The sequence below is a fragment of the Netta rufina genome (assembly GCF_964035555.1).
Source record: "Netta rufina genome assembly, chromosome: 30".
Classification (NCBI taxonomy): domain Eukaryota; kingdom Metazoa; phylum Chordata; class Aves; order Anseriformes; family Anatidae; genus Netta; species Netta rufina.
In genome coordinates, this window is record NC_140154.1 from 1,846,943 (window position 1) to 1,980,221 (window position 133,279).

General features: G+C 63.7%; 15 protein-coding genes across 22 annotated transcripts in view; 8 read left to right on the top strand and 7 right to left on the bottom strand.

Moving 5' to 3' along the window:
• Positions 1–10,115: 10,115 nt before the first annotated feature.
• On the top strand, positions 10,116–12,497 carry TROAP (trophinin associated protein; the record flags this gene model as incomplete). The annotated part of the gene is made up of 9 exons (XM_084303658.1): positions 10,116–10,572; positions 10,819–10,865; positions 10,954–11,217; positions 11,298–11,371; positions 11,468–11,545; positions 11,627–11,713; positions 11,823–11,927; positions 12,016–12,108; positions 12,342–12,497. The coding sequence occupies exons 1-9, from the start codon at positions 10,142–10,144 to the stop codon at positions 12,495–12,497; spliced, it is 1,335 nt and encodes a 444-aa protein (XP_084159784.1). The 5' UTR covers positions 10,116–10,141.
• Positions 12,498–16,599: 4,102 nt separating this feature from the next.
• Positions 16,600–20,048, bottom strand: LOC311220243 (tubulin alpha-1A chain). The gene is made up of 4 exons (XM_084303730.1): positions 19,940–20,048; positions 18,526–18,748; positions 18,294–18,442; positions 16,600–17,710 (listed from the first exon to the last, which is right to left on the bottom strand). Exons 1-4 carry the CDS (start codon positions 19,940–19,942, stop codon positions 16,730–16,732), a joined length of 1,356 nt encoding a protein of 451 aa, XP_084159856.1. The 5' UTR covers positions 19,943–20,048; the 3' UTR covers positions 16,600–16,729.
• Positions 20,049–27,705: 7,657 nt separating this feature from the next.
• On the top strand, positions 27,706–30,230 carry LOC311220269 (tubulin alpha-1C chain-like; the record flags this gene model as incomplete). The annotated part of the gene is made up of 3 exons (XM_084303765.1): positions 27,706–27,928; positions 28,012–28,160; positions 29,259–30,230. Exons 1-3 carry the CDS (start codon positions 27,808–27,810, stop codon positions 30,228–30,230), a joined length of 1,242 nt encoding a protein of 413 aa, XP_084159891.1. The 5' UTR covers positions 27,706–27,807.
• Positions 30,231–31,463: 1,233 nt separating this feature from the next.
• PRPH (peripherin) lies at positions 31,464–34,626 on the top strand (the record flags this gene model as incomplete). The annotated part of the gene is made up of 9 exons (XM_084303659.1): positions 31,464–31,834; positions 32,728–32,788; positions 32,960–33,055; positions 33,138–33,299; positions 33,380–33,505; positions 33,590–33,810; positions 34,200–34,249; positions 34,401–34,477; positions 34,582–34,626. The coding sequence occupies 9 exons, from the start codon at positions 31,464–31,466 to the stop codon at positions 34,624–34,626; spliced, it is 1,209 nt and encodes a 402-aa protein (XP_084159785.1).
• A 2,824-nt stretch (positions 34,627–37,450) lies between these two features.
• Positions 37,451–39,406, bottom strand: C1QL4 (complement C1q like 4; the record flags this gene model as incomplete). The annotated part of the gene is made up of 2 exons (XM_084303750.1): positions 37,451–37,630; positions 38,885–39,406. The coding sequence occupies 2 exons, from the start codon at positions 39,404–39,406 to the stop codon at positions 37,451–37,453; spliced, it is 702 nt and encodes a 233-aa protein (XP_084159876.1).
• An 8,672-nt stretch (positions 39,407–48,078) lies between these two features.
• DNAJC22 (DnaJ heat shock protein family (Hsp40) member C22) lies at positions 48,079–49,232 on the top strand (the record flags this gene model as incomplete). The annotated part of the gene is made up of 2 exons (XM_084303660.1): positions 48,079–48,861; positions 49,053–49,232. The coding sequence occupies 2 exons, from the start codon at positions 48,079–48,081 to the stop codon at positions 49,230–49,232; spliced, it is 963 nt and encodes a 320-aa protein (XP_084159786.1).
• A 1,549-nt stretch (positions 49,233–50,781) lies between these two features.
• SPATS2 (spermatogenesis associated serine rich 2) lies at positions 50,782–76,346 on the top strand. Of its 4 annotated transcripts, XM_084303722.1 has the most exons (14): positions 53,487–53,521; positions 53,645–53,730; positions 55,836–56,195; positions 62,180–62,259; positions 62,540–62,648; positions 63,462–63,511; positions 64,697–64,955; positions 65,195–65,407; positions 67,139–67,274; positions 72,898–72,956; positions 73,574–73,683; positions 74,633–74,735; positions 75,025–75,242; positions 75,337–76,346. In XM_084303722.1, the coding sequence occupies exons 3-14, from the start codon at positions 56,171–56,173 to the stop codon at positions 75,613–75,615; spliced, it is 1,641 nt and encodes a 546-aa protein (XP_084159848.1). In that variant the 5' UTR covers positions 53,487–53,521; positions 53,645–53,730; positions 55,836–56,170; the 3' UTR covers positions 75,616–76,346. The 4 variants fall into 4 exon arrangements, with proteins under 4 accessions (XP_084159847.1, XP_084159850.1, XP_084159849.1 ...); XM_084303721.1 differs by lacking the exons at positions 53,487–53,521; positions 53,645–53,730 and adding an exon at positions 50,782–50,898; XM_084303724.1 differs by lacking the exons at positions 53,487–53,521; positions 53,645–53,730 and adding an exon at positions 50,782–50,898 and having other exon boundaries at positions 65,198–65,407.
• A 650-nt stretch (positions 76,347–76,996) lies between these two features.
• Positions 76,997–80,302, bottom strand: MCRS1 (microspherule protein 1). The gene is made up of 14 exons (XM_084303731.1): positions 80,231–80,302; positions 79,582–79,711; positions 79,331–79,469; positions 79,092–79,250; positions 78,883–78,992; positions 78,674–78,782; positions 78,422–78,560; positions 78,251–78,326; positions 78,121–78,149; positions 77,872–77,964; positions 77,683–77,765; positions 77,490–77,577; positions 77,284–77,411; positions 76,997–77,199 (listed from the first exon to the last, which is right to left on the bottom strand). Exons 2-14 carry the CDS (start codon positions 79,689–79,691, stop codon positions 77,113–77,115), a joined length of 1,350 nt encoding a protein of 449 aa, XP_084159857.1. The 5' UTR covers positions 79,692–79,711; positions 80,231–80,302; the 3' UTR covers positions 76,997–77,112.
• A 510-nt stretch (positions 80,303–80,812) lies between these two features.
• On the bottom strand, positions 80,813–92,749 carry ITGA7 (integrin subunit alpha 7; the record flags this gene model as incomplete). The annotated part of the gene is given in 27 exon segments (XM_084303708.1): positions 80,813–81,751; positions 82,709–82,834; positions 82,903–83,001; positions 83,082–83,195; positions 83,312–83,404; positions 83,482–83,658; positions 83,749–83,851; positions 83,932–84,009; positions 84,105–84,184; positions 84,272–84,355; positions 85,159–85,357; positions 85,457–85,569; positions 85,670–85,735; positions 85,737–85,862; positions 86,438–86,607; positions 86,724–86,785; positions 86,870–86,965; positions 87,408–87,535; positions 87,623–87,711; positions 87,793–87,986; positions 88,125–88,332; positions 89,570–89,689; positions 89,824–89,955; positions 90,351–90,606; positions 90,697–90,776; positions 90,875–91,002; positions 92,586–92,749. Coding segments are annotated over 27 exon segments (3,468 nt in total). The 3' UTR covers positions 80,813–81,568.
• Positions 92,750–95,965: 3,216 nt separating this feature from the next.
• Positions 95,966–98,076, top strand: BLOC1S1 (biogenesis of lysosomal organelles complex 1 subunit 1). The gene is given in 5 exon segments (XM_084303761.1): positions 95,966–96,099; positions 96,358–96,430; positions 97,628–97,694; positions 97,696–97,761; positions 97,855–98,076. Coding segments are annotated over 5 exon segments (378 nt in total). The 5' UTR covers positions 95,966–96,038; the 3' UTR covers positions 97,966–98,076.
• Positions 98,077–99,111: 1,035 nt separating this feature from the next.
• On the top strand, positions 99,112–101,341 carry RDH5 (retinol dehydrogenase 5; the record flags this gene model as incomplete). Its single annotated transcript, XM_084303743.1, is given in 7 exon segments — positions 99,112–99,120; positions 99,122–99,370; positions 99,372–99,426; positions 100,453–100,478; positions 100,480–100,712; positions 100,803–100,966; positions 101,118–101,341. Coding segments are annotated over 7 exon segments (960 nt in total).
• Positions 101,342–101,590: 249 nt separating this feature from the next.
• CD63 (CD63 molecule) lies at positions 101,591–104,719 on the bottom strand. Its single transcript, XM_084303748.1, has 8 exons — positions 104,653–104,719; positions 104,349–104,422; positions 102,722–102,910; positions 102,558–102,632; positions 102,360–102,455; positions 102,115–102,258; positions 101,948–102,031; positions 101,591–101,845 (listed from the first exon to the last, which is right to left on the bottom strand). The coding sequence occupies exons 2-8, from the start codon at positions 104,412–104,414 to the stop codon at positions 101,780–101,782; spliced, it is 720 nt and encodes a 239-aa protein (XP_084159874.1). The 5' UTR covers positions 104,415–104,422; positions 104,653–104,719; the 3' UTR covers positions 101,591–101,779.
• A 587-nt stretch (positions 104,720–105,306) lies between these two features.
• INPP1 (inositol polyphosphate-1-phosphatase) lies at positions 105,307–107,508 on the bottom strand (the record flags this gene model as incomplete). The annotated part of the gene is given in 8 exon segments (XM_084303735.1): positions 105,307–105,384; positions 105,386–105,454; positions 105,456–105,804; positions 105,917–106,091; positions 106,174–106,374; positions 106,466–106,526; positions 106,602–106,807; positions 107,462–107,508. Coding segments are annotated over 7 exon segments (1,137 nt in total). The 5' UTR covers positions 106,806–106,807; positions 107,462–107,508.
• A 1,417-nt stretch (positions 107,509–108,925) lies between these two features.
• GDF11 (growth differentiation factor 11) lies at positions 108,926–114,862 on the top strand (the record flags this gene model as incomplete). The annotated part of the gene is made up of 3 exons (XM_084303742.1): positions 108,926–109,277; positions 113,356–113,729; positions 114,482–114,862. The coding sequence occupies 3 exons, from the start codon at positions 108,926–108,928 to the stop codon at positions 114,860–114,862; spliced, it is 1,107 nt and encodes a 368-aa protein (XP_084159868.1).
• A 7,030-nt stretch (positions 114,863–121,892) lies between these two features.
• SARNP (SAP domain containing ribonucleoprotein) overlaps positions 121,893–133,279 on the bottom strand; it is a 28,202-nt gene continuing 16,815 nt past the window's right edge. Inside the window, exons 10-12 of one of the 5 annotated variants that reach the window (XR_014619215.1) lie at positions 125,398–125,487; positions 123,154–124,010; positions 121,893–123,051 (exon numbers count right to left, since the gene is read on the bottom strand). Coding sequence is in view for 3 of the 5 variants with exons in the window: in XM_084303754.1 (XP_084159880.1) it covers positions 123,969–124,010; positions 125,398–125,487 (132 nt within the window). In the remaining 2 variants the exon portion in view is untranslated. Of the gene's footprint in view, positions 124,011–125,397; positions 125,488–133,279 lie in introns of all 5 variants that reach the window. The other 4 variants (XR_014619216.1, XM_084303754.1, XM_084303753.1 and 1 more) reach the window with 4 other exon arrangements.

The window sequence follows — 133,279 nt, forward strand, 5'->3', positions numbered from 1 at the left end:
AGGCCCCACTGCACAGTCCGGGCTGATGCCCAAGCGCAGGAGTTGCCTGCAGGAGCGCAGCCTGGGCCTGGACCGAGCGCTCCATGGACCCCTGTCCCCAGGGAGCCCCATGCTGGCCGGGGCAGGGGCAGGGGTTGACGTGGGCTCTCCCCCTTACCAGTTCTGCTTCCAGCACCTCCAGCATCACACTCCCTTGTGTCACGGCCTGCACTTCCGTCTGCTGCTGCTGCCTGCAGGTAACAGGGTTTTTGGTTGGGTGAGTGCAGAACTCCAGCACCACGGGGGCTCCCCAGCAGAATGTGCACACCCCCAGACTGGGATTGGGCTCCTCTGTCATGCCAGGTGCTGATCAGAACGGGCTCCCACACTCCATCCCTGGTTGCCCGTCTCCAGCCCTGGCGGTCCCATTGCTCCACTGGGTGCTGTGGAGAACCCCCTGGGTACAAGTGGCTTGGACTGGCATACACTTCGTTGGGTTAAAAACTGGCTGGGTAGCCGGGCCCAAAGAGTTGTGGTGAATGGAGTCAAATCCAGCTGCCTGGCAGAGAAGGACCTGGGAGTATTGGTGGATAGTCGGCTGAATATGAGCCAGCAGTGTGCTCAGGTGGTCAAGAAGGCCAACGGCATCCTGGCTTGTATAAGAAGCAGTGTGGACAGCAGGTCTAGGGAAGTGATCGTCCCCCTGTACTCAGCTCTGGTGAGGCCGCACCTCAAGTACTGTGTTCAGTTTTGGGCCCCTCACTACAGGAAGCACATGGAGGTGCTCGAGAGAGTCCAGAGAAGGGCAGCGAAGCTTGGGATGAGGGGGAATGGGCTAAAGTTGCACCAGGGGATGTTTAGGTTGGATATTAGGAAGAACTTCTTTACTGAGAGGGTTGTTGGACATTGGAATGGGCTGCCCAGGGAAGTGGTGGAGTCCCCATCCCTGGAGGTCTTTAAAAGACGTTTAGATGTTGAACTTAGTGATATGGTTTAGTGGAGGACTGGTTAGTGTTAGGTCAGAGGTTGGACTGGGTGATCTTGGAGGTCTCTTCCAACCTAGACAATTCTGTGATTCTGTGAAGTGTGGGGCAAGGGAGGGGAAGGGGCAGTCCCCACTCACCCGGCATGTTCTGTTTCTTTCTCCTCTATATCCTCCTGTAGACATCTTAATTCCTGACGCAGCACCTGGGAGACAGAACTGTTGACTCCCTGTCCCCACTCCAGCCCTCCCCCACATCACCCACCCTGTGCCAGCGGGCACCCCACGGTTCCCCTTGGCCCCTGCACGCTACCTTTCTCTGTTCCTCCTCCTCCTGTAGCTGCTCTTCCAGCTTGGCAATGTGCTGCAAAACAACAGGCACAGTATTCTGGACAGTCGTGCTGGGACCCAGGGACCCTCACTGCTCTCCAGCTTTGGGGCCATGCCATCTAGCTCCCCCACTGCCCCAAGGCACAGGGAGAGCTGTCGACTCACAGACAGGCACAGGGAAATGATGCCCCCCCCCCTTCCCTCTCCACCGCATTCTGGCACAAATGTCTGGCCCAGCTACACCGCTGCCTGAGGCCGCTGGGCTGCACAGAAGCAGCGCTGGCACCCCCCTCTCTGACCCTCGAAGGAAGGGCCAACTTCTGCCCTCTGCCTTGCACCCCACCTTCAGGCCGTCAGATGTCTCTTCTTTCACTTTCAGCTCAAGTTCCTGTGGGAGAGGAAAAGCAGAGGAGCAGCCATCAGGGCACTGGGGCACTGCTGAGAGATCTCTGCCTAGCTGGAGATCCTTGCCAGTGTCCCCTCCTGGCGACCATCCCTCCAGCTGCTGGAGCTCCAGACCCACAGGAAGGGCACTCATAGGATCACAGAACCATAGAAGGGCTTGGGTTGGAAGGGCCCTTAAAGATCATCAAATTCCAGGCCCCCTGCCATGAGTAGGGACACCTTCCACTAGACGAGGTTGCTCCAAGCCCCATCCAACGTGGCCTTAAACACTTCCAGGGATGGGGCATCCACAGCTTCTCTGAGCAGCCTGTTCCAGTGCCTCACCACCCTCTGAGTAAAGAATTTCTTCCTTGTATCTCATCTAAATCTACCCTCTTTTAGTTTAAAGCCATTACTCCTTGTCAAGTATCACCGTGCTCCCCAGCTTTCTCCAGCTTTAGGTATTGGAAGGTTATTAAAGGTCTCTGTGGAGCTTTCTCCTCTCCAGGCTGAAGAGTCCCAGTTCTCTCGGCCTGTCTTTGTAGCAGAGGTGCTCCAGCCCCTTGATCATCTTTGTGGTGCTCTGCCGGACTCGTTCTAATACTTCCATGTCCTTCTGCTTCTGGGGGCCCCAAAGCTGAACACAGTGCTCCAGATGGGGTCTCAGGAGAGCAGAGACTGCTCTGCTGCCATATGCCACAGGGGGTGCATGGACCCAGCACTGCCCCCCTTCCCTCTCCCCCCTTCTCTGTTAGGATGAGCCACATTGTTCCTTATATCTTGGTCTTTGCGACTGTCTTTTTTCCCTGCTCCAGCATGTGCTTCTGTGAGAGGGAAGGGGAAGAGGAGTAGCCATCAGGGCACTGAGGCACTCCAGTGAGCTCTCCACCTGGCAAGATATCCTTGCCATTCGCCTTGAATTTGTGATTAATAAGATCATCGCCACCAGCCACCTCTTCCTACCTCAAGCCTTCTGTGACTCTGTGAGTCTGAGGGTCTGTGAACTCACCTTCACAGGTGCCACCAACTCCTGCAGCTGGGCCACGCAACGTTTCTGCAAAGAGGAGCGGCAGAGAGGCACTTAGCCCCTGACACTGCCCTAGCTGTCACAGCTGAGGGACACAGACAAAGGAGGGGACACCAACCTCTCTGCTGAGCTCCATCAGGTGCTCCTGGAGCTCGCAGGGCCTGTCCAGCATTTCTTGGCTCCCTGGATTGCCATGAGAATCTCTGCCGCCTGCAGGAATGAGGGTCCATCAGATTCCCCGTGCACAGACAGACACCCGCCTCCCACGGGACACCATGGCCCTCTGCCCCCTGCCAGCTCCTCTGCCAGCCGGGTGCTCTCAGCCTGCAGCGCCAGCAGCTCCCTATCCTTCGAGTCCTGCATCTCCGTCAGCTCTTAATTGCTCCAACAGCTCTACATGTGCTCCAAGACCCCTTCATGACCCCCCCCAGTGCCTGCACTTGCACAGCGTGCACAGGGCTCCTCGACCCGTGGGCCTCCGTGAGGCCACCTCCAGTGTCAGCATCCCACCCTGTGACGTTACCAGTGCCCACAGCCCCTGGGACCCCTTTCCTTTGCCCCCCTGCCAGCCTCAGCTGCCCCACACAGCTCTCCCTCGTGGCCCCAAGACAGCTGGGGGGGCTCCTGCCCGCCCCTCACTGCTTGCAGCCTCACACACAGCCCTGTTCACCCCCTCGCCCGCCTGCGGGCTGTACGGGCTCCGGGGAGGTCACTCTGCCCTCACCCTCTTCTCCCAGTTTGGCGGCCTCACCCTGCGTGGCAGCCATGGTGTGGCTTGTCAGAAGCACCCCCAAAAGCCAGACACAGCAGATAACCTCAGCAAGCAGCCCTCCCTATACTCTCTGAGGCAGCCGTATCACAATGACACACCACAGTGACACCATGGTGACATGGCCACTGCTGCCCACTGGGACATGGCTGGCACTGCTCTGGGGCTTGTGCCAAAAGCTGGCACAGGATCCAGCCGTGGACAGCTGGGAAACACAGCACAAGGACAGGGAGCTGCCCTCCTTTGGGCCCATGCTGGTATTTTTAATCTCCTTCTCACACTGGGGAGCCAATATGGATTGGGAATGTCACTTCTTTTGACCGGCTAGCTCTGTTGTGCTGACTGAAAATTGTCGGCTGAATATGAGCCAGCAGTGTGCTCAGGTGGCCAAGAAGGCCAACGGCATCCTGGCTTGCATAAGAAACAGTGTGGCCAGCAGGGCTAGGGAGGTGATCATCCCCCTGTACTGTGTTCTGTTTTGGGCCACTCTCTTTCTTGATCCACCCCACCTCCTCCGTCACTTCCAGAGATCTTTTCTTTATCAGGCAGTGGGTCTCCTGCTGAAGGGCACTGCATTGCCCACAGTTCGTCCAGCTCCTGCCCGTGCTCCTTCTGCTGCACAGGGCTCCTGGGGCGTTGCGCTGGGCCCCGACGGGATGAGGAGTGACCAGACACCATGGGTCCCTGGCCAACACCACCCTGGCTCATCGTTGAAAGAATTGCAAATTGGTGAACAAAGAATTACAAATTGGTGAACAGTCACCAAACGCTGCTAGCAAAAGCTACCAGCAATCGCACGGCCTGGGCCTGAGAGGGACAGCAGGCTCTGAGCCCTTGGCAAACACCAGCACCGCACAGCAGCAGAGGCAATCTCTACTGCTGGCCCTGTGGGCGCGAGGAGGGCCTTATATACTGTGTCTGGCTGTGACGTCATAAAGGAGGGATGACGTCATATGCCCTTATATGGCATGTGCTAGCCCCAAATACGCCCCAACAGCCTCAGCACAAGGGGTGCAGAGGAGGGAGGTGAGGGCTTGGGAACCAGTGCAGACGGAGCCCCCGCGCAGGTGCACAATGAGAATCTGTCTGCGAGGCCTCAGGCATGGGCATAGCTGCTCTTTTACTGATCACATCCGTAGGGAGCTGATGACCTCCATCTTGCCAAGTTATTCCTAAATAAATGCATTTCCAGTGCACATCCTTTCACCTTACTGTGTTTAACGTGAAAAAAGCAGCCATCCAATTTTTTATTATTTTCTCCCCTTTCTCAAAAGCATCCTCTCCTGGGTTGCCCCACACGATGATGTCTTCAACAGACCTCAGTGTGACCACAGGTATGGGGGGCAGTGACCCACCCCTGGGTGCTAATGGAGGGCTGGGAAGGGCCCCTCCACAGCCCCGTTCTGTGCAGGGGAGCACGGCCAGGTACACACAAACAGGGACAGCTACTTGCAGGCAGAGGGAGAGATTCCCAGGGGACCATGACGCTGGGGGGGGATGCAGATGCTCAGGGAGGTGCTCCAGGGTGCTCTCACTTTTGCAGCCGCTTGATGCGGGCTTCTATGTCAGCAAGGTTGTCCTCTGCAATGGCCAGGTTTTCCTTCATCGTCTTCTGGACCTGCAGGGGGGTCAGTGGGGAAGGGAGTGAGCAGGGGGGACAGGATGGGGACCCCTCCCACCCCAGCACATGCTGCTGAGACTCGCCTCTGCCAGCAGCACGGTGTTGTCCTTGAGAACACCAGCTAAATCCTGCTGTGTGGTGTCCAGGTGCACAAGGACCTGCCCAAACTGTGTGGCTGGGAAGGAGGCGAAAACTCAGCACGGGAGGGCCCCCAGACCCCAGGACCTCCCTTGTCAGGCCACGCCACTGTCCCCAGCATCCCCCTTCCTTGCCCCTTACCTTGTTCTGGAGTGCATTCAACCCAGTAAAGCCAGCTGTTAATTATCTTGCTGCATTTAATTAATTAATTAGTTAATAACTAATTATCTTGCTGTATTTACTATGTGTGCAGCCTCACCTTGAGTGTTGTGTGCACTTCTGGGCTCCATGATATAAAAGGGATGTGAACGTCCTTGAAAGCATCCAGAGGAGGGCAACAAAGCTGGTGAAAGCTTTGTCCTGTGAGGAGAGGCTGAGGGCACCTGGGTTGTCGAGGCTGGAGAAGAGAAGGCCAAGAGGCCACCTCATTGCTTTCTACAACCTCCTGAGGAGGTTGTAGAAAGCAATGAGAGCTTAATTATGCTCTGTGAGCATAAATATGCTCTCACAGAGGTGCAAAACAACATCACTTACTGGCTCAGCTCTGGAAAACAATGGGGCCCTTCCCAAACATGGGGCATCTTCTAGATCTTTCTCACAGAAACCACCCCTATGGCCTCCTGCTACCAAAACCTTGCCACATAAACCCACTACACCTATCTCAAAAGCATCCTCTCCTGGGTTGCCCCACACGATGATGTCTTCAACGTACATCCACGGGTCCTGAGGGAACCGGTGGACTTGCTAAGCCACTGTCCCTCATACCTGAGAAGTTGTGGAAGTGCGTTTAAGGAGTTCCCACTGACTGCAGGAGGGAAAATCTAGCCCCAGTGTTTAAAAAGGGAAAGAGGAAGGCCCGGGAGCTACAAGCCTTCCTCCCTTCGTGGGGGTGCAGAGCCTTCATCACCCTCAAAATGGAGGTGGCCACAAAATGGAGCCCAGGCAGTTCCGCACCAACAGGCGAAAGAAATTCTTCACAGAGAGGGTGCCGGAGCGCTGGGACAGGCTGCCCAGGGAGGCTGTGGGGTCTCCTTCTCTGGAGATATTCAAGGCCCGTCTGGAGGCCTACCTGGGCAGCCTGCTGTAGGGAGCTGCTTTGGCAGGGGGGTTGGTCCCGATGAGCTCTCGAGGTCCCTTCCAACCCCTACAACTCTGTGATTCTGCAAAGTGTGGGGGGAGATGCGGGGGGAGCAGCTCAGGGTGGAGGACATGGGGCTGCATGTTGGGGGGCACATGTGAGTGACAGTGGGGGTATAATGGCCATAGGAGTGGAACTGGTGAGGGGAAATGAGGTCATATAGGAGTGGGGGCACACACGAGTGTCAATGGAGGAGTTGTCCTCCTCCCTGTTAAAGGGGAACAAAGCTCCCCCCACGGCCTTCCTCCCTTTGTGGGGCTGCAGAGCCTTCACCACCCGCTGGCCGTCATACCTGAGAAGCTGTTGCTAAGGGCCATAGGAAATAAGGAGGTGGTTGGTGACAGACAACATGGCTTCACTCGGGGCAGATCGTGCCTGACAAATCTGGTGGCCTTCTATGATGGGGTTACAGCTTTGGTGGGTGGGGAAAGAGCCATCCAATTTTTTATTATTTTCTCCCCTTTCTGTCGTGGTTCCGCTTGAGTGGGCAGCCGAGCTCCACCACAGCCGCTCTCTCACTCCCCCTCCTCAAAGAGGAATGGGGAGAAAATATGTGAAAAGGGCTCAAGGGTTGAGATAAGGACGAGAAAATCATGCAATAATTATTGTAACGGGCAAAACAGACTCAGCATAAGAAGATAGTAAGATTTATTGCTCATTACTAACAAGCTAGAGAAGTGAGAAACAAAGAAAAGAAACCAAAAGCACCTGCCCCCCCATCCACCCTCTTCCACCTCCTCCCCCCGAGCGGCGCAAGGGAACGGGAGAATGGGGGTTATGGTCAGTCTACAGCACTTCTTCTCTGCCGCTCCTTCTCGGTCACTCTCGTCCCCTGTGCTGTGGGGTCCCACCCACGGGATGCAGTCCTTGATGAACTGATCCGGCATGGGCTTCCCACAGGCAGCAGCTCTTCCAGAACTGCTCCAGATATGGGTCCGTACCACGGGGTCCATCCCTCAGGAGAAAACTGCTCCAACCTGGCTCCCCTACAGGCAGCAGCTCCTGCCAGGTCACCTGCTCCTGCGTGGGCTCCTCTCCACGGGCTACAGGTCCGGCCCGGAATCTGCTCTGGCAGGGGTCTTCCACAGGCGGCAGCCTCCATCGGTGCAGGGCCACCTGCTCCACCGTGGTCTCCTCCACAGGCTGCAGCGTGGAACCCTGCTCCACCGTGGTACTCCATGGACTGCAGGGGGACATCCTGCTTCACCATGGTCCTCACCACAGGCCGCAGAGGACTTCTGCTCCGGCGTCTGGAGCACCTCTCCCCCTCCCTCTACACTGACCTTGGCACCTGCAAGGCTGTTCTCTCACTCCCAGCTGCTGTGTGTCGCAGCGTTTTTTTCCCTGTCTTAAATATGCTCTCACAGAAGTGCAAACAACATCGCTTATTGGCTCAGATCTGGAAAACAATGGGGCCCTTCCCAAACATGGGGCAGCTTCTAGATCTTTCTCACAGAAACCACCCCTATGGCTCCCTGCTACCAAAACCTTGCCACGTAAACCCACTACACCCTTGCATTAAAACCTCCTCCGTAAAAAGGAGGTTTTTGTTGTTTCAGGTAGGCAGTGATGAAATAGGAAGGCCTTCTCTAAGGACTATGAAGAAGGACTTCAGAGCCTTGGGGAGACTGGCCAAGGGTTTGGGAGCGCAAGTCGTGTTCTCCTCTACCCCTCCAGTTAGAGGAAGAAATGAGGGACTGGACGTAATGAGCTATCAGATTAAGACTTGGCTTCGAGCCTGGTATCACTGGCAGGGGTTTGGGTTTTTTGACCTTGGCTCAATTTACATGAGACCAGGCCTGCTGAGAACAGACAGGAATAGCTTATTCCACCATCAGAAAAGGGTTTTAGGATGAGAGTTGGCTTTTTTCTGTTGGTATGAAGGGGGGTGGGGGTGGAACCGGGGTCACTAGAATGGAGCCTGAATGTAACATGCCAGTTCTTGTGGGTGAGGAATGTGCTAGCAAGACATTGCAGTCTTGTGTTGAGATGGGGAAGATGCTAAAACTTGTCTGAATTAATATTTAGCTACATATATGGTAAAATATCCTAATTATCGGGGATGTAAATTGAAACCTAAAAATATCCTAATTATTTGGGATGTAGATGAGAACCTTATGAGAAGCAGATGTAAAAAGATATCGCTCAAGGCCAATGGATGAGGGAAGGACGAACAACTTGGTGGCAGGAAACAAGGCAAAGATAAACAAAAAACTTCTAAATACTGTCCAACAGAAGGTCAAAGTCCAGAAAGGTAGAACATTTAACCTCCTCTTCTTCGTTGCCTTCATCCTGAAAGCCCCCTGCCCACGACCACCAGGCTACATTGCACAGGCACAACCAGAAGGAGTTAAGGGCGGGGAGTATGGAAATGAGTACTTGGAAGAGGTCTGCCTTTTTGGGGAAAATAATGAATATGTATTAGAGCTCATGTAGCATGTAACAGTATTCATGTATAATGTTGTGAGAAACGACCGGGCAGGTGTGCACCTTTTTGAGGGAAGCTATTCCCAGTGCGCCCAGTGCACCGCAATAAAGTATGCCTACTTTACAACACCATGGTTGTGGAGTCTTTTCTGCGTGTCAGTGTCTTGGTGAAGGAGGAGGATGGCATAACATTCTGCAGGAAGGACACAAGGGTTGGTTAACTATGGAAACACCGAAGTATGGTCAAGAGGGTATTAGGGCTTTTCCGTCCCAAAAGGTGGCATTTACAGCAATGCACGCAGTATGGGTAACAACCAGGAGGAGCTGGAGGCCACTGTGGTAGAGGAAACTTTGATGTAGTTGCCATCACAGAAACCTGGCGGGATGATTAACATGACTGGAGTGTGGCTGTTGATGGCTGCAAACTGTTCAGAAGGGCTTGCTGTGAAACTTTACACATATGTAACTCTTTATTGCACATAACCATGGCAAGTTGCCACGTTGTGAGAGCACAACTCACGACTTTGGTGAAACAACCCCCCGTGCTGCCCAGCACCGAATAAACGTCCAGAGAAGGGCAACGAAGCTGGTGAGGGGCCTGGAGAACAAGTCCTACGAGGAGCAGCTGAGGGAGCTGGGCTTGTTCAGCCTGGAGAAGAGGAGGCTCAGGGGCGACCTTATCGCTCTTTATAGGTACCTCAAGGGAGGCTGTAGCGAGGTGGGGGTTGGCCTGTTCTCCCACGTGCCTGGTGACAGGACGAGGGGGAATGGGCTAAAGTTGCACCAGGGGAGGTTTAGGTTGGATGTTAGGAAGAACTTCTTTGCTGAGAGGGTTGTTGGACATTGGAACAGGCTGCCCAGGGAAGTGGTGGAGTCACCATCCCTGGAGGTCTTCAAAAGACGTTTAGATGTAGAGCTTAGGGATATGGTTTAGTGGGGACTGCTAGCGTTAGGTCAGAGGTTGGACTCGATGATCTTGAGGTCTCTTCCAACCTAGAAATTCTGTAATTCTGTAATTCTGTGATTTTGCGATTCTGTGGGACCGGGACCGGGACCCCCGACCCCTCCCGCGCCCGCCGCTCTCCCCCGGTCCGCAGGGGGGCGCTGTGCCGCCGCCTCCTCTCTATGGTCGGCCACTCCCTGCCGGGACAGCTGATAGGGGGCGGTGCTTGAGCGGCGCTGACCAATCCCGACCGCGCCGCTTCCGTCGCGAAGCCTCCTATTGGCCCGCCCGGCCCCGCGCGGGGACCAATCCCCGCCGCCGTTAGTTTGTAAACCGGCGGCGCGCGGAGCGGGGCCCGCAGAGGGGGTCCCGGCAGGGCCGGGCGCAGGGCGCGGAGCCCCCCATGGCGTCTCGCGGCCTCGCCGGCGGCGGAGGGAGCCCGGCCGCGGAGCCCCGCGGGACTCCCCCGTTCCAGGCGGACCCGGCGGCGCTGGCCGCGATCCTCAGAGGACCGGGAGTGGTACCGGGAGCGCGGCCCAAGGCTGGGCCCGGTGGCGCCGGCAGGGCCTCTCTGGCCGGACGCGTCCCGCTGCGCCTCGGCTCCCTCCGCACCCAAGGGAGCGCCCCCGGTGCCGCCGCCCAGAGCCGCCGCCGCTCCGCGTCCCGCTCCCCGCAGGCCTCGCGGCCCCTCCAGCGCCTCCTCGACCGCGCCTCCGGTTTCTCCCTTCGGGTTCCCGGGGCCCCTCCGCTCCCCCGCGCCCTCCCTGCCGCCGCCCCGGGTCTCGGGCCCCGTGGTGAAGCCCCGAAGGAGGCGGCCGGGGCCCGGTCCCGCAGGTGAGGGGAGGGAGGGGGGAGCCCCCCGGGGTGGGGAGGAGGAGGAGGAGGAAGGGGAGAGGCCGGTGCCGGGACGCCCCTCCCGGGACCGGGTCCGGCTTTGGGGCTGTCCCGGGGGTGCTCGGTTCCTGCCACGATCGAGCCATGCACAGGACAATGCCCCCCAGCCACCCCCTCCCCCACTGTTTTGGTTTTTTTTGGGGGGGGTTCCTAACCCTACCCCTAAATCCCCTCCCGCCTCTGCAGCCTCAAAAAACACACAGACCAGCAGCCCCCTGCAGCGGCGAAGGCAGGTGGGTGCCCCCCACCCCACCCCCTGCAGGCCCCAGCTGTTTGGGTGCTGCCCCCGCACCCCATAACTGTGCCTCTCCCTCCCCACAGAGACCCCCCCGGCTGTGCTGGCCCCTGTCCTGCCCAGCGAGCAGCTGAGTGAGGTGGGGGGAGCCACTGGGGGCAAACCCTGCCTGGCCCGCAGAGTGCCCGCCCGTGTCCCCTTGGCCAGGGGCACCACAGGAGCTGCTCGGGGGGCACAGGGGCCCACACAAACCATGGGGGGGGCCCAGGCTGCACCGCCAGCTTCCCTCCTTACCCAGGAGAGCACATCCCTATTTCCAGACCTCCTCTCGCATGAAAGCAGCACCCCAGGTATGCCCCCTGTTCCCCCCCCCCGCCCCCATGCTGCTTGGGGGGGCTGTGCCGAGGCTCAGGACCCCCCCTGCCTGCAGATGCTGAGCCCCTCAGAGCATCTGGACCATCCAACGTCGGCTTGGCTCGCCGTGTGCCCCTCACCAAGGCCATGGTTTGTATTGGGGGGGGGGAGGGGGTTGTTAAGGGGCAGGCACCGGTGCTGAGCCCCACGCCCCAAAATCCCCCCCCCCACCGTCTCGCCCTGCAGCGCCTCGAGGTGTCCAAAGAGCGCTTCTTCCACACGCCGCGCCTCACCCCCCGCAGCTGCGTGTCGGGCACCCACCAGGTGGGCGACAAGCCAGGGGGGTGGGGGTCTAAGCCTGCCCCCCTCCCTCCCTCCCCTGCTGATGGCAGCGTCACCCCGCAGCGCCCCCTGAAGTGGAGACTGGCCCTGACTCCCCAGCGTGGCCCCAGCACCGATGCTGCTGACAGCAAGGAGGAGGCCCCACCCTGGGTGAGTGCTGAGCCCTTTGGGGTCCCCCTCTTTTGAGGCTGGGACTTGTGGCAGTGCCCCCCCCCACCCCCCCAACGTCTGCCTTGATTTTTGGCATCCTCCCCTGCAGGAGAACATCGTGGTGCAGCTCTTCAGGGAGGACGAAGGCCAGCAGGACCCCGAGGGGCCAGTGCAGGCTCTGCCCAGCGCCTCGCCAGGCTCCAGCACGGCTCAGGTGGGGAAGTCCCGGGGGGGGGTGGTCCCTGTGGAGGTGTGGGGAGGTGTGGAGGATGGAGCTTAACTGGGGGGGATCCTCCTCCCAGGACAAGGCTGTGGTGCAGCTCCTCGGGGGGGACAAGGGCCAGCAGGACCCCAAGGTGATAGCGAATGCGGTGCTGGCTCTGCCCAAGGCTCAGGTGGGATGGCTTTTTGGGGGGAGGGAGGTGAGGGAGACCTGGGGTCAGAGGGGGAGCGGGGCAGGGGGACATTCCCTGGGGAGGTGGAGGGAACCCCGGGGTTGAGGCTGGAGGGGACTGCGTGGGGCAGGGAGGTGGGGGGCACCCTGGGATCGTCCCCTCATTTCGGGGGGTGCCCCCCCATGCCGGGGGTGTCCCACACAGAGCTGTTCACTCAGGCTTTCCCCCCGCAGCGTGTGCTCCTGCTGCTGCAGCTGCTGTGGCAGGACTTGCAGGACCTTCCCGGCGTGACAGAAGTGCTCAGGAACCTTTGGGGCTGCGTGGCCCAGCACGGCCTGGTCCCCCTGTCCCCCCACCAGGGCCCCTGCAAGCACCCGGGGCAGCTGTGACCACGTCCACCCCCCTGGGGCTGGGGGCTGCCCCCATGGGCACTGCCGCGCTGCTAATAAACTCTTCTGTGCTGCACGTTGCTGTGGGGTCTCTGTGGGTGCTGGGAGTCCCTGCTCTCCAGGACAGCCCCCGTGGGGGCCCTTGGGTGCTGCCCCCCTGGCAGGCAGGGCTGTGTTGTCCCCCCCTGTGGTGGTCACGCAGTGCCTGTGCTGGGGAGGGGGTCCTGGGGAGCGGCCAGGGCTGTGGTGTGTGGGGGACATCTTGGGGCATCCTCCTGCCACCCTGCAGCCTCACCAGAGCTGATACAGGGGGACGATCACCTCCCTAGCCCTGCTGGTCACACTGTTCCTGATACAAGCCAGGATGCCGTTGGCCTTCTTGGCCACCTGAGCACACTGCTGGCTCATATTCAGCCGACTATCCACCATCACTCCCAGGTCCTTCTCTGCCTGGCAGCTCTCCAACCATTCCTCTCCCAGTCTGTAGCTCTGCTTGGGGTTATTGCGCCCCAGGTGCAGGACCCGGCACTTGGCTTTGTTGAACTTCATGCAGTTGACCTCAGCCCATCGGTGCAGCCTATCCAGATCCTCCTGCAGAGCCTTCCTACCCTCGAGCAGATCGACACACGCACCTAGCTTGGTGTCATCTGCAAACTTACTGAGGGTGCACTCGATGCCCTCATCCAGATCATCGATAAAGATATTAAAGAGGACCGGCCCCAGGACTGAGTCCTGGTGGACTCCTCTATTGACTGGCTTCCAGCTGGATTTGACTCCATTTACCACAACTTTGATTCCATTCACCAAACTCTTTGGGCCCGGCTACCCAGCCAGTTTTTAACCCAACGAAGCGTGCGCCAGTCCAAGCCAAGAGCAGCCAGTTTCTTGAGGAGAATGTTGTAGGAAAGTGTCAAAAGCCTTACTGAAGTCAAGGTAGACCACATCCACAGCCTCACGACCATGCTGGGGGAGGGATGGGGTCAGGGTTGGGGCTGGGGACAGGAACAGGGCTGGGAACAGCAGCGGGAGTGGGGATGGGAACGGGGCAGGGTGATGGAGCTGGGAGCCAGGACTGGAGCCAGGAGCAGAGCTGCAGGTGGAGCCGGGACTTCAGCCGGTGAGGGGGATGAGAATGGAGCTCTCCATATACACGTATAACCCTCCAGTCCTACCAGTACAAAAGCCGGATGGTTCGTACCTAGTGCAAGACCCGAGAAAGGTTAATGAGATAACACAAAAACGCCACCCTGTGGTTCCTAACTCTTACACTCTGATGAGTAAAGTTCTTTATGAGCACGAGTGGTTCAGTGTTACGGATTTAAACGATGCCTTTTGGGCATGCCCACTGGATCCTGAAAGTTGGGATATTTTTGCATTTGAATGGGAAAACCCAGAAACAGGGTGGTACATACATATGGGGTGGTACATACATTTGGAAAAATTTGGGAAGGAAGGGGTTTAATAAATAGCAAGGGAAAGGAATTGGTCCATGAAGAATTAATTAGAAAAAATTTGGAAAATCTATTACTACCAGAAGAGATTGCTGTGGTGCATGTGAGAAGACATCAAAAAGGAAACTCCCTAGTTGAATGGGGAAACAGAATTGCAGATGAAAACGCTAAAGAATCAGCCTTGCAATTAGAAGTAGAAATGAAGCTGCTTCTCTTACCTGAAATAAAACCTCCACCTGAAAACCAAATATTCCGTGAAAAAGAAATCAAAGCCTTCAAGGAGCTAGGAACAAAGGAGGCAGAAGGACAGTGAGCTCTCCCTGATGGCAGAGAAATGGTAAATAAACAAATAACGAGGGAAATTTTAGCTGTTCTACATCAAGGAAGCCACTGGGGAGTCCAGGCGATGTGTGACTGTATTAAGAAAATATGTATGTGTAGGAATGTATACGCAGCTAAGCAGGTCTGTAATAGTTGTATAACATGCCAACGAGTGAATAAGAAGGTTCTGTGGAAACAACCTCTGTGTGGACGGGAGCCAGGACTTTGACCTTTTCAGAGCATCCAAGTAGATTTTACTGAATTACCTAGAGTGGGTAGACTTAAGTACTTGCTAGCGTTAATTGACCATTTGTCAGGATGGGTGGAAGCTTTTCCTTCAGTATCAGCAACAGCTAGTGTGGTGATAAAGATAGTCCAGAAAAAATAATCCCTAGATATGGGATTGTTGAAAATATAGATTCAAATCAAGGAAGTCGTTTTACTTCATCTATTCTACAAGGATTAATGAGAACTGTGGGAATAAAATGGGAGTTTCATACTCCATGGCATCCTTCCTCCTCTGGGAAAGTGGAATGAATTAATCAGACGTTAAACAGCTGTCAAAACTGGTTTTAGAGACTAAACTTCCCTGGACAAAATGTTTACCTTTAGCTCTTCTCAGAATTCAGCCTGCTGCTAGGAAAGTTATAGGAGTTTGCTGCTGCTTCGTGGGAATGCACAATGTAAAGACAAGCTGCTTCCCGGATTTGCATGATGTGGGGGAGGAGGGGGGTGAGAGGAGCCAATTTATAGATTGATATTCAACGGAAAAGCATTGATTAGGATATATGTGACCAGATGTAAGAAAGAGTGGTTTTGTGGGTTTTGCGAAGAGATGTTACCTTGTATAGGAGGAAGGAATGTGGCGTTGAGATATGCTTGCAATGGTAAGAAAGCTTCCCAGACAACCTTGTAAAATGCAGACAATAACCACACTCCTTAGTGCAATTAAGCAAAAATCACGGTGTCAAGTCAGATAAGGGAAAAAATATTGGCACTTTACAAAGAAAAAAAAAAAAAAGTCATGAAAAACTTGAAAAATAATAGGTAGCAACTGAGGTTGCCTGGCATTGCAATTTCAAATAAAAATGCTGCTTTGCTGAGATCCTTGCCTGAGCCTGTTATTGGATACGGAGCATTTCCCACAGGGGGTGCCACGTCCCTTTGCTTCACAGAGGCCGCTCGGATGCTGTGCGTGGGATTTTTGCTGGAAGCAGCAGCGATAACGCAGGGCTGGCGCTGTGCTCGCACCCTCAAGGACTCTGCTGCTGCTCACATGGCTCCAGACACCCCTGGGCAGCTGAGCTCCACCAGGCTTTTCTCACTCCTCCTCCTCCTCAAAGGGCAGGGGAGGAAAATACAATGTAAAAAAAAAAAAATAAAGAGAAACTCAGAGCTTGGATCAAGGAGCAGTTTAATGAAAGGAGAAGCAAGCAGAGGCCCTGCAGAAGCAAAAGGAGAAAATTCTTCTGTGCTTCCCCTCAGAGAGTGATTTTCAGCCATGGCTTGGGAAGCAGGGTCCCAGCAGCAGTGCTTGGGGGGGTACACATATTTCTGTGAGGAGAGTCCCCCTTCTCCTTGCCCACCTTGTATTGCTGTGGGACGCACAGTGGGGAGCAGCTCTTTGGGGGGGGTTGGGTCAGGGCCTTGCCACTGCACCAATTTGGGGGACCGTGGGGGCTGCACCAACGCTGTTCTCACTCCAAGAGCACAGCACCATTGGGAGGGTGAGCTCTGTCCCAGTCAGACCCAGTAAAAGGGGACAGAGCTGGGTTCTGACCCCACAGCCCAGGGGGATATCCCATCCCACGCTACCTCCTGCTCAGCCACAAAAGCAGGGGGAAGGAGTGGGAGGAAGAGGATGCGTGGGGCTGTGTTCATCCTCCCAAGCCAGGCACGTTGAGCTCTGCCTGCCTGGAAGTGGCCACCCACTGCTGGGAAGCACTGAATGAGCTCCTTGTTCTGCTCCGCTCACCCCCACAGCTCCTGCTTTACACCGTGATTACACTGTGACCTGGCTTTGTCTCCAGCCCGGAGCTCGGGTACTTCTCCCTTCCCCATCTCATGGTGGGGAGAGGTTGGTGAGCAGCAGGGGACATGGAGCTGCCTCCTGGGACTGAGCCCCAAAAGGGGGGAGTGGGGGCTGCAGGGTGCTGGGCTCAGCCTGCCTCCAGGAGCATCCCCAGGGGCAGGGGGCTTGGGGTAGCCCCTGGCACAGGGGGAAATGGCTCCGCACAGATCAGGGCACCACGGCACGGAGGAAAGACACCAGACACAGACCCAAGGACAGGGAATGCTTTTTATTCAGACCCACAGGAGAGGACGGGTGGGTCCGTAACAGACTTTTCCATTTCACAGACCATTTAACAGCACAGACAGCAGTGCACCCACTGCTACAGACCCACTGGGGGGGTCTTCCACTACGTTTGTTCCCTGTACGAGCAGCACCGTTGTGAAGGTTTAATACTCCTCCCCTTCCTCCTCTCCCTCCCCTTCCACCGAGTCCACCCCCACCTCCTCGTAATCCTTCTCCAGGGCGGCCATGTCCTCCCTGGCCTCCGAGAACTCCCCCTCCTCCATGCCCTCCCCCACGTACCAGTGCACGAAGGCACGCTTGGCATACATCAGGTCGAACTTGTGGTCCAGGCGGGCCCAGGCCTCGGCGATGGCCGTGGTGTTGCTCAGCATGCAGACAGCACGCTGCACCTTGGCCAGGTCCCCCCCGGGCACCACCGTGGGAGGCTGGTAGTTGATGCCCACCTTGAAACCCGTCGGGCACCAGTCCACGAACTGGATGGTGCGCTTGGTCTTGATGGTGGCGATGGCGGCGTTGACGTCCTTGGGCACCACGTCCCCGCGGTACAGCAGGCAGCACGCCATGTACTTGCCGTGCCGCGGGTCGCACTTCACCATCTGGTTGGCCGGCTCGAAGCAGGCGTTGGTGATCTCGGCCACCGAGAGCTGCTCGTGGTAAGCCTTCTCGGCCGAGATGACGGGGGCGTAGGTGGCCAGGGGGAAGTGGATGCGCGGGTACGGCACCAGGTTGGTCTGGAACTCGGTCAGGTCAACGTTGAGGGCCCCGTCGAAGCGCAGGGAGGCCGTGATGGACGACACGATCTGGCCTATCAACCGGTTGAGGTTGGTGTAGGTGGGCCTCTCGATGTCCAGGTTCCTGCGGCAGATGTCGTAGATGGCCTCGTTGTCCACCATGAAGGCGCAGTCGGAGTGCTCCAGCGTGGTGTGGGTGGTGAGGATGGAGTTGTAGGGCTCCACCACGGCCGTGGAGACCTGGGGGGCCGGGTAGATGGAGAACTCCAGCTTGGACTTCTTGCCGTAGTCGACCGAGAGGCGCTCCATGAGCAGGGAGGTGAAGCCGGAGCCGGTGCCACCCCCGAAGCTGTGGAAGACCAGGAAGCCCTGCAGCCCCGTGCACTGGTCAGCCTGGAGGGAGAAACAGGGGGGGGGCCATGGTTAAGTTGGGCAGCAGCAGAGCTTGCTCCTTCCTCTCTTATGTCCTCTCACAATGACATTTGGGGGATTTCCAGAAGCAGAACACAAGCCACCAGGCCAGGGTGAGCCTGACTCCTGCTGTTGGAAACCTTTGGAGCAAAAATCCCCTGGGGAAGCCCCTCTGCCCCCAGAGGGTTTTTGGGGGGTGGGGGGGCACTCAGCCCATGGCTCTGCTGCCACCCCCACACAGCCTCTGGGGCTCCCAATGCCGCTGAGTGCAGCTGAATGCGGCCGCAGCCAGAGCCGAGGAGGAACAAAGAAGGAATTGCAGAGCTCAGCACCGCCGGGCGCCTGGGGACGCGGCGCTGTGGAGCAGCTCCAACGCCCCAGCTGCGCCGCGTCCGGCCGCCAGCCAATGGCAGCCGCTGCAGAGCAGGATTACCATTAATTAATATATTAAGTCTAAACACAGCCTGGCTAGTCCTGCAGGAAGGGTGAGACCCAGAACCGGAGCCTTTGTCCTCATCTCACCACCCACCGGCGCCCCCCGTGCAGCCCCCCCCCCCCGCCATACCAGCTTGCGGATGCGGTCGAGCACCAGGTCGATGATCTCCTTGCCGATGGTGTAGTGCCCCCGCGCGTAGTTGTTGGCCGCATCCTCCTTGCCCGTGATCAGCTGCTCGGGGTGGAAGAGCTGCCGGTACGTCCCCGTGCGCACCTCGTCTGCGGGACAGCACCACGCACCCCGTTAGCACCGGGCACCCCCTCGGCACCCACCGCCCCCCACCCCGGCTCCCTTTGCTCACCGATCACCGTGGGCTCCAGGTCCACGAAGACGGCCCGGGGCACGTGCTTGCCGGCCCCCGTCTCACTGAAGAAGGTGTTGAAGGAGTCGTCCCCCCCGCCGATGGTCTTGTCGCTGGGCATCTGCCCGTCGGGCTGGATGCCGTGCTCCAGGCAGTACAGCTCCCAGCACGCATTGCCGATCTGCACGCCCGCTTGGCCCACGTGGATGGAGATGCACTCGCGCTGCGGGGACATTCGTGGTGCTGCGTCACCCCCCGTGGCCTGGCTGAGCTCCCCCCTACACCCCACTCATGTCCCATTCCCCCCCTCCAGCTGCAGCCCCAGCCCATGCCCCCCTGGGATGCTGCCCCCTGGAGGGGCTGGTGCTGAGCTGCCCAGGGCAGGATGGGGCCACCCCATGCCAGGATGGGGCCGGATCCTGCCCAGCCCCATCCTATTGTTCTGGGGGCTGCAGGGGGCTCAGCACCAGGGCCACACCCAGTGCGGGGGGGGGGGGGCTCAGCACCATCCTGCCCTGTGGGGCCGTGACCACACCCAGCGGGAGATGGGAGCCCCCAGGGTCACATCCTGCACTCCCCACCCCATGGGGACACTGCAACAGCCCATGTGGGCTGAGGGCTCAGCACCAGGGGCTCATCCTGCCCCGGGGGGTCCTCATTGAGCCAGGGACACGCCCAGGGCTGGACTGGGGACCCCATCCTGCCCCCAGTGCCACATCCAGTGTGGGACACGGCGCTCAGCACCCGGGGGGGCTCATCCTACCCCTGCAACCAGGACCACACCCAGAACAGGCTGAGGGCTCCGCACCAAGGGCCCGATCCTGCCTAATTTAAGAGGGGCCACACCCAGGGGGGGCTCAGCACCGAGGGCCCGATCCTGCCCTGTTGGACCGGGGGGGCTCAGCCCCAGCCGGGGGGCTCCTATTGAGACCCATCTGCCAGGAGCCACACCCGGGGGGGGGGGGCTCAGCACCGGGAGCCCCCTTCTGCTCCCTTTAACGGGCCCCGGGGGTCCCATCCTGCCTCATTTAACCGCAGCCACGCCCAGTGCGAGCTCAGCACCGGGGGGGGGCTCATCCTGTCCTATTTAACGGGATCCGGGGGGGTCCCATCCCGCCCCGTTCACCGGGAGCCGCACCCAGAGCGGGCTCAGCACCGGACAAAGGGCCCCGATTCTGCCCCGTTTAACGGGGACCGCGCCCCGAGCGGGCTCAGCACCAGCGGGGGGGGCCTCATCCTGCCGGGGGGGGCCTCATTACGGGCTCGGCAGCTCCGCCGACTTCGGTTGGGGGGGGGAACGGGAACAAAGGCGGCGGCTCGGGGGTCCCCGGCAGGGGCGCGCACGGCCGGGGCCGATCCCGATCCTGGCTCCGGTGTCCCCCCCCTCGGTCCGGTGCCCCCCCCCCGCGCTCACCATGGCGGCTGCTCGGCTCCGGGGCTTTCTCACAGCACGACGCTGAGGCGGTCGATGTAAGAGGCGCGGCGGAGCCGGCGGCTGGGAGCGGGGCTTTATAGGGCCGGGACGGGACGAGGGGGGGGGACCGGGGCGGGGCGGGGGGGGGAGGTGGCGGCGGCGGCCATTGGAGGCGCGGGGATGAGGCAATGCCCCCCCCGGAGCCGCAGACAAAGCCGGGCGGGGCGGGGGCGGCTCGGGGCGGGGGGGGGGCCGGGGGCTGCGGCGGGTGCGGGGATGGAGGGGGGGGGACAAGGAGGGGGCAGCACGGCTCGTCGCGACGCTGCCCCCCCCCCCCCCTCCCGGTCCCGGTCCTGTCCTGCCGTGCCCCGGCCCTGCCCCGGGGGGGGGCATTTTCCGCCGTGCCCTGGTCCCGGCCACGTCCCCGGTCCCGTCCCCGGTGCCACCAGCCGGGTGTCCCCGGGCCCCGGTGCCCAGCTATGGGGGTGGCCCCAGCCACGGCTTTGTCCCCAGCCCTGGGGTGTCCCTGTCCCCATCCATGTCCCTGTCCCCATCCCCGGCCGTGTCCCTGTCCCCAACCCTGGTTGCGTCCCTGTCCCCATCCCCAGTCACATCCCTGTCCCCAACCCTGGCCGTGTCCCTATCCCCAGCCCTGGGGTGTCCCTGTCCCCATCCCGTCCCTGTCCCTGTCCCCATCCCGTCCCCGTCCCCATTCCCGGCCGTGTCCCAGTGCCCCGGTTCCCAGCCACGTCCCGGCCCCCGGTGCCGCCGTGGCCCCGTGCCCGTCCCCGCTCCCTCCCAGCCGCCTCTTTGTGTGCCACCCCCGGGGGGGCCCACCGAGGGGGGGGGGGTCCTGGGACCGTTCCCAGACTCTGCCCCGGGAATGGCCCCGGCACCAAGTGGCAGCTGCTCTGCGGCAGCTGGTGGGGGGGGGGCACAGCTGGGACATCGGCCCCGAGCCCCCCCCCCGCCGTGCCACTGTCCCCCCCACCCAACCCCAGCGGTCCCTATGGGGTGGGGTACGGGGGGGGGGGTGCCGGGGGTCGTCCCCCAGGGCTGGCCCCAGCTGCTGCAGGTGGAGCTGCCAGCATCGCCCCCCCCCCCGCGCTGAGAAATCACATTTTTTCTCTGCATTTCCCGCATTACGCGGATTTTTGGGCAGCTCCAGGTCCCTGTTCCCACGTCTCCGCCACCCTCCTGCCCCATGCTCTGCCCCCCCTCTCCCCCCCCCAGTGTTTTTGGGGTGCTGCTAAACCAGGGCAGGGAGCAGGGAGGGGCTGGGGCTCCCACCCCCCCGCCCCCTCCCCGGCAATATGGGGCTGCAGACAAAGAGGAGCCGCGATTTGGGCATCGCCCACTGGAACAAAGGCAGCCAGGCTGTGCCCCCCCCCCCCCAAAGATTGGGCTCCCCCGGGCTGTTCATGGGTGTTTGGTGCTCCATGGGGGTGGTCCTGTCCCCCCCCCCATGGGAAACGTGGTCCTGAGCCCCCGAACAGCTCCAGGCTGGGGGTTTTGGGGGGGGGGGGCTCCCCTTCAATGCCTCCAAGCCGTGGGCAGGGGGGGCCTCAGCGGGGCGCTGGGTGGCTCGAACCCCCCCAGGAGATGCAAGGTGATGGGCGAAGGGTGCCGGGGGGAGGGTGGGGGGGGAGATGTCCCCCTCCCAGACCCTTCCCATCATTAGGTATGGGAGGCCACTCGTCTCCGCGCCGACTGCTGCCAGGCAACTGGCCCTGGTGGCGGGGTTGCTAGGAGAGCGGGGGTGCTAGGACACGGGCTGGGACCCCCCCCTTGGGACCCCCCCCCCACATCCCCCTCCCCACATCCATCACCTTGCAGGGCTGGGGGTGCCTGGCGGGGTCGGGACCCCAAATCCCCCAGTGTTTTGCTGCAGGGGAGGGGGTGACCCCATCCCTGACCCCCACACACACTGCCTGCCCCCCCCTTTGCTGTAGTGAGGGGGGGTGATACCATTCCTTTACCCCCCCCCCCCCCCCATGGCATGGGGGGGCCACCAGCCCTGGGCCCGACGCCCAGCCCTATGTGCACTGATTGAGGGGTAAGGGGGGGGCTGGCCCCTCTCGCTGCTGTCCCCCAGCTCCCAGCCCCCCTCCCCAGTTCTCAGGGCCCCCCCCCAGGTCCCAGCCGCCCCCCCCCAGCTGCTTCCCATCCGCCTGTGCTCTGTTGACTGTTGGTAGCAACGTGGCAGCTCCTGGTGACTGTTGCTGGGCCCCCGCCGTGTTTGCAGCCCAGGAATGACCGAGCACAGAGGCCATGAGACCCCCCCGGACCCCCCCTCCACATCTGGGTGTCCCCATGGGGACCCCATGAGCCAGCCCCCCCCTCAGCACCCAGCCCCGCTCCCCCCCCCAGTGCAGCCCGGAGCTGAGAAGCCGGCGCTGGCTCGGGGCCGGCTGAGGTTTCCAGCTCTGTGTGCCCCCCCCCCGTGCCACCAGCCCCCCCCGGCTCTGTCTGTCTGTCTGTCTGTCCCCTGAGCATCGATGTGACGGGTTCGCTCAGACGGACGGACGGGGCTGCTCCTCGCCTGGGTGCAGGATGGGGCCCTGGGGTGGTGGGGGCATGGCGGGGGTGGGAGCACCCAGGCTGCCCCCCCCCCCTTCAAAGAGCTGGGTGTGGGGGGCTCCCCCGGAGCTGCTGGGGACCCCATCCCCATGGGGGGGGCACAGTGTGTCCCCACAACCAAGGTGCTCCGTGCCCACCCCCCCCCCAGCACTGCTGGCACTACAAAGCCCCCAAGGGAGCCACAACAGAAAGGACACTGGGGGGGTGGGGGGGGTGAAAGGGGCAGGGGGGGCAGAGCTCGGTGGGGGGGTCAGGAGACGGGGGGGGGGGCTGCGGGGCTGCAGCGGTGGCGGCGGGGGCTGCGTCTGCTGGGCGTGGGGAGGGGGCTGCAGCCGCGGCACCGCATTGCGGCAAAGGCTGGGATAAAGGCACGGGGAGGTGGCTGCGGGGGGGGAGCCGGGGGGGGAGCCGGGGGGGGTCGGAGGGAACCGGGGGGGGAGCCAGGGTGGTGATGCCGCAGCTGGCACATCCCCATGGAGGGGGGGTTCCCATCTCAGGGGGCTCCGGTGGCGCTGGTTTCGAGGGGTGGGCATCATGGGGGGCACTGGGTGCTCCGTCCCCATGCGTGAGACAGCACCAAAAATGTGAGGGGGGGGGGGGGCAAAGGGGGGGCAGGGGGCACCCAGTGCATGGCACTGAGAAGAGGGGGCTGCGCACAGCCTTGGGGTGGGGCAGCACAGGGGGTCCCGGGGGGATGTGGGGGTCTGGCAGGGTCCCGCTGCTCTCAGGACCCTCCCTGTGGTAGAAGGGGGGGGGGGGGCACGAGGCGGTGACCCCGCTGTAAACCCCAACACGGTGGGCGGGGGGGGGCACAGGGGCTGCCGCGTCCCCGACCCCTGGGAATTTGACCCCGAAGCGCACCCGCCCCAGCCCAGGGCCAGACGCCGGGGTGCTGTAGGGCAGGGCGGGGGGGGTGGAAGCGTTGTGTGCCCCCCCCGCCCCCCCCCCCGGCCCGCCCACCCCGCCCCACGGGAACGGCCCCGGAGGGAGCGCCCCGGGGGGCTGGCGGCGGAACAAAGGCGGCGGCGGCCGGGAGGCGGCGCGGGGGGGCCCCGAGGGGCTTCCCACGGGGGCGGGGGTGGGCCAGGGAACAAGGTCAAGGATGGAAGACCTCCTCCGAGGTCTCAGCCAGCCCAGTCGCATGATAACGACCCCAAAAAAGGCTGTACGCGCAGGTAAAGGACCAGCGAGAATTGGCTTGGCTGCTGAAGTCTGCCAAAGGAAGGATCAGAAGTTCAGCAGCGAGGAAGACTCCTGGCCTTCATCAAAAGACCACCAGAGCACCCCGGACCACCACCCAAGGACACCAGTACGCATGCGAATAGGGGCGGGATCTTATGGTAATGAGTCTTCGGATAACTCATGAATATGCAAAAGCCTTACTGGGATGAATCTGTATTTGTCCCACTCACAAGCATGCTGCCTGTAACCCGTGGTGTGCAAGCTGGGGGGAGTTATCCCCCCAAATTAATTTGGCACCCCCCCAAGGTGGGACCCTCTCTGTCCGGCTGTGGGACCTGCTGAGGACGGGACTCCTCTGGGCACCCCCGGGAGTTCTCGGGAGGACTCCCCTGCTCATTCAGATCACCCCAGGGACAGACAAGGACCATCACAGATGGATGGGGTATGTTGGAAAATGAGGGGATACCTGTGAGTCGTGAGGAGATGTCCTAGGCCAGGTAAAGAGGGGGATGCTGGTGCTCCCCCTGGGTAGGGAATTCCCGTAAGGTAGTAGCAGGGTACGTGGTGTATGGCATGTTCTGTGGAATCTATGAAATATCTATGAAATAAGATTTCATATGAAATCTATGAAATAAGGTATTAGCAGAATAAGGGCTGTGGAACAGTAATTTTTGGTTCTCCTGGCTACAACAGCAGGAGCTGTGTGTGGCATTGCCCTAAGTATTGTCATCTGTTGTAGAAGTCCAGTACTGTGTGTTAGCATTTGACTTATAAGGGTTGATAAAGATCTGAGGCAAACGGTTACTGGTTCATGATTCACGATACACACAAATTTGATTATTGTTCTAAGTGATATATTCTAGTATGAATAAGTGTAAGGGGCCTCTTTGTGTGATTGTGTGACTGTGCTGTGAGTGAGATGCAGCACCACGACTCCACTATGCCACGAGGAATATGGCCAGAGAGGGATGAAGTGCAAGAGATTGAGAAAAGACATCATAATGGGAAGAATTTTGAGTGCTATCGATAAAAAGATCCCTCTGGGTTATATCTTGGCCCATTGGAAGGACATTGGTGGGCCACCTGGAGGAAATGTTAATCATGAGACCTTAATTAAGTATTGTAACCAGTGGTGGACATAATGGAGACAAAAAAAAAAACAGGGTCCAGACTGGGGAGACATTAATCTAATGTTGGGGGAGATGATGGAAACAGAAAAGCAGCTAATCCTTAAGACAGCCTGAATTCATGTATGAGCTCAGATTGCCAATGGGACCACTCAGAGAACTGTAGGCTATTGAATTACCCTGACCGACCCCCACTGAGACCCTAATCACCCCAGAAATTATAAACGGTTACACAAATACCAAAATCTGATTAAATTGGGAATTGAGAACTGATTCTGAAAGCTAAAAGTCATTCAACCCTGTATAGTATCCAACAAGGTCCGAAAGAAACCCCTAAAGAATTTTTGGATCAACTTTGAAATGCAATGAGAAAATATATCAGTTTGGACCTGGCTTCGGAAGACAAACAGAGTTTGTTAGAGAGAAGTTAAAGGTTAGTTTTAGCAATTTTAACCTTAAAAGTGTTTGGTAAGGCAGTCTTTCAGGTATCGGGGTTATCCGATGCTTTTACCCAGGTATAAGGAGTCCGCCCTTTCTCTGACATTCTTTCTGCCACCTCATTAATCAGGAGCACTTGGAACAGTCCGTCCCACTCAGGTTGCAGCATTGATTCTCTCCGTGTCTGTATCAGAACCCAATCTCCTGCTCGGAATGGATGGATCAAGGCTTCCGAAGGTGGGGTTTGAGCTAATGATCCACAGGTCCTGAGAGATGACAAAGAGGATGGCAGCCCGAGTAATCCTTAAGAAAACAGTTATTAAGAAAAGCATCTTTTGTCTCAAATTGAGGTAATTCGTTCCCTTTGTCCAGGTACAGCAATCCAAATATTTCATGTGGTGAAATCCCACATCTTTTCTTGGTGCAGTTTGAATTCGGAGAAGTGCCAAAGGTAAGCACTTCGTTTGGGGAAGTTGAGTTTCCAGAACTTAGTCAACTGCTTCTTTACTTTCTGATCCTCGCCACCCTTCTAGAAGAGGAAGGATGACCAGGAGCATGAAATTTCCACTTAATTCTTAGAGTCCACATTAGCCCTTGCAATATTTCTGACATAAAGTGATTTCCTTGATCAGAGTCAATATTTTCAACAGCTCCATACCTGGGAGTTATTTGCTCTAGAATTACTTTAGCTACTGTGTTCGCAGCAGCAGATACTGAAGGGAAAGCTTCCACCCACCCTGACAAATGATCTACTGAGACTAATAAGCATTTAAATATACCTACTCTAAGGAGTTCTGTAAAATCTACCTGTACGTTTTGGAAGCATTGAATTCCTGGTTCTCACCCCCTTTGGGCTGATTGCAGATAATTTTCCTATTTACCTTTTGACATACTACATAACTCTGCAAATTTGTTCAGCCAGAGTGTATATAGTCCTACACAGAAGTATTGCCATAGCACAGCATCACACATTATTGAATTCCCCAATGACCCTCTTGATGTAAAACAGTTAATAGTTGCCTCATTAGCACTTTATTCAACGTTTCTTTCCCATCAGGGAGTATCTATTTTCTTTTGGACTTTGTGACTCCTAATTCCTTAAAAACCTCTTTCTCTTAAAACTTTTTAGTTCTTTTCAGTTTTGGGTATGGGTAGCTCAACAATTCCCTGAATCCTCTCTGGATTTATTTATTCTTCTAGATGCCCGAAATGCTTGACTTCTCTTTCTACGAATTTTAATTTATTATCCAATACTTTCAAGCCCCGTTTTCCCAGAAAGTTTAATAGCTTGTTAATGTTTTCTCCTGTCCTGACAGTAAAAGATCATCCCCATATGGGAACAGTAACGCCTCCTCCAGAGGTTGGAGTTAAGCCAAAATCTTTTCTAGAATTCACCCAAATAAATCAGTGACCCTGAGGTAAAATTGTCTGTCTGTATTGCTGCTTTCACCCCGTTTCGGGGTCTTCCCTGAAAAAAGGCGAATATACCTGTGCTCTCAGCAAAGAGAGCCCCCCAAATCCCCCCCAAATTCCCCGCCCGCGCCTCCCCCGACTTTCGAACCGGGGGCGGGGCGGGGCCTGGAGGGGCGGGGCCTGGATGGGGCGTGGTGGGCGTGGCCCCGCCCTCCCCGTGCCCTGCCCACCGAGGCCCCGCCCCCTCCATATAACGCGCGGCCCCGCGGGGCCCCCCCCGCGATCTTCTCACCGTGGCTCCCAGGCGACCGGCTAGTGAGCGACCATGGTGAGGAGGGGGGGCCGGGGCCGGGACCCCCCCCAGTGCCCCGAGTGGGGTCGGGCTCCGTGGGCTGCGGGCCCCCGCGTGCCTCCCGGTAGCGCGTGGGGCCGGGTCCCGAGGGGGGCCGGGGTCTCGCGTGTCCCGCGTGGGTGCAGGGGCGCGGGGGCCGTGGGAGGCGCGGGGACGGGCGCGGGGAGGGGGAGGCTGGGGCAGCGACCCCCGGAGGGGCTCGGTCCCCGTGGGCTGTCCCGGGGCTCCCGTCCCCTCGGTTTTGGGGCGCCCCGTGTGGGTTCTGGGTCTGCCCCCCCCTCCCGAGACTGCGCACCCTGGGGCTCCCCAGGTAGGGGGGAGCCCACCCCGAGAGCCCCCCTGTGGGGTGCGGGCTCCCTGGCGCTGGGAGCGCTCCCCACGGGGGGCGGGGAGTCACGCGTGGGGGCAGCCCCCACGTTTCGCCCTGCTCTGCCCAGGCAAAGCCAGCCGGGGCCCGAGGGAGGCTCCCACTGGCATCGGGGCCGCGCTCCCAAAATCTTCGGAGTTTTCTCTCGCCCTGCCCCGAGCCGTGGAACCGGCACCGGTGGCGCCGCGGTGCTGCCGTGAGTCAGGGCTAAAAAACGGGTAAAAGCCCTGCGCCCAGCTCCCTCGGGTGGGCTGCAGCAGGGGGCAAACCGAACGAGCCCCCCAAACACCTCTCCTGCGCCCCGCAGCGCGAGTGCATCTCCATCCACGTGGGCCAAGCGGGCGTGCAGATCGGCAATGCGTGCTGGGAGCTGTACTGCCTGGAGCACGGCATCCAGCCCGACGGGCAGATGCCCAGCGACAAGACCATCGGCGGGGGGGACGACTCCTTCAACACCTTCTTCAGTGAGACGGGGGCCGGCAAGCACGTGCCCCGGGCCGTCTTCGTGGACCTGGAGCCCACGGTGATCGGTGAGCAAAGGGAGCCGGGGTGGGGGGCGGTGGGTGCCGAGGGGGTGCCCGGTGCTAACGGGGTGCATGGTGCTGTCCCGCAGACGAGGTGCGCACGGGGACGTACCGGCAGCTCTTCCACCCCGAGCAGCTGATCACGGGCAAGGAGGATGCGGCCAACAACTACGCGCGGGGGCACTACACCATCGGCAAGGAGATCATCGACACCGTGCGCGACCGCATCCGCAAGCTGGTGAGGGGTCCCATGGGGTCCCTGGGGGTGGGTGCCCAGCCCTGGGTGGGCCAGGGACAATGGGAAGCAGGAGGAGGAGGTGATGAGCACGTCCTTCTCGCTCCATCAGCATGCTGGGATGCATCATTTGGGGAGAACAGGTGGGGCTGCCCTGGGGGGGCTGGGACAGGGGAGACAGGTCCGGGCTGTCCCCTGGCTCCGGGCTGTCCCCTCCCCAACGCCTGCCCCAGGGCCCTGTCTGAGCCTGGTGCCAAGCCCGGCTGTGCTGTGGTCAGGACAGGAGGCTGGGACCCCGTGGGCAGTGCAGCCCTGGCGTGGGTGCTGGGGTGGGTGTGGTGGTTTTACATTGCTGGGCAGTTTGAACTCCACCACGGCCGCTCTCTCATTCCTCCTCCTCCTCAGAAGAGGAGGGGGAGAAGAAAAGGAAAGAAACAACTCATGAGGTGAGATAAGGATGATTTAATTAAAGGAAAAATCAGGAAAAAATAAATAAAGGAAAAAGCAGGGCGTCAACACATGGAGCTGTAGTTCAGGGGACAGACATTTCCACAAGAGCCCACCCCTCCCTTCTTCCTTTTCCCACCTTATATTGCTGAAAAAGACATCGTATGGCATAGAAGACCTTTGGTCAGTTTAGGACAGCTGCCCTGGTGATGTCCCCTCCCCACCTCTTGCCCATCCCCAGCCTGCTGGCTCTGTGGGGGGGCTTAGAGGGAATCCTGATGCCATGCCAGCACTGCTCAGCAGCAAACAACACTGGGGGGACACCACTGCTGTTCTAGCTCCACGTGCAGAGCACAGCGCTGCATGGATGCTGCAGGGAAAGTTCACTCAGTCCCAGCCAGACCAGCACAGTGGGGCTGGTTGGACTGGTGTGGCTGCCCTGAGCTCTTTGAACCTCGGTTCCCACGCCGGGGCCAGCGCCGTGGTTAGCCGGACCTGCTGTGCCGCCGGCTCTGCCCTGGGTGCTCCTGGCACATCAAAGGCTGCACCACGCTGCCCGCGGGCTGGCTCCAGACATGTGGCTCCAGCTGCCTCTGTGCCAGGGCACGAAGCCATGGCTGACCTGCTCCAAACCCCTTCCATCTCTCCTCCTAGGCTGAGCAATGCACGGGGCTGCAGGGCTTCCTGGTCTTCCACAGCTTCGGGGGTGGCACCGGCTCCGGCTTCACCTCCCTGCTCATGGAGCGCCTCTCGGTCGACTACGGCAAGAAGTCCAAGCTGGAGTTCTCCATCTACCCGGCCCCGCAGGTCTCCACGGCCGTGGTGGAGCCCTACAACTCCATCCTCACCACCCACACCACGCTGGAGCACTCCGACTGCGCCTTCATGGTGGACAACGAGGCCATCTACGACATCTGCCGCAGGAACCTGGACATCGAGAGGCCCACCTACACCAACCTCAACCGGTTGATAGGCCAGATCGTGTCGTCCATCACGGCCTCCCTGCGCTTCGACGGGGCCCTCAACGTTGACCTGACCGAGTTCCAGACCAACCTGGTGCCGTACCCGCGCATCCACTTCCCCCTGGCCACCTACGCCCCCGTCATCTCGGCCGAGAAGGCTTACCACGAGCAGCTCTCGGTGGCCGAGATCACCAACGCCTGCTTCGAGCCGGCCAACCAGATGGTGAAGTGCGACCCGCGGCACGGCAAGTACATGGCGTGCTGCCTGCTGTACCGCGGGGACGTGGTGCCCAAGGACGTCAACGCCGCCATCGCCACCATCAAGACCAAGCGCACCATCCAGTTCGTGGACTGGTGCCCGACGGGTTTCAAGGTGGGCATCAACTACCAGCCTCCCACGGTGGTGCCCGGGGGGGACCTGGCCAAGGTGCAGCGTGCTGTCTGCATGCTGAGCAACACCACGGCCATCGCCGAGGCCTGGGCCCGCCTGGACCACAAGTTCGACCTGATGTATGCCAAGCGTGCCTTCGTGCACTGGTACGTGGGGGAGGGCATGGAGGAGGGGGAGTTCTCAGAGGCCAGGGAGGACATGGCCGCCCTGGAGAAGGATTACGAGGAGGTGGGGGCTGACAGCGTGGAGGGCGACGAGGAAGGGGAGTACTAGTGCCTTGTCTGTTCTGCCAGCTGCACCACGAGCTGTTCATTAAAAGCCCACCCTGCATCACCCTGCTTCTCGCTTATTGTCCCTACACACTCTGTGTCACGCTCACCTGGGCAGGACCCCCCAGGTGACAATACTGGGGGGGCTTCCTTGTGGGTTGGGGCTTTCCTGCAGGCTGGTGGGGGGCACCTTGGGTGGGTTACACGGTGCTGGGCTGTCTGCACAGCGCCTGGACTGGGGGCTGAGCCCTCCCCCGTGCCATACGGTGTCCCTAGGGCTCCCCGTAACCCTGCTGTGCTGCCACACGAGGGGGAGACCCTGGGGGTGACCCCTGGGGATGCTTGGAAGCCCCATGGTACCTCGCACCCTGCCCCTAATCGTGGCCGGGGCTGTCCCCAGATGCCCTCCAGCACCAGTCCTTGGTCCTTAGATGCCCTCCAGCATTGGTGCATGGGCGGGGAGCAGGATGCGGCCCTGGGCAGGGCCGGGTTAGCCCTGGGCACTGATGCAGACGGGCCCTACGTGGCGTCGCAGCTCCTGGGCTGCCTGGCGTCGCTCTGCGGAGCCTGGGGGGCCTGCTGGGCTTGGTGGGGAGCGGAGACCCCCCCCCCCGCAGCACCCGGCTGCTTCCCGTAAAGCACCGCCCTGCTGCAGCCATGCCCGGGAAGGGGGAGGGGGGGATGGAGGGGGGCCAAGGCCCGTTATTCAGCGCTGCCCCTGTGCATGGTGGCTCTGCAGAAGCCAAGTCACGGCCCAGGTGGGGGGGGGGGGGGCGGACAGGGTGCCCCCTCCCTTGGCTACTGGGGACAGGGCCTGCAGCGCTCTGGGCAGGGGGCACCCAGCTGGGGGGGGGGGCTCTGAGGAGCCTGGCAGAAGTCCAAATGGGTCTCCCTTTGCAGCCACGAGGGGGGGGGGGGGGGCAGCAGTGTCCCCCCAGCCCCACCCCACACTATGTCAGGGACCCCCCCGCGATTCCTTCCCGTGCACCCCCCGGCACCTCTCCTGCACCCCCGCACCCCGCTGCTCCCGGCCCCGCTCCCCGCGCATCCACCCCCCACCCGGTGCCATCGTTCCCCGCGCCCCCGGGGCGCTCCCCGCAGCCCGAGGCGGGGGCGGGCCGCGCTCCCCCCTCCCGCAACCCCGTCCTCTCGCTACCGGAGCCCCCCGGCGGGGCGGAGCAGCCTCCCGCTATAAACGACCGGAGCCTGGGGCCGCCGCCGCCTCCCCGCCGCTGCCATGGACCGAGGCGGCCGCGCCCCCCCCGCGCCCCGCCGCGCCCCCGGGGTCCCACCGGCCCCGGTCCCCGCCGCTCCCGGGCGCTTGGCGGAGGCGGCGGCCGCAAGGGGAGCGGAGCGGGCGGAGCTGGCGGCGCTCAACGATCGTTTCGCGGCGTTCCTGGAACGGGTGCGGGCGCTGGAGCGGCAGAACGGGGCCCTGCGCTCCGCCCTGGGCCGCGCCGCCGCCGCCGCCGCCCCCCGAGCCGCGGGGCTGGTGCAGGGCGAGCTCCGGGGGCTGCGGGACCGGCTGCAGCGCCTCGGCCGGGACCGCGATCGCCTCCAAGCCGAGCGCGACGGGCTGGCCGCCGAGCTGCGGGGGCTGCGGCAGCGGTGGGCGGTGGGACCGGCACCGGGGGGGAACCGGGGAACGGCCCGGGAGGGGCGGCGGTGGGGAGCGGGGGGCGAGGGGGGATGCGCCGGGGTGGGCACCGGGGGGTGAACCGGGATAGGGACCGGGGGTGGAACCGGGATGCGCTGGGTAGGGACCGGGAGTGGCCCGGTGACAGGGACGTGCGCCGGGATGGGGAGCTGGGGGTGCCCCAAGGAACATTGGGGTGGGCACCGGGGGGTGCCCCGGGACGCCCTGGAGAAGGCACCGGGATGGGGGTGATGGAGACACCCCGGGAGTGAAGTGAGGATGGGGACGGGGGGCGCCGGGGCTGCTGGGGAGGGGACCGGGGCACGCAGCAGGGTGCTCTGGGAGGAACCGGGGGTCTTTTGGGGAGGGTCCAGGGGGTGCAGCCGGTGTGCGCTGGGGAAAGCTGTGGGGATGCACGGGGAGGGCTGGGGGGGAGCGAGGGACTGCGGAAGGGTGGGGCCCAGGGCAGGGCGCAGGGTCCCCGCCTTGCAGGAGGGGACGCACTGGGAGCGAACTGGGACGAGCACTGGGAGGAGGTGGGGCCAGGGGTGGAGCTGGGCCCCCCGGGGAGGAGCAGGTCCCAGTGAGGGATCCTATAGGGCTGCAATGGGGTGGGGGCCCTGCCCCAAGGCACTGCGATGGGGACACGGACGGGGTACCCCAGGGATCTGTGGGTTCTGCAGGAGGGGCTGGGCCTGCCTGCAGCTGGGGGGTGCAAGGGGGGGGACCTCAGGTTTGTGGGGCCCCTCTTCCTCCTCCTCTCCCATCCCCTGCACTGTGCAGGGGGACCCAGGCAGTGGTAGGCTCAGGGTGGGGGGTCTGCACCCCGTCCCCCTCCTTCCTTCTCACCGCTGCTGCCCCCCAGGCTAGAAGATGAGATGCAGAAGCGGGAGGATGCGGAGAAGAGCCTCGTGCTGTTCCGCAAGGTGAGCGGGTTGGGGTCCCCGTCCCCCACGCACCCCACACAGTCCTGAGCCTCTGTGCAAAGTCTTGGCGATGCACCGGGTGCCCCCCAAGGGAGGGGGGGACATGGTGGGGGTCCTGGGGGTCCCGTTCCTTTTGTATTCCCCTCGGTTTAGCCTGGACTCTCCTTGCAGGACGTGGATGATGCCACGCTGTCCCGCCTGGAGCTGGAGCGCAAAATTGAGCTGCTGATGGACGAGATCGGCTTCCTGAAGAAGCTGCACGAGGAGGTGGGGGCCAGGGCTGTGGGGCGGCGAGGGGGGTGGGACGGGGGGATGCCGGCGTGACCTCCCACGTGCCGTGGCACCCCAGGAGCTGCGGGACCTGGAGGTGAGCGCACAGAGCCAGCAGGCGGAGGTGCAGGTGGAGCTCCGGCAGCCGGACCTGACGGCCGCGCTGCGCGACATCCGCACCCAGTACGAGAGCATCGCCGTCAAGAACCTGCAGGAAGCCGAGGAGTGGTACAAGTCGAAGGTACCCGGGGACATGGGGGGGACACGGGGAGGGGGCGGGATGCCCCCGCAGCCCTGACACCCCCGCCCTGGTCCTCGCAGTTCGCCGATCTCTCAGACGCGGCCAACCGCAACCACGAGGCGCTGCGGCTGGCGAGGCAGGAGATGAACGAGTCCCGGCGGCAGATCCAGAGCCTCACCTGCGAGGTGGACGGGCTGAAGGGCATGGTGAGCACCTGGGGACACGGGGGGGGGGGACACGCAGGGACCAGCCGCAGCCCCCTGCCGCCCCTTCTCCCCCCCTCCCCGCAGAACGAGGCGCTGCAGCGGCAGATGCGGGAGATGGAGGACGAGTTCGGGGTGGAGATCGGGAGCTACCAGGACGTGGTGGGGCGGCTGGAGCAGGAGATCCAGCACATGAAGGAGGAGATGGCGCGGCACCTGCGCGAGTACCAGGACCTGCTCAACATCAAGATGGCCCTGGACATCGAGATCGCCACGTACCGCAAGCTGCTGGAGGGCGAGGAGAGCCGGTGAGGGGCCGCGGTGGTCCCGCTGGGGAGGGCAGAACTCGGGCTGGGACACGAGGGAGGGAGCAGCACCCGTGGCCTCGTGTCCCTGTCAGCACGGGGAGCCCTACGGGGTGCAGCCGTGCAGACCCCGGCCATAGAACAGGGTCGCCCCCCACCCCGGTCACCCCCTTGTTACGGAATTTAACTGCTCCGCGCCTCGCTGCCACGCTCGGAGAAGTGCCCTGAGAATTTCTCGCTGCACACACACAAAAAAACAAGGCCAGGCAGGGGAGCGGCCCCAGCCCTGCTGCCACCGCCAGCCCCGAGCTCCTCCCGCAGCCGAGGGCTCAGCACGGGACAGGGTCACCGCGACCCCCCCGCACCCCCCTCACCGCCCTCTCCCTCCCCAGGGCCACCTTCCCCCCGCACCCCGCTGCCTCCTTCAGCACCAGAAGCTCAGGTGAGGGCTGGCCGGGCTGAGGGGGGGAGCCCACATTTGGGGGGACGGGGACCCCCGGAGGGTGCAGCTGCATCCTTTGGGGCCGTGCCCCCCCCCCAACCTGTGCACCCCGAGGTCCCGCTGGGGGGCTGACGGCTTCTCCATGCCCCAGTGCTTGAGCTGGAGCCGGTGCCGAGCCCCGTGCGGAGGATGCTGCTCATCAAAACCATCGAGACGAGGGACGGACAGGTAAGCAACGGGGGGCTGCACCCCCCCCAGATGTGGGGCTGACCCCCCCGGTGCGGGGCTGACCCCCCAGATGTGGGGCTGACCCCCAAATTCTCCCCCCACAGCAGGTGGTGACGGAGTCGCACAAGGAGCGAGCGGAGCCCAAATGAGGAGGGGGCTCCCGGTGCCCCCCCCCGGTGCTGCCCCCACCGACGGAGGCCAGAGCGGACCCCTGGGACTCCCTGGTGTGGCCGGGGAGCGGGGCCGCCCCCCCGTGCGCCCCCCCCGTATTTATCGCTGGTTCTCGCCCTTTGGTTCTCCCCGTGCCACCGCCGCGGGCGGATTTTCCGTTGTACCGAGCGCGCCCCCCCCCCACATCCCGCCCCGGTGCTGCCCCCCCCGGGGGTGGGCAGGGGAAGGGGAGGCCCTGGGGGGGGCCGGGTGCTGCCCCCCCCCCGTCGTCCCCGTTCGCGCTTGAGCGGCAAATAAAGGCTGGAGCCCGGAGGCGGCGCTGTCGGTGGCGGTACCGGGGGTCGGCACCGGGACCGGGACCGGGGGCCCTTCCCCATCGGTGTTACGCGGCCCCCCCGGGGGCGAGGAGAGCCGGGTCCTGGACCCCCCCGGGATGCCCCCGTTCCCCCAGGGACCCGCTCCAGCCTTGGGGCTGTCCCGAGGCTGCTCGGTTCCAGCCCGGGGATGGGGCTGGGGGCGGCACCGCTGCGACCCCAGCCCCAAATACCACCGGGTCCCCCCCCCGGGGCTGCGGGGGGAGGACGAGCACGGCCCGGCCAGCGCCCCCCCCAACCCCATCCATCCCGGGGCATTTTTTTTTTTTGGGGGGGGTTCCTCAGCCCACCCCTAAGCCCCCCCCGCATCCTCAACAAACACACGGAGCGGTGAAGGCAGGGGGGTGCCCCCCCCCGCAGGACCCAGGTGTTTGGGTGCTGCCCCCCCCACCCCATAACTGTGACCCCCCCCCCGAGCCGTGCTGGCCCCTGTCCTGCCCGGTGAGCAGCGAAGCGGGGTCATGGGGGGGGGGGGGGGCACGGGGGGGGGTCAGACCCTGCCGGTGCCGCCGTCCCTTCCTGGGCCGGGGGCACCGCGGGGGGGGCGCAGGGACCCCCACAAACCGCGGGGGGGCGCCCAAGCTGCACGGCCGGGTCCGCTCCTTCCCCAGGAGCGCATCCACGCTGCCAGCCCCCCCCCCTCGAATGAAAGCAGCACCCCAGGTACGCCCCCCTGCCCCCCCACACACACACACGCTGCCTTGGGGGGGTCGAGCCGGTGCTCAGGACCCCCCCATGCCCCCCACCCGCAGGCACTGAGCCCCCCAGAGCATCCTCCAACGTTGGTTTGTATGAGGGGGGGGTTAAGGGACAGGTGCCAGTGCTGCCCCCCCCCCCCAAAAAAAAATCCCCCCCCCACTGTCTTGCCCTGGGGTGTCCAAAGGGAGCTTCTTCTGCATGCTCACCCCCCCCCAGCCGCATGGGGGGCACCCACCAGGGGGGTGACAAAGTGGGGGGGGGGGCGAATGCAGCGCTGGCTCTGCCCAAGGCTGAGGTGGGGTGCTCTTGGTGGGGGGGGGGGGAGATGGACAGACCCTGGGTGAGGGGAGGGAGACCTGGGGTCAGAGGGGGACTGGGGAGAGGGGCAGGGGGGACATTCCCTGGGGAGGTGGAGGGGACTGCGTGGGGCAGGGAGGTGGGGGGCACCCTGGGGTCATCCCCTCATTTCGGGGGGTGCCCCCCCCATGCCGGGGGTGTCCCACGCAGAGCTGTTCGCTCAGGCTTTCCCCCCGCAGCGTGTGCTCCTGCTGCTGCAGGACCTTCCCAGCAGGATAGGTGCTCAGGAACCTTTGGGGTCCTGGTCCCCCTGTCCCCCCCCCCCCCCCCCCTCACCTCCCCCAGGCCCCCTGCAAGCACCCGGGGCAGCTGTGACCACGTCCACCCCCCCCGGGGCTGGGGGCTGCCCCCATGGGCACCCCCACGCTGCTAATAAACTCCTTTGTGCTGCACCTTGCTGTGGGGTCTCTGTGGGTGCTGGGGGTGTTGGGAACCCCTGCCCTCCCCTGCACCCATGGGTGCTGTCCCTCCCGCCCCCTCTCCCCCCCGCCCCCCCCAATGGCCAGGCAGTGCCCACGCTGGGGAGGCCCGGGGTTGTGGGAGGCATTTTGGGGCATCCTCCTGCCACCCCAGGGACCCCAAATGCTGCCAGGGCACGCAGTGGTCCCAGCATGCTCCCCCCCAAAAAAAAGTGTGCATGGTGAAGGAGGGGGGGCCCTTTCACATCCCCGGGGGGGCCCTTCCCATCCAGCATGGCCCAAAGCTGCCCGTTATCATCCTCGCCAGCAGCCCCAAATTTGTTACCAGCACGGTGGTGACGGGCAGATGGGGCCAGCACCGAGCAGGGGGGGTCACTGCCCCCCCCCCTCGGTCCCCAGTGTCCCCCCCACACTGTCCCCAGGAGGCAGCAGCCGCGTCTCCAAACCCAGCGTGGTTTATTGGGGGAACACGAGCCCAGCGATCAGCCGCAGGGTTTGGGGATGGGGGGCTCCGGGGGGGCAGACAGGAGAGCACCGGGCCCCCCCCCCAGTCCCCCCAGTGTCCTTGGGGGTGCTGGCATGCGGGGGTGCGTGGAACACAATGGGGGGGGGGGGAAATCACGGGATTTGGGGGTGTGCTCGAGGGGCATTTACACCTGGGGGGGGCTGCTGCGTGCACGCGGGTGTGCAGGGAGCCACTGTGCGAGCGTGCACGCGGGTGTGCGCGGGGTGGGGGGCACGGGGGGGGGCTGCGAGGTGTTTGTGCACATGGTGTGCGCGTGGGGCACCAAGCCGGGGGGGGGAGGCGTGTGTGTGCGTGCGCATAGGGGGGATCCTCGTGGGTGTCCCATCACCCTGGGGACGTTTCGGGGGGCGGACAGGCCGGTGGGGGGGCCGTGCAGCAGAAAGTGCCCCCCCCCCCGCACCACATCCTCGGGGGGGGGGGGGGGGGCTCAGTCGGGGTAGATGATGAAGCCCGAGAAGGTGCTGTACTTGTTGGTGTTGCCGCCGTGCACCTTGCCGCCGTCCAGCTTGACGCAGACCTCGTCGCCCACGTCCAGGTGCAGGATGACGCTGTTGCTGGCGTAGTCGTAGTTCTGGTCCGCGTCCTGCGCGATGGCGCTGGCCCGCACCTGGGGGTGCAGCACCCACCCCCCCCCCCCCGCGTCCCCGGTATAAGGAAGGGATCGGGAGCAGGGTGCTGAGATGCTCCGTGCCACCCCCCCACCCCGGCCCACTTGAGCATCCCCCCCAGTCCATCGCCACTCAAGGTCGTGCCGCACATCTGCGGCAGAACCGGGTGAGGGACCCCAGCATCGCCCCCCCCAACCCCCCCAGCAGCTGGCAGGGACAATTTGCCCCCCCCCCTCGCAACCCAGGGTCCCCCAGGATGGGACGGCCCCGCAGTTGGGGCTGGGTCTCCCACCCTGCTTGGTCCCAAAGGGGGACAGAGAGCCCCGATGCCCCCAGGAGCCAGTGGCTGTGCCCTGCCCCGTGTTCCTCTTCCTGGGGGGGGGAGGAGAGGGTTTTGGGGGCACCCAGGGAGAGGGGGGCAGCTCCCAGCGGGGCGGCGGAGCTGGCATCGACCGCAGCAGATCGATGCTCGTTTATCCCATAATAAATGGAAAACGTCCGGGGCGAGGCGGGGAAGGGAGCTGCCGGCCGGGCTGTGAACAAAGGGACCAGGCGGGGGGGCACAACCGGTGCCCCCCCAACGCTGGCCAGGCATCCAGGGGCATCCGTCCTGGCTGGGGGGGCACAGCCGGTCCCCCCGGCTGCAGGCAGACCCCGCTCCCTGCTGGCTCGGAGCCCCCCAGTCCTGGGGGAGCACAAATCCCCTTCCCCATGGTGGGAGTACTGGGGATGGGGGGGGGCACAGGTCTGGGGCTGCGGGTGCTGTGCTGCACCCCAGGGTGGCTCCAGTGGTCCAGGGAAAAGGGATGGGGGGGAAGAGGAATGGGATCGGGGGAATGGGATGGGTGGAGATGGGCGTGGGGGAATGGGGAAGAGGGAACGGGGACGGGAATCGGCGTGGGGAATGGGGGTGGAGGGCGTGGATGGGGGAAATGGAACGGGGGAAATGGGGTTGGGGGGAGCTGGGGGTGGGGGGAGCCCGGAGGGGGGAATGGGGTGGAGGAAGCAGGGTGAGGGGAAACCAGAAAGGGAGAACTGGGATGGGAGGAAACAAGATGAGAAAACCGAGAGAGGGGAACCGGGATGGAGAAGCGAGGAGAGCGAGCAGGGAGAGCGGGGATGGGGGCAGCCGGCAGCGGGAACGGGGCCGGGCAGGGGAAGGGACGGAGCAACGGGGCTGGAACAGGGCGAGGGGGCCGGCCGGGGGCGAGCGGGGCACCGGGGGGGAGCTGCCTGGGGGTCCCGGCCCCTACCTGCCCGTTCTTCATGAGGTCGGCCCACATGCTGGTGCCATCGCCGCCGCGCATGAGGACGTGGTAGGTGAAGAAGTAGATGCCGGGCAGGGGGCAGGTGAACTTCCCGCTCGACGGCTCGTAGTAGTTGCCCACGTTGGTCACCACGTCGTCGAAGCGCAGCACCTCGTAGCCCTCGTGGGGCTTCCGCAGCCCGGCGTAGAAAGCAATCTTGGGGCTGTAGAAGGAGGGGATGTACCCCCCGGGACCCGGACCCGGCGGTCCCGGTGGCCCTGGCCGGCCCGGTTCCCCCGGCGGTCCCCTCGGCCCCGGTGGCCCGGGGGGGCCCCGTACTCCGGCACGGCCCTTGCGCCCCGGCTCACCCTTGGCCCCCGGCAGGAAGGGTGGCGGGGAGGCGGGGGGCAGCTCGGGGCCGGGGTAGGGGTCGCAGACCATGCGGCAGCTGCCCAGCATCTCGTAGTGCGCGGCCGCCTTGGAGCTGTGCACCAGCAGCGGGATGGCCACCAGCAGCACCAGCACCATGGCCACGCCGACGGCCGCCCCGGCCACCCGCTTCCTGCGGCTCAGCCGGGAGGCGGCCAGCGCCAGAAGGTCCTCGTCGCCCTTGGGAGCGATGGTGGTGCCGGGGGGGCGGACGGCGCCCCGCCGCCCGCTGAGCCTCACGCCCCGGCGGGGACCGGGCTGGGAGAGGGGATGGGGAGGGACGGGGATGGGGACGGGGATGGGGATGGGGACGGTGGTGGGGATGGGGATGGGGATGGGGAGAGCAGCGGGAATGGGGACAGGAACAGGGCTGGGGACAGGAATGGGGCTGGGAATGGGAACAGGGCTGGGGACAGGAATGGGAATAGGGACAGGAATGGGAATGGGGACGGGCACGGGACTGGGACCGAGGATAGGATCGGGAGCGGGGATGCGGCTGGGGCAGGGACCGGCGCTGGTGATGGAACCGGGGCTGGCACCGGAGCCGGGACCGGAGCCGGGACCGGAGCCAGGAGCAGAGCTGCGGGTGGAGCCGGGACCTCAGCCGGTGAAGGGGACGAGAGCGGAGCCGAGGATGGAACCGGGAGCGGAGCCACCGACGGAGCCGGGAGCGGAGCCGGGAGCCGGGACGGGGCTGGAGCCGGGAGCGGAGCCGGGGCTGGAGCCGGGAGCGGAGCTCCTGCTGCAACCAGGACCGGAGCCGGTGTCGGAGCCGGGACCGGAGCCGATGATGCAACCAGGACCGGAGCCGGTGCTGGAGCTGGTGATGTAACCGGAGCCGGGATGGAGCCGCCGCCGCCGCCGCGCCGCGCGGGGCAACTTCTCGCCAAGTTGCCCGGGAGCGGGACCCCCTCCCCCGGGAGCGCCCCCCCCGGGAGCGCCCCCCGCTGCCCCGCTCTCCCCGGTGCGCACCGGCGGCGGCGGGGCCGGGCAGCGCCTCCCGGGGCGGTTCCGGCGGGGCCGGGGCTGTCGGGGCGGCCCCAACCGGGCCCGGGGCCGCGCCTCCCGGTGTCCCCCCTCCCGGTTCCCGGTGGTCCCCGGCCCCCCCCGCATCCCTCCGGTGCCCTCCGGTACCTGCCGCCCGCGGCGCCGGGAGCCACGTGCCGGGACCGCCGCCCGCGCCGCGCCGCGCCCGCAGCCCCGCTCCGCCCGCCCCGCTCGACGGCACCGGGCACGGCGGGGGCGGGGGCGGCGGGGGGGGGGGGGACCAGAGCGAGAGGAGGGGGTGTCGAGTGTGCAGGGGGGAGGGTGCCCGGGGGGGCGCAGGAGGGGGTGAGAGTGAGCGTGCGGGGAGCTGCTGGTGCAGGGGTGCACGCGGGTGCGTGGCCGGGGTGCGCTGGGTGCAGGGGAGGTGCTGGGGCAGGGTTGGGGGGCTGCATGGGGGGGGGGGGGCACGCGTGTGTGTAAAGGGCTCAGCGCGTGTGTGCGTGGGGCTGTGTGTGTGCAAGCTGCGTGTGCAAGGAGCGTGTGTGTGCACGGAGCTGTGTGTGTGTTTGCAGAGAGCTGTGTGTGCAAGCAGCGTGTGTGCAAGCAGCATGTGTGTGCAAGCAGCGTGTGCATGTGCGGGGTTGTGTGTGTGCAAGCTGCGTGTGCAAGCAGCGTGCGTATGCACAGAGCTGTGTGTGTTTGCACAGAGCTGTGTGTGCAAGCAGCGTGTGCATGTGTGGGGCTGCGTGTGTGCAAGCAGCATGTGCGTGCAGAGAGCTGTGTGTGTGCAAGCAGCATTTGTGTGCATGCTCAGGGCTCTCTCTGCACTGGTGTGCGTGCAAGGTGTGCGTGTGCAGGACGCGGGCACACATTTGCCAGGGCCCTGCTGTGCGTGTGCGTTCCTTGGTGTGCGTGAGACGGGTGCAGGGGTGTGAGCGTGCGTGGGCTCAGGGGCACGGCTGTGTGCACGCTGCAGGGGGCTGCAGGGGGGCTTGGAGGGGGGGTCACACAGCCCCACGCAGCCCCACGCAGCCCACTGGGGTCCCTGAGGGCAGGTGGCCACTGGCCCATTTTCAGGGTGCTTTTGGGGTGGCAGGGGGGGCACACTCAGCTGATCCCCAACCGCAGGGACTCGGGCAGAGCCCCCGCACCCTGGGGGCTCCCGAGTCCCCCCGCTGCGGGCACAGCGCAGGGGTCAGGATTCGTCCTGCAGCCCCCGGCTGCCTCCGCAGCGGGGGCACAGGGGGAGCTGATTTACGGCTGCTCTTTTCAAACCCTGCCTGAATTTGCTCCTTTATGCAAAGCGAAGTCTCGCCCTCCGCGCTCGGGGAGCCGGGGCTGCTCCCCGTGGCCTCGCTGCTGCCTCTGCGCTGCAATTAGAGAGAGGAGTGAGGTGCAGGGGGGGCAGCCCCGCACCCCCGTGCTAGGGGGGGCTCCGTTCCCCTTCGGTGTGCAGGGGCCACGCGTGTCCTTGCAGGGGCAGCGTCCGTCCCTCCACATCCGTGTGCGCGTGCAGGGATGCGAGCTGTGTGTGTGTGTGCATGGGTGTGAGTGCATGCACTGTGCGTGTGCACGCGTGTGCACGCGTGTGAGCAGGCACCGTGCCTGTGCACACACGTGTGTGCGCGTGCACATTGCATGCTGGCGTGCGGGCGGTGGGAGATGCTCCCGCCGTTGCGCCCGCGCGTAATTTATCCGTGCAGTTTTTAAATTTGCAGGCCTGGCCAGCTCCCTCCAAAGGGCGCCGATCCATCAGCCGGGATCTCGGATGGATTTATGGGCCCTTTATGCGGGGGATCAATGCAATCCTGAACCGCCCGGCGATGTTTGTGCAACAAATTACAGCGGCGGGAGCAGCTCCCCCGGCGGGGACGGGGTCCGGGCGCGATCGATGCTGCCCGAGCTGCTCCCCGGGGACGGGGACGCCGGAGTCCCACCGCCTCCGCCACCGCCACCCCCCTCCGCCGGCTGATCTTAATGAGCAGCAACAGTGAATTAATTAGCGAGGCTGCGAGGGGAAGCCCGAGCGCTAATTAGCAAGCGCCGGGGGCTCGCGGAGACTGGGTGCCTGGCCAAAAGGTCCTCGCCCTGGGGACACGGGGGGACACTGGGGGGCCTGGATGCTCCTGGCCCTGCCTGGGTTCGGGGAGGGGGGGGCTGGCACCTGGTGCTGCACCCCAAGGGGGGCAGCTGCGGCCCCCAGCACCAGCTGGCAACGACAGCAAGAAAGGGGCGGGAGGGGAGAGCAAACACGGATGGTAAAAATAGAGGCGGCGGCGGAGAGAAAGGTCAGCCCCGGAGAGAGCGGCAGCAAGGAGCCGAGGGGGGTGGGAACGGGGGGCTCAGGGCCGGATCCTGCCCTCGGCTCCCAGCGGCCAAAGGAGGCGGCTGGGTTTGGGGGAGCTCGGCCCCATCCAGCCCCACAGTGGTGCTGAGCCCCACACCGGGTCCTGCAGGTGCCAGTGGCCGTGGTGGGGACATCCCGAGTCCCTCAGGGTGCACGGGGACACAGTGGCCGTGAGCCCCCGCCCCACGAATGTTGCCTGCTGCTCTCGCTGCCCCCAGGCTGGATCAGGAACAACGCTGCCGGGGGCCATTGGGGTATGACGGGGATGGTGATGGACACGTCCTGGACTGCAGAGCCAGCAGCTCCGGTGACAAGAACTGGGAGCACGGCGGGGACACCGCGGGGAGCCGAGCCCCCGGATGAGAGCCGGGGATGGCAGCAGCCGGCGGAGCGGCGGTGCCGGGGAGCAGAGCATGAATAAATGCATGAAGCCGCAGCCCCGGGGCCGCGAGCAGGGCCAGCAGTGCTGACAAGGGGGGGGGCCTTGGTGCAATCGTCCAGCGGGCGCAAGCACGCAGTCACCATCTTCCTCCGCAGCTCCTGAGCACCCATGGGCTCGTGCGGCGATGTGCGGCCCTGCGGGGTCACATCCAGCCCCCGTGCCTGGTCCCCAAACCCCAGTGCTGGATGGTGCGTGCCCAGCACACGGTGCATGGTCCGTGGTGCGCTGCGGGCTGTGCGAGGTGCATGGGGCACGGTCATTTTGTGTGGTGCACGGTTGTGGAGCGTGGTGCACGCTCATGTTCATGGTGCACGGTCATTGTGCATGGTCCGTGGTGCATGACACATGGCATACGGTGCACGGTCATGGTGCACGGTGCACGGCGCATGGCCGTGCATGGTCCATGGTGCAGGACGCACGGTGCATGGTCTTGGTGCACGGTGCATGGTGCACGGTCGTCGTGCACGGTCGTCGTGCATGGTCCGGTCCCAGAACCCGGCACACGGTGGCCAAGGGACGTCCCCGTTCCTCTCCCCGTGCCTTCGCCGCGGCGCTTCCCTCCCAATTACGGCGCCGCGCTGGGACCAGCAGACAAATTGGCGTGTCAGCGCCCGCCGCGCGGGCTGGGAGGGAGCCTTGTGCAAATGAATATAGATTGGCTGGAGGCGCCCGGGCGCCGCGCGCTCCATCCAGGGCATGTTTGCAATAAAGCCGGGCCGCCGGGCCGGGCCTAAATTGGATGAAAATTGTCCTTGAACGGCGACAATAAACCAGCAGAGGGAGGGGGGGCTGTGGCTGGGGGGGGCCTGCGGGGGGGATGCCCGGTGGCACCGCGGCTCAACAGGTCCCCAGGGCAGCAGGAGTGGCCGAGGTCACCTCGTTGTGTGGTGCCAGTGGGGAAAGTGTCACCCGCTGCCCACATGGGGGGTCTGGCACCGTGCCCCCCCCCCTTGGTGTGCTCCAGACCTGGCCAGGGCCCCCCCTGCACCTTGTCCCTGGTGCGCACCCATCCCTGATGTGCGCCCTGTCCCCATCGTGCACCCTGTCCCCGGTGTCCCCAGCGTGCTCCCCGTGCCCCAGCACATCCTATACACGGGCATCCCCCTCCTGCTCCCCCCCCCGCCCCCGGGCTCATTAGCATCTGCTGCTAATTGCTGATGAGGTGGCAGGGATATTATTAATTGGGCATGGCCCCGGAGCAGCGCGGGGCTGGTGGCTGTGCAGGGCTCAAGACAGGGGGATTTAGGGACAGGGGGTGGGTGACACCAGGGGGGGCAGGGTGGGAGTCGTGCCCCCCCCCACACCCCAAGGCAGCCACCTGGGCTCACCCACACCCCGTGCTCCGTGGGGCTGGTGCTGGGGGGGGGTCCCAGCGAGGAGGGGGGGGGGGGCAGCAGCCGTCACCGCAGTGAGGGGACGAAGCGAGGGGATGTCCCTGGGGAGCCCGGGGGCTCCCAGCACGGGGAGGGGTTGGGGGGGGGGGAATTCACAGCCCCCCCCACGGCCCCCCCCGGGCTGAGTCATCGCCGGGGCCGTCCATCACGGCATGGCAGCGCGTGCGGAGATGGATGGCTGCGGGCCGCCCCGGATTAATTCTCTGGACAAGCGGCATTTATTAAGGATTCCGGGGACGTCGGGCGGAGAAATCCATCCCGGCCGGGCGGCAATTAGGCAGCCGGCGGGGCGGGCGGCTGGGCCTCGGGGTCCTTCTCGCCGTCCCCCCCTCACCCCACGGTCCCCCTCCCCGCTCGCCGTGGGGTCCCCGGCATCCCCGCGGTGGTCGCGGGCCGGGGGCTCGCCCCTATCCCCGGTGTCGCGCCCCGCAGCGGGGGGCTCATTGCAGATTCGCCTCATGCCTACCTGAGCCGGGCGCTGACAAATAGACATTTAAATCAGACAATTAGCTGGCCTCCACCGCTGACATTTTTAATGTATTAATGTGCATCAACAGCTAATACATATAAAATTCCCCTAATAACAGCACTTGGGTAAAGGGGCTGCTCTGCAGCCCGGCGCTGGCAGTGATGTACGAGTCCGGAGGGACTCCGGCCCCGGAGTTTGCATTAATTACCAGCAAACTGACAAGGCAACGTGACATTCGGGACCGGCAACGGATGCCTTCCACCAGCCTTCCTCCGGGCGCGCGGCGCGGCTGCGTGTTCGGGGCGCGTGCACGCACACGCGTGTGCACCCCACAGGGTGTGGGGTGAGCGGTGTCGGGGGGTGTAGGGGGTGTGTGGGGGTCGCTGCTGGAGTTGGGGACCCGCGTGGGGACCCGCGTGTGCGTGGGGACGTGAGCGGGTGTCGGGACATGCGTGTGCAAAGGGACACACGTGTACAAGGGACACGCGTGGGGACCCAAGCGGGTGGCCAGGAGCCTCCGGTCCCACTCAGGACCCAGCCCACAGGGGGCAGCCCCCCCCCCCAGTTGGACGCCCCCCGAACGAGGCAATGACAAATGCTTCAATTAGCGGGAAGGCTCCGAAAATCGATGCCTTAAACGCCGGTGGCCCGGGCTGATCAATGGCTCCAATCACACCCCAAAACGGGCGTCGTGGTGGTGGGGGGGTGGGGCACCCCACATCCTGCTGCTGGGACGCCCCCGGAGCCCCCAGCCCCAGAGGGGCCCCAGTTCCCAGTGCTGGGGGGGGGTTGGTGACGACACCAATGCCAGGAACGGAAAGGGGGGGCCCCCCCTAAACCCCCCCAACTCCCCCAACCCCATCGACCGCCCAGCTCCACGCACACGAGAGCCAAATTTGACATTTTTAAATCCAGATACTTAAAGAAATCAATCCAGCAGGCGAGCCCCCCCCGCGTGTCCCCCCCCCTCCCCACTAGCATCGATCCCATGCCACAGCACGGTGGGAAGGGGGAGGTTGTGGGGGGGCACAGTTACCGGGGAAGGGGGCAGCCGGGAAATGGGGGTGTCACGCCCTGGTCCTGCAGCCCCCCCCCCCACTGCATCACCCCCCCAAAAATCGCCCCCCCCCACCCCAACAAGGGCGCAGAGCAGCCAAGCGTGGGGCCGGCCCCGCTGGGAGCCGCTGTCAGGGAGGCAGCCAGGCGGGGTGGGCAGCGGGGGGGGGGGGCCGCTGTCAGCCCTGATGGGCAGCTGATGGGGGGGTTAAGGGGGGGCTGCAGGGTGGGGGGGGGCAGCATCTCAGCCCCCTCCCCGCATCCTGGGGCTCCCCTGGGAGCCAGGAGCCCAGCATCCCCCCCCCCCATCCCCGAACCATGCTGAATTGAAGCGCAGGGGGGGTGCACCCGTGGGGAGGGGGGGGGGAAGAAAAGGCGAGGAGGGGGTCACCGCTCCTGGCCCCCCCCCCCGAGCCCGAGTCCTCGCTCAGGGAGCGACTGAGTCAACAGCGCGGCGGCGGGGGCCGTTAATAATGAATGAGCCCAAATTGGAGGCCGCAGCGGCTGAGCCGAGCAAACACGGCGGCGGAGGAAAAAAGGGGGGGGGGAAAACTGGGGGGGGGCTGGAAAGGGGGGTTGGAAGATGCTGGGGGGGGGGGCACAGCCCCAGGAATGAGCGCGGATGAATTCAGGGGGTGAGGGGCTGGAGGGAGCACTGTGGGGTTGGGGGGGGCACTATGGGAATGGGGGGGCACTATGGGGTTGTGGGGGCACCATGGGGTTGGGGGGGGCACTGTGGGGTTGGGGGGGGCACCGTGGGACTGGGGGGGCACCGTGGGGTTGGCGGGGCACCATGGGACTGGGGGGAGCACCATGGGACTGGGGGGGGCACCGTGGGACTGGGGGGTTTTGCTAGGGTTGGAGGCTGCAAAGGGGGGCTGGCAGATGCTGGGGGGGGGGACACAGCCCCAGGAAAGAGCATGGATGAATTCAGGGGGTGAGGGGCTGGAGGGGGGCATCGTGGGGATTGGGGGGCACCATGGGACTGGGGGTTCACCGTGGGTTTGTGGGGGGCACTGTGGGACTGGGGGGACACCGTGGGACTTGGGGGGGAGCACTAAAGGATTGAGGGGGGGTCCCCACCCCATGCCCCCCATCCATGTACCAGCACCGCCGCGGCTCTGCCCTTTGCCCAGCACCGTGGGGGGGCAAAGTCCGTACCGGGGGGGGGGGGAGCGGAGCCGCCCATGAGCTCTGTGGGACCGCGGGCAGAGGTGGGTCTGGAGGGCTGGGGGGGGCGCATGGAACTGGGGGTGGGCGTGCAGGGGGCTGGTGGGCTCGGGGGACCCTGGGTGGGTGCTGCAGGGTGGGCATGAGGGACCCCGATGGGTGTGGGGGGCTGGGGGGGGCCACAGGGGGTCTGGGTGGGTGTGAAGGGGCTCTGGGTGGGCACAGGGGGTCCTGGGGGGTCAAAAAGGGGTCCTGGGTGGGCACAAAGGGGTCCTGAGTGGGTCCTGGGGATCTTTGGGTGGGTACAGGGGGTCCTGGGTGGGCACAGAGGGTCCTGGGTGGGTCCTGGGGATCTTTGGGTAGGTACAGGGGGTCCTGGGTGGGCACAGGGCGTCCTGAGTGGGTCCTGGGGATCTCTGGGTGAGCACAGGGGGTCCTGGGTGGACACAGGGGGTCCTGGGGGGTCAAAAAAGGGGTTCTGGGCGGGTCCTGGGGATCTTTGGGTGGGCACAGGGGTTCCTGGGTGGGCACAGGGGGTCCTGAATGGGTGGACGGGGTCCTGGGTGGGTCCTGGGGATCCCTGGGTGGGTACAGGGGGTCCTGGGTGGGCACAAAGGGGTCCTGAGTGGGTCCTGGGGATCTTTGGGTGGGCATAGAGGGTTCTGGGTGGGCACAAAGGGGTCCTGAGTGAGTCCTGGGGATCTTTGGGTGGGCACAGGGGGTCGTGAGCAGGTACACAGCTCCTGGGTGGGCACCCACAAGCCCCGACTGGGCACAGGGGACGCAGAGGGGTCTGGCACTGGCTGGGAGCCCATGGGTGGGGGTCCCGGCATCCCTTAATACCCCCAACCTCCCTCTCCCTCCTCCCGCAGGTCTCCGGATGGCGGTGCCGTGAGCCCCCCGGGGATGGGCAAGCGGCTGCTGGTGGCCTACGGGCTGTGGGCGCTGGGGGGGCCGCTGGGGCTGCACCACCTCTACCTGGGCCGCGACAGCCACGCGCTGCTCTGGATGCTGACGCTGGGCGGCTTCGGCGCCGGCTGGCTGGGGGATTTGTGGCACCTCCCCGGCTGGGTGGCCGCCGCCAACGGGGCCGGGACCCCGGGGCAGCGCGTGGGGAGCGTGCCGGCGCTGAGCGCCCTGCGGCTGGCGGGGCAGGTGGCGGTGGGGACGTATTTCGGGCTGGCGGCGGCGCTGGCATTGCCCTGGGTGCCTCAGCTGCTGGCACAACCGCTGGCCGTGGGGCTGGGGGTGCTGCTGGTGTCCTCGGTGGGCGACCAGGCCTCGGAAGCGCCCAGCATCCTCACCGCGGCCTTCCTCGCCTCCCTCCTCTTCCAGGGCCGGGTGCTGGCGGTGCTGCCCTCCAGTTTGGCCGCCAGCATCGCCGCCCAGCGCCACCGGCGCTATAAACGCCCCGGGGCGCCCCGGCCGCGGTTGCCGGCCCGGCTTTACCACCTGGGGCTGGCCTACTTGGCCTTCGCCGCCCCGCTCGCCTACGGCGTCCTCAGCGGTGCCGCCGGGGTGCTGGGCGCCCCGTTGCGTTGGCTCGGGGCCCTCCCGGCGCTGCCCCGCGCCGTTGCCGAGCGGCTCCTGCTCCTGCCCCTGCGTGCCGGCCGCATCCTGGCCGAGCTGCTGGGTTTCGTCAGCCCCCAACCCAGCGGCTGGAGCGAGAGGAGGCAGCGAGCCTACAAGGTGCAGGATGCGGTGCTGGGGGTGTGTGGGGGGTGAAGAAATTAAATAGGGGGGCACGGGGTCTGGATGGGGGTGGCACGGGGTGCAAGAAGCTGGTATCGGGATGGTTGGGGCTGAAGGGGTTGGCTCAGAGGCATGCGTGGCCCCTATTGCTGTTGCCCCCCACCCCAAAGCATCCATCTCGCCCCCAGGTCCTGGGCATCCCACCCGGCGCCGCCCCCGAGGACGTGCACAGGAGCTACCGGGAGCTGGTGAAGGTCTGGCACCCCGACCACAACCGGCACCGGGCCGAGGAGGCCGAGAGGCGTTTCATCGAGCTGCAGGAGGCCTACGAGGTCCTGGCGGGGCCCAGGAGGGCCGCGGGGGGGTGACAGGGTTGGCAGACCCCTGCCTGCGGAGACCAGAGGCTGAGGAAGGGGATTCTGTAACACGAGGATGGCTTCGGGCTGCTGCTGTTGTGTCTCTGCTCGACGCGATGTGGTGCTGGGCCGGCACCCTGCAAACCAGCACAGGGGGCGTCCATCAGCCAAGGGATGGATGGATGGGGGCTTGTGCAAACCTTTGCACCAGGATCTGTGCAAAACATTGCACCAGGGGCTGTGCAAAACATTGCACTGGGGTTCGTGCAAACCATTGCATGAGGGTCTGTGCAAACTATTCCACCAGGTCTTGTGCAAAACATTGTGCCACGGTCTGTGTAAACATTGCATGAGGGTCCGTGCAAACAATTGCATGAAGGTCTGTGCAAACCATTCCACCAGGGCTTGTGCAAAACATTGCATGAGGGTCTGTGCAAACCTTTGCACCAAGGGCTGTGCAAACCATTGCACCAGGGTCCATCCACACCATTGCACTGGTGTTTGTGCAACTTATTGCAAGAGGATCTGTGCAAACCGTTGCACCAGGATCTGTGCAAACCGTTGCACCAGGGTCTGTGCAAATCATTGCACCGGGGTTCATGCAAATCATTTCATGAGGGTCTGTGCAAAACATTGCACAAGGGGCTGTGCAAACCATTGCACTGGGGTTCGTGCAAACCATTGCAACAGGGTCTATGCAAACCATTGCACTGGGGTCTGTGCAAGCCTTTGCACTAAGGGCTGTGCAAACCACTGCACTGGGGTTCGTGCAAACCATTGCACCAGGGCTTGTGCAAAACACTGCATGAGGGTCTGTGCAAACCTTTGCACTAAGGGCTATGCAAAACATTGCACCAGGATCCATCCAAACCATTGCACCAGGGTCTGTGCAAACCATTGCATCGGGGTTCGTGCAAACCACTGCATAAGGATCTGTGCAAACCGTCGCACCAGGGCTCGTGCCAGGCGCTGCAGAGGGCTCCGCGATCCACTGGGTGTCCGCAGCCAGGGCCTGACCCGGGCGGGGCCGTTGGTGGCGGCCCCGGTTCTCGAACCCGCGGCCCCTCGAGCTCCGACCTGGCCGCCCCGCCGCTCGTCACTTTCCGGAGCGCGCTCGGGCGTTTCCGCCGCGGGGCGGAGGCTCTCGGCAGTTTCCGTCCACGTTCGGCGCCGGCCGCCCCGCCCCGCCCCGCCCCTCGAGAGAGAGGGGAGGCGGGGCGTCGCCCCGGCCGGATCCGATTGGCTCTCGGCGGAGGTTGGTCACGCCCCTCGCGCGCGCGGGAGGCGGGAGAAGGCAGGACCCGCGCGCCCGCATTGGTTGTTGGGACCCCTCCCGCCCCGCGCGCCTAGAACCCCTCTCATTGGTCAGACACACTCGGCCCGCCCCCCGCCTCGCTTTCGATTGGCTACAACCGAAGGAAGGCGGGCTGAGCCGAGCCTCTCCCTCCTTCTCATTGGCTGTCACCCTCGAGGGGGCGGGAGCAGCGAGGCGGCCCCGAGGCGCTATTGGCTGCGGGGACGGTGCTCGCGTCCCGATTGGCTGGCGCGGCCTGAGGGCTCCTGCCGGGCCGCGGCCCCCGCCCCCCGCCCCGGTGCGCGGCGGCGGCGGCGGCCTCAGGCCCGGGGGGGGCGGCGGCGGCGGGGCTGGGAGCGCCCGGAGCCCCCGGGGCCGCGGCCGGTGAGTGCGGGGCGGCCGGGAGGGGGTCGGAGGCCGAGGGGGGGTGTCCGGGAGCGGCACCGGGGGCACCGGGAGCGGTGCAGGCCCCGGGTGGGGGCGGGGAGGGGGCACCGGGGGGGGCTCCCCGCGGCCCGGCCCTCAGCGCTGCGCCGCTTCCGGCTGGGGGGAGCGGAGGGGGAAGCTCCCGGTGCCCCCCGTACTCCCCCGGTACCCCCCGGTCCCCTTCAGGCCCCCCCCCCCGTCTCCATGGCCCCCTCCCGGTGACCCCCGGGACCCCCCGATCCCTCCCGGTCCCCCCCGGTTCTCCCCCGTCCCCCCCATCCCTCCCTACTCCCCCTCTGCCCTTCCTGGCCTTCCCGTTTCCCGTCCCCGGTTCCTCTCTGGTGCCCCTCGGCCCCCTCCCGGTGTTCCCCGGTTCCCCCCCGGTCCCCCCGTTCCCCCCCATCCCTCCCTGCTTCCCCTCTGCCCTCCCCATCCCTCCCGTTCCCCGTCCCCAGTTCCTCCCCGTTTCCTCCCCGGTCTCCCCAGCCCCCTCCCGGTGCCCTCTGGTCCCCCCTGGCCTCCCCCCGTTCCTCCCCGGTCCCCCCCCGGTCTCCCTCATCCCTCCCCGGTGCCCCTCTGCCACCCCCCATCCCTCCCATCCCCCATTCCCATTTCCTCCCAGTTCCCCCCAGTCCTCCCAGCCCAGCACGGAGCCGCTCCGATGCCCCCCATTCCACATGTGCCGTGGTTTATCCTCAAATTCCACCAATTATCATTAGGGCCCGTTTTTAATTACACCCTCACGCTTTTCCTCGGGCCGCCAGACCCGAGGTTTTGGGTAAGAAAAGGGGCAAAAAGGGCTCTCCGGGATCACGGCACCGGCCTGGCCCCGGGGGTTACGTCGGGGGAAGTTTTCACCACTTTGGGTTGGGTTTTGAGAGCCGGCATCTCCCTGCACGTGCTGCTGCTGCTGCTTGCTGCCTTCCCTTCCGAAATACTGCAATTTGTTCCTGTTTTTAGGTGATTTGGGTCAAAAGCGACTCCTGATCTAAAGGATGCGTTCACCCTCTTTGAGGTGAAACGGTTCTTAATGGTGAAGCCGACCCAGGATGTTCAGTGGTGCTGGGACTCGAGCAGAAAGCTGGCACGGGCGGTCCTAAATAGCCAAAACACCTCAAAACGCCTCAAAAGGACCCGGGGCGAGTTTTCCTGCAGCCCTGAGGGGCTCGCTGAGGCTTGGGGAAAAGGCAGGTGGGCTACGTGCCGAGCTCGGGGGCTGTGCACGGAAAGCAGCAGCGCTTGGCCAGAGCCTTTCCCTCCTGCCTCGTGCCCGTGGTGCTGTGCAAAGCACCCAAAAAAACCCGACAGCAGCCCCCCGGGGCCGTTTTTTTTGGCCACCGAGCACGGAAAAACCGCGTTTATCGCAGGTAGGCACCGGGCGGGGTGCCGTGACGTCCCGGGAGCGGGTACGGGGCTGTTTTATCACCCCAAGTGCCCGGCCCTGCTTCCTTGCGCTGCCCGAGGAGGCCCAGCTCGCTCACGGAGGCGCGTGTGGGAGAGCTGCCGAGGCTCGGCCGTGTGAGGATTTAAACAGAACGCAGGCAGCTCGTTATCTCTGAAGTTAGGTGCTCGGTTCGTTCCTGCACAAAATAAGCAGCCTCAGGAAATACTAAAAAAAAAAAACCAACAAACCACCAGCAAACCACCACAAAACCCCCGAGCCTCGAGAGTGAGATCAAGAAACCGTTTTATTCGGTCCTCTGTACCGCACGGCTTCACGATCCTTGTTGGTGGAGGCGGCTTCGGGAAGCTGCTGGTCCTGATTTGGGGGGAAAAAGCCCAAGAATGGGCCGCGTCGGGTTTGTTTTGTGTCGCTGGACACTTTGCAGCACGGGGTGGTAACGCGGAGAAGTTGGCTCGAGGTGACCGAGGTCTCTGCTGCCCCGGAGAGGTGCACGGCTGTGGTTTGGCCTCTTGCGAATTTAACAGGAATTTGCTGAGGGGGAAACCCACAAAACCGAGTCTCGGGGTTCCCACGCTGAGCATGTTCCTGGATTTTTGGTGTAAATGTTGATTTTTTGGGGGGCATTTGCTGAAAACTGAGCGAATTTCCCCCCTTGTGCTGTCTTACGGGGCTCTGGCATCGTCCTCTGGGCTCCCTGAAGATGGATTTCTGCTTGGGAGCGACGACACGTTGCAAGCAGAGCCACTGCTGGCGCTTAATGCGTTGTGTGCGCTCCCAGAGCCTCTTAACGAGCTCGATCACCAGGATTAAAATAGCGTGGCGAGGGACTGCTTAGCTCGGGAGCTAATTAGCCGGACGCTCCGCGCAGCGCGAGCCAGCCGGAGCCGGGCGCGAGGTGCACAGAGGGGCAGAGCCCTCCCAGGGAGCAGCTTTTTCCCCCAGAACGCCGGATTTCTCACCAAAACCACCGTGGAGCAACCCTCAGCTGCATTTCTCACCGCTCGTTTAATTTCCCTTTCCGACAGGGAGCTGCCGAGCGCGGCAAGTTGACGGGAATGACCCGTCTAGACGGAGCGGGAGCAGCCCGGAAAGCTGATGCCATGGGCGGGGTGCTTTAGAATCGGTTCTCCTTTGCCGTGCTGGCTGGGAAATCGGGGAGGACGTTTCCCCAAGCAGGTGGGACGTGTCGCTGCGTGCGTTTCCACGTTGGCTCGGCGAGGGGCCGGCCGTGGCGAGGGGCCCCGCAGCACCCGGGGGCTTCCTTCGCACCCCCGTCAGTGCTTCCCTTTCGCCCCGCAGGTCGGTTTCCTGCCGCCTTTGTGCTGCTCCTTCCCCGTTCCTGCGGCCCGACGCGAGCTTGCCGTTGCCTTGGCTGCGGGCTCGAGGTGAGCCCTGCGGACGCTCGGGCTTGGGATGAATCCTCAGCCTTAATTGCATCACCGAGGAGTGAGGATGCGCCCTTAGATCCTCGCCAGATCTGTCCGAGGCTTTTTTGTTTCCCCAGCCTTTTGCTTTGCCCCTTTTGCGCGCAGGCAAGGCTTAGTCTGGAGCTTGCCAAAGGCTGGTTCGGAAGCTGCCGGCTGCTGCTTGTTTTCCCCCCCCTAAGACTTAATTACCGCTCGTTTTTCCCCTTTGAAGTGGGTAAAAGTGTATTTCCTGGGTGATAAGGCGCAGTAACTTCAGACAGTCGGAGATCTCCTGATAACTTCTGCTCTGGCAACTCTTTTTACAGCCGCTTTCAGCCTTTGAATGACTGCAGCTTTGCTTTTCCTTTGCTTTTCGGGGATGGGCACACCAGCAGCCTGCAGGCGTCCCTTTCCTGAGCTGAGTTTGAGGGAGTTCACCTCTGCCAACACGGGCGTTTTCTCCTTCTTTGTGCTCCCCTGCTCCCTCCTGGGTTAAAGCCCCCCTTCCTTTGTTAAAAACAAACACAAAAAGTGCAATTATTAAGGAGGTTGGTTGCGTGGTTGTGGTTTGCGGTGCGGGTCGTTGCCTTCAGGTGCTTTAAAAACTCCAAGTGATGGGCACAGAGAGCGTGGAGCTGCGGTGCTCAGACCTCCGGTGCCCCGAGCTCCCCCCAACCCCTCCTGGCCTCGGTGTGGGGCCCAGGACGCACCCGAGGCTCACGACCGGAGGCCGGGCACTTCCTGCCCGTGGCCACAAGCAGCAAATTTAAACCTGGCCGGGCGCACGACCCGGCGCACGTCGGCAGCACCCGGTGGCCTCGGCCTGTGCTGGGTTTCCCCGGGTGCCCCGTCTTCTGGCACGGGATTTCAGGCAGCGTCAGAGGTGCCGTTTGGTGTCCCGAGGCAGCAAAAGAGCTGATGCTGTTTAACTCCCCGGGCTGGAGCAGGTAAAGAATTCTTCTGCAGCCTTTTGTGCACCAGCAGCGAGCATCTGCGGCCTCTCCGTCCTGTGCTCAGCTTGCCAGGGTTGCTGGCTGGGAATAACTTCTGAGCTCCCGTGTGTTTAAGAAAGGAAGGCTCCAGGTACACAAAAACCCTATTTTTAAATTAAAATAGGCTCAGCAGGTCCCTGCTGGTGAGCCGTGGGTGTTGGATGAGCGTCGCTGCGTTCCTCGGGGTCATAAACCGTGTCCTGGGGCCGGCCCTAAAAAAATGATCCTGGCCGGGGCGGGTGGGAGTTGAGCTTCTAATTGTTCCTGGAGCAAATTAGGTGTGTGTTTCTCTCTCATCGTGTTCCCTGATGGCCCCACCAGCAGCGTACGAGGTCTCCCGACCGCTGCACGTTTGGTCCTCGGCCGCGTGCGCCTCGCAGCTTGGCACGGCCGGGCTGTGCCTTTCCCTCCTCGCCACGAAGGCGGCCGGGAGGCTTGGCGAGGAGGGGCTGCCTCCTTCCCGGGGCCGGGAAGCTCTTCCATTGTTTCCTTACACCGAGTGGAGCGCCCCGGTGCTCTTTGTTTAACCTGTCAGCTCCCTTGGCGTGCGCCTGCCCTCGCTGCTTCCCCCTGGCTCCGCTCACCCTCGCGGGTGAAGATCCGCGCCCGTAACGCCACGCAGAGCCGTCCCTGCAGCGTGGTTTTCTGCTGAAACCAGCGGGGAAAACGTGTGAGCTCTGCCTGTGTGCACGGGAGAGATCCAAGGCTGCCGTGGCACCGAGCCCAGGATCCGTGCTCCTGGTCCCCCTCGGCTCGTGGCTCTTTGTGAGCCTGGTGGTTGTGCGGTGCTCTTTGGGCTCTGAGCCCCCCAAATCTCCCTGGCCATAAGGTTTTCCTGGCGTCCCGGGGTGCTGCAGGAGCTCCGAGTGAAGCCTGTTGAAACCCTGCGAGTGTGTAGGGAGCTTGGTGCTTTGTGTTTGATGTTGCTTCTGCAGCGCCGGGTACAAAATACACTTTTTTTTCCTCTGAAAAAGCATCAGCAGGATGATTTTGACAAGCTGAGAGACTTGGGGTACGCCTTTGGCTAGTTCAGCAGCAATTTCTTACTTCCTTTGTTGTGTTTTTTTTTTTTTTCCTCCTTTTCCTACTCAGAACCCGAGAAGACCGACACCAACGGCAGCAGTCAGGCGGCGTGACAAGGAGCTGCTTTTCAGAGGAAGGAGCCGTGGTGCTCTGCTGGCCTGTCAGCACGATTCTGACAACTCCAGACCCTGCCTGCCCTCGCAGCTGGGATTTTGCCATCCCAAACCAGATATCTGCCGCTTCCCGCGTTGAAACAAGGCGGCGTGTGAATTGCAACTGCCAGCTACGGTACTCGAGGGCAAGGACTCTTTTTCTTTTTTTTTTTTCTTCTCTCTTTTTTTTTTTTTTTTTCTATTTTTCCCCCCCCGTCTTGTGTAGCTGGACGTTAGCGCAAACACGCCGAGATGTCTAAAAAGCAAAATCCGAAAGGTAAGATGCGTGCGGCTGTGGTGCAGTCAAAATGCCAATAAACAGCACGATTGATTCCGAAGTTATCAATTAGGGAAGGGGTTAATTGCTTTTGCTATGCTCCCTTCCAGGCTGCTAATGTCACTTGACAGCTTATTGTCACTCTCGTGGTGACACGGTGCAACCTGTTGGGTTTGCTGACATTTCTAGCAGCGTTTCAGGTGTCCAGCTGGACAGTTCTGATGGTAATATTGCCGCGCCTCCGCTGTCAGAAAGCAGGAGAGAAAGATTTTCAGCGGCTGAGGAGTTGCAGAGCCAAACTTATTATTTTCTCCCCTCCTCCCTGGGGTCCCCAGCGGCGGCCGTGCGAGGCTTCCCCTCCCCGGCGTGCTGTCGGGGCGGCTGTGGGATTAAATCTGCCGAGCTTCACCCCGTCCCCTTCCTTTGCCGTTGCACGTTCAGAGGCAAAGCTGCATCGAGCAGCGTATTTCAGCGAGGGATCTCAGCTGCCACATGTGAAGCATTAATTCCAGGGAGCGCGGGGAGGGGTGGAGGGTTACGAGTTTCTTTTTATTTGAGCCGACTGCTAATTAATAATTTAAGGCGCACGGGTTTGACAATTCGTGTCCTCTGCCTCAGGAGAAGAGCTTTTGTTCTCTGTAGATTTCCTTTCTCCGAGCAGCTTTGGCGTAGCCGCGGTGCCTACCTGAGGAGCCCTGCTGTCCTCTGACAGCTAGACCCGGGCATGATTTGAAGCAATTAGCAGCAGTTATGGAAATTACAGCGCGGGGTGATTCTTGAACGGCTTTTAAAATGCTGTATCTGTGGCTGTGCTTTCGGAAGCCTCGGTGCAAGTCGTAACGAAATTGCCTTTTCCCAGCTGCTGGACGTGGAGCCCGGCAGCTGCTGGTGCTGAGCACACGGGGAGAGAAAATGCTCCTTGGGGGGCAGGGAGGAATTATTGCGGCCGGGCAGGGCAAGGGAAGAAGGCTCTGGGAGACTGCTGGGGAGGGACAGGGAGAGCTGCTGCTGTGCTGGGCCCGGCTTTGGGGTGCTCCTTTGCTGCTCACGGTGTCAGCGTGGTGCTGTGGTGTTTCCCAGCCCTCTGTGAGGGCCTGGGTTTGGCCAGGTGAGGATCGCCTCTTTGGTTCCCCTTTTTTTCTGAAGGCAAAGCAAAAGCCGTGTGCTGCGTAAGAGAGGGCTGGAGAGAGGTGTTGAGAGGTGCAGAACGAGTTTGAGCCGTGGTAAATAATGCAGCAGGTTTGAAACCGAATCAAGAACCCACCTGCTGCTGCTGCCGCCTAGAAGAGCCCCGGCCCTTTGTGAACCCCTCAACTCATCAGAAGGGAAAACGCTTCAGCCTGCAGCCCAGGCGTGAAATCAGCCCCGTTCCAAACCCGTGTGCGCACCCACGCGTAGCTCCATCCCCTGGGCTGTGCCGGACGGCTCCTCTCAGCCCTCACCCACTCGGTAAGGGGCGATTCAGAAATTCGGAGGGCAGGTAGTCTCCGTGATGCCAGACTGCTCAATAAATATTTTTCCAGCGTCTGGGAGATTCGTTGGCTTAGTGATCCGCGGTTCCCAGCACTTCTCTTCCCCCCCTCCCAGCGCCAAGCGAGCGTGTTCCCTCTCATCCCCCCTTCCGACTCGATTAATTGATTTGAGTGAAAGCAGCACCGGGCTCGGGAATGACTGCTGACCCCGGGATACAAAGCAATCACATAAATCTTGTTTCCGGACATCAGCCCGCGGCTGTAGGCGTGCCAGGTGCCTGAACCGAGCGGCGCTCGCGCTCCTGCTCATCTGGATGCATCGCGGAGCCGTTTCGACGGATGAGAAATCGCCCTGCGTGAGTTTCCGAGAGGGGAAGGGTCTCTGGGATCGGTCGCTGGCAAAGGAGGTTTCAGCCAGAGCAGCGGGGAGCCTGCACAGCGGAGTGAGGAGTTCCCTTTGAATCCTTTGAATCTCCCCCTTTGTTTACCCGCACGGCACTCGAGGAGGAGGAGAAGCCGTTTGGCACAACCTGGCTGCTCGCTGTGTGCTCAGCCCATGCCTGGAGGACTTGGGGCAGGACCCACAGAGCAGGAGATCTCCACGCCGCTCGGAGTCATGCAGGGAACACACGGAGCTGGACGTGGAGCACGTTTTGTAACCCCATAAATCCCCTCCTGGCTTGTGAGGGGCTGATGCCGGGAGCCCGTGGGGGCTCTGGCCGCATCCCTCCGTCTCCAGGTTCGATTTGATTTTTCCATCCCCTGCGTGCAGACGGGAGCCAGCTGGGGAAGGGTAACGCGGGCAGGCTCCCCAAAACTGCCCCACTGCCTTGCCCCACTGCTCGTGTGCTGAAAGCAGAGGCGCTGCCCGGCCTCGTGCTCGGAGAGTTGCCCCACGGTGAGTTCAGCCTGTTGCAGGCGAACTTTGCTTTAATTCCTCGTTCAATTTTCCCCCTCTTCCAAGCCATCAGGCCTGTTGCCCTGCACGTGGGATGCAGCATGCGTTGGTGCGTCACGGCGTCCTGCTTCTGTCCCTCTCAGGGGGGAGATCTCGGGGTTGCAGGTCCCCCTTGTGGCTCCGATCCCTTTCCTGTGTCAGGTTTGGACTCAAACACTGCGTGCGTGCTTGGGCCCTTCAAACCGATCTGAAAAACTAAGCGGGGTTTCTTGCCTAGCAAAACCCTGCCGTGCTGCTGCCACCTCCTCGGGCTGCTCATCGCGTGGTGCTCGCTTTGGGCACTGAAATAGTTTCCACGGCAGCTGCTGGAGGCACCAAGCCCCGGTTTTTGAGTGGGCCCCGGCAGCGAGCGATGACGGAGGCTGAGCAAGGGGAGCTCATCAGCCAAGCACAGCCCCTCGCGTGGCTCCCTGCGTTTTGGTGGCAGGGAGGGCTCGCAGATGCGCACGGTGGTGGCGTTTGTTCTCCTGGATCGTAAGAACAGGCAGAGGTAGCTGTCAAGTCCTGCAGGAGACCTCATTTTTCTTTTGTTCTGCATCCCTGTAAAGCACAGCGTTAATTTCTACCCGGCAGGTGCTGCTACACTCTTAGTTTTGCTCAATTAGATGTCAACAAAACGTATCGGTGGCAGCATCCCGAACTGATCCCCAGCAGACCGGTGTTGATTCCACCCCGGTTTCGTACTTATTGCCCTCAAACTCACGGGGAGAGAGCTTAGCCTTGGTTCCTCTGCCTGTTAGCAGGAGCTGTGCCACGTGAACAAAGAGCAGGGCGTGGGGACGGAGTTTTTAAGGAAAAGCAGCACACTCCGGGCTGCCAAACACGAGCTGTGGAGCTTGAAGCCTGGAGCCTGGGAGCAGCGGAACCACAAACAGCTCCCACGGACGTGATCTTTTAAACAGCGTTTCTTTCGGAAATCCTGATTTACCCGTGTTTTTGGGTATTTTCCTCTACGGATACGCCTGAAAGAGCAGGCTGATGGAGCGAAGGCGTTCTACCTCGCCCTGAGCAGGAGGATGCTTCAGGTGCTTCATGTTCCGTGGCAGAGCTGTGCCTGGCAGAGCCGGCGTGGTTACCACCGACCTGAGAAGCCGCAGACCCTATAAATGTTTCCCAATTTAACCAAATCTCAGCTGCACTCCAGGCAGCGATGCTGGGGCCTCACAAGCCCGGCATCGTTCGGAGCAGGGCTTTTGGTGCTGCCGTAGCAAGGAGGCTTTGGGGGGCCACCACACTTGATCCGTGTTTTCCCCAGGCTGTTCTGATTGCTGGCTGCCAAGAAGCAGAGCTTTCTGAGGGTGTAGCTGTAATTCTTGCACGTGTCTCATGCAGGAAGGGCTAATTAGCAGAGTTACAGGAGGAGCAGACTGAAAGAAGCCGGCAGTGGGATATTGGGTAGGGTGGATTCCTCCTGGTACCCTCGGTGTTCCTGTTGAGGAGGAACAATCAGGCCGAGAAATAGCACTGAAACACAGCAGAAAACGATGGGGGATGAACGATCTCTTGCCACCCCGTTTTCCTGGAGGATACAGCTGGGAACACAGAGGCAATTAAGGCCGTTAGCGTCGCCCCTGGAGTTTATCACATCAAATCACCGGGGTAGCACCGCGTGGTGCTGGCTTCGAGGAGCGCAGCTCAGCCCGAGCAGCGGAGAGCCTCGGCACGTCGGGCACAGTCAGAGCCCTGGCGGTGCTGAGGGGCTCTCTGTCCCCGCTAAGATGTTCATTCCCCAAATCCCAGAGCCACCGGTGGCAGCCGGGATGGTGTCGGCGAGGACGTGAGCGCTTTAAATTCCGTCTACTCTTCCAAGTAGCCGCTACCACGAGAGACCCGAGCGCCAGCAGCCCTTTTAATGATGCCTGGCAGTGCTCCTGGGCAATATCAAATGTATACGGCGTAGTCTCCGTTGCATAATTTTTGCATGATAAACGTTTTTGCACCAAGGAGGACTCGGGCCGTGGTGGAGCGACGGGGAGCTGGAGAGGCAGCTGGGAGCGCGGTGCTGACAGGTCCGGTGCCCTGGAAGACCGAGCGCAAATAGAGATGTGGGAGGGATGGGATTGAGAAGGTGCTGCTGGGGGGAGCCAAGCTTCATCTTCCCTGGCACCTGGGTCCTCGGTGGACCGCTCTGCGAGGAGGGTTCTGAAAAAAGATTGCGAATCCTCACTCGGCGATGGGAATCTGAAGGCCATTTACAAGATTAAGGGCTGCAAAGTTGGGAGCTCAAACTCCTGCAAGCTCAGGAAACTTGAGAAAATCTTGCTCTTGGGGCTGCAGCGGGTGAGGATGGAGCGGGGAAGAATTTAACCGTTCATCTGTAGCCTTAATAAGAGCCTGACCTTTCCATCATGCTCACAATTCTGTCACTGTATTTGGAGGCATCGCGGTTTAAATGCTACATCAATGTCTGGGAACCGCGGGAGTCAATGGTGTGTCTCAACGCCGCGTACGAGTTGTTTAGGGGAGGTGAGGGAAGGAACGTGAATCAGCAGCTGGGAACAGCGGGCTGGGCTACGGCACAGGGCAGTGACCGGGTGAGCTGCCCTGTCCCTGCCGGTGGCCCTGTCCCCGGGCAGTCCCCGGAGCCACCGAGCGGTGGCACCTGCAGGAACCCGGCTGAGGAGCTCGGCAGGAGGACCCCAGCCTCGTGCTCGAGCTGGTGCCCTCGTAGGAAATCTGCCCTCGGTGCTTTGTGCATGGGAAGGCCCTGGAAAGGGCTGTAGGGGTTTGGAGCAGGAGGTGAGGGGGCTGGGGTGCCCATCCGTGATCTATTTTGTCCCTTTGTTTGTAGCAAACCTGAAATCTGGGCTGCGCAGACCTTTGGCAGCCAAATCCAGCGTGGGTCTGGGACCCCAGCCCCTCGTGGTGATCTCTCGCAGCAGGGCCCGCAGATTTCGGCGACCTTTGCTCGCTGGCAGGGAGCAGAGCTGTTGGCGATGGCCGCCTCAATTGCGGGTCTCTTTTGGAAAAGAAGCATTACCTTGGAGATCGCAGCTGGCGGGGAGCGCGAGCGGCTGAATCTTCAACCCCATTTATCAGGCTGCTTGCCATTTGTACCTCCAGGTGGAGGAAATTGGTGAGCGCGCTGCTCCAAGGCGCTCGCGCTGAGGCTGTCATTAACTCTTTATTACTGGGCTCAGTAAAAGATTAATGCAGAAATGGGGGAGGTGGAACGGGTCGGCCTCAGCGAGGCTCTCTCGCGGGCCAGCCCTGCTGGGGCTTGTGTTTGTTGGCTCACGGCTCTGCCCCGTGGTTGGTGTCAGAGTTTTATTGGCTTCCTGAGGTCAGCGGGGCGTTGGCACGCTGGGTGCAGCCGGGATTACTTCGTGGCACCCCGGCTGGCGAAACAGAACCTGGTCCTGGAGCGAGGCTGGGACGTCACGGCTGGTTACCCTCCGGTAACAGGAGCGGCCCGCGGACGCTGTGCGTCTGTAGGATTTCAGCCTCCTCCCCGGCAAGGCAACCAGCCGGGGCTGACCTCGCTTCGTCTCCCTCCAAACGCCTCCTGGTGCCTGTTGTTCAGAAGACAGCCTCCCTCTCCTTTGTCTTCACAGATCCGTCTGGGTTTATTTTTGATGTGCAGTCCAACACCGTGATGGCCCAAGGAGGAACCTTTGAAAACATGAAGGAGAAGGTAAATGTGTCTGCTGAGACCTGAACTCGCCACGTGCTGTGGAAGAGCTCGTGAACGCTGTATCTTTATCTGCTCTCGGAGGTGAAATATGCTTCTGTCTGGGAGCTAACTGCAGTTCTGTCAAAAGCAAAATTTTATTCAGGCTAAATCGTCCCGGCACATTAAAGTTTTATAAGGAAGTCATCAGTTAAGGGTTTCAGACTGCTTGCAGAAGGGTCGCTGCAGGCACAGCGCGGGGGAAAGCGGATGGGTTACGTGTCACCTCTTCCCTTCCCTCCAGATCAGCGCAGTGCGTGCCATCGTCCCCAACAGGAGCAACAACGAGATCGTCCTCGTGCTGCAGCACTTCGACAACTGCGTGGACAGAACGGTGCAGGCCTTCATGGAAGGTAACTGTGGTGGGTTTCTTGGCTGGCTTTGTGGCCTCGGGACTCAGACCTGCCCTGTCCGTGGACCTTTTTTGGGAAGCGACAGTGCTCGTGCAGCTGGGGCTGTGTGTAAGTGCCCCAGCTGGCAGGGAGCTCTTGGAGCTTCCCAGCACGCCCAAGTACAAGCTCTGCACAAAGGCGAGCAGCAGCCAATTCCTTCCCAGTTTCTGGTGGTGTTTGTCCATCCGGGGGTCAAGGCAGAGAGAAGTACTCAATAGCTCGTTATGTAATGGGTGTTAGGTGCGCAATCACAGAAACTCTTGCTCATATGTGCAAAACCAGGCATGTCTTCAGCTTCCAGAGTTGCTGTCTGTGCTTTGTGCTGTGTTAGATGGGTTTTCTGACCCTGCTGGTGATGCTGCCCCTCGCTTTGCTGCTCTTGTTGCTGTGCTGACCAGCACAGACAGCCACACGGAACCCGTGGAGACTTCGGGCATCCTGAGCTGGGGTCCCTGGCAGAGAAAGCTAGCGGGTGTCTGACCCCGACCCCGAGCTCAGAACTGCTCCTGCAGGGCTCTGAACACCCAAACCTGTGCTGTGACAGAGCCAAAGCAAGGATGTTTGTCTGGAAACAGCTGGCCTGTGTACTAAGGGTGTAGTCCTCTTCGGGCCAGAGCAAAAACGAAACTAATCCTTTTGTTACGTCAGCCAAGAGAACTGAAACTGCTGGGCGTAGGAAGTGTCACGGCTGGTGCCAGGTGTGGAGGTGCTTCCACGTGAAAGGGCTGGAGGCAGGTGCCTTGTCCACCGCTCACCTCTGCCTTTTTGTTTTAGGCAATGCCAGTGAAGTACTGAAAGAGTGGACTGTAACAGGCAAAAAAAAGGTAATGCCTTTAAATATACTTTACTAAGGTATTTATCTCCTCTTTTATTTTTTTTTGAGGATGAGGGAGGGCATAAATCCAGGCTGCAGAGAACAGCAAGCATTCCTCATAATTTCAATGAGAAAAGAAAGCAGAGAACAAACGCGTATATTGATGGTAGCAGAGCAGACTCCCCGAGACGCTCACTAGGTTTTCAGGTGCCTCACCATTCAGGGCAATGATTTACACGGTAACTTCAGTGCAAGTTGTAAACATCATCGTCTCACCCCATTTGCATTCAATTTAGTTGTCAGGCACATTGTGGTGGGTGCAGCAGCGGAAAAAAGGCTTCGAGACTTACTGCCCTAGCGATAGCTTTTATTCTGCTGACCCTCCGCAGGACCCCTAATCCACACTCCCAGCCCCACGCTGAAGTAAATCTTTCTCAGGTCCCTTTATTTCCACAGAGCTCTGTAATTCACTGTTCAGATAGTCGTGCAGTTCCATTTTTCATCGGTAACCTTTGGAGCTGAACAGTTGCATTTAATGCTGAGGTCTGTGGAAATATATTTCTGTGTCATGTAAGCTTCCTCGCCTGTTTTGCCTAGTTCTCTGCTCAGACCCCTGTGAAACGGTTAAATAAAGATTTGCAAAGTTCCAGGACTTGATATTATAATGTCTAAATCCACCAGGGCAAGAATCAAATCGTAATTATTCAGAAGGGCTCCTTTGAATTCTTGAAAAGCACCAGAATGAAACGGGGAGGGAGAAACTGCGACTGCACAGCCACGTGCTGGGAAACGAGGGAATTTTTGTCAGAGCGAGGACTGGAATAAAAGAAAGTTCTGCCTGGCTGCCGCAGAAAGCCCTGGGAGCTCCCCCCGAGCGGCGCGGGGCTGCTGCGGGTTGTGGCCCCAAATCTCTCCCGTTGCCCATCGGTTACGCAGCCTTGGTCTCGCTGGCGCACCGCCAGAGAGGATAACGCATTCGTGTCGCGTTAATGCCCCCGTATCTGTCCTCATTGTGGAATAAATCCCTCCGACTGTTAATAGGATCAACAGCCAGGCTGGCCGAAAAAGCACTTAATTCAGCTACTTTCAGCCAGTAAGCATAAGCTTAATTTTCCCTTTAGGAATTAAGCTTAACGTGTTTTTGTTTTTTTTTTCTTTCTTTCCCCCCTTTGTGGCGCGGATGCCTAATCCTCAGAACAAGAAGAAGAAAACCAAACCGAAACCACAAGCCGAGCCGAGCCCTGGCCTCGCAGACCCCGGGAAATTGGTGCCCACTGAAGAGGAGCCGTCGGCGGACTCGGAGCAGGGTGGGATTAACGGTTACCATGTGAACGGCTGCGCCCACGACACCGAGTCTGTGGACTCGCTCAGCGAACGTTTGGATGCGCTCTCGGTTGATGCCAGGGAGCTAGAGGATGGCGAGTCCGCCGCACCAGCCATGCCTGATAGAACAGGTCAGTCTCTGTAGGGTGCCGCAGGAGACGGGCACCGAGCGTTTAAAGAGCAGAGGGCTGCCTCTTGCCCGTTGGGTTCCTTTGTTTCGGGTCAGCTCTGGGTGCCGAGCTCTTTGGACGGCTCTTCAGGAGCGAGCAGCTCGCCTCGCTTTCTGCTTTCTGCTCGCTGTCGTAAAGAGGCGGTCAGGGCTCTGCTGTCCTCCTCGCGTTCCCCTGTAAACGAGTGTGCTTTTCTACAGCAGTGCCTGAGCTAGAGAATGGAATAGCAGGCTTTGACACAAAATCGCTCACCATGCATCCTTCCCAGAGCCCTTCATCTCTTAGACAGCGGCCTGAGCAGAGGAGCGCTAGCAGGTCTCTGTCCAGATCCACGGTGAGCACCTCGGCTCCTGCCTGCCTGCCCGGAGCGCGGCTGGACGACGTTCCCGTCTCACCTGCCAACAAGAAGCTCGGTAAGGCCCTGGGGGGGTCTGCACCCACTCCGGTGCCACGGCAGGTTGCTGCTGGCCAAATTCTCACCACCTCTTCCGCGGTGTCGCTGGCAGATAGCGGTGAGGCGTGCTGGACTTTGATTTTAATGCAAGCTAACGTGCTTCGTATTATCTGGCCACCGACTCGCACTCTTCTCCTCTTCTCCCCTATGCACAGTGGGGAATCTTGACAGCAGTTTAGCTGTAGTGCCCGGGGCAGCAAACCCATGTGTGTGTGAGAAGCCGGGGAGGAGGCAGCCAGTCTCGCTGCATACGTTTAGCCCATTCTTCTGCGTGCTCCCTCACCGAGCCTTTAGGTTGTTTCTCATCTTTTGTGAGAATTTGTCACGAGGCCAGAAGTTTGGTCCAGCCCCGTTACAAGAAGTGACAGCCTCCTTCCACCACATTTTTTTTCCTCCTTTGAGTGCTTTCTCCACAGCTGAGTTCTTACAATAACAAGGGGGGACAGGAAGGACCTCAGAGACCCCGATTGTGCTCGCAGTTATTATACTTAGCGCGGTGAGACGCGGTGGTGGTGGTTCACCTTGGTGCTGCACTCCAAAGCTGTAATGAGCAGTTGTTAATGGAGCTTGGCAGGGGGCAACTGTGCTCCGGCAAGCTGCGGAGGGCACGGGCAAGGTGCTGTGCCCTGATGGCGAGCTGGGACGCAGAGACTAACCCTGGCAGCAGAGAGCCAATCCTCTCATCTCCTGGGCTGAGGAAATAACCTTTTGTACAGATTTAATTTTAGCTCCCGAGATACTTCTCTTCCCCAAGCAAGGAGCCGTTTCACTCAGTGATGCTGTGTGCTGGTCTTGGGAGCTGAATTCGCTTCCCTTGTTTCCTGTCCCTAACGCATGCGAGAAAAATCTCAATTTTTTCAGACAGGGTCTTCTGTGAAGCTATTTTATTCATGATTGCAATGGCAGGTGTCCTGCAAGCAGGAGCACGCAGTAGAAGTTTATCATAACCTAATATTATTCCCTATTACCCGACACCTGAGTTCTCCCATTTCCTCTTTGGCTGAGTACTACAGGTTCACAACCTACTCGACACACTTCTATACCTTATATTTAATTTGACCAACTGTTAATTTCTCCGTTTCCTTTTCTTTTTCCTTCTTCTCTCGTGACTAGAGGGCCCGTGATTTTTGTTTTTACTGATTTTATGCTGCTCATCCTGTTGTTCTTAGCTATCCTTATTTTGGGACAGTGGGACCTTCCCCTTATCTGCTTAACGTAACTCCCCACTGCTGTGCCACACAGTCACTGTTGGATATGCAAGGTTAGTGGAATTTTCCACTGCAAAAACACCTTCTGTTGCAAAAACACCACTTTGTTTCTCACACACGGAAGCGACTCAGAGATGCATTTGGTGTAAGTACGGTGGTAGGACAAGGAGTAATGGCTTTAAATTAATTAATTTAATTTTTTAAATTAAATTTCAAATACGTCATGTATTTGAAAATGTGGAGGGACATCTCTGCCCACTGAAGGAAATTCCACAAGCTCTGGAAGCTCTTTCCTAAGCAGGAAAATCTCTAGGGCTGCCCCTGCTGAACCTAGTGCCTTTGTGCTGGGGAAGGAAATTTTTAAAACCAAGCAGTGCACGGTGTTAAAATAAGAGGGAAAGCCATCTCTTGATTTATCCCTGGTGGGAGGATTTAGCAGTGTGATTGACACGGCTGTTTGAGCTCTCCCTGTCTCTTGGTAGGTTCTAATATTGAAAAATCAGTGAAGGATCTCCAGCGCTGCACCGTTTCACTGGCTCGGTACCGGGTGGTGGTGAAAGAGGAAATGGATGCTTCCATTAAGAAGATGAAGCAGGTCTTTGCTGAACTGCAGAGCAGGTAAGTAAAATGTAGGAACGGATCCAGATGTTGAGGATTAAGATCAATGGGTTCGGAATAGGACTTCAGCTTTCCAGTCAGCCTAATGGCGTGCTGGTGTTTGCCTTGCTGGCCAAGCGCCGTTCTTCAGCGTCTGAGAGCTCAGCATGTTGTAAAGAATAAGCTGGAGTCTAAAGTCCTGTGCTCTGCAGTTTTTAGAAGCCTTCTTTGCAGGCAGCTTTGCCAGGCCTGCGTTTGAGCTGTCAGCCCCCTTGTGCAGCAGGAGGCTAAAGCACCTTCGAGGCTTCGGTGTGTCTGTCCGGGTCCTTGACGATCTTTGGCACTGCTTTTGTCCGAGAGTTAACCTGGCACCATAAAGCCATTTTAGACACAGATAAGGCAAGGAACTCTCCAGATAACTGCTGTCTGCTAGGTGCTGGAAGGAGAGGTGTTGGGAGCAAAGAGTGCGGCAGCTTGCGTCTTTTCAAAACAAACATTTATATTTGACGTCTTCAAATGAGGGTTCAATAGAACGTGGAAGAGCAGGATCCTTCCCAAGGCATAAATACACAATAAGGATCATTCTGTGGAGCATTACTTCTCCCTTTTTAAACCAAGCTCTTAATACTGGGCACGATGTTCCCTACGTGTGTAATCAGGTCTTTTTAATGAACGTTTTCATTGTTTTGGGTAAGTGCTTTAAGGTGATATTCCAAAAGTCCTAACATCAGATGCACTTGCTGTCCTGGCTGACTGAGTGTATTAGTGAGAAGTTGTTCTTCTTGGTTATACAAACGTGATTGCTTTTCGTGGAGAAATATTCATAAGAAACTGCACAGAGAGTTCTCCTTGCCTGGAGTGAGTAATATTTGACAAGTAACTAAACCGCTGCTATCACGCCGAAGGATTAGAGACTTGGCAGCCTTGCAAATCTGTGTCAAAAGCTATCTGTGTCTGTAAACTCTGTGGCCTCAGAGGCAAGAGTGTTTAGTGGTAGTGATGTAAAGATTGCCGAATTCTGAAGCCCTTCAGCGAACTTGGTTGTTCAGCCTGGGCTTTTTTTTTTTTCCTCCTGCATGTACTTGTGTTGAACTTTGCTACCAGGAAGTGCTCTCCTGGAGCAGAATGCTGCCCGTGCATTTAAATTCAGCATGTGCTAAAAATAGTGACAAAGAGTGTTTATGGAAGACTTTTGAACTCAACAAAAGAGGTGAGAGGGAGAGGGGGAGGCAGGGTTGGTGGTGTCTGCGTGCCCTCCCCCCTGTTTTGATGCTTTCTAACACTTGTGGTCTCCGAGCCAAAGCTGGACGAGGAGCTCCCAGCCCCTCTCGTGCTCTGGAAAAGCTGTGGCAGGAGGGGATTTTCCCTGCTGATGGCTGAGAGATTTGTAGCCCTAACTCGGGTGTGTTCGTATTCATATCAGCCCCTGCTGATAGTGGCTGCCGAGTCACGACTGAGGCCGATTCAGCGTCACCGCCGCACGCAGTGGGTTCTGCTAGGTTTTATCGGCCTCCCAACCTTACAACATCACTTAAAACCCTCCCTTGCTTCGGAAAATGTCATTCTGCTGGTTACCGTGCCCGGCTCTGTATAAGCAATCCTCGCCCTTTGGCTTTGTGTTATCACCTGCAGAAGGCTTGCTTCACGTTCGGCGAGGTTAAAGACCCAAGTCCAGGCCCGCGGCGCTGCTCCCATAGGGCGGGCGGGCGAAGCAGGACGCGCGGTTCCGGGAGCCGGCCTGGCACGGGGCCACCGGGAGCCTTTTCCCCTGGCACGGGGCCACCAGGAACCTTCTGACAAACACCCAGCAAGGCACCGGCCCCACGCAGCCCATAGGCAGCCCTCTGCAGTTAGGGCATTCAGGAAAGATTCACCTTCCTTTTCCCGAAAGTGATGCAGCTGCCGGTGAGCTGAGACGTCATTTGTTCCGTCACAGCTTTCTTTTTTTTCTCTCCCCCCCCTCCCCACTCCTGACCCAGAGAACAATTAGTGGATTTTAAAACCCCGTGGCATACGACGAGATCCAGCAGCTAAATCCTCTTGCTGAATCACTGCTCCGGCTGGCGTCCTACCAAAGGCAAACCTGATTTAAAGGCAGGTTTGTTCATCTGAAACAGGAAACATGAGAAGCAAAGCGCGGGCCGTTCCAGCTCCTGTGTGTCACAGACGCACCTTGGGTGTCCTTTTAACCAGTGAGGGCTCCGGGCTTCATCCCCTCGCCAGAAACACGCCGTGGTCAGACCTGCACCAAGGCCAGGCACACGACACATCTCCGAAATCCACCCCAAGGGGCAGGGGTGGGTTTCCTGCTGTGCGAGGATTTATCATGCAATCATGGAGTGGTTTGTGTTAGAAGGGACCTCAGAGCCCATCTGATCCCAAGCCCCTGCCATGGATGGGACCCCTCCCATGGGCCTGGCCTTGGGCACTGCTGGGGATGGGGCACCCACAGCTCCTCGGGGCAGCCGGTTCCAGTGCCTCGCCACCCTCAGAGTGAAGAATTTCTTCCTTTTATCTAATGTAAGCCTGCCCTCTTTTACTTTAAAGCCATTACTCCTTTTCCTATCACCCCACCCCCTTACAGAGTCCCTCCCCAGCTTTCCTGCAGCCCTCTGGGCTGGGGGACGATGGGGTAACCTGAACGAGGGAGTCCCGACAGTCCCCAATTCCCAGAATATTTTTCCTGCAGGAAAAATATTTGCTTCTGACAGGGAAAGCAGGAAATCAGAGCCCCCCTGAGCCTTTAGGGTGGGGTGGGTGAGCTCAGCACTGCACACCGAGGTGGGCACGGGGCCGAGAGCCCCTCTCCTGGCGGCTGGGTCTGAGCCGAGCACTCAGCTTTATTTCATCTTTGGCAGCTCCCGGTTCATCTGCTGCCCCTCTTTCTTCCTCAGCTCCCTTTCTTCGAGCCCAGCCCTTCTGGCAGAGGCAGGTTTGTGTTCCTGTCCCGGGACAGAGCAGCGCGGAGCCGGGGGCAGGCGGTTGGGGCAGCGGGGAGCAGAAGCCCTGGGGGGGGGGCTTCTCGGGATGGAAGAGAGCCGGGGGCTGCTCCGAGTCACTCGTCACGCAAAGCTCGGGCTGAGCAACTTGACCTCTGTTCCTCAGCCAGCCCAACTGTAAAATTGGGTAAAGGCCTCCAGCTGAGCTCTGCTGAGTAAATTAAATTACAAAGGGACGCAGGCTGGAAGCTGTGCCGGGGTGCGTGTGGGTCTGCCTGCGGGAGGAAGCCTGAACCAGCCCCTGGAACGCAGGCACTGGCTCCCAGGGAGTGATGTGTGCTCAGGGAGGGGATGTTTATGGGGTGGGTAGCGTGGCCAGCCTGTTCCTGCACCCGGTTAATCGTCGTGGCCACGCTCGCACCCTTTCAGCTGCAGCTCCAGGGGATTCCTGCGGTGATGTGGCCCCGGGCAGGCACCGGGGGCATCTCCCTGGACCCTGCCCTTGCTTCTGCCATTGTGGAGCCAGGTCGAGCTGCGCTGGGGACGGCTGGAAACAAGGTGAAGCCTTATTAGCGTAGCTTTTGACACGCGCTGTTGTATTTGCGCAGTTGGGCTGAGAGTGCCTGACCTGGATCAGGCCCCTGCTGTGCTCCGAGCAGGAACAATTCCTGCCCTGAAAAGGCAGATGGACAGAGCGATAAATCAACAGAAGCCGCCAAATGTCAAAGCTGCTGTTCAGAGGGAATTGTTTAAATTGATCTCGCTTCCATCCTCTCTGACATGCAGAGGAGCGGGAGCCGCGGCTCGAGTTTGCATTTCAGCTGCCCTGTGGGTTCCCTTTCAGGCAGCCGCTAAAATAAATACTCTTCCCATCTTCAGGCAAACCTTTTCTCGCTGAAAAAGCCCGTGGCCTGTGCTGAAGGGCTGCCCCTGTGCTTTGCTGATATCGCCCTCGGTCTAATTTGGTGTCTGCACTGCAAGCAGCAGAAAGCTCACGCGTGCAAGGCGAGCTTTGCTGTCACGGCGCCGTTCCCTCGCCCTCTCCCATCCCTCTCTGGGATGGGGGAGAGAATGAGAAGGAAATGAAAGGCTGTGGGTTGAGACAGAGGCAGTTTGTTAGGACAGGAAAGGAAAATAATAATGGTAATAGTACTACTCCTAATAATGTGCACAAACGAGTGATGCACCAATGCCATTGCTCACCACCCGGTCCCCCTAACCCGGCCAGCCCCCCCCATATTAATTCCCAGCCTGACCCCATAAGGTACGGAATGCTCCTTTGGCCAGTTTGGGGTCAGCTGCCCTGGGTCTGTCGCCCCCCCAGCTCCTTGCTGCACCCCCAGCCCGCTGGCAGGACAGCGAGGAGCTGAAACGTCCTTGGCTCGGTGCGAGCCCTGCTCTGCCACAATTAAAACATCGGGGTGTTATCAAGGCTGTTCTCATCCTGAATCCCAAACACAGCACCGTGACAGCTGCTAGGGGGAAATTAACTCCCTCCTAGCCGAAACCAGGACGTATATTTAGAGACCAGGAACTGAAATGAACGTTACAGGCTGGGTGTTGAACGTGTTGAAGCCGCTGGCGGTGGCCGAGGGGAGGTGAGCTGCAGCGATGCCGCCGGCACAGCTGAGGATTTGCTGTGGGAGGTGCAGTGCAGAACCATTTCCAGGAGGGTGTGTGTGAGGGGTTGGATTCCTTACGGTGCAGAACAGCAGCCACCAGTACCTGGCTCTGGCCGGAGTGGGAGCACTGGTGTTTCCTCTCCCGTTGTAACCCCGGTCACTCGGTGGGACCGGAGCCCTCCTCTTCAGGCTGCGAGCGAGGGTGTTGCAGAGCTCCCTGCCCTGCCCTGCCGTGCTGGCAGGCTCTCGGTTGCCCAAACGTGCTGAATTTGGTAGCTGCACGGCTCTGCTTGCACAAAGACTGCTGCTGTGACACCCGGGGGAATCACAGTCTCGTGGCAACGGACACGCTCGAGGCACGCGGAGCCTCCTGGCGAGGGGCGATGCTTCGCTGTGACCCCCTGGGGTGCTCCCACCCTGGGTGAAAAACCCTTGGACTGTAAGAGGTGGGTGGTGGGGACTGCTCCCGGGTCAGCCCTGCAGCCTTTTGGGATCAGCAGCGTGCGCCCGGCTGTTAAGTGGGGCAGAGCACCCGAGCTGGGGATTCTGGACGCTTTTCTAGGTTTAATTAACTACAGAGGGTGTAAGAGTGAAGCAATGCAACCAGGTGGCTTCACAGTGGCTGCTGTGGGGGAAGAGGTGCCTGAATACCCGGAGCCGAGGATCCCATCCTGCCCTGCTGGTCGGTGCCCTGAGCAACTCTCCCACGAGCTGCGCCCTCGCTTTGCTCTGTTAAAGTCCAGCAGAGCGCGGCTCCGCCAGCGGCACGGCTGCCTTTGCACAGCACCTCTGCCCTTGCCAAGTGGCTCTGACTTTACCGGAGTAAGGTGACCACGCACCCAGCTGAATTTGGGGAAGGCAGCGCCGTGCTCCGCGCTGACCAGAGCAAGTTTTGTGCCAGCAGAGCCTGCAGCACCGCTCGGAACAAAGCCGGGCTGGCAGTGGGCTCCTGCTGCCCTCTGTTGGTCTCCGCTCGCTGGCCGACAAACCCAGAAACCGCCACCGCTGCGCCTCTGCTGTAGGATCTGGTGTCCCCTTTGTTTGGTTACTAAATCCTTTTCCTTTCTCTGTTTTTTTCCCCAGCCTTATGGATCGCGAGGTGGCGTTGCTGGCTGAAATGGACAAAGTGAAAGCAGAAGCAAGTAAGGCTCCAGCTTTATTCCAGCACCCGGCGAGCTGCAGGTGCTGCTGCGCCCTAAAGAGGCAGCCCCCCGAGGAGCAGATTTTGATTTATTTCCTGCTCACGTTGTTCTAAATACGAAGTGTGCTGCGCAGCCAGGACTTGCCCCGTACCTTGAGCTATCTGATCAGATTGTTTGCTGCCTGACATGGGTCACAGCCTGTGTGCTCTGTGCCCCCGTTAGAGGGGGGGATGAGCTGCACCCTTCTGACAGCCGTTGCTGAGCACTTTGGCATTTTGGGCAGCTGGAACGGGCTTCGTCAGCCTGCCTGGTGCCGTTAGGAAGCTCCACGGGGACACAGCACCAACCCCCTGAGTCCAGGAGGCCCCGGGGAAGTAGTTAGCATGGGGAGAGGAGCGAGGCAAAGCTGCTAAAGCTGCGTGTCGTGCCCGTCTCCGAGTCAGCTCCCAGCTCAGGTTCTGTCTGCGTCTGGAGACGCGAGTGGCTGCGGCGGGGGGAGCTGGGGCTGCTCTGCAGCTGGCACGGGGCTGTCCGTGGGGGCTGTGGGGCACCTGCTGCTTACCAATAAGGGGCTGGGGCTGCTCCGGTGTCGATCTGAGCTGCGATCTGTTCTGCAGTGGAAATCCTGGTGAGCCGACAGAGGAAAGCCGAGGCCCTGAAGAAGATGACTGACGTGGCGGTGCGCATGTCGGAGGAGCAGCTGGTCGAGCTCAGAGCTGACATAAAGGTGAGCTTCCCGCTCTGCTCCTGTCTGATCTAACCTGATCTAACTCTCACCCGAACACAGCACACTTTTTTTGTAACCTCCTGGGTTCTTGATGCTTCTGGGTGCAGTTCTGTGTTGTGTGCAAGGCTTTCCTGCTCTCCGTAGCCTCCAAAAGCGTCACCAGTGCTCTGCATCCTTCTGTCCGCAGCCACGCAGCAGGGCCTGGGACCCTGCATCCCAAATCTTCACTCTTGGCATATTCTGTGTTATAAAATACTAACTTCAGCCAACAAACGACCATCCAAACATTAACCCCGGTGCGTGCAGTTCAACCTTCAGCCATTGTGAACTGGCACAGGGGCCGGGAACGTGGCCAAGCTGCAGCTTTGTCCTCGGAGCAGTAGTGAAAACCTCCCGCTGGTGCAGGCTGACCTCTGCCTTTCCACCTAGCTCGGAGAGCCTGCCTGCTGTGCATGAGTTGCTTTTATATTCTGTAAAACACTTCTGCTCGCCGGCACACCAGCTCCTGTCACAAGAGGTCAGTGCGAAGTTGCGTGAAGGATCAATTAAACTCCAGCTTGAAAACCGAGCTGCTGTCACCTCTGTTCTCCTGCAGCACTCGCCCCTGTAGCAGGATTAGTGCAGCCGAGGAACCTGTTGCCTCTGAGCATCCAGAGCAGAGGCCTGCACAGCGCTGGCTGCGGACTGGAGCTGCTGTGAGGCTGCAGCTGGGCTCCTGGGGCCCGAGGAAGGCTGCTTGTGTGGAGGAGGAAGTCATGCAGGACAAAAATCTGTTCCTTGGTTTCCTTAAGTCCTAGTAGCCACCTGCCTTCTCAGCCGAGACTTTTCAAGCAGCTCAGATACCTGTTACTAGGCCAAAACAGGAGAGCTTTGTCTCCGTCTCCCATTCCTGTGCTCTGTAACTCAGTGCCCGGGCTGAATTAACGCATTTTCTCTCTTTTCTCTGAAGCACTTCGTGAGCGAGAGGAAGTACGACGAGGAGCTGGGCAGGGTGGCGCGGTTCACCTGCGATCTGGACGTGCTGAAGAAGAGCATCGCCTCCTTCGGGCAAGGTGAGCGGGCTGGGAGCCACCAAAACTGCACGTCTGTCCCCAAAATGTAACAATGGGAGAGGAGTCGGCTGCGGGACAGCCCTCCCTTGCCTGGGGCTCTGTTCTCCTTCCTTTCCCTGTGAGCTGTGCCCCTTTAGGGTCCCCAAAACAGAAGTTTAATCTTGCCACAAAAAGCTCTGTTGCTGTTCAAGCCTTCGGCTCCAGCCCCGAGCTGCCCCAGCAGCAGCTGGGGGGTGAGTGGTTGGGTTCCCGCGTGCAGAAGGTGAATTTTGGGCTATTTCTCTTCCAGTTTCTCATCCAAAGAACAGCTACTCCACCCGCTCCCGGTGCAGCTCTGTCACAGCCGTGCCCCTGAGCAGTCCCAGCGAGCCCTCCGCTCCCTCCAGCCCCGCCTGTGCCTCTGCCTCCGCCTCGAGCCTTACCGCAGCGAGCAAGAAACCCTCGGCCCCTGCAGAGGCAGCAGCGCTGGGGGCCACCAGCAGCCGCCCCCCCCAGCCTCCCCGAGAGGTACCCGCACCCCCAGGGCGGCTCCCTCTGTTTTGGGGGCACCGGAGCTGCCCCCGTCCGCCCTCGCTCACCCTCCCACCCTTTTCCCTTCCAGGCTGCCCCGGGGAACAGGCGCCCAGGAGCCAGTTTCAGGTCCCAAGGCCAGCGCCACCCCGGTCCCCCCGCCGCCACCGGGAGACCCAGCGGGAACCGACACCGGAACGGGCCGGGCCAGGCGCACGGAAAGCATCCGAACCCCCCGGGGGGCCAGCCCCTGGGCAGCCCCCGCCGGCCGCAGCCCCCGGAGCCCGGCCCCGTCCCCCCCAGCACGCACAGTGTGGGGCTGCCCCAGCGCAAGCCCCGAGCCAGCCGCCAGGAGGGAGCCAGCTCCTGAGGGCACCGCGCTCTCCCCTCCGGGCCGGCGAGGGAACAAGACTGTAGGAAGCTCCTAGCTAGAGTTGATACCGAAGGAAAGTTTACACTTCTCTGTTCTCAATGCCACGGTTCGGTTGGTTTTTTTCTTTTCCTTCTCATCCCTTTTTCTTCCCCCCCCCCTCCGTTGTCTGCCGTGTTCTCACGCCTGTGCTGCGCTGTCCCCCTGTGTTCAGCCCTCCCCACGCTCCCCTTTCTTTCACCTTTTCCTCTCCCCTCCGTAAATCCCTGTGGCTCCAACCCCACCATCGGCAGGGGGGGGGCCCCAACACAGCCCCCAGCCTCCTTTTATGTTTCCTGTGTGCCACCACTGGGGGCTCACCTCGGAGGAGCCCGTGGCAGCCCCGGCCTCGTGCTGGCAATGAGGCTGAGCGCTGCGAAACGGGGGCTGGAGGTGGTTTTGGGGGGAGCCGGGGGCTGCATTTTGGGGGGTCTGGCAGAAATCCAGACCCCCGCCTTCAGGGCATGAGGGGGGGGGGACGCGCACCCAGTGTTTGCACCCTTCGCTCCTCTCTCTTCTTGTTATGTTTGGGGGGAAATCTCTTCATTTTATTCACTCCCCCCCTTCTCGCCTTCCCCTTCCTTCCGCGGCCTCTGTCCCTAAATTAAATTTATAGCAATATCAATTAGCAGAGCTAATCCTAGGCGATACCAGGTGGGAAGCGCGACGGGTCCTCCTTTAGCCTTGTTCAAATAAAGACGTTCACGTTCACCGCCGCCGTCCGTGCCGTGATACCGAGGACGGGCCCCTCTGCCCCCCTCCCTCCCCAGTGTGACAGAAGGGAGCCGGTCCCACCTCGGGGGGGCTTTACCGGGGCAGGGGGTGGTGCCGGGGGGGCTCCGGTGCCCATGGGGCTGGCACCAATGTGAGGGGCTCCTGGCCAAAAGCTTTCCTGGTTTTTTTTGCCCCCCCGTTTCAGTGGGATGTGTGAGTGCGGTGGCACTGGGAAAGGGATGGGGGGGCCCAGAGGGGGTTGGGGGGGATCGGGAGGAACCGGGCACACACTGGGGGCTGGCGCTGCCCCCCCCGGGGCTGTAAATTCCCTTCCTGCCCTCGCCGTGCCCCCCCCCCGGGGCTGGCAAGTGGCAGGGGGGGGCTGCAGCCGCGGGATCACCCCGGTCCCTGGGAAAAGCCCCAGAGAGGGGAGCGGGGAGCCCCCTGCTGGCCTCCCCAGGGCAAGCAGCACCCCCCAGGCTGCTCCTATGCAAATATATGCAAATGAGGCAGTGGGCACCCGCGGTACCAATGGAGAGGGATAAAAATAATTGAGGGGCACCGCCCCCCCCCCCCACGGCCCAGGAGCTCGGGGTCCTGTGTCCCCACCCCAGTGACAAACGCGGGCTGGAGTAAAACATTTTATTTCTTGCAGCCTCCAACCCCTGGGGGAGGCCGGGGGGACGCCCCCCAGCGCCCTGTGTGGGGCCGGGGGGGCCGCACAGAGCAGCCCCCACCCCCTCCTCACTGCTGGGCCAGCTTGGCCGCCTCCGCCTTGATGAGCGCGATCAGGTCCTGGTTGATGAGGAAGACGAAGCGCAGGCTGGCGATCTGCAGGGGGGGAGGCAGGGGGTGAGTGAGCCCCCCCCGGGACCCCTGAGCCCCCCTGGAACCCCTGAGCCCCCCCCAGCTCACCTCCACCACCGAGTTGTTGTTGAGCTTCCACTTGTTGCCCCCCAGCACGGGCCGCCCGTCGATGTAGATGGGGCGCCGGCCCTCATTGGCGATGAAGAAATCCCCGTTGTTCTTCAGTTTGATGACCCCTGGAGGGGGGCAGCAGCACGTGAGGGGGGAGCACACCCAGAGACCCCCCCCCAAAAGCAGCCCGGCCCCGTTCCCACCTTGCTTGCGGGAGATCTTCCAGGCCGGGCCCTCCAGCGCCAGGTCCACGTCGATCTGGTTGTCCTTGGTGGCTCTGCCCAGCGTGATCTGGGGAGGGGGGAGCGAGGGGAGGCTGGGGGGTGCTCCTGGGGGCTTGGGGGGGTTTCCCCTGGGGCGGTTTCCCCTGGGGGGGGGGCTCAGCCCCGCACTCACCTCCCGGGAGCGCATGAGGTAGCGCACCATGCGGCCCCGCAGCACGGCCAGCGTCTGGCTGTCGAAGTCCGGGGAGCTCATGCCTGGGGGGAGGAGGGGGAAGATTTGGGGGGGATGGAGCAGATGGATGGAAAGACGGACAGACAGATGGATGGACAGACAGAAAAACCAACCGCTCCCAGCTCTCACCTGTGATGCTGTCGACCAGCACCTGCCACTTGTGCAGCTCCTGCTCCAGCTGCCGGATCTCCCGCTTCTGGCGCCGGTCGGCCACGGTCAGCTCTGGGGAGAGAGGGAGAAGGGAGTTGGGGGGGGGCACCTGACCCCCACCGACCCCCCCAGACCTCCCCATGCTGATTTGGGCCCCCCCCATGCCCCCCCCCAACTAATTTGGGCCACCCAGACCCGGCAGCATGGCCAGGAGCAGGCTGCACTCACCGTGCTCCAGCACCTCATCCCGCACATCCCTGCGGAAAAGAAGAGGCAGGATCAGACAGGGCCCCCCCCCAGCACCCCTGCACCCCCCCCAGCACCCTCCTCTGCCCCCCAGGCCCTCCCCAAACCTCACTTCAGCTTGCTGTCATCCAGCATGTCCTCAGCGTCCGAGAAGTTGAGCACTTGGTCCCCTTTGGGCAGCGGCTGTACTGGAAGGCGCAGGAGGGGAGGGAGTAGAGGGGTTTTTTCGGGGTGTGGGGCACGGGGGGGACACACGGGGCACGGGGGGGGACGTGGGGCTCACCGGTCTGGTCATCCAGCAGGTAGTACTGCTTCATGAGCTGCCAGTGCAGCTGCAGGGCCTTGGCCGTCCGCGAGGGGTAGAAGACGTCGGGGTGCTTGTGGAGGAGCTCCTGGAAGGTGTCGAGCGTGGGCTGGCTGCTCTGCGGGGGGGACAAGGGACACGTGGCACCGAGGACGCCCCTCAAAGAGGGGGAGATGCCAGCCTGGAGCCCCCCCAGCCCATAAGAAACCCCCCAGCCCTGCCGTCTCTTACCGATCCCACCTTGTTCAGCAGCTGCTCCTCGGCTTTGCTGAACAGCACCTTGCTCTGGATGGCGGCGATGGCCTCGGGGTGAAGCTGCCGCATGGCCTGGCAAGCCAGCCTTGGGGGGGGGCGTGGGGGGCACAGAGTGAGAGCCCCTGCGGCCCCCGCTGCCCCCCCAAGGGGTGGCGCTGCCCCCCCAGGCCCGGCCCCGTGCTCACTTGGAGATGATGGGGTCGTAGAGCAGCGCGTACCAGCGCTCCTGGATCTCTCGCAGGTTGAAGCGGCAGCTGAACTTCACGCCCAAGTGCACCGAGGTGAGGTCGTTGGTCTGGGAAAGCCCCCGGGTGAGGGCACGGCTCCGCCGGGGGCTGCAGAACCCCCCCACACACCCCCTCCAGGACCCCAGGGAGAGAGCCGGGGCTGTTACCTGCAGCACGGCGTTGATGAGCAGGAGGTCATCGGCAGGTTTCCAGCGGCCCAGGTCCTTCGTCACCTGCAGGGGCTGCTTGCTCTTCTTCATCCGCTTGGCGAGGCCGGGGGTCGGGACGGGGCTGGGCGCCACGGGGGCGGACACGGACTTGGAGACCTGGGCGGGCAGCGAGGGGCGTTGGGGGTCTCTCCACACACCCCCAGGTGCCCCGAAACACCCCCCCGCTGCTTCCTCACCTTCTTCTTCTCGCTGGAGGAGGGCTCACTGCCCGAGCAGCGCCCCGGCTCCACGCCGCCGGCGCCCTTGGCCCGGCTGGAGGACTTGGCCAGGCTGCTCTCTACCAGCTCATCGTCGAATTTCTTCCTCTTGATGAACCTGGAGGGCACAAGGCGGCTCTGGCCCTGCCACCCCCTCCCTTTCCCGGGGCTGGATCCAGCCCCGTGCCCCCCTGACACCCCCCCAGCCCCCCAGTACCCCGGTACCGTACCGTGAGGAGCTGCGGCGCTTTGGGATGGCGCCCGAGGCCTGGGCCAAGCCCCGTTTCTGCCCCGCCAGCGACTCCTCGTCCTCGGAGCGGCTCGCAGCGCCCGACGCCATCAGGTCGGGGGACAGCACCTCTGGGGGGGGGCAGGGGGAGACGGTCCGCGGCTGGAACCGGGAACCGGACCGGGGGGGAACCGGGGGGGGAGCTCGGAGGGGCTCGGACCCGTTACAGGGGCTGGGGAGGGACCGGGGGAGACTGGGGAGGGGACAGGAGGTCGGGGGGGTGCCGGGGGTGGATCGGGGGGGTGGGGGAGGACACGGGAGGGGCCGGGGGGGGGGCGGGGAACCGGGGGGGTGCCGGGGGGACCGGAGGAAACCGGGGAGGTCCCGGGGGGAGCTCGGAGGGGCTCGGACCCGTTACAGGGGCCGGGAAGGGACCGGGGGGGGACACGCGAGGTCCTGAAGGGGGGGCGGGGGGGTCCTGAGGGGAACCGGAGAGGTCCCGGGGAGCACCGGAGGGAACCGGAGGGGACCGGGGGATCCTGGGGGGGCCAAGCGGGGTCCCGGGGGGATCCCGAGGGGATGAGGGGGTGCGAAGGGCACGGGGGGGCACCCGCGGGACCCCTCGGGCCACGGCCCGGCCCCGCTCTCACCATCCCCGGGAGCGGCGGCGGCGCCGCGACGGCCTCGGCCTGGGCGCCTCCATGGACGGGCCGCTTCCGGGTGGCGGCGGAAGCGGTTCTGACGTCAGCCCAAAGGCCGCGCGTGTCGCCAGCCCGGCGCCATCTTGGGTCAGGGCGCCGCCATCTTGCTTGAGGGCAGGGCCGCGCCCCTGCTTTCCCCGAGGCGCTGTTGCCGATGGGGCCGACCGGGGGGGACGGGAAGAGGCCCGGGGACAAGGGCACAGGGCCCCCGGTGTCCCCACAATGAGGGCTCCGCGCGGCCCCGGCAGAGGAAACGGCCGCACCCATCATGGCCGCTCCCAGAGCCCGCCGCCACACCCATCATGGCGGCGCCCACCCGGGCCGCTCCCCCGCCACACCCATCATGGCGGCGCCCACCAGAGCCACCCCCAACATGGCGGCGCTGCCCCCCCCCCCCGCCCCCCCCGCGCCGCAGCCCGGGACCCCCCCGGCCGCCCCCCCGCTCCCCGCTGGGACCTGGGACCCCCGAACCCCGTCGGGGGGACCCGGGGGGGGCTCGAAGGGACGACACGGGGCGGGGTCGGGGGGGGCTGCTCCGTTTATTGGGTGGCACCGGGCGACGCTGGGCGCTGGGCAGGCCCCGAGGGCAGGGGCGGCCTCGTAGGAGGGGGCGCTGAGGGGTCCGGCTGGGCCCAGGGGGCTGAGGGGTCCTGGGGAGGAGGCAGCCCCTTGGGGACACGCCAGCCCTTGGGGACACGCCATCCCTTGGGGACAAGCTATTCCTTGGGGACACGCCAGCCCCCTGGGGATGAGCCATCCCTTGGGGACAAGCCAACCCTCTGGGGACAAGTTATTCCTCTGGGGACACGCCAGCCCCTTGGGGACAAGCCAGCCTTTTGGGGACAAGCCAACCCTCTGGGATAAGCCAACCCCCTGGGGACATGCCAGCCCTTTGGGGATGAGCCATCCTTCTGGGGACACACCATCCCCCTGGGATAAGCCAACCCTCTGGTGACAAGCCAGCCCCCTGGGGACGAGCCATCCCCTAGGGACAAGCCAGCCCCTCACAGGATGGGGCCATCCCTGTAGGGCCGAGCTGTCCCCCTGGGGACAATCCATCCCCTTGGGGACAAGAGACAGCCTACAGCGGAGCCGTCCCCGGGGGCCCTGTCCCACTGTGAGCAGTTCTGGGTGTGCCTGGCCGAGGCAGGCGAGCGCTGGCACACACACACACACACACACGTGTCCCCACGTGTTGCCAGAGGGTCCTTCCCTGGGGCACGGCCAGCAGGGCCGAGGGGGGTCTCCGTGTCCCGCGTCCCCCCGCTGGGGTCGGCAGCCCCAGGGCTACGCCGAGCTGGGGGTGACGTGCCCGTCGCTGGCCTCGCTCCAGTTCACAGCCCACTCCTTCCTCTGGATGGTGCCCATCTTCTCCTCGCGGTACTGCTGCCGCTCCTCCCGCGGGATCTTGACGGCGTGGTACTGCGGCACGGCCGGCGGCGCGTAGCGTGCCCGGCGGAAGAAACCGAGCTGCGGGGAGCACGGGGTCAGCCCCAGGGGGGCTGGGGGCAGCCTCGGGGGGCTCAGCCCCACCGGGCAGCACGGGCAGGCAGGCGGGATCGGGTCCAGCTCCACATTCTCACAGCTCTGTGCTTCCCCCAGATGTCACCACGGGGGCATGCACGTTGCAGCGGCGCTGCAAACCCTCGCACGTCTGCGTGCCAGCGTGGCACGGCCTGGCTCAGCACTGCAAACCCTGGCACGGCCATGCACCAGCAGCACCGCAGGCTCCTGCCCTGCCACCCTGCCGCTGCAAACCTTCATTTGGTGCTGCAAACCCTGGCACAGCCACACGCCAGCCCTGCAAATCCTCGCACACTCGTGCACCAGCACAGCAAACCTTGGCACAACCACGCACCAGCACTGCAAACCCTCGCTCCCTGCTGCCCTGACACCGCAAACCCTCTTTCTGCCCGCCCCACTGCTTCAAACCCTCGCACAGCTGCATGCAGACACCGCAAGCCCTCATCCCTCCGCCTGGGCACACTGCACTCCTTCGCACACCCGTGCAGGGGGGGCTGTGTGCCCGTGCGCACCCGTGCTGGCTGCTGCCGGCCCGGGGAGCCGGCCCCGCGTTACCGCTGGCCCTCCAGAGCCTGCTTGTCCGCCTCGGAGGGCTGCAGCCTCCGGCGGGCCCGGTAATAATTAGTGGTGTAGCGGGAGGTTTGGCTGCTCCGCTTGAAGAAGCCGCACTGGGGAGGAAGTGAGAAGGTGAGGCTGGGCACGGCACAGCACGGCACTGGGCATGGCATGGTGTGGCACAGCAGTGCCCTGACACCACGGCACAGCATGGCACGGCGTAGCAGTGGCCCAGCAGCACGGTGTGGCATGACACAGTACCAGTAGCATGGCACAGCACCCTCGGGGCACCCCGTGCCACAGGGAGGGGACACGTCCTGCCGCAGGGACCCCGTCCCCCTCGCTCACCTTCCAGAGGATGAAGACCAGCAGGGCCAGGACGAGGATGCCGGCCAGCACGGCCAGGAGGATGACCCACCAGGGCACGCCACCGGCCACCGCCACACCGGGGTCCAGGTAGATGGTGACGGGGATCTGGGGACGGCAGCGTGGGTCAGGGGGTGGCGGGGAGGGCGCCGGGTGCCGGGGGCGTGGGGTCAGACCTGCGTGGAGGCGTCCTTCAGCACCAGGTTCTTGATGGAGGAGGTCACCGAGACGCTGGCGCGCACAATCAGCTCCACCGAGGTGACGGCCAGGAACTCCTGCAGTGGGGGCACCACGGGACAGGGCTTGTCCTTGTCCCCATCCCCGTCCCCGTCCCCTGTCCCCGTTCCCTTTTTACCTCCAGGAAGGTGCTGTTCCAGAGCCGCCCGCGGGCGGTGAGCACGGCGGCGCGCTCGAAGCTGTGCAGCGGGCAGCGGAACGCCAGGCAGCGCGCGGTGCCCTGGGCACAGTCCTGGGGGGACACGGGGGGGGTCACAGCGTGGCCGCGCACCCCGGGACCACCCCAGGACTAGGAGCACCCCATAAACATGAGCACCCCGATAGCAGGAGCACCCCAGCCCCGCTCACCAGCGTCACGTTCTTTTTCCTTTCTGCGGGCGCTGGCACCCGCCAGGACCCCGCGGCGGGCGCTTCGGCGAGCTCAGTGTCCCCTGGCGGCTCCTGGGGGACAAAGGGCTGGCATGGAGAGGGGACAGCCCCCCCTGCGCCCACCGTCCCACTCCAGCCCACCGCCCTACCAGGGCCAGCAGCAGCGGGTTGGCAGCGGGGCTGCAGGACGCCCGCGGCCCCGGCGCCGCCGCCAGCTCCAGCTGCAGCGGGTACAGCAGCCACTTCCCATTGCTGATCTCGTGGGGCCACTGCAGCGTGAGGAAGGCCGAGCCCAGCGTCTTCAGCGACTGGCCCCGGTTGGAGACCTGCAGGGGATGGGGTGTGAATGGGAGCCGGGGGGGGGGGGGGGGTCGGGGGGCACGGCTGAAACCCACCCCAAAGCCCCCCAGACTCACCGTCACCTCGAAGCGCACGGCGCTGCCCACTTGGCTCTCCCGCCGCACCGCGCTCTCGCCCCGCACCACCCCGCCAAAAAAGAGCCGGGGGGGCACGGCCACGCTGCGGGGACACAGTGGGGGGGGTCAGGGGGATGTGGAATGGAGGGGGGGGGGCCCGGCCCCCACCCCGCTGCCACTCACCCCGTCACCGAGAGAGGCAGCTCGATGACCACGCGCGCCCGAGCCACCACCGGCTCCAGCCCCGGCTGTTCGCTGATCCTGGGGAAATTATGGGGGTCGTGGGGGGGGGGGGCATCGCTCTGAGCCCCCCCCCCATGCCACCTGCGGAGCCCCCGTCACCCTCCCCAGCTCACGTGGACAGGGCCAGCTCCACCGCCAGGTCCGTGGTCTGGAGGGTGATGCCCAGGGTGCTGAGGATGAGGTAGAAACGCACCTGGGGGCACAGGGCGAGGGTTGGGGCCGGGGGTCCCAGGGGGGGTTGTTGGGGGGGTGGGGGGGGGGCTCAGGGAGCTGAACTCACCTGGGCTCCGCGTTTCAGGGGGTTCCCCAGCTCGCACTCCACCTGCGAGCCGTTCTGGTTGGCGAGGCAAACCACCGGCTTGTCCTGGGGGCAGAGAGCGGGGACCTGCTGCGGGCACTCCCCACCCCCAAACCCCCGGAACCAAACCACCCCAAACCCCAGCACCTCTGGGACCAGCCCCATCCCAAACCCCAGCACCTCTGGGACCAGACCCATCCCAAACCCCAGCATCCCCAAGGACCAGCCCCATCCCAAACCCCAGAAACTCTGAGACCAGCCCCATCCCAAACCCCAACGCCTTTGGGACCAGCCCCGTCCCAAACCCTAACACCTTTGGGACCAGTCCTGTCCCAAACACCAGCATCCCCAAGGACCAGACCCATCCAAAACCCCAACACCTCTAGGACCAGCCCCGTCCCAAACCCCAGAACCTCTGGGACTGGCCCCATCCCAAACCCCAGCATCCCCCAGTACCCTCCCTGTCCCAAACCTCAGCACCTCTGGGACCAGCCCCATCCCAAACCCCAGCATCCCCAAGGACCAGACCCATCTGAAACCCCAACACCTCTGGGACCAGCACCATCCCAAACCCCAGCACCTCTAGGACCAGCCCTGTCCCAAACCCCAACACTTCTGGGACCAGCCCCATCCCAAACCCCAACACCTTTGAGACCAGCCCCATCCCAAACCCCAGCATCCCCCAGTACCCTCCCTGTCCCAAACCCCAGCCCCCCAACACCCCCCCCGCATCCATCCCCATCCCACCCCCTCAGCACCCTCAGGCCCATCCCCATCCCTCTGCACCCCTGCGCCCCCCAGGTCCGTCCCCACGGCTCCGCACCCCCAAAGCCCCCCTCCCTCGCCCCCCCACCCATCCCCTGCCGCACCGAGGGTGCCCGGCCGTCATAGGGGCGCACGGCGGAGTAGGGCAGCTCCTCGGGGAAGGTGGCGGTGAGCACGGCCTCGTGGGCATCGTCCCCGTCCCGCTGCGGCTCCGCGGGGTCCGAGGGCAGGTTGGTGACGTGGATCTCCAGGGCCACGTCCTTCTGGTCGCTCATGGCAAAGATGGCAGTGCCGTCCTCACCCCTGCGGGGGGGTTGGGGGGACAACAGCCCCAGTGAGCCCCCGCCGGGCGTCCCCTCCACCCCATGGGGTGAGGATGTGTGGGGTGAGGGGGCCACCCACCTGGGCAGGGGCACGAAATCGGCGTCCCCCAGGCGGGCGCAGAACTGGAAGTGCAGCTGCAGGTTGCTCTGGCAGATTTTGTCGTCCCCGCAGCCTTGCTTCAGAAAGTGAACCTGGGGGGGGGACAGGGGACACACACAGCAGGCTCGGGGACACCTCGAGGGTGGCAGAACCCCCCCCCCAAAGCTGGCCCCGAGCGGGACGGCTCCTCACCTCGGTGCGCTGGCTGCTGGGCTGCTGGGGGCTGAGCACGGGGGACAGGGGGGGCAGGGCGGCCCCCCGGCTGTGCCGCGTCGCCCCCCCGGTTGTGCCGTGTTGCCCCCCGGTTGTGCCATGCCGCCCCGGCCCCCTGGATGCCGTAGGCGAGGGTGACGGCGATGGGGCGCAGCTTGTCACGGATACTGTCCTGGGGACAGCAAGGGAGAGGGTGAGGGAGAGGGGGGACACGGGATGGGGACTGGGGGGGACAGGGATGGGGATGGGCTGGGAACAGGGATGGGGATGGGACAGGGATGGGACAGGGATGGGAAAAGGACGGGACAGGGACAAGGATAGGGACAGGGATGGCACAGGGATGGAACAGGGATGAGGATGGAACAAGGATGGCACAGGGATGAGGATGGGCTGGGGACAGGGATGGGGACAGGGATAGGACAGGGATGGGGATGGGATGGGGACAGGGATGAGGATGAGATGGGGATGGCACAGGCGTGGGAACGGGGACAGGGATGGGATGGAGACAGCACAGGGATGGAACAAAGACGGGGACAGGGACATGGAAGAGGACAGGGATGGGACAGTTGGCACAGGGATGAGGACAGGGAAGGGGAAGGGACAAGGATGGGGACGGGAGTGGGATAGGGATGGAGACGGGTTTGTGAATGGGATGGATTTGGTGACGAGGATGGGGACAGGGACGGGGACAGGATGGGGATGAGGACAGGGACGGGGATGGGGACAGGGACGGGGACAGGGAGCCACCTGGAGCTGGAAGGTGGCTTTGACGCAGGCGCGGGCGTGCTGCCGGGGCAGCTCCACGGTGTCGGAGAACTGGTGCTCGGGGTCCGAGGGACGGCGGCCGAGGAAGGCGACGCGGGGGGCATGGCCCAGCCGCCGCCGCTCCGTGTCGGCGTCGAACACGTACTCCAGCACTGGGGGCGGAGGGACGGGGCCGTGCTGGGGTCCCCATCACCCCACGGGGGTCCCATCCCCTCTCTGGGGGACACACAGCCCCCCGGGACCCCCCCAGCCACCCGTCCCCACTCACCGAGGCGGGGGCTGTAGCTGGCCGGGCTGGCCGTGTAGCTGAAGCAGGCTCGGACGTCCACGCTATAGGGCCGTGGGGCAGAAGTGGGGTGAGACGGGGGGGCCCCAAAACCCCCCTCGCCCCCTCCCCGGCCACGTGGCACCCACCAGACGCCCTCCTGGTGCTGGCAGTTGCTCTGCTCCAGGTCGATGTTGGGGGGAACCAGGGAGATGTTCCTGGAGACGTGCACCACGGGGCGAGCCCTGCGGGGTGGGGGGAGCACGGTGGTGTCGGGATGGGACCCACCGGGGGCACCCCCACCGTGAGCAGCCCCTGCACGGGACCCCCCGGCTGTGCCGAGGGATGGGGGGAGCCTGAGGTGGGGGCATGGGGGGAGCTGGGGAGGGGGGATGATGCTGTGGGTTAGGGGATGAGCAGGGATGGGGGATGCTTGGGGTTAGGGGATCCTTGGGGTTAGGGGATGTGCATAGATGGGGGATGCTCAGGGTTACGGGGTCCTTGGGATCCGGGGATGCTCAGGGTTAGGGGATACTTGGGGTTAGGAGACAGATTTATGAGATGATCAGGATCAGGGGTTGCTCAGGGACAGGGAATGCTCTGGGATAGGGGCTGTTTGGGATCAGGGGCTGCTTGGGGATTTGGGTGCCCTGTTTGGGGCTGGGGGTGCCCGTGGCAGGCACTCACCTGTACAGCACCACGGTGTCAGACAGGGAGCCCACGAGCAGGTCGGGGTAGAGGTTCCCGTCCACATCCAGCCCCCCCGAGAGCGCGTACCCGAAGGCCGTCACCCCCACGCCCTCCCCATCCAGGACCTGGGGACAAGGATGGCTGTGAGGCTGGGAACTGGCAGCGGGGGGCACTGGGGAACTTCCCCCCCCCCTCTGACCCCAATCCCTCACCTGCGCCGGCTTGGCCACGATGCCCAAGTTGCTGCCGTGATAGATGTAAACTTTGCCAGCGCCATCAAAGGGGGCTCCCACGGCCAGATCTGGGGGGGAAGAAGCGGTGAGGGGGGGGGATGCAGCAGCACCGGGGGACCCTAGAGCCCCCCCCCCGAAGCGCCCCTCACCCTCGAAGCCGTCCTGGTTGAGGTCCCCGGCAGCGCCCAGGGCGATGCCGAACATGGAGCCGCGGGTGCCGTTGAGGCGCAGGGGGGCGGCGGCGTCCCAGTGCCCCGCCGGGTTGATGTAGACGTAGGCGGCCCCCCCGATCTCCTCCTTGCGCTCGAAGAAGTGGGGGGCCCCCACCACCAGGTCCATCCAGCTGCGGGCACGGCCACCGCGTCACCCCATTCTTGGGGCCACCGCGCACGGCGGCACCGCGGATCCCCGGCACCGCGGGCACCGTGGGCACCGTGGCTGCCCCCCACCCCTTTAGTGCCCCCCCCCCCGCCAGCCTCACCCATCGCTGTTGAGGTCCAGCACGGCCAGGGCGTAACCGAAGGCGGAGGTGAGCTGCTCCCCCCGCAGCACGGCCTCGGGCACCAGGCGCTGGGCGCTGTCGCGGCGCAGGATGAGCACGGCGCCCGTGTGGTTGGCGCGGGGGGCGCCGCTCACGAAGCTCAGCTCCTGCCGCCGCGTCAGGCCCGCGCCCGAATCCACCGAGAAACCTGCGGGTGGGGGCGTTTTTGTGTTCTTTTTTATTATTTTTTGGGCTTGGGGGGGGTTGATTTGTACCCGGCCCCCATCGCCGTGCCCCGCCCGGTGCCCTCCGTCCGTCTCCGTCTCTCTCTCTCTGCTCGGCTCCCCTGCGTGGCTGGGGGCTCTGGTGCTTTGGGGTGGGGGGCACGGGGATGGGGATGGGGTTTGAGGGGGGGGTCCTGCTCGGCTCGTGCCTCAGTTTCCCTGCTCTGTGCTCCATATAGTCTGTACTTAGGGGGGGTGGCAGAGGTGGGGGGTCCTGGGTCCTCTTCCATGGTGAAGATGGTGAGGGGGGGGTGAGGACCAGCCCCCTCCCTTCCCCGCATGGCCAGAAGGGAAGATTTTGGGGAGAGAAAGGAAGATTTTGGGGGCAGAGCAGCAAGACCTGGAGCGCCCAGATCTCCCTCCCCAGCGGATGCAGAGCCCCCAGGGCCTTGGGGACCCCCCCACCCCCAGCCCCATGCAGCAGTGGCAGCACCCGACCCCCCCCCAGCAGCACAGCCCAGCCCATGCCCAGCCCCACCCCAGCCCTGCCACAGCCCCCCCAGCCCCCAGGCACCCAGCAGGATGCAGCCCCCATGCACCCCCCATGCACCCCCCCCCCATGCAGAAACATCACCGGAGGGAAAAGCACAAGGACCTGGGGTGCGGGGGGGCCACGCCAGGCTCAGCACTCAGTTGGGACCCCCTGGAATCCCCCCCCACACCCAGTGTCCCCCCCCTCAAGCCTGGCGGTGCCCCCACCACAACCCCACCACAGCGACAGGACACACGGCCACAGTCAGGGCACGGGGATGGGAGGGAGCTGGGGGGGGGCACAGGCACCGCACGGACCCAAAAGGGTCCCGGGGGCTCTGGGGGGGGTGGCACAGAGCAGGGGGGCAGGTCACAGCCACGCGTGTGCAGGGTTGGGTGTGCAAGGGGCTGTGTGTGCACGCCTGGGTGTGCGGGGGGGGGGGGTGCAAGAGGCAGGGGGGGTGCAAAGCGAGCTGGGTGCGTGCACACACGTGTGTCTGCGTGTGTCTGCGTGTGTCTGCGTGTGCCCAGAGGCTGCAGCAGCTCCGCTCTCCTCTGCTCTGCACAGACACGAAGGGGGGGGGGACACCGACACGACACGGCTCCGGGGGGGTGGCACACGGGGAGGAAGGGGGGGGGTGGCTCCAAAGGGGGGTGGCACACGGGGCCGCGGCGGCGCCGCGTACGAACCCAAGTAGCTATTCTGGGGCACGTCGCCGGCCGCGCCGGGCACCTTCTCGTTGGGGTCGGGGCTTTTGTAGACCAGCTGGTCGGGGTCTGAGCTATCAACGTTTGTCACAAACAACAAACCTGCGCCCGGCGGGCCGAGAGAGAAAGAGAGGAGGGGGTCAGGGAGGGCGCCGGGGTCGGGGCAGGCTGGAGCCGGGCTGGGGGGGAGGACCGGGGGGCTCCCCACGCCGCGCCGGGCTCCGCCGTGCCCGTACCCAGGTAGCTGTTGGCGGGCACGGGGATGAGCGAGGGGTCCTGGTCCTTCTCGCCCCCCGCTTCGTAGGGGCCGTCGTCGTAGCGCAGCGGGTCGAGGGAGCTCTGGTTAAGCAGCTCCACGCGCAGGTTCCCTGCCAAACCGAGGAGGGGTCAGAGGGGCTGGGGGACCCTCCCGGGGGGGGGGACCCTCCCGGGGACCGTCCTGCTGTGCCGGGGACAAGAGGGGCGCTGGAGATGTCGGCTGCCCCGAGGCGCTGCGAACACGGGGGGGGGATCCTGTCCCCATGGGGCATCCCAAAGCACGGGCACGCGGCCATGCACCCGCAGCCGTGCGCACGCACACGGCTCCATGGCTCACCCAGCACCCACACGTGCACCCCACACACACGCGTGTGCACCCACAGCGCACACACGCTCACCAGCACGTGTGTGCAAACCCAACCCACGTGGACACGCACCCGGCTCGCGCCCACCGCTGCGCTCACACCCACCCGCACACCCCCCCCGGACGCCTGCCCACGCTCACCCTTCCAGTTGTAGGTGCCGGGGGCCCCGAAGAGGATGTAGTGCTGGTCGGGGCTGAAGGCGGCGGCCAGGCCCTGCTGGCAGAAGCCGAAGCGGTCGTGGCCCTGCGGCCGCCCCTCGCAGAACTTCCACTCGCCGCCGTCCAGCTCGTCGCGCACCCGCAGGTCCTGGCTCAGCACGAAGCAGCGCCCGATCACGTCCCGCGTCTCCAGGGGCTGCCGCACCCGGTTCCGCGCCTCGTACAGGTGGGCGCAGGTCTGCGAGCAGGGGGGGGCGTCAGGAGGCACCCCCGACACCTCTCTGCTCCCCACCAGTGTCCCCCCTGTCCCCCACCGCCGGGTGCTCACCACGATCTTGCCGCCGGCGCCCTGGCTCTTCACGCTCACCCCCAGCCACTGGTTCTCTTTGCTCTCTCTCTGCAGGTCAACTGGGAGGGTTTGGGGTGGGGGGGCAGCGTCAGCACCGTCATCCCCGTCCCCCCCCATCCCCTCTGCCCCCTGCGTGGGGGGGGGCCGAGCACCTCACCTCCCTCGTCGATGGGCACCCGCCAGCAGTCGGAGAGCTCGGGGGTCAGCGGGCAGGCGAAGAGCCCCCCGGTGCGGTTGGCGGCTTGGCTGGGCAGCGCCGGCGCCAGGGGGGCCCCCACCAGCAGCCTGCGGGGACGGGGAGCCCCCCGTCAGGGCACGGGTGTGTGGATATGTGCCCCCCCCCCCCCTCCCAGCACTGCCAGCTTTGCACGCTCGCCCCCCCCCAAGCCCCCCTCGCCGCGGCCCCCTGCCCGCCACCCCCGCGCAGCTGTCCCTGCGCTCCCACCCCGATTTCACGGCTGCAGGCACCGCGTGTGCCCAGCTCGGTGCCACGGCCCCAGCACGGCTCTTCCCAGGCCTTGGAGCACCCCGGACCCCGCTGGTCCCATCCCCCTGACCCCCCCCAGCCCTCCCAGGTCCTTTGGGGAGGGGTCTCAGCCCCGTCCCGCTGTGTCCTGAGGAGCGCGGAGGTGGCGGCTCCCCTGTGACCGTGGGGCACCCCCCCGGCCTGTCCCCAGGGGATGGTGGCCTCAAGACACAAAGGAGCCCCGGGAGGGGACGGAGAGGCAGAGCTGGTAAAAATAAACTGGAATTCACTCAAAATAACTCGGCAGCAACATGCCCAAAAAAGGAGGGAGCCAGGAGCATGCACGGGCGCGTCCCCCCAACCCGGGCAGTGCCCGGTGTGCCCGGGCCAAGGCTCCAAGTAAGGAGCTCGGGGCTGAGGCTGCCCCCGGAGATGCTGGGGCTGGGAGGACCGGAGGGGACGAGCGGGGGGGACACTGGTGCCGGTGGCATGGCCAGTGCCGTGCCCGTGCTGTGCCCAGTGCCTGGTACCATGCCCAGTGCCCGGTGCCATGCCCTGTGCCATGCATAGTGCCGTGCCCGTGCTGTGCCCAGTGCCATGCCCAGTTCCCGGTGCCGGTGCTCTGTGCCCGGTTCCCAGTGCCATGCCCGGTTCCCAGTGCTGGTGCCATGCCCAGTTCCCAGTGCTGTGCCCAGTGCCCAGCTCCCGGTGCTGTGCCTGGCACCCAGTGCCGGTGTCATGCCCGGTTCCCAGTGCCATGCCCGGTTCCCAGTGCCATGCCCAGTTCCCGGTGCCGTTCCCGGTTCCCGGTGCCGTTCCCAGTTCCCGGTGCTGGTGCCGTGCCCGGTTCCCGGTGCCGCGGAGCACCGCACGATGCCAGCAGCTCTACAAGCACCTGCCGGGAGCTCGGTCACCGGGCAGGGCGCACCGAGGGCCCGGCGGCGCCAGGAATGTCGAGAGGGCGGCAGCGGGGGCCGGGCGGCTCCCACCGGCGCCACCGCGCTGGCGCCACCGGCCCCGACCGGGGGCGCACCGGGCGAGGGGTGGGGGGACAGCGGGACACCCAGTGGGGCTGCGGGACCCCCGGGGCTCCCCCCGCTCGGCTCCTCGCCTTCGTGCCCCCCCCCGGGGCCGGCGGCTCCCCTGGCACGCGGGTGGGCGTCCGGCGGCTCGGCACCCAGCGGGGCGCGGAGGCGGCGGGGACGGGGCTGGGGCTGGAGGGGGGGGTCCGGCGGCGGAACGCGCGTGTCCCCCCCACCCCATCCACCCCCCCCAGCACCCCGGGGCTCCCTCCCAGCACCGCGCTTCCCTCCGAATGACCCCGGGGCTGCTGGAAGCGGGGATGGGGAAGGGGACCGGGGGGTCCCCGGGGCGCAACACCCCCCCCCCACCGGGCGCTCACCAGCTGGCCGGCTCGGGGCTGAGCTGCCGGTGCAGGGCCACCGAGAAACCGAAGAGGCTGCCCTTGGCGCCGTCCTTCAGCAGGGTGCTGCCCGCGTCCAGGTTGAAGGCGGCGCTGCCCAGCAGCGCCAGGCAAAGCCAGGGCAGCCACCGCGGCCCCGCCATGGCTCCCCGCTCCCCGCCGCTCCCCGCCGCTCCCCGCCGCTCCCGTCCGTTCCTCGCCGGCCGCTCCCCGCCGCTCCGGTCCGCCCCCCGCCCCTGCGGACCCGGCTGGCGGCCAGCGCGGCCCCCGCCCCGCGGCGAGTGACAGGCAAAGAAGGGGGGGGGGGGGGGGGACACGGCACGGGGACAGGGCTGGGACAGTGCCCGGTGGCACCGGGAGAGCGCGCGGGGGACGCGCCGCGGGGATGCTGCAGCGCCGGGAGGGCGCAACGGGGCGCACCGGGGGGGGGCACAGCGCGGTGACACGGTGTGGGGACACTGCACGGGGGCACCGTGGGGACACCACACGGTGACACAGCTTGGGGACAGGGCTGGGACACTGCACGGGGAGAGCGCACGGGGACACGGCACGGGGGTGCTGCATGGGGACACGGCACCGGGACACACCGTGGGGACACCACGCGGGGACAGGGCACCGGGTCACACCGTGGGGACACCGTGGGGACACGGCATGGGGACACCCCACGGGGACACCCCACGGGGACACGCTGCCGTGACACCGCGTGGGGCTGCTGCAGTGGGCACGGAGCGGTGACACAGCACGGGGACACGGCGATGACACACCACGGTGACACAGAGCGGTGACACTGCACGGGGATGGCTCACCGGGACCCTGCACCGGGACACAGCCCCCGGCTGCATGGGGGGGGGGGGGGGGGGCTGGGACCCCCCCAGTGCAGTGCCCAGCACCCCAAATCGCCCTACACGGCACCCCCCATCGCCCAGCACCCCATATCACACCGCATGCCCCCCCCCTTTTACCCCCCACATCACAGCCTGCCCCGTTACACCGCACCCCAGCACCCCCCCACTTTGCAACCCCCCTGGGTGGGGGGCACCCCTGGGTGGGGGGCAACCCCCTCCAAGCAGGAGCAGGACCCACACAGGGGGTTTGGAAGCGGGCAGGGGGTGCGCAGCGGGTTCAGGCCCCCCGGGAGCGAGCAGCCCCGCGCCCCCGCAGCAGCCCGGGGGGGGCAGTCATATTTTCCAGCCCCGGGGGCTATTTTTAACCATCGCCGCTCCCCCCCCAGGCCCGCGGAGATGGCTGGGAGTTGGCCGGGAGTTGGCCACACTGCTCGGCCCTGCGGGAGCTGCGCTGACCTCTTCTTCCTCCTCCTCCTCCCTCCTCCTCCTCCTCGCTGCTGGCCTGGGGTGAGCTGGGAGAAGGACCCCCCCGCCCCACAACTCCTGGCTGCCGTCCAGGTCCCCCCCCTGAGCCTCCAAATCCCCCCCCCTCGATGGCCTGGCCACCGTGGGAAAGAGGAGGCCACTTCCCGGGGAGGGCAGAGAATGGGAACGGGGAATGGGAAAAGGAATGTTAATGGGAATGGGAACGGGAACAGGAATGTTAATGGGAACGGGGACGTTAATGGGAACGGGAACATTAATGGGAATGGGAACAGGAATGTTAATGGGAACGGGGACGTTAACAGGAACGGGAACATTAATGGGAATGGGAACAGGAATGTTAATGGGAATGGGAACGGGAACAGGAATTTTAATGGGAGTGGGAATGGGAACGGGAACGTTAATGGGAATGGGAATGGGAACATTAATGGGAATGGGAACGGGAACGTTAATGGGAGTGGGATTGGGAACAGGAATGTTAATGGGAGTGGGAATGGGAACGGAAACATTAATGGGAATGGGAACAGGAATGTTAGTGGGAACGGGAACGTTAATGGGAATGGGAATGTTAATGGGAACGGGAACAGGAATGTTAATGGGAGTGGGAATGGGAACATTAATGGGAATGGGAACAGGAATGGTAATGGGAATGGGAACATTAATGGGATTGGGAACAGGGCTGCTCTGCACCAGCGCCCCCCCGGCCCCCTGCCCACCCCTGGTTTCTGCCAGCCCTGGCCACCACTGCAGAAGGAAGAGGAGGAGGAGGAGGAGGAAGAGACCCCCCAGGGGCCCTTTTCTGCCCCCCCTGCACCCAGCCAGGCTCCCTCAGCCCCCCCCCAGGCTCTCAGCCAGGCCCCTATAGCACCCCCAGCCCCTACAGGTCCCTGTAGCCCCCCCCCCCTCAGCCAGACCCCTATGGCCACTACGGGCTCCCCAGGCCTCCAATTGGGACCCCACAGCCCCCCTGTGAGTCCCCACAGCCCCACCCCAACCCCTATAGCTTCCTTGGGCCCCTATAGCACCCCCTTGGGCCCCTAAAGAGCCCAGTCAGACCCCTAGAGTGCTCCTTGGGCCCTATAGCCCTCCCTACAGTGCCCAGACGGACCCCTGTAGTGCTCCTTGTGCCTCTATAGCACCCCCTTGGCCTCTATAGAGCCCAATCAGGCCCCTATAGCGCCCTCTAGGGTGCTATGCCCCCTCCACACCCCTATAGCGCTCCTTGGGATCCTAGAGCACCCCTTAGGCCCGTATAGTGCCCCCATTAGATCCCTATAGTGCTCCTTGGGCCCCTATAGAACCTCCCCCCCGGTCCCTATAGCACTCCTTGGGTCCCTATAACACCCCATCAGCTCTCTATAGCACCCTATAGCGCCCCCCCCCGGCCCCTATAGTGCTCCTTGGCCCCTATAGGGCCCCTTCAGCCCCCTATAGTGCACCTTGGGCCCCTATAGCAGCCCATCAGCTCCCTATAGCGCTCCTTGGCCTTGATAGTGTCCAATCAGGCCCTATAGCGCCCTCTACGGTGCTATGCCCCCTGCACACCCCTATAGCGCTCCCTGGGCCCCTATAGCACCCACCTGGGCCCCTACAACGCCCAGTAAGACCCCTATAGCGCCCCTTGTCCCCTATAGCGCCCCCCCCGGCCCCTATAGCCTCCATCTGGGCCCCTACAGCGCCCCACCAGCTCCCTATAGTGCTCCTTGGGTCCCTCTAGCACCCCACCAGCTCCCTGTAGCACCCCCTGGGCCCCTATAGCGCCCCTCCCGGCCCCTACAGCACTCCTTGTGCCCCTATAGCACCCACCTGGGCGCCTACAGCGCCCAGTAAGACCCCTATAGTTCCCTATCAGCCCCCTATAGTGCCCCTTGGCCCCTACAGCGCCCCCCCCCTCCGGCCCCTATAGTGCTCCTTGTGTCCCTATAGGACCCCCCAGCCCCCTATAGCCCCCTATAGCCCCCCCCACCCCCCTATAGCGCACCCCCCCAGGCCCCCGCCCCCCTCCCCTCAACTCCTCCCCGCTCCCGTCATGCCCCGCGGCGGGACGGGACGGGGCGGGGCGGCGGTGACGTCATGACGCAGGGCGACGCACGGGGGGGCCGCCATGCTGTCCCGGCTGCTGCGGGAGCACCAGGCGCGGCAGGGCGAGCGGCGCGAGCTGCAGGGTGAGCGTTACCATGGCAACCGCCCCGCCCCCCCCCCCCCCCCCCCCCCCGCGCCGCGCGCCCATTGGTCGGCCGCGCCGCCAGCCGCGCCGCCCCATTGGCCCGCGGCGCTGCCAATCGCGGAAGGGAGGAGGGGGGGGTCCGCGGCGGTGCCCTGGGGTGGAGGGGAGGGAAGCGGGGCGTGACGTCACGGCCGCGCGGGCGTGACGTCAGGCGGCGTGGCGCTGACGTCACGGCGCTGACGTCGCTTTCCCGCAGAGCGGCGCCGCAGGGAGGCGATCGCCGCCGCCACGCGCCTGACGGAGGCCCTGGTGGATCACCTGAACGTGGGGTGAGCAAGGGGACACCCCCGGGACCCCCCACCCCCAACCCGGGAACAGCCCCCCCATCACCCCCCCCATTACCCTCCCATCATGACGTCACCCCCCCATTAACCTCCATCACCCCCCCCTTTAACCCTCATCAACCCCCCTCACCCCCCATTAACCCCCCCCTTGACCCCCATTACCCCATATCACCCCATTAACCCCTCTCCCTCTTTGACCCCCATATCCCCCATCACCCCCCGTTGACCCCAATATCCCCCCTGTTGACCCCATATCACCCCTCACCCCCTCATTAACCCCGCCACTCCCCAATTGACCCCTATTACCCCCTTATCCCCCCTCACCCCCAATTAACCCCCCTGTTGACCCCATATCACCCCTCACCCCCCCGTTAACCTCCCTATTACCTACCCCCATATCACCCATCACCCCCCATTGACGCCCATTAACTCCCATCACCCTCTGTTGACCCCCATATCACCCCTCACCCCCATTAACCCCCCCATTACCCCCACATCCCCTGTCACCCCTTGTTGAGCCCCATTACCCCCGTATCCCCCATTATCTGCATATCTCATCACCCCCCATTAACCCCCCTCACCCCCTGTTGACCTCCATATCCCCCCTCACCCCACATTAATCCCCCCATTGACCCCATTACCCCCATATCCCCTTCTCACCTCCCATTAACCCCCCCATTACCCCCATATCCCCTATCACCCCCCATTGACCCCATTACCCCCATATCCTCCCTTTACCCCCCATTAACCCCCCCTTACCCCCATATCCCCCATCACCCCGTTGACCCCCATATCCCCCCTCACTCCCCATTAACCCCCCCCATTGACCTCCATATCCCCCATTACCCCCCGTTAACCCCCCCATTACCCCCATATCCCCTATCACGCCCCGTTGACCCCCATGAACCCCCCAATTGACTCCCATTACCCCCCATCACCCCCATTAACCCCCCCCATTGACCCCATTCCCCCCATATCCCCCTCACCCCCCATTAACCCCCCCATTACCCCCATATCCCATTAACCCCCCGTTGACCCCCATTAACCCCCCCATTAACCCCCCATTCCCCCCATATCCCCCATCACCCCCCCATATCCCCCATTAACACCCCCATCACCCCCCGTTGACCCCTATTAATTAACCCCGACCCCAAATCCCCCCCCCCCCCGCCCCCCCCGCAGGGTGGCCCAGGCCTACGTCAACCAGCGCAAGCTGGACCAGGAGGTGAAGACGCTGCAGGCGCAGGCCGGCGCAGTTCGCCAAGCAGACGGGGCAGTGGATCACCATGGTGGAGAACTTCAACCAGGCCCTCAAGGTGGGTGCGGGACCCCCCCGGGGACCCCCCCCAACCCCCCTCCAGCATCACCTTGACCCCCCCCTTGTTTTTAAATCCCCCCCCCATCGACAGGAGATCGGGGACGTGGAGAACTGGGCGCGCAGCATCGAGCTGGACATGCGCACCATCGCCACGGCGCTGGAGTACGTCTACAAGGGGCAGCTGCAGCCCGCCTGCTCCTGAGCAACCCCCCCACACACACATTTTAACCCCCCCCCACACACCGAATAAAGCCGTGGCGAGGGGCGGCGCGGCCCCGGCTGCCCCCCCCTAAGCCCCCTCATCCTCTTTAAGGCTAAACCCAGCTCTGAGGCCCCTTTTTCTCCGGACAAAAGGCGCCTTCGGGGCGCTAATCCTTGAGGGATGGGGACGGGGGGGGGGTGGCAGCGGGTCCTGTGTCCCCCCCACAACCCCTCCAGGCCCCTATGGGGCCCCCAGGCACCGGCTTTGGCCCCAAGCCCCAGGGGAGGAGCGGCTGCAGCCGCCCCCCCCCGGCTCAGACCAGCGCCGTCGCTGCTGCTGCCGCTGTGCCTGGAGCCCTCTGCCCCCAAAGGTAAGTGCCCCCCCCCGTGTCCCCCCCCTCCCCATGGGGCAGCTCAGCCCCTGTTTGCCCCCCCCTCAAGTGCTGGGGACCCAGGGTGTATGCTGGCTGCTCCCCCTGACCCCATAGGGCACTTTAGGGGGGGTCCTGCCTTTGGGGGGCACCCTGGATCCCCCTGTCCCAACCCCATAGAGAGTTTTTTTTTTTTTTGGGGGGGGCAGTGTGGCACCACAAAGCCCACATAAATAGGGCTGGGGGGGGGGCACAGCCCCATAGGGCTTCTATATGGGGGGGGTACAAGACACAGACAGGGCATGAGGGGCCCCTCTTTGTGGGTTGGGAGCGGGGGGGGGGGCGCGGGGGGTGTCCCTGTGCTGGGCCGGGGCTGAGTTGGGGGGTGGGGGGGAGAAGCTGGGACACCCCCCCCCCCCAGATCACGGCCAAGTGCTGACCCCCTGCACCCAGCTAATCCCTGTCATGCTACAACCTCGGGGGGGGGGTCACTTAGAGCATTGGGGGGGGGGCAGCGGGGCAGGGACCCTCCTCGCATACCCCAGGGCACTGGGACGTGGGGGCGGGCACCGAGCCCAAACCCCCAGCACCCCCCTTTAGCAATTTGGGGGGGGGGGGCTCTGACCCCATGCCACGGGGCAGGGCCCCCCGGGGAGCGGTTTGATGGGGGTGGGGGCACAGCTTTGGGAGCCTGTGCCCGGCCTCGGGGTGCAGGGATTGAATTTGGGGGGTTGGGGGGGGTTCCCCACAGGCCCCCCCCCCCGTCCCTCCCCACCATGTGGCCGGTACCTCTTGCTGGCGGCGCTGGCCTGGGCGCTGGGCTGGCTGGTGCGGGACCGGCGGCGGCTGCCGTGCGTGCAGGACAAGCACGTCTTCATCACCGGCTGCGACAGCGGTTTCGGCAACCTGCTGGCCCGGCGGCTGGCCCGGAGGGGCTACCGGGTGCTGGCAGCTTGCCTGACCCCAAAAGGGGCCGAGGGGTTGCAGCGGGGTTGCGCCGGGCACCTCCGCACCACCCTGCTGGACGTCACCCGCTTCCGACAGCATCCGGCGCGCCGCAGAGTGGGTGCAGGAGGAGGTGGGCGAGAAAGGTGAGGATGGGGGGGTTTGGGGGGTAACATGGGGGGTGTTATGGGGTGTAGAGAGCTGCCGAGGTGTTATAGGGGAGGATAAGGGGGTCCTGGTGGGGTGTTATGGGGTGGGGAGAGGTGGTAAGGTGTTAAAAAAGGAGGATGGGGGGGGGCTTGGGGAGTGTTATAGGTAAAGGAGAGCTGGTAAGGTGTTATAGGGGAGGATGGGGGGGTGTTGTGGGGTGGGGAGAGCTGCTGAGGTGTTATAGGGGAGGATAATGGGGTCCTAGTGGGGTGTAATGGGGCAGGGAGAGCTGGTAAGGTGTTATAGGGGGGGATGGGAGGGCCTGAGGGGGTGCAATAGGTAAAGGAGAGCTGCCAAGGTGTTATAGGGGGGGATTGGAGGTCCTGGGGGGGGCGGGTTATGGGGCAGGGAGAGTTGATAAGGTGTTATAGGGGAGGATAGGTGGGTCTGGCGGGTGTTATAGGGCAGGCTGGGGGAGTCCTGGGGGGTTGTTATGGGGTAGGGAGAGCTGGTAAGGTGTTATAGGGGAGGATAAGGGGATTCCGGGGGGGGTTATGGGGAAGGGAGGGCTGATAAGATGTTATAGGGCAGGCTGGGGGAGAGTGTTATAGGGTGGGGAGAGCTGCCGGGTGTTATAGGGCAGTATAAGGGGGTCCTGGTGGGGTGTTATGGGGAAGAGAAAGCCAGTGAGGTGTTATAGGGTAGGCCTGGGGGTCCTGGAGGGGTGTTATAGGGCAGGCTGGGGGGGCTGGAGAGGTGCTATGGGGCAGGACAGGGTTGCAGCAGGGGATCTGACATGGGGCATTTACAGGCAGCGGGGCAGAACCCCGGCTGCCCTCCCCTAGGGTGCCCTAAAGAAGGACGGGGGGGGCTCTGGGGAGGGGACGGGGGGGGCTGTGAAGCACCGGGGGGGGGGGGAGCACGAGAGCTGCTCCAGGGGCTGGGGTCCTGCAGGGCTGTTACGGGGCGAGGCTGGGGGCCCTGCTACAGCCACCCCTATCCCCCCCCCACACACCCCCCAGGGCTTTTCGGGCTGGTGAACAACGCGGGGGGTGGCCAACCCCATCGGCCCCACGGAGTGGATGCGGATCGAGGATTACCGGCAGGTTTTGGCCGTCAACACTTTTGGGGCCATCGAGGTGACGCTGGCGCTGCTGCCGCTGCTGAAGCGGGCGCGGGGCCGCGTGGTCAACACCTCCAGCGTCCTCGGCCGCCTCTCCGCCAACGGCGGCGGCTACTGCCTCTCCAAATACTGCATCGAGGCCTTCTCCGACAGCCTCAGGTGGGTCCCCAACCCCGTGACCCCCCCCCCAAACAGTCCCAGACCCCAAACCCGTCCCGGTCCCGTAATGGGGACCCGCATCGCCCGCAGGCGCGACATGCGGCACTTCGGGGTGAAGGTGAGCATCGTGGAGCCCGGCTTCTTCAGGACGGCCGTCACCGACCTGGGGGGCATCGAGGCGGCCCTGCGGGGGCTCTGGGAGCGCCTGGCCCCCGAAACGCGGCTCAGCTACGGCGAGGATTTCTTCCACAAGTGTGAGCAGGGGGCGGACAACGGCACGGGTTGGGGGGCACCTCCATGCACCGGGGCGCACCAGAGCGCACGGGACCCCGGGGGGCACACGGGACGTGCCTGGGGCTGACCCTAACCCCTTCCCCATCCCAAATTTCCCCCCCCCCCCCCCAGACCTGAAGGTGCAGCGGCTCATCATGAACGTCATCTGCGACGCCGACCTGGGCAAGGTGACCGCCTGCATGGAGCACGCCCTGGGCGCCCGGCACCCGCGCACCCGCTACAGCGCGGGCTGGGACGCCAAGCTGCTCTGGCTGCCCGCCTCCTACCTGCCCGCCTGCATCGTCGACTTGGCCTTGGCCCTCATCCTGCCCAAGCCGGCGCACAGCCAGCGCTAGGTGACCCCCCCCTCGCCGGTGCCCCCCCACCCCCCGTGCTGCCAATAAAGCTCTCGCGCCGTGGCGCAGCGCCTTTCCGGCCATATCGGGTGTCCCAGTGCCTCCCAGTTCCTTCCTGGCACCCTACTGGTGCTCTACAGCATCCTAATGGTGCCCTACAGCACCCTTACGAGGCGGCTGCTGCTTGGGGGGGGGGCACAACCTGGGGGTTATTGCGCCCCCCCACCACCCAAAATCCAGCCCCACAGCTTTAAGGAAGCTTTTTGTTTTATTTCCCCACCCCCCTGCGCTGCCCCCCCCAGCCCTTGTTGGCACACAGCAAGGGGGAGTCCGGTGGCGGCGACCCCCACCATGGGGAAAGGGGGGGGGGGGGCAGGGGGGGGGTGTTTGGCACGTGGAGCCCCCCCCAAGTGGGGGCCGCGGTGCCCACGCCGGGGGCTACATGACCTCGTAGCCGCTGCGGATGCCCTTCATCAGGCAGCAGGTGAAGATGATGCCCAGGATCTGCGAAGGGAGAGGGCAGGGGGGGGTTGGTCCCGGTGCCCCCCACCCTCCCCACAACTCACACACGCCATGAGGGGGGGGGGATCCCAGCCCCACACCCACCTCGAAGAAGGCAATGCCCAGCGCAACGGCGGCCACGATGAGGATGTTCTTCTTCATCCAGGCTTCCATAGCCGGCAGGCAGCCCTGGGGAGCAGAAAGGGGGGGGGCTCAGGGGCTGGCAGCCCCTTCTGGGGGGGGCTGAGCAGTGCCGGGGGGGGGGTCCTCACCTTTTCGTAGACGGTGGCGGGGCTGGGGTGCACGTTGCAGGTGGTGGTGTTGATGCGGCAGCAGGAGTGGGGCACGGTGTCGTTGGCCCTGAACTGCTCGATGGTGCCCCAGTCCGTGTAGTTGCTGGCTCCGCAGCAGTGGAACTGGGCAGGGGGGGGACAGAAAATAAGATGGGGGGGGGCATAAAATAAACTGGGGGGGGGCAAGAGCAGGGTCCCCCAGCCCGCGGGGAAGAGCTGCTCACGTCCTCCTGGAGCTTGTCCACCGCCTCGGTCAGCGGCTGGTCCTCGCCGTACTTGCGCATGGTGTCCCACAGCCCCTCCTCCAGCTTCGAGCGGACCTGGGGGGGGGGGACACACACAGCCATGGGTGGGGGGGGGGTCAGGACCCAGCTGGGGAGAGGGGGGGGCACCTAACAGCAGCTCCACGCCCCCCTCCCCACCTTATCCTTGAAGACGTAGCCAGCGATGGCCGCGGCGATCTCCACCAGGAAGATGATGCTGAGCAGGACGGCGAACTGCGGGGGGGCAAAATCAACATGAGGGGGGGTCAAGACCACCCTTGACCCCCCCCTACACCCTCCAACCCCCTAGCCCCCCCCCTCACCGTGGTGACCATGCAGTAGCTCTCCTTCCAGGCGCCGCAGCAGCCGAAGAAGGAGACGAAGAAGATGATGATGCCGACCACCAGGATGGCCACGGGGCTGCTGGCGGCGGGGGCGCTGCCCACCACCAGCGCCTTATTGAGGGCCACCTGCGCGTAGATGCCGATGGCCACCAGCGCCACCCCGCATACCTGGGGGGGGGGACACACACACATAGCTGGGGGGGGGGGCACAGATCCCTGCCACCCCCCCTACAGAGCCCCCAAGGGGGTCCGGTGCCGCCGAGCATCGCCCCGGGGTTGGAGGCTGCCCGCGGTGGGGACCCCATCGCTGGGTGTGTGTGTGGGCGGGGGGGGGGGGTTCAGTGGTAAGGGGGGGAGGGCTCAGTGGTAAGGGGGGGGCCACCACAGCCCGGGGGGGGGCGCGTTGGCGGCTATCGGAAGCTCTGCTTCCGGCCACGGTGGAGGCCTTGGAGGGGTGGAGGGGGGGGGCCCTGACGCCAGCTCCGCAGCCGGGGAGGGGGGGGGGGGGGGGGACGCGGCCGGATCTGGGGGTGGCCACGGGGACGGTTCCTGTGGCCCCCCCCCCCCCCAAAACCCAGGCAGAGCCAAGCGAGTGCCCCCCCCTCTCTGGAGCAGAGTGCAGCAGGATCGGCTCCATCCCCGTCCCGTCCCCCCCCCCAGCTGGGCCCCCCCCGGCCACAGCTTCCCCGCCGAGGGGGGGGGGTCGGGCTCAGGCCCCCCCCCCCCCGCAGCCGCCGGCGCTGTTTGCTCGCTGGGTGTGGGTAAACAGAGCCGGCCCCGCCGCCCGCTGCACAAACACTTGGAGCTGCGGGGTCCGGGGGGGGGCTGGCGCCTGTGTCCCCCCCCCCAAAAACAAAAAAACCTCTCCACCGCTGGCAAACGGCCGAGCCCCCCCCCCCCCCCCCCCCGGCCCCGCGGGGTGACTCAGCCCAGCGCGATCCGGGTGGGACCGGGACGAGTCAGCCCCGGCCGCGGGGGGGGGGGACACGGGCCGGGCCGGGACAGGACGGGAGGTGCCCCCCCCCCCCCGCCCCCGCCGGCCGTTGGCCTCCTCGTGCCTCTTTCCTCACCCCGACTTCCCCAAACCCGCGCTCTGCCCCCCCCCTTTTTCCCCCCCACAACCCCAAACCCCGCGTGGGGACCCCAGCCCGGAGGCAGCACCCGGTGGGGGGGGGACTTTCCCTGCACCCCCCATCCCCCCCCCCACCCTCTCAGCCCCGTTGTGTCCGGGGGGGGGGGGGGTGACCCCGTCCCGATCCCGGTTTTTGGGCGGCCCCCACCAGGGCGCGCCTGCCCGGCCCTGCCCCGTTACCCCTGGAGCCTACTGACGACGGAACGGCCACGGTGCTGCCCGGACCCCCCCCCCCGCACCCCCCCCCGCCACCCCCTCCCGGTGCCCGTGACCCCAAGGGGGGGCTCTCGGGGATGGGACGGGGGGAGCGCAGCGAGGGGGCGGCGGCTGCTGCCCGCCGGGGTCCCGCTCGGTGCCCCCTCGGGGGGCTCGGTGGGGAAAATCCCCCCCCCCCACCACCACCGTGCCCGGTACCCCCCACACCCCTCACACCCCCCCGGCTCCCTGCCCGGGCCCCCCCGGCCCCGCACTCACCCAGAAGATGAAGTTGAAGATGAAAACCAGAAACTTGACGCACTTCATGCCGCCCTCCAGCGCCATGGCGAGTCCTGCGGGAACCGGCACCTCGCAACCGGCCCCGCTCCCGGTGCCCCAACCCCAACCCCACCGACCCGGGACCCTCCCCGGGACCCTCCCCGGAACCCCAAAGACCCCTCCCGGGACCCCGGGACCGTTTCACCCGCTCCCCTCCCGGTGCCGCCGCCCCCCCTCCCGGTGCCGGTGCCGCTCCCGGTGCCGGTCCCGGTGCCGCCGCCGCTCCCCCGCCCCGGGCGCTCACCGGCGCCGCTGCCGTCGGTGCGCCCTCGATCATGTGATGGGGCTGGCGCCAGTCAACAGGAAACCCCGGTCCCGCCCCGGTCCCCGCCCGGTCCCGCCCCGGTCCCCCCCGGCCCCGCCTCCCCACCCCCCCCCCACCCCCGCGCCCCCCGGCCCCGAGCGGCGCCGCCGGGACAGGACAGACACGGGGTGGGGGGGGGTCACGGGACGGGACACGGAGCTTTTAATGAGCACACGGGGACAAGGACACCGGGGGGGGACCCCCGAGCTCGCCCCCTGTCCCGCAGCCCCCGGGGTCCCCGCTGTCCCCGGTCCCGGGCACCCCGTGGCACCGGGTCCCCGCTGTCCCCTGCCTTGGTTCCCAAAACCCCAAACCCTGCTCCCTGGGGTCCCAAGCACCCCGGTGTCACCACCCCAAACCCTTTGGTCCTCGCTGCCCCATGCCCTGGGGTCCCGGCCACCCTAAACCCTGCTGCCCCCCCTAGGACCCCGCTGTCCCCACGTCCTGCACCCTGGGGTCCCGGCCACCCCGGTGGCACCGCTCTGCGTTCCTTGGTCCCCGCTGTCCCCTGCCTTGCACCCCAGGGTCCCTGGCCACCCCAGGTCCCCGCCACCCCCTGCCCTGCACCCTGTCCCCCCCCCCACACCCATGGGCTCACAGCCCAGGCACGGCCACCAGCGCATCCAGCACGGCCTCCAGGTGCTGGGGGTGCACGTAGGCCACCAGCCCCCCCCCGGTTCGCCCAGCGCTCGGCCCCCACCACCCCCTCCGCAGGGCGGTTGTAGAGCAGCTCGGGGGGGGGGACCGGTGTCACCGACCCGCCGTGCCCGCAGGGCCTCCGCCAGGGCCACCGTGCCCCCCCCCAGGGCCCGCAGGATGGCGTGGGGGGCGCAGGCGTCCCAGGCGAAGGTGCTGCCCTCGGAGAGGACGTAGGCGTCCGCCAGCCCCAGGATGACGCACAGCATCTTGTAGCCAGCGCCGGCGGCGAAGCGGAGGCGGCCACCGCAGAGGGGGTCCAGGGCCGCCCGCACCCCCGGCCCCTCGGCCCGGCTCAGCACCACGCGGGGCGGGGGGCGCGGAGGCGGCGGGGGGCTCAGCGAGCACAGCCGGGTGTCCTGGTACGCGACGCCCCAGTGGTACCGGCCCTGCCACCTGTGGGGACGGGGACACGGGGTGAGCCCCAACGCCGCGTCTCGCAGCGTGGGTCCGTCTGCAGCAGGGGTAGGGGTGGGGGTCCGCGGTGCCCCCCCCGGTGGGCCGGTACCTGTGGGTGAGGGGGTCGCGGCGGAAGAAGGGCTCGTTGATGACGCCCAGCACGGGGCAGCCAGAGCAGCGGTCGTAGGCCCCGATGAGCACCAGCGCCGAGCACAGCCCCGCGGGGGAGATGCCGTCGATGGGGACCACGTCCTCGCGCCCTCCGATGTACTCGTTGGTGGAGTCTGAGGGTGCAACCACAGCCGTCAGTGCTCAGCCACGGATCGGGGTGGGGGTCCCCAGCCCACCCCCGTGCCCCTCTCTCACCGATGGGGTCTATCCAGATGGCCAGGTCCCCGGGTGGGATGCTCAGGGCCACCCCGTCCAGCGCCGCGTCCCCCAGCACCACGTCCCGGTGCGCGGCGGCTGCCAGCAGCTCGGCTGCCGCCTGCTCGGGGGCCAGCACGGAGCCCAGCAGCGCCGCGGTCTCGCCGACCGTGCCGCACACCCGCACCGCCACCGTCTCCCCTGCCGGCACCGCGGCGTCACCAAGGGCTGACCCTCAAGGGTGGTGGCGGTGGCGGTGGGGAGCTCTCGTGCCCGCTGCCCCCCGACTCACCCTGGGCGTTGGTGAACTCGTTGGACTCCTCGCCGCCGATGTGGCCCTGCAGCTCGGGGAACTGCGGGCAGATCGGGGTCAGCACGACCCTATTTGGTGCGGGGAACCCCCCTCGTCCCCCCAGCGCAACCCCTACCTCCGTGCCCAGGTCGTGCTTGATGACCTCCTGGATGAGGACGTCCGCCAGCGTCTTGAAGTCCTGCAGGAACCGCCGGTTCTTGTCGGCGCCCGTCTTTTCGGCCACCAGGAGCTGGAAGAGGGGCTCCTCGTGCCGGCACAGCCGGGCGATGTCGGCCGCCTTCTCCGAGGCGCTCACCAGGGCCTTCAGCAGCCCCGCCATGCCTGGGGACGTGGAGCTCAGCGGGTGCCCACCACGGTCCCGCTCCGTCCCCCGCGTGCCCCCGTGGCACGGCCCCACGCATCCCCAGCCCCTAATTGCAGGGTGCCCAGGGCCGCATCCTGCCTGGCCCGGCAGCGTGTCCCCAGGGTGGGGACCGGGCTAAAATTAACGTGAGTGGCAGCCAGAGGCGCCCGCGGCACAGAGGTGGGGACGTGGCCGGGGACAGGCATGGGGATGGGGACGTGGACGAGGACGGGGATGGGGACAGGGACAGGGACAGGGAAGGGGACAAGGATGTGAATAGGGATGAGGACAGGGATGGGGACATGAATGGGGACAGAGACGGGCACAGGAACAGGGACGGGGACAAGGATAGGAACAGGGACAGGGATGGGGATGGGGACGGGGACGGGGTCATGGACGTGGGGCTCTGCCCCCCCCAGCCAGGTCCCAGCTGCACCCGGGGTGAACGGGACCGCACCCGGACCCCCCCGGTTCTCCCCCCCGCGGGAAGGGGCCACGCAGCGACACCCCCGGAACCGGGGAGGGGGGGGAGGCACTGTCCCGGGACCCCCCCGCGTGGGACCCTCCCCCGTTCCGAAGCCTTTCCCCGGTGCCCCCGCGGGGATCCCCCGCGCGCCTCCCGCTGCCGTTACCGGGCCCGGTGCCGCTCTCCGCTCCTCCGGGGGGGCCCCGCTCGGCGGCGCCGTTGGGGGGGGGCGGGGCCACCGGGACACGTCACGGAGCCGCCTTAACCCCCGCGGTTCCGCGCGGGACGCGGTGCCGCGGGGGGGGGTCCCGCCGGGGGCTTCCCAGCGCCGCCGCCGCCGCCTCCGCTTCCCGCTCGCTTCCCCCCCGCGCCGCCCACCGGATGATGACGTCACGCCGGGCGGTGATGTCATCGCCGCGGGGAAACCCCGGGGACGGCGCCCGGCGGGGCGCTACCGGCGGCGCAGCCTCTCCGGGACCAGCCCCCCCGGGCCCGACCCCGCCGGGGACGGAGGCTCCGAACCCCCGGGGGTGCGGCGGGGCCGTTTCCCCCCCCGGGCCGCGCGGTGGCGCCCTCCGCCCGGCGCTGAGCCGCGCTCCGGTTTTACCGGCGCCGGTGTGAACGCGGCCGCTCCGGAGCGGCTCCGCCGCGCCCCCTGGCGGGATGCGTCTGCGCCGCGCCGCCGCCGCGCAACCGGGACCGCGGGGCCGCGACCGGGACCGCGACCGGGGCCGCTCGCCCCGCACCGGGAGCGCCGCCGCCAACCACCGGGAGCGGGACCCGGGGCGGGTCGGGGCCGGGGCAGCCCGGGAGGGGACTTTGGGGGGGGCTCGGGGAGGGGGCGCCGGGCGCGGCCGCGCCTCCCCCTTGCCCTCTCCATGGTTCTGATGGGGCCGGCACCGGGAGGGAGCGGCCGGGCCCCGCCCGCCCCGAGGGGTCCCGCCGGGAGCCGCCGCGCTGCCCGGGACCGGGCGGGGTGAGCCGTGCCGGGAGCCGCTGCCCGGGGCCGCCCGGGGCCGGTGTCCCGGTGTCCCGGTATGCGCCCCCCACTCCCGTTCCTCCCCCTCTTCCCCGGTGCGGGACCGGGCGGGGAGGGGGCGGGGAGGGGGGCGGGGGCGCGGCCCCGGGGCCGGTTGCGGTGGGGGGGGGGGGATGAGCACGATAAGGACCGGGAGGGGACCGGGGCCGGGGCGGGGGCGGCTGAGGACACGGCGCGGGAGGGGCCGGGGGCGCGGGGCGCGCCCGGGGGGTCCCAACTCCCGGCAAGTGCGGCGGGGCCGGGCCGGGCGGGGCCGGGCGGGGGCCGGGCCGGGCCGGGCGGCGTGCGGGGCGCGGCGGGCCGTGCCCGGTGCGCGGGGGCCGGCGGCTCGCTGGTGACAAGCCCCTGCCAGAACCTCTTTTGTGCGCCCGCAGCCAATCAAGGCCGCTGACGACACACTTCACTTGGGATATAAAACCCCGGGGCCGCCGCCGCCGCTTTTTCTCCCCCCCCCCCCGCGGCCCCTCGCCGCCCCGCTCCGCGCCCCGCCGCCGCCGCCGCCGCCGCCCCGCTCCGCGCCCCGCTCCGCGCCCCGCTCCGCCGGCCCGGGCCCGGCGCGCCGCGGCGGGGGCCGGCGGGGAAGGCCCCGGGATGGCCCCGGTGCTGCTGTGGCTGCTGGCGCTGGTCGCGGGGGGCCCGGCGGACGCGCAGCCCCCCGCCGCCGCCGCCGCCGAGCCCGCCTGCCCCGTGTGCCTGTGGCGGCGGCACAGCAAGGAGCTGCGGCTGGAGAGCATCAAGTCGCAGATCCTGAGCAAGCTGCGGCTGAAGGAAGCGCCCAACATCACCCGCGAGGTGGTGAACCAGCTGCTGCCCAAGGCGCCGCCGCTCCAGCAGATCCTCGACCTCCACGACTTCCAGGGCGACTCGCTGCAGCACGACGAGTACCTGGAGGAGGACGAGTACCACGCCACCACCGAGACCGTCATCAGCATGGCCCAGGAAAGTCAGTGCCGCCTTTGTTCCGGCCGCAAACTTCGCCGCCGGGCCCCCCCCGGCCTCTCCCCCCCTCTCCCCGACCCCCCCCGCTCCCCGCGGCCCCGGCTCCGCGCCTGTAACTTTCCGCGCCGCGCCGGGCACCGGAGCCCCCGGGGCTCCCGCTTCCCTCCCGGGGCTCCCCCGCCACCCCCGAGGCTCCCCCGCCTCCCGTCCCGCTCCCCCCGGGGCTCCCTGCACTCCCCCGGGGCTCCGCGGCTCCCTCCGGGGCTGCCCGGTTCCCCCCGGGATTCCCCGGCCTCCCCCGGTTCCCCCGGGTTTCCCCGCTCCTCCCGGGGCTCCCCGCACCCCCCGTTTCCCCCCGGCATCCCGGGGCCGCCCCGTGCCCAGCCCCGGGCACCGGCCCGCAGCCCCCAACCCGCCGGCCCCGGGACCGGCTCCGGGCAGCTCGGAGGTGGGGGGGGGTCGCGCTGCGCCGCACCTCGCGGGGCCATGGGGCTGGGGGGGCATCACGGGGACACTGGGGACACGGGGACGTTGGGGACATGGGGACGAGACAGCAGAGCCGGCAGCCACTTCAGGGCACTGGAACCAGGGACTGGGACCAGCTGCTGGGCACTGGGGCTCTGCACTGAGCACCAGGTACTGGGTGCTGGGACCAGGCACTGGGTGCTGGGACTGGTGACTGGGTGCTGAGAGCGGGCACTCAGTGCTGGGACCAGGTACTGGGTACTGGGACTTAGCTTTGGGTGCTGGGACCAGTGACTGGGTACTGGGACCAGTGACTGGGTGCTTGGACCGGGCACTGGGTGCTGGGACCGGGCACAGGGTGCTGGCAGCAGGTACCAGAACTGAGCACTGGGACCCAGCGATGGGGACTGGGACACGGGACTGGGACCTGATGCTGGCACTGGGCACCAGCACTTGACACTGGGACTCAGCACCGGTGCAGGGACCGGCCTCGGGGTGCCGGGCCCGTTTGTCCCCTGGCAGAGCAGCCCCAGGCCCCGCTGCTGGGGGACACCACGACACGGTGACGTCCCAGTCCCCAATCCCCACGGGAACACCGGGTGCCAGCAGCGCCCTGCTGCAGCACGTGGCAGCAGGGTGACAGCGGGGTGGTGGCAGGGTGACGGCGGGGTGACAGCAGGGACTGCGCGGGGTCCCCACCGGGCTACGGGGATGGGACAGAGCGTGGGGGCTTCGCTTCGCTGTGACATGGCTCTGTCCATCCGTCTGTCCATCCGTGGGTGCCTGATGTGGGGAGGGGGCGCAGGGCTGGGGCCGTGCTGGTGCGGAGAGGTGCCGGGGGGGCGAGCGTCCCCCTGCTGAGTCCCGGCCCTGCTCCACCTGCTCCAGCCGTGGGCCGAGGCTGCCCGGGACCCCCGGGACCCCCGTGGCGGGGGCCGGGCCGGGCGGGGTGTGAAGGCCGAGCGGAAGGGAGGGAAGTGTGAGGCGCTCCCCTCCGCCAGCCCCCTGACGAATTTCCTTCCCAGGCATTAATAGACTCAGGCGGCTTTGAAATTTTATTACCCATAAAATTGACAACACGCTGGGGTTTTCCTCCCCGCTCCGCGTTAACGCTCACTCCCCCCCCCCCCCCGGCCCCCTCCTCCCCTTAACAGCTCGGGGGCCCCCAAAATAAATACCAGAGCGCGGCCCCTCCTCCCGGCGTGCGGAGGGGTCCCGCGGCCCCGGCCCCAGCCCCGCAGCCGGATGCGCCGCGGGGCCTGGCCTGCCCCGGCCGCTGCCCCGGCCCCTCGCCGCTCCGTTATTATTATGATTTTTCCTCCCTCTTTGCCTCCCCGTGGCAATTGTGTGGGTTTTTATGGTTCCTGAACAGAAGGAGGGAAAAGGCTTTATAGGCAGCAGAGCCATAAAGCTCTCGGGTTCCCCTCGCCCGCCCCGGCCGCCCCCCCCCCCCCCCCCGCCCGGGTTTAATCCAAAGCCACAACCCTCCACAGCCCTCACCCCCCCCATTTTTTTTTTTTTTTTAACTGCAGAAGAAACCCGGGAAGGTTAATTGGGTCCTAAAACCATTTATGGGCTACCCCTGACCCCCGCGACCTCCGGGGTGGAGGCAGCTTAATGAGGGGCGATGGAGGCCGGGGCGCGGGGGGCTACGGCCCGCGGGCGGGGGGCCAGGGGGTGCCCGTGCCAGCGCTGCCACGCCAGCACCGGGGCCGCTCAAGGTCAGGGGGGACCGGGGGCCGTGGGACGGGGCTGGTGGGGATGGAGGCACCGCCGGCACGTGGCCCGCTGCGGGGCGATGGGGTGTCCCCGGGGCGTTGCGGCAGGCGAGGGGTTAAGGGGACATTTTGGGGAGGGGGAGCCCCAAATCCCTCCGGGTGCCTCCGCAATGGGAACAAAGAGCGGGGCGGGGGGCTCGGGGCCGCCCCCCTCCCGGCACATACTCAGCTGTGACCGGTGTCCCGGTAACCTTTATCCCCCGTTGCCACAGCGACGGGCCGAGCATCCTGGCACCGCCGCAGCCCCGTGCCAGGAGCAGCGCGGCGTGGCAGAGCCGCTGCGGCCCCCCCGGCACCCTGAAGCCCCAACACCTGGGAAGCCGGGATGAGCCGGTGAGAGGCTCGGCCGCAGCTCCAGGGTCCTGCACTGGCTCCAGCGTTGGCGTCTCTCACCTGGAGACCCTACAAAAACACCCCCAGTGGAGCTGTCCTTGCCGCGGTCCGGCTGCGGCGAGCCTGGAGCCGACCCCGTGAATCCACCGAGGATCTCGGTGTGGGACCCTGGGGACCGAGAACCCCTCGGGGCGGCCACCGGCACGTGCTGGGACAACGTCCCGCCAGCCACCGGTGGCGAAGCCGCCGGGGCTCGGGGGCACCGCGTGCCCTAGGGAGGGGATGGGGCAGCGCAGGGGGAACGTGCTCGGGGCCGGTCCCGGGGGAGCGCGGGTTTAATAGGGGGCTTGTGCGCAGCAAATTGCTGGGAGGGGTTTGCGCGGCGAGCGCCCGCGGCCCCCCAGCCCCTGTCACTTTGGTTTATGTGAGCCGCGGCGGGGGGGGAGCGCGCGGGCCACATGGCGGATGGATGGCATTCCCGGGGCTGCGGCCGGTGTCGTGACCCCGATGTGTTCGGGGAGGCCTCGCGCGCAGCAAATGGCCCCGCGCTGCAGCTGGGTGCTATTAAACCTGACCGGTGCGTGGCAGGGGGAGGGGGGCTGCTCGGGGAGGGCGGGGGGGGGGGGGAAATTCCCAGCTCAATTTGACACAGATGTTTGGCAAGCGGGGAGGGCGGGCGCGGGGCCGTATCCACCCAGGGTGCTGCCGCGGGGCTGGGGGAGGGCGGCTGGGTGCTGGGGGTGCGGATGCTTGGGGGTTCCCGTCCCCAGGGAGGCCGCTCGCCCTCACCCCCATGCCCAAAAGCATTGCCCAGGGCAGGGGTGGTGGTCCTGCCGTGGTCCCAGGGCGAAGCAGCCTCCCCAGCAGCTCCAGGGCCCTTGCACTGCGCCAGGGTGAGCTTAGCACCACGGGGCCCCTCTTGGCACTTTGCTGCGTGTCGAGCTGCCGCCCGCCGGGACTGCGGGCACACGGCGGGGGATGCTGCGGGTCTGCGGCCGGGGGACGTGCGGGGTCTCTGGTGGAGGCTGCTGCAGGTCTGTGGTCGGGGAGGCTGCGGGTCTCCACCCGGAGGAGGCTGCAGGGCTGCGTCTAGGGGCTGCTGCGGGTCTCCGGCTGTGGATGCTGTGGGTTTCCACCCGGGGGATGCTGCGGGTCCCTGAGCGCGGGCAGCAGGAGGCCAGGGGATGCTGCAGCCCCGGCCGGTGGCTCTGCAGGTGCTCCAGGAGCAGAGCCCCCCGCCCCGCTCAGCCCGGCCCCGCGGCCCCGCAGGGGATCATGAATCCCCGGTGACACAGGGTCAGGGGGCAGCCCCGGGACCTTATTGCGAATCGAGGGGAAATGACCCCCGGGGGCGGCCTCTGACCCGACCTTCAACTCCTAATGACCGAGGAGGAGTTTACACCGGCCTGCGCGCGGGAGGCCTGGGGCAGGGGGGGGCGCCCAGGGGTGCCGGGGGCTCGGTGGGGCGCAGCCGGGGCCGCCCCTGACCCGTCCTTCCTCCCGCAGCCGACCCCGTGGTGCAGATCGAGGGCAACCCCCACTGCTGCTTCTTCAACTTCAGCCCCAAGATCATGTTCACGAAGGTGGTGAAGGCGCAGCTGTGGGTGTACCTGCGGCCGGTGCAGCACACCTCCACCGTCTACCTGCAGATCCTCCGCCTCAAGCCGGTGACGGAGGAGGGCAGCCGCCACATCCGCATCCGCTCGCTCAAGATCGACCTCAACTCCCGCATCGGGCACTGGCAGAGCATTGACTTCAAGCACGTGCTGCAGAACTGGTTCAAGCAGCCGCAGAACAACTGGGGCATCGAGATCAACGCCTTCGACCCCAACGGCAACGACCTGGCCGTCACCTCGCTCGGCCCCGGGGCCGAAGGGCTGGTAGGTGCCCGCCGCGGGGATGGAGCCCTGGTGGGAGTTGGGGGGGACCCGGCCGGCTCCGGGGAGCTGGGGGGCAAAGGAGAGGAATGGGGATGGGTGTGGGTGGGGAGGGCAGCTCCATGGGGCTGGTGACAGCTCTGCGGGGATGAAGACAGCTCCATGGGGATGGTTCTGGTTCCATGGGGGTGGTTCTGGCTCCATGGGGGTGGTTCTAGTTCTGTGGAGCTGGTTCTGGCTCCATAGGGATGGTTCTAGCTCCATGGGGGTGGTTCTGGCTCCATGGGGATGGTTCTAGCTCCATGGGGATGGTTCTGGCTCCATGGGGATGGTTCTGGCTCCATGGGGATGGTTCTGGCGCCATGGGGGTGGTTCTGGCTCCATGGGGATGATTTTAGCTCCATGGGGATAGTTCTGGCTCCATGGGGATGGTTTTAGCCCCATGGGGGTGGCTCTGACCCCATGGGGATGGTTCTGGCTCCATGGGACTGCTCCCAGCTCTGTGGGGACAATGACAGCTCCGTGGAGCTGGTTATGGCTCTGCTGGCTTCATCACAGCTCCATGGAACCAGTCACAGCTCCAAGGGGCTGCTCACAACTCCATGGGGACAGTGACAGCTCCACAGGGCTGGGGACAGCTCTGGGAGCTCCATGGGAGCTGGAGCAGTGGGATCATAGGGCTATGGGACCACGGGGCTATGGGGCTGCAGGGTTATGGGGCCGCGGCCAGGGCTGATGCTCCGCTCTCCCCCCAGCACCCCTTCATGGAGCTGCGGGTGCTGGAGAGCAACAAGCGCTCGCGGAGGAACCTGGGGCTGGACTGCGACGAGCACTCGACCGAGTCGCGCTGCTGCCGCTACCCGCTCACCGTCGACTTCGAGGCCTTCGGCTGGGACTGGATTATCGCCCCCAAGAGATACAAAGCCAACTACTGCTCGGGGCAGTGCGAGTACATGTTCATGCAGAAGTACCCGCACACCCACCTGGTGCAGCAGGCCAACCCCCGGGGCTCGGCGGGGCCCTGCTGCACCCCCACCAAGATGTCCCCCATCAACATGCTCTACTTCAACGACAAGCAGCAGATCATCTACGGCAAGATCCCGGGCATGGTGGTTGACAGATGTGGATGCTCTTAGACCCCCGCTGGTGCTGCCCCCTCCGCCCCGGGCCCCACGTCCAGCCAACAAACTCATCTTTTCTTCCACTTTTTTTTTTTTTTTTGTTGTTGTTGTTATCGATTTTTTTTTTTAAAGATACAAAGAACAAGCGTTGAAATTCCTTTGAATGTTGGGGAAAGAGAGCGAGAATAATAATAATAATAATAATAATAATAATAAAAAAAAAAAATCCGGCGGAGAAACGCTGCACCAAACCTGCGCTTCGACATGCATTGTGCAATAAGCAGACCGACAGAGAAGGGAGGGGGCGGCCCCCCCAGCACCGCCACCGCCCCGGCACCGGCACCGGCACCACGCGGCTCCTCCACTGGACACCTCTGGCCCCAGGGGAGAGCAGAGGGGAGACGGCAGCGGCGCAGAGGATGAGTGGAGCCTGCGGGGATGGGGACGCGGCCGTGCGCCCCGCGGCGAAGGCGACATCCAAGGCTGACAGCGGGGAAAAGGCTCCTGCCCCAGTTCCCCTCTCGGAGCGAGGACTGCAGGATCCAGCCCCGGGACGGCTCGGCCACGTGGGCGCAGGCGGCAGGTCTGGCCCGGGAGGAATCCGTCTCCCTCCTTTAATTTATTTATTTATTACGGACCCTCCTGGCCGGCGCTCTGCCATGGGACGCCCCAGGGTGCTGCCTCCTCCCCGCCTTCACGCCACCATCGCCACGCCGGGCACCACGACAGCAGGGCCAGCGCAGCCCTCGAGGCCCCTGCGTGCCCCCAGCCCTGTGCCACCCGCAGCTGGAGGGGTCCCGGCTGCCCCCCTGCCCTCCTGGAGTGGATCTGGCCCCAGCGGGACGCAGCCGGGGGGACTCAGGGGGACGCGGCTGGGGGGGCGGCCGCGGTGCGGGGTTATCTGGAGGCGGCACCGGCCAGAATTGGACGGAGGCTCTGGCTGGGGAGAAATTCCGCTTATGCGGCACATTCGCCTCCCCCTCTGCCCTCGATGTTTGGATTATTTTCGCATGAGAACAGGATCCTGCTTTCTCAAGAGTTCATCTGCCCCTGCTGCTCCGGCGTCTCCCCTCCGCGGCCGCAGTGATGCAACCGGCCCTGGCGCCAGGCGGCCGCCGGCCCCGCACCCCCCCTCCATCCCCCACGCACCGGGCACCCCCGCGCCCCCCGCCCCCGGACCCATGGGATGGAAGCCGCCGGCTCGGGGGCAGCACGAGGAAGACCCCGGACCTCGTCCCTAGCACTTATCCAAAGGGTGCCGGAGCGCCCTGGCCGGGCGCCGTGCCCCAGCCCTCCCACCCCGATTGCAGCACCATGGGGTGGGGGGCACGGGGAGAGACCCCCCCCAGTCCCCGGCTGGGCCGTCCCCATGCCCCACGCAGCACTTAGGGACAGCTCAGGGGTCGGATGCGCGCCCTGGCCAGAGGACTCGGGATGCTCAGCACTTGTCCCCCGCTCCATGTGCCCCCCAAGCGCTTACAAGGACGAGGCTGCCCCGGAGCCCCCCAAGCACTTAGGGCCCGGAGCGCGCGGGGTTCCCGGGGCTCAGCAGCCACTCTCCAGCCTCAGTGGCACGAGGAAGGTGGTGCAGGGCTGGATACAACCTGTGGGATCCGCCAGCACTGACACCAACCCGGCTGTGGGGCGAGAGGTCGGTGCCGCAGCCCCAATCCCTGCTCTTCAGTGCCTTTGGGGGCTGCCAGCGCCGCCTCCGGAGCCGGCAGGGGGATGAGGGGAAGCAGCGTCCCACAGCACCTGGGGGGCTCGTCCTGGAGAGGTGGCACTCAGGGGGCATTTTGCCAGTCCCCATCGTGGTTGCAGCCAGCGCCCACCATCGTCACCTCGTCCCTCTGCGTACGACACCACTGGATGCGGCCGCTGATTGAGGATGCGCTCGGGTGGAGCTGGGTGCCAGGAAATAGCCAAAATCTGCTTCAGAGTGAACTGGAAAGGGTGCGGGGCCGAGCGTGCTCCAACGCTTGTCCACGGCTGTTGGAAGAGCCTCGAGCCCCGTGCAGCCACGTGCAACGCGCTCGGCACAACGCGGCTGCTCCCCGGGCACCGCTCACGGTGCTGCCCACGAGACGCGGGGCGCAAAAGGTGGTAGCACCGGGGCGGCCAAGCCTGGAGCCACGCGAGGCAGTGGATGGGAACCACGGCCCCAAAACCCGGCCCTGCTCCCACAAAAGCCCCCGCGCCCACCGGGGTGCCGTGGCAGGCAGGTGGCGCCGGAGAAGAACTGGGACCAGTGCCCCGCGCTGACTGGTCCCAGCGCCGGACCGAGGGCAGCAGGCTGGGTGGCGCAGCCCCGGCAGTATGTTATTATTTACACTGTGTATTGTTACTGTGCGTAATGTCCTAGGTTATTTTTGTTCGTTTGTTCGTCGTTTCGTTCTGTTTTTTAATCGGGTGCGGGGGGACGCGGCGGCAACTTCGCGAGGGCGATGGCTCAGGACAGAGGCCACGGGAGGGAGGGGGGACGTGGCGGGTTCGAATCGCATGACCAAAAGGCCATTGGTGGTCGGGGGGGGGGGGATGTTTTTTAATCACATGACCAAACACAGCACTTGAACATCAAAAAATAAAAATAAATAAAAAAATATTTAAAAACAAAACAAAACATAAATAAATCGGAGCATTCAGAGCTTTCAGCTCCCATCCCGCACCGGGGGCTCTCACATGCCCGGAGGTCCCAGCCCTGCTGCCAAACCAACGCGGGTGCCACAAGCCACCGCCGGTGCCATGGCACCTGGGGACAGCCCCGTCCCCACCAGCCTGCCACGGGCACCAGCGTTGCCATCCTGCGGCCACCGGAGGCTCGGCTTGGCCCGGAGGGCAGGAGTGAGCAGAGCCTCTGTGCTGAAATCCCGCATCAGGTGAGGGTCCCATTTGCACTACGGAAAGGAGAGGAGGAGGAGAGGCTGGGTACAGGATCCCCTGCACCATGCAGCCGAGGTGCTCCCACGCCTGCGCTTCCTCATCGCAGTTTTCCCTGTCCCCGTGCCACCAAATCCCCCGGGGATGGGGGCAGCACGAGGTTCCCCCAGCCGGGGTTCAGTCCCCTTCCTCGTGCTCTTGCCTACCTCAGGGGCTCCGGATGACACCCGAGGCTTTACTCGCAGCACCCATTTATTTTCCGCCCTGGGGACAGGCGGGCACGCTGCAGCCTCCTTAGGGGCACCCTGCACCCCTGGGAGGAGGACGCAGCGTGGCCACCGCTCACCCGTGGGAGAATTGTGCACGGATGCGGCCGAGCAGGAACCGAAAGCAGCGGGCACGCCGGCGTCCCTGCAAAAAGTAAAATAAAATAATAATAATATTTTGGGAGAAGCGACAGGAAAGGCAAAAAAAAGCAAAAAAAAAAAAAGCTCAGTGATCGTCTCAGTTACCGTGTTGTATAAATCACGTTCGTTCTGTATCTTGCGTTAGTCTCTGGTGTATATGCTAACCGTTGCTTCTGTCCCAGTTCCTTCCTTTTTTTTTTTTTTTTTTTTTTTTTAGACTTTTTGTACAATAAAAAAATTATATAGCCAAAAAGAAGAGAGGAAAAGAAAAAAGGGAAAACTGCTGAGAAACGCGTTTCTCTTGGGTTCCTTGTCACCACCGTCCCTCTGCACGGCGCCCACCAGGACCCCAGCTCCACACCCAGGGATGCTGCAGAGGGGGCCCCACATGGCCAAACCCCCCCAGCCCCCATTTTCCTGCAGGAGCCACCTCCCACCCCCCCAGTGCCACTCGCTGGTGGAGGCACAGGAGGCTGTGGGGAGACCCCGTCCTCCAGGTCCTCACCTCCCTGCCCCGTGCCGGGACCACCGCTGCCTCCCCGTCCCCGCTGGGCTCGGCCCCCATGCTGCGTCCCTGCGTCACCGCAGCCCTCCAGCACCGCGTGCCCCGTCCCGCAGCCCCCCCATGTCCTCCCTCGAGAGCCTCTGCCTCGATCCAGCGCCCCCAGCCTTGGCTGGCTCGGGAAATATGTTTCCTGATGCTTCTCATTTTTCCCACGCTCCCTGCTGCCGGCCGCGGAGCAGCGGATGAGAGGGGAAGAAATCCGCCCTAACGCCCGCGCCCCGCTCCGTCCTGGTGCCAGAAGCGCATCTCCCCCCCTCTCCCCAAACCCTCCCCAAACATTTGCCTTTGTGCTTCAAAAACCACGCTGAGAAACAGCCAGGCAGCACACAAACACCCCCAAAACCATCCGAACGGGCCGGGAAGAGGCGTCCCCATCCCGCCAACGCGGCCCTGGCCTCTCCTTGCCCCAGCCCCGCTCCTCGGCGGCTTCGCCCCACGGAGGGGACGCCGAGCACGTGGGCGCCGGCGGCCTCCGCTGCCTCCGCTCCACGCTGTAAAGCTGAGATTTACAAGTGGCCGGAGGAGCCCAGAGCTGGGCAGCCTTTATGGAGCCTCATTAGGAGCTGCAGGTATGCCGAGAATGTCGCAGCTAATTACAGCTGGGCTCGGCGGGGGACAGGGGTGCGCAGCTGGGGGGGGCGCTGGGGTCGCCGGCCGCGGGGCCGGGACGGAGCCGCGAGGTTCTTGGCACGAGCGGGGCCCAGGCGCGAGGGCTCAGCTCCAGTGCAGAGCCCCGGGGTCGGCCAGGTCCCAGGCCCCGGCGGCCCAGTGGAGCTGCGCCGCTTCCCGGCTCTCGCGCTCCCTGTGCCGGAGCCAAGGTCCCTTCCCAAAGGCCTGGGGATGCGCTCGGGGGCTGCCGCGTGCCCCCGTCCTCGCTGCCCTGCTGCTCCCCGGCTCCGCTTGCTCCATCGGAGACTCCCCGAGCCCAACCTGGTTGTAGGCAGCTTTAGGCAAGGCTGAGGTCCCGGCCATGCACAGGGCGCCAAAATCTGGGGAAGAAACCCACCCAGTCTCCTCTGGACCTGGCTTTCCCATGGATAAAGTCCCCGGAGGGCTCTGGGACCTGCGCAATGGCACCGGCACCGAACCAGAGCCTGGGGTGTGATGTGTGGCACCAAACACTGGTGGCAGTGAGGTCCGGGGCACCCCCACACCCCCACCTGCCCGCTGCCCCCACGCGGGCACCGCGAGGTCCCGGCCCCCTTTGTTTGTTTGTTTCGGGGACGATGTCAAGAGTTTAACGAGCGCGCGCCTTTGTTCTGGTCACGTCTCCCCGAGGCTGCACCCCACATCAGCAGCTCCCCGGCCACCGGCTGACCTAGTTCTGAAACCCAGGGCAGGGCTGGGGCGGGGGGGGGGGAGAGGGACAAATTAGGACAGGGACGTGCGGGCGACCACCCACAGCTGCACCATGACATAATATGGCTCCCTAACCTTCCCCTCCGCTGCCTAACAAGACTGCCCGCACGCAGCATTCACAGTAATTAAACCATCAACAGGGAGCTTGGCTGGGATCCACCGACCTCGCCACGTCCCGGGGAGATGCCGGCGCGGGGCACAGCGCAGCGGCAGCACCGGGGGGACCGGGTGGCTCAGCCCTCGGCCACGGCACTCAGGGATGGGACTGCAGGGTCCTCGAGGTCCCTGAAGTGTCCCATGTTCAGGCAGAGGGCGGTGAGTTCCTCATGCGGGGTGTTCCCCGTCCTTCCCTGTCCCCCAGCGGATGCATCCGTGGAGCCTCCGCTGCAGCAGGGAAACCTCGGGGGGACAACGGCACCGACCGGCCCCGACACCTCGCCACCGCTCGGGAAGGGCAGCGCTTGGGTTCCTCGGGGCAAGGAGCGCAGAACCGGTGAGTCTGGAGAGGGAAAGCGAGGTCCTGGCATGGTGCAGGAACCCTCCTGCAGCCGTGGAGAGGCTCGGCCGTGGGCTCAGCCCCGCGCCCCCAGCCCCACGCAGGGGCTCACCGGCCCCATGGCAGCGCAGGTGGGGGGCAGCCCCTCCGCTCGCCCCTGCACACGCCGGGCTGCACTCTTTTGTCCCCTCATTTCCCTGAATTTAAACAAAAGACGCTTCCAACCCACCCAGGGAGGCCGCGGGGAGCAGAGCTGGGCGCCGCGGGGAGAAGGGGCGCTGGCACCGGCTCGGGACCGTGCCCCCCGCGCCCCGAGCCCCCACCTCCTCCGCGGCCCCCACACTGCGCAGCCCCACCGCTGTTCCCGCCCCCGGCCCCTCCAGGCCTGACCTATAGTCCCACTCGCATTTACAGCCCAAGCGTCTGCTGTGAAAAGTGACTTCATGCTGAATTTGGGCACTGCACGGCGTTACCAGCTCTCACGCTGCAAGCCCCGGCCCTCCTTTTCTTTCGCTCGCTTTCCCACACTTTCCCCCGCTCATTGTGTGCCCGCTGCTTTTTTTCTTCGCCTATTCAGCCCAAATTAGTCACGAGCAGCCCCCAGCTTGGAGAGGAAAAATAAATTAGGTGGTGTTTTAAACACAGTGTGATTGGAACGATTCTCCCCTGCACCCAGGAGGGGAAAGCCCGGCCTTTGAAAGATGCGGCGTCCTCCACCAACAGCCCCCGCGCACGGCCCCGGGAGCGGGCTGGGGACGCGGCCCCGCATGGAGCTCACCGGGTTGCGGTGCCACGGCCACAGGAGGCTCAGTCCCGGCCAGGGGAGGGGACGGAGAGAAGCGGGACCCAGCCCCACGCTGCGGGGAAGGACAGCGTGGGACATGCGGCCAGGCACCAGGTCCTCATTCCTGCTCCGGGAAGGGGATGGCACCGGGATCCCTGCGTTTGGTTCTCGGCTTGATGAGGTTGGAAGCCTGGAGAAGCAGCAGTGACGAAGCCTCGGATGCCAGGAGAGCTCTGCCTGCCCCTCCTCACCTCTCTGACCACCCGTGGCTCCCGGCACCCACACCAGTGGTGAAGGGAAGCACTGGCCCTGCTGTCCTTATGCACCTCGGCGGCTCCAGCACCGCTACCGCCGGGTGCCAGCCCCTGGCCGGAGCAGCAGGGAGGCTCCAGGGAGGCAAGAGGGGACGAGGAGCTGGGGCAGGCTGGGAGCAGGGGGCAGGAGCAGCTTTCTTCAGGGCCGTGGTGTGCCAACATCTGTCTGTCCATCCATCCATCCATGGCAGCCCCATTCCTGCAGCACGCTCCGGCCCCGAGTCAAAGCGACAGACACCAGAATTGCCTTGGAGAAGCAGTTTTATTATGAAACCAAGAACGAAATGCAGTGTTTGCCCTGGCACACTACAAAACATCTCAAGCAAATAACCAGCAGAAGGATCATGAGCCAAATAGAAAATACATCTTACAAAATCTGACATAAAAAAACAAAACAAAACAAAACAAAACAAAACAAAACAAAACAAAACAAAACAGAATAAAGTTATTACATTAAATCGGGAAAGAGCAAGGGAGCTTTGATTCACTCAGCCATCGACAACCCAAGACACCACGACACCCGGACCCCGTGGCTTTTAGCTGCCCTTTGGGAAAGTAAACAAACGTCCAAGGTATTGCTTAGAGTCACTGAGGGCGCACACAGGCAGTCAGACTGCAGACATTAGTGGAACAGAAGCAGTTTGAAGACTTCTACGTTAAAAAATATATATATATTGCTTATTAAGAATCAGGTATAAGCCTCTGGAAAGCTCCATTTGTACACGCATCCGCTGTTCTCTGGCATCTTAAGGGACCAAGCATGGACAACGCAAACGCCTTTCCCAGAAAAGGTTACAGTCAGAAATAAAAAATCCTACAACTTCAGTAAGACTCCAGACAACAGAAGGATTTCAGCCAAAATGCCCACCCAAAAACCCAAGCGGAGGCCTGGACCTCTGCTTATACCTGGGGCCGAGGTATCCGTGCGAGGGAAAGCACTGCACAAGGTGTAGCAGGAACGAACGCTTGCAACTGGAACTAATTCTCTGGGTACAAAGAAGGAAGAACGGGCACCGGGCGGCTGCTCTCGCTGCCACGGTGCTGCCGGTCCGACAGACACTGGCCTCGGGCTCTACTCTTCACCGCTGTGTGCCCACAGAAGCCACCCCGAGGAATTGCTCGTTACAGCCCCCTAGGAACGGAGGTGCCCTCCGAAACGCCGCAGCAACAGCGTGTGCTTAACAGGCTGCAGCAGCGCTGCCTTCCGTGGGACCCGGCCAAGGTTTTGCCCCACAACTTGACTGCAACGGCCCCGGGTAACGCAGAAGGAACTGCGTTAGATCAGAGATCTTCAGCCCTGAACGCAGGTCCTGGGGCAACAGCGGTGCCCTCCCGCGCCCTCCGGCAGCTCGGAGAAGAGCGAGGCTTCTTCAGCCAGTGTGCGAGTCAGCCAGCTCGCCAGCTGCTCTGAAGCAAAGAGAGGAGAAAATGAAACCCGGCCTGAGAACACGCTCGGACAAAGGGATTCTGGCGTTGTGTTTAAGGAGAGAAATGTATCGCTGACCTTAGCGGGACCTGGAAAACGTGCGTGAAACACCAGGAGCCCCAGAGGGCTTAACAAGGCCGGATAAATGAAGTGGTCAGGACGGGCTCTGTCTGCAAGCACGCTGCTACTTTTCCCTCCTCGTTTTCGGACACCGGTCTCGATCTAAGGTTAACCGGCAATTCCTGCCCTGACAATCCCCGCTAGCCTCACCCTGGGAAGGAAGGCAGCTGAGGAACTGCCCCGTGTGCTGGCTACCAAAGCGCAGCTCCTCCGTTTCTGAAAATACCAGACCAAATCCTTCCCTGCCGTGCAACCTGCCGGGGCGCAGAGCAGAGCCCACATCCCACGTCGTGCTCTCCCGATGAGGCGTCCTTGTCCCAGCCGCCAGGAAGAGACCGCGACACAGCCGAGCCTCGGGGCCCGTTTTCACAAGGTAAAGGAGGAGAGGACCAAGAGATGGAGGCAGCATCGAGACAGCAAACACCAAACACTTCCAACCGCTCCTCGCTCCAGCAGCAATTCCAGTGAATTCTTAACCTAGAGCCGTGCCAGAGGCAGCCGGGGAAGGACCAGGCTGCAGGGCTTCGGGCTACCAAAGATGCAATAAGAACAGTTCCTTCTTTTTGCCCTACTTCTTTTTTTTTTTTTTTTAAAAAAAACAACTTTGTAACTTGAAAGAGTAAGTAGCACAATCATACAACTATGGGGGGTTCCCTGTCTACTCATCACTAAAACCTAGAGGAACAGAGTGTGAGAGAAAGTGGGGGAAAGAGAAAGAGTATGCACGCACTCGAGGCACACTGCAAGTGGGGGGAAGCTAGGGAGGACCGGCATCAGACAATCCCAAAGCGCTCTGCTCTTTTCCTCTTCTTTGCCTGTAAAAAAAAAGTAAATAAATAAATAGAAGAAAATTCAAGACCAAGACCAGCGAACGAGTTCTTCTAAAGTCTCGCCCAACCTGGTGGAGGATTTCCTACCAGCCCGGCGTGGGTACGGCAGCTCCAGCCCCTTCCTGAGCACGCCGACACAAAGCCCGTTGGAGGGGAGGTTTTGTACCGCGCTTGGCAGGGAGCTATGAAGGTTTTATTCTAACCCTGGGACAAAGAGAGCCCCCAAATCCAGTAGCAGAAATATACAGTGCCTGAGATACAGTGCTGCTGGAGTCACTTCATCTTGCTGGCAACGCGCTACAAAAGGGTTGAGCTGGGAACAATGCCTACTTTAGAGGCCTAGAAACCCTTCCAGGCAGTGGGGAGGTGGGAAATGTAAAAGGGCAAAGGGTTAACACTCGCCTATTCATGGAAAAGGTGAGAGGGACACACTAAAACGCATTAAATATACTATTGCGTCTCTCAGATATGCCTTTAAGCCGATACACGAGGGGCGTATAAATCTTAATTTTTAGCAGGATAAATAGCCCGGGGGCAACAGAAGCCCTAATCAAGAATCTCCAGGGGAAAGGTGCATTTGAGTGCACACAATACTAGTAAAAAGACCTTTTTGTTCCAGGCACAATCTCCAAGTGACCTAACGGAAAAGCATGGAATCCCTCAGCCCAGCCGCCCCCTCCGCGCGGGCCGCGGGGGCTCATTCTCCCATGCTCGGCAGCAGGCTGGGAACGCGCGGGGCGGCGCCTCGGCAGCGAGCTCAGAACGGCACAAAAAAGGCCCCCGAGCCCCACCTGGAGCGCCGAGAGGGCTCTTGGGGAGCACACCAAACCCGCTGCTGGTGTGCCCGACCCCGCAGCCACCTGGTTGAGTGGTTCCCAAGCCCCTGCAGCTCATCCTGCCGCAGCCTCGTTTGTTAATGAGCGGGTCCCCGTCTGGAAGGAGCCCCCGTGCCCCCAGCATTGGGCAGCGCTCGATGCCTGCGCTAGGGAGGGTGGCTGCGAGCCCCCAGCTGCACGTGGGGCTCCCCACAGCTCAGCGGGAGCTCCCCGTGTCAGAGGAGGACGAGCTCGCGTGTAGGGTGGCTCAGGACGATGTGAAAGCCTAAAACAGCGCAGAAGTGCCCTGAGGTGGTTACAAATTTAAAAGATGGGCCAAATGCACAGAAGAGAGATCCGCCGAGGGGACGGAACAAAGCACGGAGGAGAAAAGCTGGAAACGGGGTCAGGATCTCAGTCCTCATTATGCTCCGGGGTCTCTGGGGCTTTATTCTCAACAAGCAGAGGGCCCAGAAGCATCCAGGCCACGGGGAGCACAAGGAAGGGGAGCAGCAAGATGCCTGCGGCGGCCACTGCCCATCCTCTCGGGATTTTACCTCTGTGTCCTCTGTAGCTCCAGCCCCGGCTGAACTCGTCACGATGCCGAACCGTTCCTTCCTCTTCTTCAGCTTCTCGTCTTCTTCGCTCTGGCACAAAGAAAAATGGAAATTTATTTTGCTGGCATAGGCCCCGAGGTACCCGTGTTTATGGTACTCCTCCCCCTGCGCCCAGAGCAGGACAGAGATGCCCGGGCTGAGCCAGATCTCGGCACAGGGTGCTCGCCGTGGGGGCTCTGAGCACCAGCGCGATGCCCTGGGGCAGAGCAGACCCCAGGGGCTGGCCCTGGCTGATGGTTTTTTCAGGTGACCTCCCTCCTGCTGCACTCGATGCCCCTTCTCTTGGAAACGTTTCCATTTGGAGATGGAAGCTGGGCACTCACCCCATCTTCCCAAGTCCCATTTAATTTATTTCCAGCCTGAACGAGCAAAACCCCCGCTGACATCTCCCAGAGCCTTCCGATCCCTGTTTTCTCGAGGTTCTCCAAAAAGCCCGGAGGCTTTTTTTTTTTTTTTATCTCTGCTGCCATCACCCACGCTGATGTCCTCATCAGCGCTAATAGCCCAAGCCATCATCGCCCTAAGAGCCTCACCGCATCCATTTTCTGTAGATTTATCCCCTCGCTCTGGCCTCTTCCAGGTTTCTGCAGCTAAGGCCGGCTGATTGCTGTGCTGCTGCTGCAGTTCCTCCTCCCTCCCCTGCCGTTAAGTGCATTTCACAGCCTCGCTCCCCGACCCTCATCTCGCCATCCCGGCGGGCGCACGGCCTCCCGCGGCCGTTTCACCTCCTCGCAAACCGAGGGCTGCCAACGTCACCGCCCGGGCCTCGAGACGCACACAGGGTGCAACGAGGACCACAGGGGCGTCATTTTAAGGAGAATTTTTAAAAACTGCCTCAAATCCCAGTGCTCCTCCACCAGGATCAGCTGCGATTCCCTGCAGGGCAGAGGGACTGAACCGGACCTGGAGCCGTTTACAGCCCGGGGGGGAGCACAGAGAGCAGCGGGGTTTGGTCCTGGGTACAGCTTTGGTATGCGAAAGGTGTGATAGATGTTAGTAAATGTGATTTACCCCTAAAAGAGGAGTGGAAACAACCTGCCCACGTCGGCACCTGACACGAGGGACACCGAGGAGCCCAGCGGGGCTGACGCAGAGCGGGGCCGGGCACCCTGAGGCTCTCAGGAGCCCCGGCTCTGCAGGAGGCCACCAGTGGCCACGGTCCGGGTGGCACGCTGCCTTCCTCCTGCACATTCCCTTCCTCCCGCACGCTCCTTGAACAACCAAATCCTTGCCAAACAGCACTGCTGATGCTGCAGGTCCCGCTGAGCTGGCGGTGTCCTCAGCTCACCTGCCCTCCTGCCTACCCCCCAGGCAGCTCCGGCTCTAACCCCACCTGCGTCCCCCCGCCAGGATCCTCAGCACCCGAGCACCGAGGGCCACGCTCGCTGCCTCGGCCGGCCCCAGGGCTGTGGGTGAGCACCCGGGGATGCCCGACCCAGCACCCTGCCCTCCTTCGAGCGGCGGCCCCAAAATCAGCGAGGCGCGAGGCTCGCAAACAAAGGGCACGGGGAGGGATCACCACCACGGGAGAAAGTTGCTCTCGGGAGCAGCGCAGCACACGCCACGGCCACACAAAGAAAAACTCCAGCCCTGCCCTCGGCGGCGGCGAAACGGGGCCCTAAAAATCGCCGCCGGTGCCCGCGGGCCCCAAAGCTGCTTCGGCAAAGGCGAGCGCTGTGTCTTTAAAGGAGGCTCCCAGGGACCGCAGCGAGCTGTAGGGTTTTATTTATTTTTTCGGTGAGCCACCCCCGCCCCTCCGCCCCCGCCAGTGCCCTGCAGGGAAAGCACACAACGTCGCCCTAAATCAACACCGTCCTAATGATCTCGCTCACTTGACCCCCTAGCACGACAGTGTCAGATGCAAACACGCGTACAATAAACTTCACTCCATCTTTAGCTTCTCGCTGACAGGTTTTGATTCATGGGGTGCTGAAACCCATCTGAGGAAAATTACCTCTATCAAAACGCTGCTATCTCCGCATCTATCAACCCCTGGCAGTGCCCCGGGGCCGTGCTCCGGCGCGCAAATGGGCGCACCAGCATCTGCGGGGAAAGCTGACCTCTCTGGCAGGATGTCAGATTTATTTTCTAACCTTGCTATTTCTAGGCTTGTTCTCCCTGCGCTCACGCCACGATAGTTATTTTGTAGTTTGTCTAAAGAACGGGGGTGGGGGGAAGGAGAGGAAGAAAGATTGTACCGAGGGACTCCACGGCCCGAAGCTAAAACCTCTCCCGAGGCTGGGGAGCAAGGGAGCGCTCCCGTGAGCATCGTGAGCTGCTGGCACGGCGCTGCCTGCAGCCCCAAGGCTTTCATTTGGGGTCGTGGGCTCCATCTGTGGGAGCATCTCAAAGCGAGCAGGGCCACGAGGCGAGGAAGCGGGGTCACGAGGCGAGGAAGCGGGGCCACGAGGCGAGGAAGCGGGGCCACGAGGCGTGGAAGTGGGGCTCAGTGCTGCCCTGAGCACCTCGGGCTTGCAGCAGACCTGTGGCGAAGCGAGGCGAGCTGAGAAGCCCCCAGTGAGCCCATGAAAGGTCCCAGGGGCAGCCCGGGTGGCACAGCTCCAGCCAGCACCCATCACACCCAGCTGTAGCCACTCAGGTCACTTGTTCCCAAAAGCTGGAAGGATCCATTTAAACATTGGACCCCTTTAAACACTGGACCGTTCCCTCTCTCCTGGGAGAAGGCAGAAGTGCCGCGGCTGGTGCTGGAAGAGTTAATGCCAAAAGGCATTAATTCATGGTTTCCATGGTGCGCCGAGCAGCTCTGGCACTCACCGCTGCCCTGCGAGCGGAACAGATCCGCGCTCGGGGCAGGGAGAGCACAGCTGGTTACCTTTTCAAATGGCACAAGCTCCCCGAGCGCTCAGATCTCCTCTGCCCCCCGGGCTCAGCACGCCGCCAGCAACGCCCCGTGCGGAGGTGGCGCGGCAGCGGCGCTCCGCTGGGCTGTTCTGCTCCACTCGCCTCCAGGACCCAAACTCGTCCCGAGGGGAAAGCCCCAGCGCCCACCTCGTTCTTAGCGGGCAGGCCAAGGTTGATCCCAGATCACTTAAAAGCTTCTCGTTGCCTTTCGTGGTCAGGGCAAGGAGCTGGAGCGCTGCCCGTGGACCCCAGCGCCTGTTTGGGCATTCGGGCTGCTAATAAATGGTTCACCGGGAGCATCTCTGGTCTCTGCGCTGCACAAGGTGCTGCAGGGGATGAGGGCAGCGAGGCCCCTCTGTCTCTTAGCACGTCCTCCTCTGCGCTGGCAGCATCCAGGCTCGGGCACGCAGATCGCACAGCAGCTGCTCCACGCGTGCGCCGTGAAACGAGGCTTCGGGAGCAGCACCCGGCTCATCGCAAGCACCCAGGCAGGGGAAAAATGAAGAACCAGCGTGGCTCTTCATGGAATATCCCGAGTTGGAAGGGACTCATAAGGATCAGCAAGTCCAACTCCTCTTCAGGAGGCTCTGCACAGATTCAGAACAGGCAGGAACCAAGGGGAAGGTGAGGATGTGCCGGAGATGCTCCGCGTGTCCACGTACAGCCGCCCCGAGGCGTGACCACAGCTCGCTGCTGTGGTTTGGGACCTGCCACGTACCAGGTAAGGCGACCACCTCCTCCAAAGGGGCACGGGGTGACTCCTTTGGTGCACCACCACCACGTCGGAACAGCCAGGCTGCTGCGAAATCCGCCCCCAGGCCAAGCTTCACGCTGCGCGGTCGGAGCGCTTCGCTCTGCGCAGATTAGAGCAGCCCCAGGAGAAAAGCGCTCTGAATCTGCAGATGAACCCTGGAGTGTCCTCATCACAAATGCGGGGAGAGAGAGAGAGAGAGAGAGACGAGCCTCCTCCGTAATCACGCCCTCGGTGTTTTCATCCGCAGAGAAAGGCAGGGTGTGTGCCCACATGTGTGTGAGCCGGGCCCTTCTGGTCACTCTCCTGTATCTCGCTGCAGCATGACGGATGGCAGGATGAAAAGCAGAGCCCCGAGGCTTTCAGGCGATGGTAGATTAATGATGACATGGCCTTGACCTCCAAAAGGTAAAGGTTATGAAACACTCAAGGGTAACTGGGCTTCCAATTTCATACCCGGAGGGTGAATGACAGCAACTGATGGTTTTATTCTCAGAAACACTCCAATCCTAGGACGCGCAGCTGTCACCCACCACCTTTTTGAAATTCATCTCAACGTATTTATTCCTCCTGCTTCTTTCTCCGTGCAGGCTCTATCTGAGCGCTCCCAAGTCCTTCTGGAGCCTCCATCAGCTGGAAGCACGAGGTGATGGGGAAGCCAGAGCCCATACAGAAGCGCTCCACGCGCGGCTGGTGGCCCTTCCCACCTGGACCTGCGAAACTGCTTTCACAGGGGCCAGGGTTTGGAGCTCGTTGCAGTGGGACACGCGTGGGGACCAGCACGGACACTCGCAGCCCCTCTCCAAAATAACGCCAGCACGAGGACTCCACGAGGCTCAAATATCCGACACAAGCTCCTATCCAGGTCCTTACACAAACAGCGCGTCGGAGAGACCCGTGATGCCGCCAGCACGAAGGGACGATTCCTAAAAATCACAACTTGTTCAAAATTACACCACTTATGCAGATCCAAGGGCCTCAGTGCATGCCAGAAACATTAAGCACGGCTTTATCTGCAAGGAAAACAGATCCAAACCCCCAGTGCCAGAAGCACAACTCGGAAGCATCCCACTGGCTGCCTCGCAGCAAGCCGAGGGCGACTGCAAGTTCCTCCTCCAAGCACGGCAGCATCCAGTGTAGCTGCTTCCCAGTGGCCTCGCAGGATTTACACGTTTTACACGTTAGCTGCTGCCTTTTCTGGAACTAGATTACAGAATTAGCCCACCACGTCACCTCAAGTTAAAGTAAAGCTTGATCTTCTGCCTTGCTTCACCTGTAAAAAGCTTTCTGTATCTGCCTGGGATGGGTGTAGTGCAAAAACGAGCTGAAATCTAAGATCTTTGTTAACAGAAGGAGATGGAAAAATTAACGGGCATTGGTTATTTGAAATGCTGTGCCCAGCTCTGGCTGTACACCGGAGAGGTCCCCATTTACTCATTCACGCTAACGAAACTCGAGCGACACGGTGGAGGGCTTCCTTACAGCACGAGCTCCGTTCTCAGCAGCTTTTTCAGCTTTACCCAAGCTGAGGGCACCAAGCAGCTGCAGAGCTGGCTCCCGGCCCCTTCTTCCACCACCCAGCTCAGACAACAGGTCGGCAAGGCAGAAAATGCAGTGGTTTCCTGTACCTCGCGTTGAGCAGAGGGCAGGAGCTGGAACAGCCGGCAGTTCTGAGGTTTTCCTGTGTCAAGACAGCGCGGCTCTCACAGTTAGAAGTTTATGCTCGCCCCAAACGGGATCAGCGGGGGAGGAAGACAAAAAGTCACAGACAAGTGCTAAGAGTACACCTGCAGCTCTCCCAGCGCTTCAGTGCCGGAGTTGAAAAGCATTCTTCGACTTAGACGTCAGAGATGAAACAAACATGTCAGGAATGCCACATGGCAAAGTGAAGGAGACACACTTCAGGTGCACCACAAGGCAAAAGGCCTCGGAAGGGGCTTTTCATCTCTTTGCACCCGCTGAACGGCATCTTAAATATCATAAGGCACTTCCAGAGGCTCTTCCGTCCTGAAGTTCGCTCACCCCAGCGTGGGAAGGCTGCTCCACGGCCCCAGGTTTAGGAGCCTTACACCTGGCTCTGAGGGCAGAGGCCGGACAGGGTGAAAGCTGCTCGGCACCCCAGAAGAGTTTTCCCCCCGAAGAGTCCAGCTGTTATTAAAAAGGAGCAATCGGGCGATGACTGAACACGATTTGAATTGCACATTAGCCCCAGATTTTAAAAAAAAAAAAAAAAATCCATTCTATTCAAACCCAACGAGCGCAAAAACGGCAACACCCCACGGCAGCGTTAACCCTTCCCCGGCAAGCAGGGGCTCGAGCCCACGCACCCCGGTGGGGCCACGCCAAGCATGCCACAACCTACCAGCGAGCCGAGAAGCCTCCCGTCATGGCCAGGTGCTCACCACGGTCAGATTTACAAGGCAGGAGGGGAAATTCCAGGGGGGTCGTGGAAGCTCAGTGCATGTGTGCCCACCGCGGCTGCTGGCGGCACGCGGCACCGGAGTCACGCACGCTCCTGCTCCTGGGGATCCTGCTGAACGCTGCCTGGTTTTGAGGCGAAGGCGATTTTATCTCCAGGATTTGCACACACGCTCCAAGGGCTGGGAAGCCAGCTGACTGCCTGCCGCTCCTCGCCCCGAGGGGAGAAGATTTTTTGGTAGTAAGCGAGATCCTGGTTTGGAGACCAAAGAGCTGCCTCCTGCAACCCAGAGGCTCCCAACTCATCTGTGCTGACTTCGTGTCCCGCAGGCACGCCGAGGTGCTGTGGGAGGGCAGTCAGGATGTGTGCGGGGCATCCTCGTGGTCGGTGGCCAAGGCAGGGATGAGCAGCACGGCCCCACTTCCCTGGACTGTGGGCGAGGCAAGGACAAAACGCTGCGGCACCGCTAGGTGAGATTTTGGGGCAGCAAGATCCCTACAGAAAGACCCAAGAGCAGCCAAAGCCCCAAATGGGGCCACCTCCTCCGGGCAGCCAAGTTCCATGGCAAAGAAACAGATCTTTGGGGAAAACTAAGAAAAGAAAGCATGCAGACTGCCAGCCTCCATCCAGCACTTCCTAGAGCTGCTCTGAGAGGATGCTCCTCAATTCCCTGCGCTACATCTTCAGGCTTCTTGCAGCCAGAGATAAAAGGCGGTAGCTAAAGGCACCCGGAAAGTACCTTACGTTTGATCTTTTATGGTCACTTAATTTGGTTTCTCCATTACTGCCGAAAGCTCGAGGTTCTAGCAGAGCTCGAAGGGCAATCTGGTGACAGCGCTGCCGCTCCGCAAATATTTGGCTCCAGCCCATCCCTAGGAGTTGTTAAATCTGCCCAGTTATTCCCCAGAACTCCGACCCGCAGCCAGCTGCGCTCCAAAAAGAAGCTGCTTTTGGCCCCGCGGGATGAGCTGGGCTGCTGGAGGGCCTAAGACCGTGGCCCACTGGTGCTGAGCAGGATTTCTGTGGTGCTGCTATAAGAAGCTCTGCGCCCCCACCGAAGGCTCAGCGCGGCGTCACCGCAGGGCCCAGCGCTGCTGCGGTGCTGAAAGAGCTTCGTTAATCTTCCGAGAGCAGAAGGAGCTGCTTGAGTTATCTTAATTAAATGGATTAGATGGAGAGGAGGGGATCCTCAGCAGAACTTCCCGAAATTTAATTCAGCGGGAGACATTCCTCACGGTCCCCCTTCGCACCCTCTGCACACACACAGCGCACACACGCACTCCCCCGTGCATTTCACAGGGCTTTTTTTTTTTAATTTTAAGCTGTTTTTACTTTTGTCCTCGGCCGTGAAGAGGGGTTAAGGGGAAACCTGACTTTGTTTCCCTAGCTGCGATTCGAATGGGTTGTGGAGGGCCGGAGCGGGAGCCGGCTCTGCCATTCTTCCCTGGCTGCTCCTCCAAATTCCTGCAGCCAAATGGTTCAAGAGCCGCTGAATGGCACACATAATGACATCATTGATTGAACCATAATAGAAGGGAAAAGGGGGGGTGGGGAAAAGATGTATTTGTGTTACAGACAAAAGCTAAGTTCTGTTTCACAGCAGGGACCAATGAAGAACCAGATGACTGGACAGAGTGAGGTCAGAGAGTCCCCCCCAGCATTGTCTTCCCTTTGAGCGAGCCCTTCGCCACTCCCTGAAGGTTTGTTAGGGACGCAAATCCTTTTCAAACGGCACCAGGGATAAATACCAGATCAGGAGTCCTGCTGACCTCGCGCAGCTCTCTCGGCAT

Coding starts and splice junctions, on each gene's coding strand:
- CD63 (XM_084303748.1), bottom strand. CDS start 104,414: ATGGCGCTGGAGGGCGGCATGAAGTGCGTCAAGTTTCTGGTTTTCATC. Junction 102,032..102,114: donor CCGCCACCGTCTACGAAAAG/GTGAGGACCCCC, acceptor TCTGCTCCCCAG/GGCTGCCTGCCGGCTATGGA. Junction 101,846..101,947: donor TGGGCATTGCCTTCTTCGAG/GTGGGTGTGGGG, acceptor CTCCCTTCGCAG/ATCCTGGGCATCATCTTCAC.
- LOC311220243 (XM_084303730.1), bottom strand. Junction 18,443..18,525: donor CCTGGAGCCCACGGTGATCG/GTGAGCAAAGGG, acceptor GCTGTCCCGCAG/ACGAGGTGCGCACGGGGACG. Junction 17,711..18,293: donor TCGACCGCATCCGCAAGCTG/GTATGGCGGGGG, acceptor TTCTCCCTCCAG/GCTGACCAGTGCACGGGGCT.
- SPATS2 (XM_084303721.1), top strand. CDS start 56,171: ATGTCTAAAAAGCAAAATCCGAAAG. Junction 67,275..72,897: donor TTTGCTGAACTGCAGAGCAG/GTAAGTAAAATG, acceptor TTTTTTCCCCAG/CCTTATGGATCGCGAGGTGG. Junction 72,957..73,573: donor CAAAGTGAAAGCAGAAGCAA/GTAAGGCTCCAG, acceptor TCTGTTCTGCAG/TGGAAATCCTGGTGAGCCGA.
- MCRS1 (XM_084303731.1), bottom strand. CDS start 79,691: ATGGCGTCGGGCGCTGCGAGCCGCTCCGAGGACGAGGAGTCGCTGGCG. Junction 79,251..79,330: donor CCTCCAGCGAGAAGAAGAAG/GTGAGGAAGCAG, acceptor CTGCCCGCCCAG/GTCTCCAAGTCCGTGTCCGC. Junction 77,766..77,871: donor GCTGGTCGACAGCATCACAG/GTGAGAGCTGGG, acceptor TCCTCCCCCCAG/GCATGAGCTCCCCGGACTTC.